The sequence below is a fragment of the Malaclemys terrapin genome, chromosome 3 (assembly GCF_027887155.1).
Source record: "Malaclemys terrapin pileata isolate rMalTer1 chromosome 3, rMalTer1.hap1, whole genome shotgun sequence".
Classification (NCBI taxonomy): domain Eukaryota; kingdom Metazoa; phylum Chordata; order Testudines; family Emydidae; genus Malaclemys; species Malaclemys terrapin.
This window is the reverse complement of record NC_071507.1, coordinates 109,774,914-109,919,092: the sequence shown is the minus strand read 5'-3', so window position 1 is coordinate 109,919,092 and position 144,179 is coordinate 109,774,914. Positions and strand designations below refer to the sequence as shown.

Genomic DNA, 144,179 nt, shown 5'->3' with positions numbered 1-144,179 from the left:
AAGGAAGAGGGATCAGAGCTGACTTAAGCTGCTGGACTGTTTCTGCTTCCTCATCCCCCCCCCCCCCCACCCTAACTCTGTTAGGGCTCCTGAAGGGAGAGGGGAGAGCTGCACCTGCCTCCTTCCGCAGCTCTGATTGGCTGCTCTTCCCCAAAGGTGAGGAATTGGAGAAGGCAGCCAATCAGGGCAGGTTTTCCCTTGGGCAGTACTGAAAAAATTGAATGAAGCCTGGAAATTTTACCTTCTTAGCAAGGCTGGCTCCAACAGGGCTAAAATTGCCTTGAGAGGTGGTGGTGCTGGGCATGCAAGAAGTAATACAGGCTTCTGAGGGGAGGAGCTAATCCAGGTTTGCCCCGAAGTGGTAAGAGTCTAGGGCCTGGTCTATATTTAAAACTTAAGCCAATGTAGCTACAGCACTCAAGAGAATGAAAAATCCACACCCAAGTGCCATAGCTATGCTGACCTAACCCCCAGCTTTGACACAGCCAGGTTGATGGAAGAATGCTTCTGTCAACTTAGTTACCATTGCTCAGAGAGGTGGTTTTCCTAATGGAAAAACCCCTTCTGTTGCTGTAGGCTGCGTCTACACTACAGGATTATGCTGACTTAACTACAGCACCATAGTCCCCATAGTGTAGACAAGCCCTAGGACTCCCTGCATATACTTCTAGCTCCCAGGATCCTTCCCTGACACCTCTGCTCCTGGTTCTCCAGGTCCAGCAACATGTAAGGGGGTAGATTTTCTGAGCTGGGCTTTTGAGGCTGATGGTGTTGGGTGTCAGCTAGAAGAGGAATGGTGCAAACTATGGAGGATTTTCTGTGTGTGTCGAGAGGAGGGAGGGCAGTTCTGAGCCTAGGATTGTCAGGTGGGAGAGATTTCAGAGCTGAGGGGGGCAGAGATGAGGTAAGATGAGGAGAGATGAGGTAAGAAGAAGAGGGGTTTTCAGCTGTGTGTGTGTGTGTGTGTGTGTGTGTGTGTGTGTAGGGAGGAGTGTTGTAGAAGAGGGTGTCCCTTTTCTTCCCATTTACCCACCACCATCCCTTACACTCCTCCAAACTTCTTCCAAATGACAGTCCCTACTACTGTGGCCCAGTTTTTTACTTTGAAAATAACAACCAGGGGTGTGGAGGTATGTGTGTGTGTGTGCGCGCGCATGCACACATACACAGGCAGAGAACAGCTTGCTAAGTTGGTTTTGAAACATTTTAGCGCCAGGGCTATTTCTTAACACACACCGATCGCTCTCATTTCATATGGTATCAGCCTGTACCGAGCCTTCAACCCAGCATCAGAAAAATCAAATTGAGAGTTGTTCAAGACTTCCTACAGAAAGGACTAAAACCCTGTACTCTACAGGGGGAAAAAATTTAAACTTGGCAAGTCTGAGCCCTGCAAAACATGACAACAAATCACTACTACCAACAGGATAAAAACATCCTTTTTTTAAAGAGCCTTATTTTTAAATAGAATTGTACATTTCTTCAACATGAAACTGACGCGTTGTAGGACATATGCTTTGGTTATGTACATAACTGATAAGCATGTTAACAAGCCCAAATTCAATAGGCAAATATTTCAAGGCTTAGATTTCTTTGACACTGAGGTCCTTTGTGCTGGAGATAATGAATAGTCTGTTTTTTCCCTTGATCAGAAAAGAATTCCTTACCTATCACAAAGATCAGTCAGAGCTCTTAAAAACCCTGGTCAATTCAGCTGCTAAAATGCAGTACAGCGTCACTTCAAAAACAAGAGAAAGAAATCAAAAGTTGAAGTGATTTATTTAAGGGATACTTTGAAAACTAGTGCTGCATTTTGTTTCTGATAAGATACAACCATTTTACCTGAAGTGAAGACAGTGAGGAATTATTATTATGTAGTGATAGTAGACTATAAGTTCTGCCTGATGATTATCTTTGTACTGGGCATAGGCAAGCAGGTTTGGAAAAAGTGCTCACTGCCCCAGCCTCCCTCTGACCCATCATCCATTTACAGAAGTAAACCTGGACCAGCCCTTTCTATGATTCTGAAATCTTGTTAGTTTCATGGGAGTTAGTTTGTTTTATTTATTACATAAGCTATCCCCAACTACCGCCACATATCGGAGTTCTCAAATGCTCCCATCACTGTAGTATCTGCGCGTCTACTGTTAGTTCTTGACCCGCACCTTGTCTGCAACCTAAACTCTTTTAAGTCCACCAATATCATACCTAAACTATGCCACCACCCAGAGACCCCATCCTGCCTCAGCATAATGAACCCAGTATTTTACTGCTTCCTCTTCAGACTGCCTGGATGAGAATGTTGTTCCTTCCTCTTCATAAGTCCTATTTTACAAACGTGAGGCATTTAAAAAAAATACTTTCCTGATATAGCCAGGCTCATTATGCCTTTAAAATACGAGGCTCTCTGATCCTCACCAAGCTGCTAGCTGGATGAGTTCGCAGGTGCAGACTCTGCTTCTGCTATTCAGGAGGGGACCTGAATTACCTTCCTAAGTGTTTTCCCATCACACGACCCTAGACATAGTGCCAACTGGCTGCTCCCCTAACACCCATTCCTGCCATACTGGCAGCTCCCCTAATGTCCATCCTCACCAAGCTGCCTGCTCCCATAGCTGCAAGCTCAGTTTCTGGGCTCACAGGTGAAGTCCCGACTCTCATCCTCCTCCATGTGTTGATTTAACACCTAGCTGTACCCTCAATCACCCTCCTTCTTTTACCTCCCCTGCAAGTCAGTTACCCAACACCACAAAACAGCTTAGAGTTCAGCACAGCCAACCCCACAGCCTGCCCCTGGTAGTACTCTGTGTGTTTGGATGTGTGTGCCCTGGCCACATATGCCCCAGAGGTCTGCCTTCCAGGGTAGGGGGCAGGAAAGGTCTCAGCTTGTCTTTCCTTTCCCCTGGTGCTGCTGGCATTTGCTGCAGCATTTCTCTTTAATGGAGAAAACTGGGACCTTCTTAAAGGCATACCCCTCTGAGAAATGCTATGTGTGCCAGCCTGGGGGGAGGGGAGGGAGATGGTCATGGGCAGATACATCTCCCCCAAGTCCTGGCTTCAAACGGTATGGGTGATAAGAGGACTTGGCCCTTGGTGGAGTTGTGCAACCAAAGTTGCTTTAAGAAGAAATGTGCAGCTAAAACCTTGTAACATGCTTTGAAAATGTAGGCAGTAGTCTCTCTGTGCCTCTGAAATGGGTATAATAATACCTATCTATATCGCAGGGGTATGAGAGTGTGTGCTATGGTTTTAAACCAGTTTAAGAGCCTCAGATGAAAGGTGCTATATTGAAGTAAATTATTATTAAATGGTATCCTTTTTAGCCCACCCTTTCCCCTGCTTTTCCTCCAGCTACTACTGGAACACAGTAACCCACTGGCATGGAGGGAAGGTATGCAATATGCCTCCTTCAGAGGTCAAATCACTCACTCTGTTATTTCTAATGCCATGCAATCACTTTGGAATTATTATATATTTACAAGAGTTTTACAGCATGTCACCTGCAGTATAGGCTGAAGGTAACTATACTGAGTTACTATGTAAATCCAAGCTAGGCTATTACAGTATGCAGGGCCGGCTCCAGGCACCATCTTAACAAGCAGGTGCTTGGGGCGGCCAAGGGAGAGGGGCGGCACCTGCGGCAGTTCGGGGTGGCAGGTCCCTCACTCCCTCTAGGAGCGAAGGACCTGCCGCTGAACTGCCGCCGCCGATCGCGGCTTTTTTTTTTTTTTTTTTTTGCTTGGGGTGGCAGAAATGCTGGAGCCGGCCCTGACAGTATGATTTGTGGCAGAAGACCAAATATCACATATGTAAGAATAAAAATGTTCTTTGGATTTTGGCTGACATTTCATAGGTCACAGAAGAGCTATGCCAGTGTAGCTGAAGAATCAAGGGGTGGAACGGGGGAAGCATTCTTTATCCTAGGACAGTGACTGTAAAACATGCCCACCCTAATATTTTATGCATGTTCTTTTGCAGCTATGGATACCAATACAGCTAAGTGTGTACTTCATGCTACAGAATACAGGATTTATTATACCATTATCTTTACTATATTGAAACCTGTTGTTCCCTAATTATATTCTGTCCTGTAGCTTTATGAATGCAGTGCCCAGACTATGTTCCTAGATGATCATCTGACATGTATATAAGTTTCTTTCATCCAACTGGATCCCAAAATGCTTTACAAGCTTCACTGCTTACGTGTGTATTGCTTTCCTTACTACAAAAGTACAGCCACCTCTTATGCAGAACACAACCACTTAGCAGCCCTCATTCACGATGTAGGACAGAAAGGGAAGTGTACTATCCCCTGTACAATCAGGGAAGAATTTAAGTATTCTTTTAACCCAGGCCAAGCAGTCAAATAGTTGTGAGTCAGTGAACTACACATAACTCAGTTAATTGTTCCCAGCTAGAGTTAGTCAAAATTTTTGCTTTCAAGACTTTGCCACAAAAGTGGCCTTGAACAAGCAAAAAACTTGCAAAAAAAAAAGCTTTTAATTTTTCAAAACTATCTTGTTTTTTGTCACAACCAAACCCTTTCAAAATGTGAAGTTCCAAATATTTGTGTTGCCCTCTTTCTCACGTTCTGGGGGTGCAATCCAGACTTGTGAGGGGCTGTGTCATCACCTGCCCTGCAACCTGGGGTGCCTCACAAAGCTTTGCTGCTGTAGCTCCCAACTTGGGCTGCTCACAAGCAGCATGCAGATCACAGCCTGAGTGTCTGTGTATAACTTCAGCTCTGATCCCAGCAGCCTGTCAGCAACACACCAGCCACACTCTGGCTTCCAACAGTCTTGGTAACTACTTGCAGGTTGACCCTTACACACTCCCTGTCCTGAAGTTTTCCCAAAACATGTATTCTGCATTGTCCAGCCCTCTCCTGGACAGTTCAATTATTATAGGTTCACCGCCCCTGTAAGGGGTGATTATGCAACAGTTTGCTACTTTAACTGGAGTTACCAAACAGTTCAGTTTAAACACAGTAATGGACTAGTGTTGATTAAAGGATAAAACAAGTTTATTTAATTACAAAGAGATATACTTGTACTCACTTAAAATCTAAGGTACTAAAGTCAAAAATGGTTATAAGAGAAATAAAGATAAAACACTTTCTAGTACCTAAAATTTAATAGACTAGACTTTGTTCAAGGTAAAATCCTTACCACATGTTCCCAGCAATATTGCTAACCGAATTTTCATATCAGGATCCCTACTGAAGTCAAAAGACTTGTTTCTTTGTCTTCTTAAGTGAAGGGGAGAGGAGAGAGAAAGAAAGATTGATAACCTGGGGTGTTGTTGCCCCTCACTTTTATAGTCCAGCCACTCTTTGAAATGCATTTTCCTGAGGGTTACTCCTAGATAAAATTCGTTCCCATTGTGAAGATGGAGACTTAGAGTCTCGTGGTGAAAGCGGTTCCATGTTGTTGCTTGCTAAAATGCAGATTGCCTTTCTTTGGCAATGAAGGGGGCCAGGAACAAATCAAACACCAGTTAAGTGGCCAATCAACTTTGATGACACCTGGCTAGAGGTGTCAGCTCGTCCTTTGTCTTTGGGAAACCAGTTTACCCCCTCTTCCTGGGGGTCCCAAGAACCCTGTTTACTACTTATATGTAAATTGAGGTAAACACCTTCCTTTGTTTAGGATAGATCTGTTTAACAACTTCTGCCTAGTCAGGGCTACTGGGTTTGAACATGTGCTAACAACAACACAGCATCCATAACTTTACATAGAATGGTGCTACATACATTTCTTCATAATATTATTGAACAGTGAGTTGTTAGTTTTCAAATGATACCACACAAGGCATATTTTGTACTAAGATTATTACAACTGAAGCAGTTCTGCAGAAAAGGACCTAGGGGTTGCAGTGGATGAGAAGGTGGATATGAGTCAACAGTGTGTCCTTGTTGCCAAGAAGGCTAAGGGCATTTTGGGCTGTATAAGTAGGGGCATTGCCAGCAGATCGAGGGACATGATCGTTCCTCTCTATTCGACATTGGTGAGGCCTCATCTGGAGTACTGTGTCCAGTTTTGGGCCCCACACTACAAGAAGGATGTGGAAAAATTGGAAAGAGTACAGCGGAGGGTAACAAAAATGATTAGGGGGCTGGAGGACATGACTTATGAGGAGAGGCTGAGGGAACTGGGATTTTTTAGTCTGCAGAAGAGAAGAATGAGGGGGGATTTGATAGCTGCTTTCAACTACCTGAAAGGGGGTTCCAAAGAGGATGGATCTAAACTGTTCTCAGTGGTACCAGATGACAGAACAAGGAGTAATGGTCTCAAGTTGCAATGGGGGAGGTTTAGGTTGGATATTAGGAAAAACTTTTTCACTAGGAGGGTGGTTACCTAGAGAGGTGGTGGAATCTCCTTCCTTAGAGGTTTTTAAGGTCAGGCTTGACAAAGCCCTGGCTGGGATGATTTAGTTGGGAATTGGTCCTGCTTTGAGCAGGGGGTTGGACTAGATGACCTCCTGAGGTCCCTTCCAACCCTGATATTCTATGATTCTAGGATTCTACAATAATGTGTAGGGTGTGAATAGTGGGATGCATTTGGTCACGCCCTTGTGACACCATGGAACCTCTTTATTCATCACTGTCATGTAATTAGGATATGTTTTGTACAAAGTATGCCTTGTGAGGTATCATTCTAAAAATCTTGGTCTGCTAGACATTAATATCTTATTGGATTGTATACGTTATCGTTGTATGTGAAGTTAGGCTATGTATGTGATACTGAAACATGCTAGGAGGTTGAAAACACCCACAATCAGCCTTCAGGTACAACAGTAAAAAGGCCAAACAATGCTAATGGCTTATTGAGGAAATGCACACAAACACAAGTATTACCCCATGAACTGTGTATAACAGAAACCTCTAAGAGATAGCACTACACAATGGGAATTGTTTGACCTAGGTCACAGCAAAAGAGCTTTCTAGCAAGTGGGAAGAAGATATAAATGGGGGAAATGACATCATGATTGTAGCTCACTCTCCCTACAACAACACACTTGGAAACACCTGAAGAACAAAGACAACTGGGGGGAAGTGATGTTCCCAGGCTAAAGGGATTTCTAGCCTGTGTATGAAAACCTGGGAAATCCAAGCTGCAAAAGAAAGGCAGCTTGTAACTTAAGAATCTGCCAGCCTGTTTATCACTCAGGGTGCAAATTTGCTAATTCGTATCCTACCTATCTAGTATGTTAAGATCAGTTTGCGTTTTTGTTTATTTACTGGGTAATCTGCTCTGATCTGTTTGCTATCACTTATAGTCACTTAAAGTTTATCGTTTTGTAGTTAATAAACTTATTTTATGTTTTAATCCAAACCATTGTGCATTTAACTAAGGTGTCTGGGGAAAATCTCAGCTTGGTTACCACAAGTGTGCATGGTCCTCTTCGCATTGAGGGAGGGGCGGACTGGGTATTAAACCCATGTACTGGCCTGATTCAACCAGGGCAGGACGGTATTGCTCTGCGGTCCTAGGCTGGTGGTTAGACCGCCTGCGGGTGACTGCAGCTGGGTGTGTCCCAGTGAATGCTGGTAAAAGCGCAAGCTTGGAGAGCTTTGCAGCTTGTCACTGCAGCACAGAGTGAGAGGGAGCCCAGGCTGGTGGGTCAGAGGGCTCAGTGGTACCCCAGTTCCAGGTGGCATCCTGGGGGCAACCTGTCAACACCCTCACCACCCCTTCGTCCCTCCACTTTGGAAAAAAAGTCACCAAGTGACAGAGTTAGTTTTATTTTTACTTTAGCCACTCAGTGACTTTTCTAAAGTTGGAGAAGTTTTGAAAAGTTAGAGTAGCAAAAATAAAAATGTAAAAAAAATGAAAAGTGTATTAAATCAAAAGCCCTGACCATCATTCATTTTATTGCACTGAGTGGCTTAAATTTTTATTCCAAAAGTTTTTTTTCATTCCATTTCAACCCCTGAAAAACAGAACAGCTTCTGCTTTTTCCACAGCATTGTGTTTCCATCTTTGACCAGCTCTACTGCCAGCTGTTTGTTTGCTACTGGTGCAGGACTGTGCAAGGGTGTTCCCACAGCAGTATTTGAGTTCCTATCCACCCTTTACCTGGCAATGCTAGTCTTGGGCCCTGAACAAAGTCAGCAGTCTGATTGCTGGTTATTTCTCAAACCCTGCCTTCCCAAGACCTCTTCCTCTCTCCTTTCAGAAATCAGTTCTCTGTCTCTCTCTTTAGAGTAAATATATCTATAATAGAGCTCAGGCCAAGCTATAAAAAACAACAACTTTCAGGCTTGTTCTTTTCCAGAGCAGAGCAAAGTACAGCATGGCCTGAAGCCAGGGTAAACACACATTGTCCTGGTGTTCTTCCTTCTTGAAAGTAAAGCAAATAACAAGGTATCAGGTATAGTTCAACTGCATACAGATACAGTGCCCTGGGAAGTGCTGCTTCAAAAGCAGAGTAAGTCTAAATCCCAGCAACAAACAGGCACAGACTTCTGGGTCTCTTAATTCTTTAAGCAAACTATAGCTTGTAGCTCAGCAGTAAACAGAATTAAATAAAAAGAACAGGAGTACTTGTGGCACCTTAGAGACTAACAAATTTATTAGAGCATAAGCTTTCGTGGACTACAGCCCCCTTCTTCGGATGCATATAGCATATAGAATTAAATAAGCACTTCCCTCTGCTATTGTTAAAGGGTGTGCCTGCTCTGTAGAACCCAGGGCTGGCCAAGCATAGCTCTTCTGGATTCTGCCTCAGTTTTCCCTTTTCTCCAAGCCCCTTAAGAACTGCACACAGTCCAAAGGTATAAAATTAAATTCCACTGCTGGGATTCTGCCTTTTCCAAATAAACCTGTACTAAAGTCTCTTCTGCCCAGACTCAACATGAAGTGGCCCTACTCTGCAATCTCCCCCTCAGGTTCAAGGGTTGCACAGCTCTTCTGCCTTGGGGCCTGGATTTCCAGGCTCACAGCAGCTCCCCCAGTTGCTTCCTTTGGGAACCCTTTCAGCAGCTCTCTACTTTCCCAAACCTCCCTGGGCTTAAAACAGCCGGTTGGGTTTTTCCCCAAGTCTTAACCATCGTCCTCGGACCCTCTGCCTCTCTCCCAACACCTAGGGAAGGCAGAGATAGGTCTTCAGCTGCTTTAAAAGTCCCAGGACTGAAAGGGACACACCACAAACTGTTGACTGAACACTAGTCATTACTACCCTTAAAGGAACAGCTAGGAGTAAACCTTTCTCTAGGCCAGCTTCCCAAGACTCTGCTACATCCAGCAGCCCCTAGCTGGTGGACTGGATTTCCTCTTACATACTCCTGGAAGGCGCTCCAGCTGCCTCCTGACCCTGCAGATTGACCCTACCCTTTTTGGAAACACATGTGCCCTGGAAATCCAACTTTTCTGACTCCATCAAACTTTTGCCCCTTGGGGACCCACATAGATATAGACAGCATACACAGTCAGAAGAACACAGATAAAAGGAGTTACCTCTCGGGTGTATGGGACAGGTGCATTCAACCCCCCAGGTCATATCATGACATGACCCCATGAAAAATGTCAGGCCTGGGAGTTATGAGACTGATATTTGCTGATTGGTAGAGGAGGAGCAAAGTTTTGGTGGATCTGAGCCTGAATCCACGCCTAGTGTAGTGTTAATCAACCCCTGTTTACAGCTGAAAGCACAGAGGCAATTTAGGTACACAGAAGGTAATTAACTAGGCTGGAATTTGCCCTGGATATCAGGGTTAATATTCCAAAGCTTTAAAAAAAAAGACAAAACATCAATGTTATAAGAAGTAGTAGGGCTGTGGTTTTAAGTCGTATCTGAAATAAAGCACTGACAGCAGCAGTGTCCCCTAACCTCATTTGAAGGGCAGAGTGCCATCTACTGTATTACCAACACATGACTTCTTCTTTCTCTAGTGGGGCCACCCATTCAGATAATGACCTGGCCAAGCACACTTAGTAGATCAGATTACGCAAGAAGAGCACAGAACTAGGTGGTACAACCACAAGTAAAAATGGAGCTGTCTGTAAAGTTTTTTATCCCTGTTTTGGATTCTTTGGCTTGAGATCCTCTATGGTTTGACACGAGTCAGTTGTAAATGAAGCGAGAGCTAGCTTTTTCATTCATTTATCCCTCACCATGGATTTGCACAACAAAAAAACTGATGACAATCTGAAGACTGCCGAGCAGACAACAGTTCTTTAAAGCAGTGAATGAAATATTTTATTTCTCAAGCAACCTCATTCAAAAAGTTAGTGAGCTTGATTCTGATCTCACTAACAGTATAAAACCAATGTAAATAAGATCAGAATCAGGCCCATTCTGCCATTACCCAGAGTGGTTTTGCTTATTACTATTAGCAAATATTTGTATTAGGGTAGTGCCCAAAAGCCCCAATTGTAATTGACCCCCTTTGTTTTGGGAGCTATAGAAACACTAGAAAAGAGACAATCCTTGCCCCGAAGCGCTTACAGTCTAAAATGCCATAACATTGAGTCAGTTATTCTATTTTAAATCCATATTTTGGAGGGTCTATATAGAGCTGACTGCAAAAAATATATTCTGGGCCATGTTGTAGAAACTGAGCATTACTGTAATTCTATGTATGAAAATAATTAATGATTAAGGGTCTGATGGGACTGACAAGAGAAAATCTTAAAAGAATTAAATATATAAAGTGAAATCCAGGCCACAATGAAGTCAATGGAAATTTTGCTGTTGATTTCAGTGGAGACAAGATTTCACCCATATATTGCAGTTAATGACTGAAAGATATGAGAGAATCTCAGACTTCAAACCAAGCAGATGGAGGAATTGTTTAGGACAGGCCAAGAGGAAAGGACTTAGAACAATGGAATTAAATTGAGTGTGTGGGAGGAGGGAGTGAGGGGTGAACTAGGCTGGTAGGGAACATTTCTTAGCAATGGTCCAAATCTCTCTTTCTAAAGAAAATTCTAATGGGAATGGTGTCGAGTAGCAGGGATCTATACTGAAAGTATTCCCCTCTTCTCCATATGGAGACAGGCGCTGTCCAGCAAGAATGGTTGCTGGTCTGCTGGCCTCCCCTTCCCCTGACATCAAAGTAGATATGCATTTGAGACTTGCATTGTCTTCTCAACCAAATTTCTGCAGGGAATTCGAGAAGGGCAGGAGAAAATGCCCTATTATCTCTGCCCCTGCCCACGTCTGTGTCCCCTGGAGTCAATGGAACTTAATCCACATTATAGAGTTCCATCAGAGAAGCGCCCAGATGAGCTAAATGTTGGGGGATGGTGCAACAAAGGTGCTATTCACTGCCTCAACCCCTTTTGTGTGAAAAACGGGAGAGCTACATGTGAAGGGGGGTCCTTATAACAAGAACTGGAGTGGGACCAGTCTGGCTCATAGGGGTCTACCTGTACTAGACTGTGGAATAGTCTCCCAAGTAAAGCGTTGGAATCCCCATTTATGGAATATTAGGCAAAGCAATGGAGAATGTAGTTTAGGGACCAATCTCATAACTAGCAGAGAGATGTAATAAATGGTCTAATAGTAACATCTATGGCACTGGTATTTGCTTATCAGACATAGGAATTGCCATACTGGATCAGAGCAACAGTCTGTCTAGTCCAGTGTCCTGTCCTTAACAGTGGCCATTGCCAGCTACTTCAGAGAAAGGCACAAGAAATCCCTGCAGCAGGCTCCTTTGGAATAATCTGTTCACTCGGAAAGCAATTTCCTCACCCCATTAGTGAGAAGTTTACTTATGCTCTGAATCATGAGGGTTTATATCCTGTCCAAAATCCTAGTGATATATTTTAGTTATTATTAAAACTCTGGATGTTCTTATTATCCATATAAATGTCCAATCCCTCTTTTGAGTCTGTAATGGCTATTAATTACCAGTGATAATAGATTGGCTATTAATTTATATAACTAATTAACCTTTTAGAATAGTTTATATATAAAACCAGACCCAGAAAAAGATATTAACTTACAAAGCTTATATTCAAATAGTATATTGTGAACCAGCCAGGAAAGCAACCATTCAGGCTGACCTCCTTTCATGTAGAAACCTGCTCCTTTTTTTACTCCCCTTCTCCATAAAGACGTGATCTTAGAATGAAATGTCAGCCTCAGCTTTATATTTCTTAACATTTTTGGTTTAGGTCACTGCCTTAATGTTAATTGTAAGGTTTTTTTTAATTTACTTGTTCAATTTACCTCTGATATGAAGCTACATTAATCAAGTTTCCACCTACACTGCAGTCTGTTATAAACCACACCACATAAAGCCTCCTTTGCAACACTTGTCTTGTCATAGCATGTGCACTGAAGCTCCTAAAAATAGACAGAGAGAGAGAGAGAGAGAGGAGAGACTGCAAAGAAAATCTGCTAGGTCAATTTATATGAGCTCAATTCTATTCCTAGGGCATATGGCATATTCACATTGTCACTTCTCTTGAAAAATCTGCTACTATGCCTTATGAGGTCAGTAAACTGGCAGTGCCAAGTACCTTTCCCCTGAGGATGTACAAAGGAGTTGAAACAATAGAAGGAAAAAATGCAGTGGGTGATCATTGTACATGACATGCACCTCTCTTAGCTCTTAGAACTCTTTCAGATCAGAAGAGAGTCAGTGGGAACTCACTCTGCATTTTGTGGTGCCCTGCAATGTAATTGTTATTATTAGCTTTTCACTAATTAAAAAAAAAAACATAACTCTCCCTTTAAAAGGATGTCAAGCTAGTCAATTCTCTTCCTACTCCAACCCCCATCCAATCCACTCTTCAGATTATGCTGGCTTTGATATGCTATTTGTCTGCCCTTCTCATAACCATCTTTGTGCTTTCTTCCACACTGCCCTCGGTGCATGGGATGCCCTTCTGGAGCTGGTACTCACAGCCACTTCCCTCTCCTCATTCAAATTCTTCTTGACGACTCACTTCTAGTCTCCAGCAAGCTCACAAAGGACAAGTAAACCAGTGTTGTGATGGTGAAAATAAGCAACCGCCGGTGAGCCAGAGATGTGGTCATTTTATAAAGACTGCAGCTTGTATATTTTAATCTACATACCATCACATTTTTGTACAATTTGAACCCAGAACTAAGTACAAAATACTAAATGTAGTGGGCAGTGCTGCTATTCCTACTGCTATGATTGTCATGGATAGTATAAACACACAGACAGCAGCAGCTTCCAGGCTTGTATTCCCTTTTGAACTTAAAAATATTTGTTGCCATAAATGACTCCAAGGCTTCTGATACCTTCATACTTTATCTGACCAAATACTAAAATCTAACTATCAAATTCTTCATGTGAAAAAAACATTTTTGTTCTATTGTATGGGAGCACTTTTGTTTGAAACCCAAGGGTGTTGCAACAGCTGTTTGCAAGCTCCACAAATCCAAAATGAATCAGGGAAATCACATGAACTTCTGCCCTCTTGAACTATCAAAAAAGGTCAGACATACATAAATGGATCTGCTTCAGATTTACAATGGAACTAGTAACAACTTCCAGCCAGCTGATCAAGTCAGCAGTAGAGCTGGGCAGGAACCAGATTTTTCCTTTTTTGCATACACTAATGTGCATGTGGAGGGGGGGAAATTGTTATGAAATAGAATGAAAGCAAAATTATTGGAAATTTCCCACAAAATGAAATTCTGAAAAAAAAATTCAGTTTGGGGATGATCAGAATGTTTCATTTTGATAAAACAGAAACAATTTATTCCAATTTTGACATTTAAAAAATATATAATTAAAAAAGTAACAAAAATTTGTTTTGAAATGGAAATCAAAATGGTCCATTAAAAAAAATTGTTGAAATGCTTTGACAGTATCAAAATACTTTTTTCAGGTTTTCTTTCTAAATAAGCTTTTATTGAAATTGACAAGTTTAAATACAAATGTTTTGCTTTTGATGAATCACCGGTTTTCGACAGAAAAACATTTTGTCGGAAAATTCTGATCGGCTCTAGTCAGCAAGTGGTCTCTGTCTCCAGCTCCTCTTGTATGACACAAATCTTGACAACAGGCCACCACTCATAGAAACAAAAAAACCAGTCCTTCCTAATTCAGCCAGTCCGGTGACAGTAAGTGTGTGCTGAGTATGGGGAAGGGAAAAGGACTTGAAGAAATAGCTCAGCAGTAGGAGTTACTCAAAGCCCCTAGCAAGAAGAAGGGAGAATGATTACACTGGTCTACAATTTTTGAGACGTCGTCTGCTTCAGAGATAAAATGTGCTATTTATTATGTATTTTGATGTGCTGAATTCAAATATGACAATTAAAACAACGGATTGGCTACTGTTTCTAAGATATTTCAGTTTTTACATTTTATGTCTATGTATATTGTGTAGATAGTAGACTTTTAATCATAAATTGTAAACCTAGGTCTTTTCATGTGTTATGGTTGTTTTACAGGATAATATTTCACCTGTCCTGTTTATGTAACACTTTAAAAATCAGCAAAAGGGTTATATAAATAAAATTTATTATGAAACAAAAGGCAAAACACTATTATGTACATACTTTAGTCCTATTCAGTGTCTACTCGGCGCTTCTTGGCTTGTCTCTTGTATTCATTAAATGGAGCATCTCTTGTCACTGTCCAGCAATAGTCTGCAAGCATTGATGGGCTCCATTTGCTCTGATAGCATTTCTCCACTGTTGCAATGTCCTGGTGAAATCACTCGCCATGCTCGTCGCTCACTGCTCCGCAGTTCGGTGGAAAAAAATCTAGATGAGAGTGCAAAAAATGTATCTTTAGTGACATGTTGCAACCAAGGCTTTTGTATGCCTTGAGGAGGTTTTCCACCAACAACCTGTAGTTGTCTGCCTTGTTGTTTCCGAGAAAATTTATTGCCACTAACTGAAAGGCTTTCCATGCCGTCTTTTCCTTGCCACACAGTGCATGGTCAAATGCATCATCTCGAAGAAGTTCACGAATCTGAGGACCAACAAAGACACCTTCCTTTATCTTAGCTTCACTTAACCTTGGAAATTTTCCACAGAGGTACTTGAAAGCTGCTTGTGTTTTGTGAAAGGCCTTGACAAAGTTCTTCATCAGACCCAGCTTGATGTGTAAGGGTGGTAACAAAATCTTCCTTGATTCAACAGTGGTGGATGCTGAACACTTTTCCTCCCAGGCTCCAATGACTGTCGGAGTGGCCAATCTTTCTTGATGTAGTGGGAATCTCTTGCACGACTATCCCATTCGCAGAGAAAACAGCAGTACTTTGTGTATCCAGTCTGCAGACCAAGTAAGAGAGCAACAACCTTCAAATTGCCACAAAGCTGCTACTGATGTTGGTCATAGTTTATGCACCTCAAAAGTTGTTTCATGTTTTCATAGGTTTCCTTCATATGGACTGCATGACCAACTGGAATTGATGGCAAAACATTGCCATTATGCAGTAAAACAGCTTTAAGACTCATCTTCGATGAATCAATGAACAGTCTCCACTCATCTGGATTGTGAACGATGTTGAGGTCTGCCATCACACCATCGATGTTGTTGCAGGCTACAAGATCACCTTCCATGAAGAAGAATGGGACAAGATCCTTTTGACGGTCACGGAACATGGAAACCCTAACATCACCTGCCAGGAGATTCCACTGCTGTAGTCTGGAGCCCAACAGCTCTGCCTTACTCTTGGGTAGTTCCAAATCCCTGACAAGGTCATTCAGTTCACCTTGTGTTATGAGGTGTGGTTCAGAGGAGGAGGATGGGAGAAAATGTGGGTCCTGTGACATTGATGGTTCAGGACCAGAAGTTTCATCCTCTTTCTCTTCCTCGTCTGACTCAAGTGAGAATGATTCTGGTGCATCAGGAACCAGCAGTCCTTCTCCGTGGAGTAGTGGGCGTAAAGCTGATGGAATGTTTGGATAATGCACAGTCCACTTTTTCTTCTTTGACACACCTTTCTCAACTGGAGGCACCATGCAGAAGTAACAATTGCTGGTATGATCTGTTGGCTCTCTCCAAATCATTGGCACTGCAAAAGGCATAGATTTCCTTTTCCTGTTCAACCACTGGCAAAGATTTGTTGCACAAGTGTTGCCGCATATGTGTGGGGCCCACCTCTTGTCCTGATCTCCAATTTTGCAGCCAAAATAAAGGTGATAGGCTTTCTTAACCATAGTGGTTATACTGCACTTTTGTGATGCAAAAGTCACTTCACCACAAACATAGCAGAAGTTATCTGCACTGTTCACACAAGTACAAGGCATCTCTGCTCACTTTGGCTAAACAGAAATGTGTCCCTTTGCAAAATCAAACACTGACAAATAAGAGAGCACGACACTGTATGATTTCTAGAGCTGATATAGGGCAATTTGTTCAGCAGAGTGATGTAAGCTTCGTTATGATTGCATCGTCCATGACTTCTAGGAATAACATGATGCAATTCATATCATGTATGACACAATACCAGCTTCAGATTGCATCATTCACTGTTTTGCCTAAAAAGCAAGTACTGTCCAAACCCAGTCATAGATTTATTCATAGATCCAGTCAAAGATGTATTTTAGTCATTTCTGGTTTAAATTGAGATCCCTTCCCTTTATAACTCACTTATCCTCTGCCATTCCCAAGTCAAGGGTCGTATATACTGACCCAATAGCATATCTTGAAAACTAGAGCCAATCAACGATTTTAAGCATCATTTTCGTTTTCAGTGACCCAGAATTAGTAAAGTTTGATTACATTTATTTCAGAAGCATTTTGGCTGTAGAGCAGTGAAATGATGCCCCCGTGAGGGGACAGGGGGCCAGAGCCTGGGCTCCAGCCTGGGCCCAAACATCTACATTTCAATTTTTATTTCTGCAGCCTGAGTCGCATGAACCTGAGTCAGCTGACCCATGCCAACTGCCGTTGTGGGCTTTTTATTCTAGAATAGATGCACCCTTTGGCTTTATCTCCCAGTGAGTGGGTGAGAAAATGGTGCTGATCTGCTTCCAGTTGCAAGGCTTCTCAAAAGTAGTGAGATATCCCCCCCTTCCTTAAACTGGTTTGGACACCTGCAGTTCTTCCCTTTGGGAGTCTGTGTGCAATGAGTAACCAGAGAGCCTTCTTAAACCAAGGTATTGTTTATTTTACTAGTGGGAACAAAGCATTTAGTGAAGAAGAATTTTAAAACAGCCACCCACATGTCGGCTTACCATCCCCTGATGGTAACCTAGCCAGGCCTAACTTCTTCAGACACTGCCAGAAGGTCCTGTGTCAGCCTGGTTTCTCCAAGCAGCTCCTCACCAACCACTTCCCTGTTCAGAGAGTCCCTTTTATTCCAGCCAGAGTTCCTTTGTTCTTGTCAGTTCCCAGGCTTTGGCCCATCTTGTCCAAAACAGTCTCAGCTGAAGGTTGAGCCAGATTCCTCAGAGCCAGTGGCTCCGGCACTGTGATGCTGTGACCAAAAGGGCTAATACAACCCTGGGATGTATAAACAGCGGAATCTCACATAGGAATAGGGAAGTTCTATTGTCACACTGTCTGGAATGGCTCACGATGGTGAGTGCCAAAAAGCAGAGCAGAAACCCCAAACTGGGGGTATATTCTATAATTTGACTTCATCCATCCAGTAACCAGTGTGAACCCCTAAAACCCTATAACAGTCTTCCCATGGAGTCACAGACTGGAATGCCCAAAGGGACGGTCTATCTTGCCACCCAGGCAACCTGGACTTAGCGATACACCAAAAATCACAATATTCAGGTTACTCCCCATCCCAAAGGACCAGTCACTTACCCCGGGTCATTTGTACTCAGATCTCAAACCAAAGACAACACCTGTAGCCAATCTTGTAATAAACTAACTCAAGATTTATTAACTAAGGAAAGCAACAAGAGAGTTATTTAGAAAGTTAAAACAGGAAACATATACCCACAAATGAGTTACAGTCTCAAATATAAAAAGGTAATACAAGCTTCTATAATAACAAGTTCTATTAAATGTCCTTATGTGTCCTGACATGCCAAGCAGCAGGGAGATCTCTTGCTTATGTTTAGGCATCTTTCGCCCGCAGTGTCTGGACAGCATAAAGAGACCCAGTTTCAACTTGTCCGGGATTTTTTTTATCCCCATCACCCCAGAATCCAAGCTGATGGGATGAGTGCATGCACAGATTTTTCTTTTCTGGAGGCAGTGAGGAATGTGATTAATAAGATCTCTGTCCTTTGATGCTACGCAATGCCTCATTTACCTTCAATGAGCCATCTTGTGTGTAGGATGAACACTTTGCCTCAATTAATGCTTGTTTTCCTGTTTGGTGAGTTGTACAAGTAGAGGTTTACAATGCAAACACGGAGTATAACTTCATACTATGAGATACAGATAATATAAGTAAGATTAATATGTAGATCACCTACAAGCGATCCATAAACACTAAACACATTCTTGTAACACTAATATCTATTTTAACTATGCTAACCCACAGGTAAGCCAGACTGTTTTCCAGCTGTGCATTTGTCAGTGTTCGTTAGTCCCTCGGCCTTTGCATGAGCTGGCAACTGGTCTGACCACATCACATATATTACCTCTGTATTTGGCACTGGCACAACTGCTGTCCAGTTCTAGTGTCCACAATCCAAGAAGGATGTTGATAAATTGGAGAGGGTTCAGAGAAGAGCCATGAGAACAAATAAAGAATTAGAAAACATGTCGTATAGTGAGAGACTCAAAGAGCTCAATCTATTTAGCTTAACAAAGAGAAGGTTAAGGAGTGACTTGATCACAATTTATAAGTATCATATTTTTGTTCCCCATCTAGGTAATGAGCTCTTCAACCTAGGAGACAAATATATAACAAGATCCAAAGTCTGGAAGTTAAAGCTAGACAAATTCAGAGTGAAAATAAGGTTCAGGTGAGGGTAATTAACTGCAGGAACAAATTACTAAGGGTTGTGGTAGATTCACTACCATTGGCAATTTTGAATTCAAGATTGGATGGCTTTTTCCCCTTAAAGAGATGCTCTAGTTGAAACTGGAATCAATGCAGAGGAGCTCTATGGCCTGTGCTATACAGGAGGTCAGACTAAATGATCACAGTGATCCCTTCTGGGTTTATAATCTATAAATCTATTAATTGCCCCATAACAACCTTCAAGTGTTTGCTGAGAGGTGGCTTAGTCCCTTCCTGATTGTTTTTCCCTACAGCCTATTTTAAAATGAAAGCAATATAGTCATACAGTAAACATCCTAGTAACCAGGTCAACATGCACTATTCATAAATTATGACAGAGCAGCTCTGTGTCCATCACACCACTCTTAGCTGCCACAGCAGCATACTTCCTTGGCTGAGTTGCCAAGGGCTTCCATCCAGCTGCTGCCTCTGCAGTCGTTCTCAGGAGTGGGACCGTAAAAAAGTTATTGGGATAGGCTCAGGATTAACCTATCTGCAAACAGCCTTAGGCGTTAATGGAAGGAGGGGGAGTTTCAATGGCGTGTGCTTGCCCCAAAGCACCACCTCAGCCTGCCCACCCCAATAGACAGCTCAGTCCTCCCAAAGCCCCATGAACAGGCTTCTGCTGGGGGCAAGGGAAATGGCACTTTCTCTTTCTATGCCTCTCTCTTTCAATTAATTTTAAATCATCCTTAAATGACCCAGTCCGTAGTATCAAGTCTCCTGCAATATTTATGCTAGGCATTAATCACAAGTCTTTTCAGTTTGGGCTCCCATTGAAATCAGCTGAATCACAGGTGATCAGTACCTCTCACATTCAGGTTCTTATTTCCATTAACTTCAGTGCATCAGCCCTATGTCAGTGACTTAATGACCCCTGGAGATACCTGCAAAAGCCCAAGTTTAGGAATCTGTGACTTTCCTTCTTCACTCAATGAGATAACCACTCCTTTCTCTGCCTTAGATTTCCGTTATGCAGGAGAAATGCAAAAAACCAGAGGACCTTACTTCAGCTCCTGCCAGGTAAAAAAGCCTTTTGTTAACCTTTAAAATACACTTTTTTGTAATCTTTTGTATTGAATCTGCACAGTGATATCACAGACTGTTGTTCCACTGGATAGTGTGTGGGTGCATGTGTGGTGGCAGGAGGAGGGTTGGCAGAGTCATGCCCTGCACCTTCCCTGCCCCTTCTCACCACCTTTGTGTGAATTTATGCTTCGGGGGGAGGGAGTGTTATGAGGGAGCAGTCTCTGTGCTCCTGTGAGTAAAAGAGACTGCAATTGTGCCCATCTTTCACCAGTGGGTTTTAAGGGGGCAGAGGATCTCTTTGCCCTTCATGATTTGTGAAAGGGCCAGGTACAATTTGGTCCTTACTGGGCTTAGAAACACGTACAATAAACAGCAAATTTCGGTTTAACTAGGGGAAGAGCCACCTGCTTAATATCCGCATTTAATGCCAACAAAATGAAGGAGTGCACAAACACCTTTTGGCTACTAATTCAAAACTCCATAGGTAGGTGCTTTCCTAGTTGCCCTTTCCTGTCTGAGAAGTCTGGTGGTTTATATGTGAATATAAACCAACGCTTGTGAGCACAGGGCCTGATTCTGCCACACTTAGACTGACTAGTACTTTTTTCAGTAAGTCATTCCAATGCAATGAAGGTGCTACTCACTGTGAGCGAAGCGGCAGATGTAGTCCCCCCAGCTATCGCAAATTTTTGAGCTAAAATCTCTGCTGGTGTAAATGGGCTCCTTTGACATCCCAGGGGAGCTGTGCCGATTTACATCATTAGAAAATCTGATCCTTTCAATCCACAAAAGTATCCGATTAATAACTTGGGATCACAGAGTTTTTTAGAATTGTTTCAATTCACCTTTTAGTCAGAAAACATCTGGTTTTTCTACGCTTGAAAATGGACAACATTTGCCACTTCTTTTCATCTGACAGGTATAAGCCCCTGTAAAATAAAGCTGAAAACAGAAATTCTGGGAGGCACTACTAAAATAAAAATCACCAGTTCTTCTGCAACAAATTAGAACATGATCTTCTAGAAACTGTATGCAAAATGGTCTAGTAGGTAGGGTTTTCACCTGGGACTCCTGAGAGCTGGGTTCTCTTTCCAGTTTGGACACTGACCTGCTGTGTGACCTTGGGCAAATCACTTTCCCTTTCTATGCCTCTAATTGTAAGCTTTTTGGGGAAGGGACCATCTCCTCATATGGGTCTGTGGTGTGCCTAGTACAATGGAGTCCCAATCTCTATTGAGGGTAACATAAATAATAGAAAATTAAAATAAATGATAAGCATTTTGTTCTTTCAGATCCTTTTTGCATTAATGTTAGTACTAACATCTGTGCTCTTATGGATGCCCTGTGCACGGTATGAGTGCTGACTGCTTGCTAAAATAACTAGACTCCGGATCCGAGGACAGAGTGCTGTTCCCCATTTGTTATGGGAGCATTTTTAAGCATGACCTCAGAGGAGAGACGCTGTCCCTTCTGAGAGCTGCCATAGTTTTGAATTTGGTCCCTGTGTATATGTAACCCACACACTTCCTGGGTGTGGTGGTCTGTCCCATCTAGTGGCGCTGAGAGAGAGAGAGATTTTATATACAGTAACTCCTCGCTTAATGTTGTAGTTATGTTCCTGAAAAATGCGACTTTAAGCGAAACGATGTTAAGCGAATCCAATTTCCCCATAAGAATTAATGTAAATGGGGGGATTAGGTTCCAGGGAATTTTTTTTCACCACACAAAAAACTATATATTATATAGATATACACATGGTATATGTTTTAAACAAACAATTTAATACTGTTCACAGCTATGATGATTGTGAAGCTTGGTTGAGGTGGTGAAGTTAGAGGGTGGAAGAGGGAGGGATATTTCCCAGGGAATGCCTTGCTGCTAAATGATGAACTAGCACTCAGCTGAGCCCTGAAGGGTTAACACATTGTTGTTAATGTAGCCTCTCATCAAGGCAGCACAAACAGGAGGGAGGAGAGACAGCATAGCAGACAGAGACAGACACACACCTTGTGTGTGGGAGAGAGGGAGAGATGCACACTGCCCCTTTAAGTAAGCTGACCCACTCTTAAGTGCATTGTCTTAAGCTGCTGCCCCAAGCTCTCTCTGTCTCTCTCCATCAGTGTCCCCTCCCTGCTCTATATGGAGAAGGGATAAGCGAGGTGCAGGAGGAGGGGGGAGAGGGACACCCTGATATTAGCTCCCCCATGAACAGCAAGAAGAGTCTCTGGGAGCAGCTCCAAGGCAGAGGGCAGGAGCAGCACATGGCAGTGGGGGGAGGGACAGCTGCAATTGCTAGCCTGCTGGGCGGCTGCTGCACAGGGGACTTAGGGGAGCGGGGAGCTGATAGGGGGGCTGCCGGCCCACCCTGGTTCAAGCCCCCACCAGCTAGCTGCAAGGGGCTGCTCTTCCTGCAAGCAGTGGACAAAGCAGGCGGCTGCCAAACGACATTAGAAGGGAGCATTGCACAACTCTAAACGAGCATGTTCTCTAATGATCAGCAACGAAACAATGTTAACCGGGATAACTTTAAGTGAGGAGTTACCATATCTATCTATGCTCTAGAGCCTTACCTAAGAGCCAGTTGCTCTTGGCTCATGCCCTAGGGTCCAAAGGCCCCAGGTTTGATCCCACCTGCCAACAACCGGGGTCTGTTGGCATTACATATGCACAAGTGAGGCAGATGTGTCTTTGGCAATGCTGCCCTGCCACTGTTCTCAGACCTGATTACTGGGAACAGTTTAGTCAAGTGAGCAATTTGCTTGCTGCATAAAGAAAATTATCACCTTCAAATTACAAGTCTTAAAAGGGAAGCAAATGCTGGCACTGTTTATGCCCCTTTGTGAAAATGGCAATTATTAGTCCAGATGTGCAGCCATACATATTAGAGTAGAATATACAGAGGGGCTCTAATTGATAGGTACAGTATGTTCAACAGCTTTAGAAACCTTCCTGATTATGACACAATCTGTTTGCTTTTAAACATTGTCTTAGCTGCAGCTGTTCTTTCTGATCACGATGTAGCTTCTTTTCTTTCTTTTTTTTTAAACATGTTAGAAGACCCCTATTGTGGGTAAGAAACTCATGACAAGCTTTTTTTGTCAACAACCCGATGGCATAAAAGGTTGTAGAACCAACATACCCTCAGAGAGAGACAGAGAGAGTATGTTGGAGGGTGGGAGTATATTCTAATGACCTTATTCACAGCAATCCCATCTAGAGACCTCGTGTAAGATACAAATGAGGAGCAAGAGCTGCAGGCCTCCTGCTCAGTTCCCTCATTATCTCAGGAATGAAGTTGACATGAATGTCAGTTTTTGGCTAAATATTGAACATGAATGTTGAGTGTTTGATGCAGTCTCCAGCTGGAAATGTGAGAACAGTCCTGAGATAATAAGTAAATCCCACACCACACCCATATACCTGGCGGGTCACAGATGCTTGGAAGGAGGAACGGAATTGCACCCCATTCTTAGAAATCTTAACAAACAAAACACACAACATTTAACAGTAAAAGCAGGAAGAATAATAACAGGCATGGTTTCTTCTGGGTTTAATTTCCCGTCTCCCTGTTCACAACACCTCACCCTGTGAAGTAAGGACCTGTCCATTGTGACTAACATACTTTGACCACTAGAACTGCCACTCTGTTGTACTGATGAATAATTTTCTGCAGAACAAACGAATGTCTGGAAACCTAGATAACTGCACATGAAACCTATACTGAGATGCAGAGGCTGCTTTCTAAGCTGGTTTTAAACACACACAGCACCCCCCCAGTCACATCTAAACAATTTTGTATAACACTGATGAATATTGATGGGACTTTTGTTTAGTGTGAGTCCTATATAAAATGCCATTTGATATCTTCTTTTGTGTTCCAAGTCACAAGCTATTTTGTGACTGCCAAAAATAACTTTGGTATTTAAATTAAACTTAAGGTTCTTTGTTTTATGTCAATGGTAAGGAAACTGCTAATTGCAAGTACTGTTGCACTGAGCACTGCAGGAAAGCCTATACATGAATAATTATAGATAGGCTAGAGTCACAATGTATTGTAGCGGGGCAGTTACCCTGCTGCGGCCCTGAAGGGGTTAAAACAGCCCTGAGAAAGGGCTGCTCCGGGGAGCCAATGGGCTTAGGCTGATTGGGGAAGCAGCCACAGCTGGGGCTATGCCCCAATCAGGCCACAACTGGCCCTATAAAAGGAGGAGTGAGGACCGGTGAGTCATTGCCTTGCTACAGTATACATCCAGATTATGAACACCGCAATGTTTAGGGATATTCAGAAGTGGATTTTTGGTTTAGTCCATTGTAAAGATGGGGCTAACTACAAAATGTAAATTTGAATCCACATGTGGATTTCAGACTCCTCTGAACTTTTGAGGTGTTGAGATCTGAGGGGTTTCATTTGAGCCCATCACTGCTGATAAAGTTTGTTTGATTCTAGTTATGTAAAACAAAATGTGTACTATTGGCAATACAGGCCAGCATTTTCAATAAGCACTTAAACCACAGTGGCCTGATTATCAGATTCCCCCTTGACTTCATACTCAGCACCTCTGTGGAAACCAGGAGACTTTGATTTAGATGCTTAATTTGAGGAACCCAAATTTTGGCCAAAGCAGTACTGTTTGTTAAGCAGTGACCATGACAGCCCATCAGTCAATGAACTGGCATAGAGGATCAGGATCCTTGTGGTACTTAACCTTGTATTTCATGTCACATCAACATGGAAGGCTCATTCTCTCTCTATGGCTCTACACTACCGACTCAGGTTATCCAAAGTGAGAAAAAGTCATATGAAGAGGAAGATCAGAGTTTTTACATGGTTACTGTTGCTAGAGAAACTGCTTTCTTACTTGCCACTTGTTCAGCATCTCAATCTCACAATTGAGTGATAAAGGAAAAGCTGCAACCCTTTCTGCCACTCTTAACCACTACGACCTAGAAAACGATAAAAAACCCTAGCCCCTTCCCCAACATCTCAGAGGAGAAATATCCCAAAACTACCTAAAATGTTGTAGACCTGTGCACTGAAATAATGCAGGGAGATCTGATTTTATACATCATTATTTTTTTTTTAATGTGCCGGGACCCTGATAAGAACACTTCTTATATCTTTAATACTCTTTTCCCCCTTGGTCTTTGGAGAGAACGGTACTTGCTATTAAAGGTCTCTATAGGAACCATGTGTAGGTGCAAACCACATGAAGAATATTCTTGGGACAAAGGAGTGTGAAGCCTTTTTGAAGGGGCCAACACAAGAGCAAAACTACATGTGGGACATGACCCTCTAGCCTCAGTAGCTGTGCCTGCCAGGTCATGGGTCAGTGATTACCACTAACTTTTGGTTCAGGCCAAATTCCTGCCCTGGGAAGCCAGGAAAAGCTATAGTTGTAGTGACTGCTTCTTCAGTGTGATGCCAGCCTCCTACCTTCTTCTTTGACCTTTGCTTCAGTGTTGAAAGGGAGTCATTTGCAGAAGGATATGGGGGATCATTAGCTAGGAAACACTTAAAAATATTTTGTCTCCAGTGTGGTCTGTTGCATTCCAAAGGCAAGAAGTTTTCTCTTCTGAAGCATCTTTACAAGCCAGGCATGAAGCAACTCTTCGACAGGAATAGATTAGCAGCATCCAGTGAGCAAGCAAAATTAACTCCCTCTGAAGCATGCAAATGAGTCCCCTTGTTTCCCACTTCCTGCTCTTCTCTTCACAGTCAACTATGCCTCACTTTCTTTCCTGAGAAAAGGTTGGCAGGGGGGTGAGTGGTGTTCTTCTCTAACAGAACATGGCAGGTCACTTACTGTATTTTGCCACTATGTCCCTTCCTGTCTTCAATTCATTTCCTGTATATCTTGGCATAGCTTTTTCTCAGACCTGTTGTCTCTTTCTTTCTCTACACATGCTGCCATCACTTTCCTCTTTTTTCCCCTATGTTGTGTTCTCTCCCTCCTTTACCCAGATACACTTTACATATCTTTTTTCCTACACTCATTTTTTCCTTCCTTCTCTCTTCTCCCTTCCCAGATTCTCACTTCAAAGTATGATTGTTTATTTTGTACAACACCCAAGAACATGACAGGCACCTGATATATGGATGATTTGGCCACAATACTTTAGCTCAGTAAGATGACCCAGTAAAGAGTCATCTCTAGGAAGAGAGCATGGCCATGTGGCTAAAGTGTTGGGCTGGGACTCAGGAGATCTAGGTTGAGTTTCTGGATCTGCCATGGACTTCCTGTGACTTCGGGCAAGTCTCTCTGACTCTGTTCCCCAGCTACAAAAAGGGATAATTCTACCTTCTTTCACTCTAGTTCAAAGAGGAATTAAAGGAAGTCCTATGGCTTGCGTTATACAGGAGGTCCGACTAGATCACAATGGTTTAATAATCCATAATTGTAAACCTAACCATACATGTGAAGAGACAAGAAGTGGAGCCTGCGTCTAGTGAAGTGAGTGAGAGCTTTGCCGTAGTCATCAGTAGGGTAAGAATTTCACCCATGATCCCTGTTTGGTGGGGTTTGCAATTAACAGAAGGACATGATCTAACAAGACAGTATGGTGGGGGTTCAAAAGGAAGTAACACCAATAAGACAGCATGTTGATTCTGCAGCTAGTGCACACTGTGGAGGAGGAAAAAGGGAGGGTTTGTATTGCAGAGTAAAGTAAGGTCCTAGCTGGCTATTGTTTGTGCACATTGTGGAAGAAGTAGGTCTTAAAGATAAAGAGGGGGTAGTTGTCAACTGGATGAAGACCCATATCTGCTGAAATGGCTGGATCTTAGCATCATAGAGTTTAAAGCCAGAATGGACCACCAGATCATATAATCTGATCTCCTGCATATCATAGGCCACCAACACCACTCAGCACCCACACGTAAACCCTCACCCACAATTCAACCAACGTATTATAGCTCTTGGGAGACTAAACTCTTTTATGTGCCACAGGCAGAGAATACAAGGGACCAAGATGTGCCAGTGGTCCCTGAAATTGCAGGAAACTGATTAAGTGAGATACACTTAAATAATCCTGACAATCAACCTATACCATATAATGAAGAAGAAAGCAAAAAGAATCCCCAGGTCGCTACCAATCTAATCTGGGGGAGAGGGGGATTCCTTCCCGACCCCACATATGGGGGATCAGTTAGACCTTAAACATGTGAGCAAGAACCAGCCAGCTAAGCATCTGACAGAGAGAATGATCAGTGACAGCTCAGAGCTCTGACCTACCCCATCCAGGGTCTCATCTCCAGCCATGGCCATCCCTGGTGCTTCAGAGGAAGGAGAAAAACAACAACAGAAAACAGAATGCATTGGGGGAGAAAAGGCCCATAGCTGTGATTGTACTTCAGCTTTTACCCTTTAGGGGCATTCTTGTGAAAGTAATTTGTGATACCTTGATGGACCTAAAGGGTTAGGGTAGGAGTATCTGTCACCAATAGATATTTTTCAGAGTTGGACAGGGAAAACGAGTAGCACCACTTCCAAACAAAAAGACCTCAAGTGAGCTTGATGACATTGCAGCAAGTGCAGTTGACTGCAGATGCTTTTTTTATTCCTGAAACAGTTAGTATGTTGTTGTGAGTGGACTGGATTGGAAATTAGTACTCGCTACAAAACTCTTGCTGTGACTATTGGTGGTTTGTGGATTACGCATTAAACACTGGCTCCTACCATAGGGCCTAATAATGCAAGGCATTGAGTGGCTCTGCACCCTCAAGTCCTATTTAAATCAATGACCCTCCCAGAAGAGATTCTTCACCTTTCAGAGCTTTTCACCTTGCTGATACCTCCAATAAAGCTGTCAACTGTTAAGATGTGGACTCACTGGCCATTAGGGAATGGACTGTGAACACTAGCTGATGCACATAAGCCATTAACAGCTATCTGAAAGACAGGAATGAATTTCACTCACTGATGAAAGTGCCAAGGCTGCATTTGAACTAGTGACTTAGAAATAGTGACTTATGGATAAGGTTTCATATCTGAGCCAAACACTCCCCCTCGTATTGGTAATGCTAGTTATTTGTATGATGATTTTCTGCCACATGACAGTAGTACACACAGTAGTTAATGTGACAGTTACTAAAACTGAGACACTATCTGACCATATTTGCTAATTTCATTCTAGTGTCTGTTCTCTCAATCCAAACTTTAACTTGATTTCAGATGCTGAGCATGAACTAATATCTGACTAATAATTACAGTCTCTGCTACCATCTGGTGCATAGACGACAGGGAAATTCAATTTAAATAATTTATTACTGTTTCATGTAGGCTTTTGATCAAATGCCAATTGAACGGGCTAGGCAATAAACCAAGTTCCTAAAGATAACATAAAATCTGTCTTTCTGACATCTTCTAATGGATGTCTAGTAATCAGCTCAACCTCAACAGGGCTGAAACAGAACTCATAATTTCAACCCCCAAACCTTCCCTGCTACCCCCTTTCTCAGTCACTGTGGACAACACCACCATCCTGCCTGTCACTCAGACCCATAACCTGGGTGTCCTTTTTGACTCAGCCCTCTCTCTAGGTCCTCACAGGCTATGTCTAAGTCTCACAGATTCTCTCTGCTCATCTTTAATAAATGGCCTGCCTCATCCATTAACACAGCTAAAACTCTTATCAAGACATCATCTCGCATCTCAGTTACTGCAGCATCCTTTCCTCTTACCTTGACAAATGCAATCTTGCCCCACTCATATCCAGTCAGAATGCTGCTGCAAAGATCATTTTCCTACTGTATCCCTTTGACTGTGTCTCCCCTCTCTGTGCATCCCTCCACTGGCTCCCTCTTCTCTATTGTATCAAACATCAGTTACTTGTCTTCATTTTCAAGGCCCTTCACAGTCTATCCCCACCCTGTCTATCATCTCTCATTCAGTATTAATAAGTGGACTTCCACCTCTGATTGCCCTATAACACCAGCCTCTACCAGCTACTTGTTAAATTTTCAAACAAGCGCCTTTGTGCTTTCTCCCATGATGCTCCTCACACTTGGGAGAAGCTCCCTATAAACATCCACAGAACTAACTCATTATCCTCTTTCAAACTCTCCTTTCCTGAGAGGCCTACAAAAAACTTGACAATAGTTTAGCTGTTGGTGTGCTGAGACCACAACCTATCTTGCTGACCAATATTGTCTCACTGTTTTCTTGTACTCCCCTGTCTGTCTGTATCCATCTAATCTAAGTATAAGACAGGAGACATTTAGGGTAAAGACTCTTTGTTCTGTGTTTGTACAGCACCTAGCACAATGGTGTTAGTTAACATAAAGGGCTTTGCAGAGATCACTGGTGTTGGCTGTCTCTCTGTCTGCATTTAGATAACCTGAAAGACAGCCCACTGCAACTTGAGACCATTGCTTCTTTTTCTGTCATCTGCCAACACTGAGAATAGCCTAGATACATCCTCTTTGGAACCCCCCTTCAGGTAGTTGAAGACTGCTATCAAATTCCCCCTCACTCTTCTCTTCTGCAGACTAAATAACCCCAGTTCCCTCAGCTTCTCCTCGTAAGTCATGTGCCCCAGCCCCCTAATCATTTCCATTGCCCTCCGCTGGACTCTCTCCAATTTGTCTACATCCCTTCTGTAGTGGGGGGACCAAAACTGGACACAATACTCCAGGTGTGGCCTCACCAGTGCCGAATAGAGGGGAATAATCACTTCCCCTCGATCTGCTGGCAATGCTCCTACTAATACAGCAATACTAATATGCCATTGGCCTTCTTGGCAACAAGGGCACACTGCTGACTCATATCCAGCTTCTGGTCCACTGTAATCCCCAGGTCCTTTTCTGCAGAACTGCTGCTTAGCCAGTCAGTCCCCAGTCTGTAGCGGTGCATGGGGTTCGTCCTTCCTACGTGCAGGACTCTGCACTTGTCCTTGTTGAACCTCATCAGATTTCTTTTGGCCCACTCCTCCAATTTGTGTAGGTCACTCTGGACCCTATCCATACCCTCCAGCATATCTACTTCTCCCTCCAGTTTAGCATCATCTGTGAACTTGCTGAGGGTGCAATTAATCCCATCATCCAGATCATTAATAAAGATGTTGAACAAAACTGGCCCCAGGACCAACCCCTGGGGCACTCTGGTTGATACCGGCTGCCAATTAGACATTGAGCCGTTGATCACTACCTGTTGAGCCCGACAATCTAGCCAGCTTTCTATCCACCTTAGAATCCATTCATCCAATGCTTACTTTTTTAACTTGCTTGCAAGAATACTGTGGGAGACCATATCAGAAGCTTTGCTAAAGTCAAGATATATCACATCCATCACTTTCCCCATATCCACAGAGCCAGTTATCTCCTCATAGAAGGCAATCAGGTTGGTCAGGCATGACTTGCCCTTGGTGAATCCATGTTGACTGTTCCTGATCACCTTCCTCTCCTCCAAGTGCTTCAAAATGTATTCCTTGAGGACCTGCTCCATGATTTTGCCAGGGACTTAAGTGAGACTGACTGGTCTGTAGTTCCCCGGGTTCTCTTTCTTCTCTTTTTAAAATATGGGCACTATATTTGCCTTTTTCCAATCATGCGGGACCTCCCCTGATCACCACAATTTTTCAAAGATAATGGCCAAGGGCTCTGCAATCACATCATCCAACTCCCTCAGCACCCTTGGATGCATTAGATCTGGACCCATGGACTTGTGCATGTCCAGCTTTTCTAAAAGGTCCTTAACCTGTTCTTTCACCACTGAGGGCTGGTCACCTCCTCCCCATACTGTGTTCCCCAGTGCAGCAGTCTGGGTGCTGACCTTGTCTGTGAAGACTGAGACAATCATAGATGAGGAAATTCAGATCAATTATATTTTACTATGGTTAAGGTTGTGACAAATAGATAATGCGAATACATTTGTATCCTAAACATAAAGTCTTCTTTTTCCAGGGGCTTATGGTCATCAAACCTTAACTTATTTCAGCTGGTTTGTTGTTTAAGCAATATGGATTTATTAGGCAGCCCCATTATTTTTCAAATAAGAACAAGCTCAGGTGAGTACCTCTCCATTTTTCTGGACCACTCCACTCTGGCATGTATGGTGGTAGTGCTTTAATTATGCTTTAATTATGACAAAAAGGTAAATGTGACATAGGGCCAAAAAGGTTAAGCAACTTGCAAGCTAATTGATCCTGATTCAACCTTTAGAGACATATTAGTAGATAATGTTTGTGTCTTGTGTGTTTACGTATATATTGTTAAAGGCTGACAGTGTAATAAAACAGTTCCTGTCTATGTGTATTCTGTGAAGATCTTAACATTTAAATGTACTGATATCACTGTCTTAATTTCTCTTTGAAGTTTGTAAAATGGTGGGAGATAGGTAATTGCCTTATGTTAATCCATGTAGCTAATTACATGGAAATAGAAGGTTACTTCAAAAGCCAAGGACTGGTGCTGTCAAGAGGCTGCAAAAATCTCTATTAAAAACTCTTGGGACCTGATCCTTTCATCTCAGATCTGCTTAAGCTTTATTCAGGGGAAGTTTGAGTAGTAAAACTGAGATCTCCAGCCCCATCTACGTTGCTCTAATAATGAATATTTGGATATTGGATGATAACCTGATGAACTGATTCTGAAAAAGACTCTTTGCAATTCTAAAGCTCACCATCTCTACTATGAAACTGACCTAAGGACTCCGTTCACGTCTTTTAACCAATACTCTATCTCTTTTTTCTTTTCTTAATAAATGTTAGTTTGGTTAATAAGAATTGGCTGTAAGCATGTATTTGGGCAAGATCTGAAATATTCATGAACCTGGGAGGTAATGTGTCCAATCCTTTGGAATTGGTAGCACTTTTTATATGATGAACAAGTCTTTCAATAATCATCATTATATTTGACTTGGTTGTCTGGGTGGAAGCCCAAGGTTGGGTTGTTTTAAGGGAACTGTGTTTTGGCTTCTGGATAACCAGTAAGGCATTGTCAAAGCTGTTTTGTTGCTGGCTTTGTAAAGCTGAGTATCAGAATAACCACCAGTTTTGGGGATTGTCTGCCCCATTCTTTGCAGTGTGCCCTAACTGAGCAACCTCAGTGTTCCCTCCCCTTCCTGGAACCCCGGTCACAGTAAGCAAATTGAAAAAGACAACAGAAGAAAGATCTTTGCAAGTGGACTTACAGTAGCCAGCCCATCACAAAGAAAAGTCAGATCCACTTAGATGTTTTGTCACTTTGCCTCTAGTAGCTGAAGGCTAGAAAAGAAAAAAATACATTGAGTGCTAGTAGTAGGGTTGCCAACCCTCCAGTATTGTCCTGGAATTAAAGATTAATCTTTAATTAAAGATTATGTTATGCGATGAACTTCCAGGAATATGTCCAACCAAAATTGTGAACCAATCAGGCATGGCTATGTTGAAATCTCCTGGGAGACCCCAGAATTTGGAGGGGTCCTAAAGAGCCATTCAAGCAGTCTTAGATTAACCACAGAACTCATTGATTTTAGAGCTACATGAATATTTAGCTTGTGGCAAACTGAGGTAAACTTTTGTCTCTTTGAGATGAGACTAAATCAAACCACATTAACAAACTGAAGCACATCAGCAGGGTCCACACGGACAGTTAGTCTGTGGCCGGCTAGTGTGGAGTAGGTTCACACCCAAGCTTGCTGCTAAGTGTTCGTGTAGACAAGCCCTGAGTCCTGGCTGGTCGGGGTCTAGGCCCACCAGAACTTGAATCCATAGATCCATCTGAGGGGGGCTGATTTTTGGAGATGAACAGGGAGGCTCAAGAGGTGAGGATTCAGGTGAGAGCCTGAGCCTAGCCTCAGCTGCCCTCTGTTATGTCTGAATTAAACACAACTTATGAAGTGTGGTCTAAAATACCCCATTACGAACAGTGGAGGCATGTGCTAAATTCAAACACAAGTGGTAGCAAATGCAGAGTTGTCTACTCATCATTCCCCCTCTCAGACTGTTATGCCCAGCACCAATCAGTTTCTGGTAAAATACTTCCCAGTTCCTGCTGAAATTCAAGGCTGACCAGTATTACAATATCATCTGCTTTAAAGTTGAAGCTAGACAAATTCAGACTGGAAATAAGGTATCAGTTTTTAACAGTGAGGGTTTAACCATTGGAACAATTTACCAAGGATTGTGGTGGATTCTCCATCACTGGCAATTTTTAAATCAGGATTGGATGTTTTTCGAAAAGATCTGCTCTAGGAATTCTTTTGAGGCAGTTCTGTGGCCTGTGTTATAGAGGAGGGCAGGCTAGAAATGATCACAGTGGTCCCTTCTGGCCTTGGAATCCCATTCATATCCTTAGAGTTAGCCATTTTTCTATTATAATAACACACAATGCACTACATCACTAAGCAGGGAGTTGGTAATGTATTTGTTTAGCGCATTCAGGTCCCCCTAGCAGTATTCCATACATAATTCATCAGCCGTGTACATTTATCAGAGCAGAAGACTTTTTAGTGCTATTTTTTTTAACTGCTCTTCACATCTGTTGATTTGATACACTTTGTATACAATAAAAACAACGAGAAGTCCTTGTGGCACCTTAGAGACTAACAAATTTATTTGGGCATAAATAAGTTTCTAAGGTGCCACAAGGACTCCTCGTTGTTTTTGCTGATACAGACTACAGATACTACCACTTTGTGTACAATGTCATTATTACATTTCCACCTTCCAGCAAACTCTCCAGTTTGCTTTCATTACACTATGTCTTATTTTTCACATAGTAAAGCTGTGAGGGTGAGTTTTAAAAGAAAAAAAAAGTTATTGAAAAAAAATACAGAAACTGCTGTACTTTGAAGTTCTTGTGATAATGTAACAGGTCACAAGAAGGTGCTGGAATAGCAAAAACAGAATTTATTTTTCACCGAAGGATGGAATGAATACAAAGCTTCTACTGTATGATTCTAGCAGGGAACCATGATTTTAACAGGATCCAAATCCTGTTTAGAGTGACCAGATAAGAAGTCTTTGTGCATTATTATATGTTTGAATGACTGGATGATTTAGGGGATTAGCTGTTTCATTTTATTTAGCTATAGCCCTCATTATTCTAGTATATGAGCACATCAGAAAAACGAATCCTGAGGACACCCAGAAGGAAAGGAAGTATTATCAGCTTCCATTTTATAGATGATGGTCCCTTCTAACTTTAAAGTCAGAGTAACCCAAGGCACAGAAAGTTTACATGACAACCATGGTCATATAAGAAGTTTGTTGTATTGCTGGGAATAGAACCCAAGTCTCCAGCTGCTGAGGTGTGTGCCTAAACCACAGGACCACTCTACCCCAATATAGCTGTAGGTCATCAGTTCAAATTCCTCCTAGACTGGTTGTTGCTGAAAGCCCAGCGAGAATGGATGAAGTCGAGAGCCTTGAGTGCAGAACTACCATCACAATTGGCCCCTTCGGTGTCAGTAAAACAAGCCAAGGTATGGATGGATATGGCAACTGAGCTGTACTCTCTCCTAAAAGTGGTCACACCTGAACTAAGGGATGCATGCTGGCACTGGGAGGAGCTTTGCAATCTTGTTGTACCTCACTGTAGACAGGACATTCAGTGAAATTCTTCACTGTGAATGTGACTTTTACTCTGTTGATTTAAAGCTTCAGCCACAAAGGGAGAAAAGACCTTTTAATCTGTATCTTGACACAAATGTTGGCATACAATTACTAATTATCTATAATTACCAATAGTTATCACCCCTCTGGTGAACCATAAGCAGTTTATTTTCTATACTTTTCTTCTCTTAAACATTTCTGAAGAGCCTTAACTGTATAAGAAATGGTACATGACCAACTTCCTCACTCAATAATTTATTCTATGTAAATCTGTATACTAGATTATTTAATTCCAGAATACAGATCCTGTTAAGCATTGCTTGTTTGCTTGGGGTTGTTTTGTTTTTTATATTAAGTATAATTCTGAAGCCCCACTGTCACAGATTTTCCTCACACTGGTGTAAATCAGTTGTTACTCCACTGAAATCAGTTACACTATGTAAATCTTCTCTCAGTAAGAAGAAAATCAGGCCCTCACAGAACCATCAGGGCATGTATACTTATCCGAACGTCCTTATCTGAACTGCCAGAGCTGTAAAATCAACTGCCATCTTTATCCCTATCTCCTACTCCTTCCTTCTCCCAAATGAAGCTTCTCCCACTTTCTAGTTTTCCTAGGGTAGGTCTACACTTACCTCCGGGTCCGGAGGTAAGCAATCGATCTTCTGGGATCGATCCCGAAAGTGCTCGGCGTCGATGCCGGTACTCCAGCTCGGCGAGAGGAGTGCGCGGCATCGATGGGGGAGCCTGCCTGCCGCGTCTGGATCCGCGGTAAGTTCGAACTAAGGTACTTCGAATTCAGCTACATTATTAACATAGCTGAATTTGCGTACCTTAGTTCGAAGTGGGGGGTTAGTGTGGACTAGGCTCTATAGTCCCCTCCACTGAGTAGTGGAAGATTCTAGTCTTCCTAGTGTGGCAATCTCAGCGCACTGTGGGCCTGCACAGAAGCACTTTGACCTTTGTGCTAGTTCCATTATAGTCTTTACTTGACCCCCCTACACGTTATCTCTGCTATGTTTGCTCATATTTGAAGGGAGGAGCTGTGAACTGGCAGCAGGGGAGTGAGTTACAGCAGGAAGGTAAGCAAAGGGGAGAAAAGGATTCCCCAGCTGGGACTCTGATGGCAGACTAGATGTGAGTCAGACTAGAGATGGGTTCAAACTAAAACCCCAAATACAAATACCTCTCAACTTCCAAATCCACACTTCACAGATGGGCCACACATCAGGAATAGGCCAAATCAAAACCCAGCTTGCCACCTCTCAACCCTTTTTGAGCCAAACTTCTTCACTTGAGCCCATCTCTAACCCTGACTCAGCCAGGCATTTACCAGCCAGAAATCTTAGCAAGGTGCTTCCTAGTAGATCCCTCTTAGCTCTTAGGAAGTGGCCAAGTTCAAAGGTGTTAAATACCTGTGGTTCAGCCAGTGCCTTAAGAATCAATATATGCAGAGATACACATCTCTGAGCACACACTGAATATTTGCTTTAAACAAGTTTGCTTTCAAAGAGCATCAGCTTATTCTTTACATGGGGTTTCTGTGTCTTCCCTTGAACAAAGCAAGGTCAGCTTGTTTTTAAACTTTGATGGGCAGGTTACTTTACAGCATATTGTTCTCTGTGATGCAACTCCTTTCAATGAGAGCTGTGTTTAGCTTTTGGCAAAGAGAAGCAAAATAATTGGCACAAATGGGGCCTAAAAGAATCTGGGTGGGAAATCGCCTTGTTTTCATCCCAGAACAAAGCATACACTGTATAAATAATGTCATCAAGCAGCTATCTCAATGAATTGATTAGCTGGGAATTGTCTTGTTTACATTCAGTAGCAGTCAAGACACCAACAGCCAACTGTGTGGCATTTGTCTTTACTGTAATAATACCCATATTGCACATTTTGTCTTCAAAGAAATGTGTAGTCTTAAAATCACAACCTTGTTTTACAGAAGGGGAAACAAGTACAGAGAGGCTAAGTGACATAAACAAGAATACAAAGGTAGATCAATGTCAGAGGTGGTTTGGGACACAGGTTAAGAAGTCAGGAGTCATGGAGACTGGATGGCTCAGGGCAATGGCATATACAGAGTCTTTCAGCTGCAGGTCACTATTTTGTATCCATCACAGTTTGGTAGTTGTCATTGCCCTCCACCTAGACACCCAAGTCAAAAATGTTATCTTATTCATCATATAAAAAAGTTCTACTAATCCCAAAGGATCTGACACATTACCTCCCAGGTTAATGAATATTCCAGATCTTACCCAAATACATGCTTACAGCCAATTCTTATTAACTAAACTAAAATTTATTAAAAAAAGGAGAGAAAAAATTGGTTCAAAGATCAGTATACATACAGACATGAGTTCAATTCTTGAGGTCCAGATTCTTAGCAGAGATGGTGAGCTTTGTAGTTGCAAAGAGTTCTTTCAGAAATAGTTAATAAGTTTTAGTCCAATGTTTATATTCAGGGTGGCCCAGTCAGAAATGGGATTTCAGTCCTTATGACTTAGGCTTCCTCTGCATGAAACCTCAAGCAGATCTGAGATAAAAAGGATTGGGACCCAAACATCTTTATACAATTTCAGGCCTTCTTGTGACAGCTTGGAGTCCTTCAGTGAACAATAGGTACTCATGTGGACTTTGAAGTGGACCCATTTCCTAAGCATCACTGGTAATTATTCACACAGATTAACATAAGGCAATTGGCTGTTTTTCCACCATTCACAGATGATTTGCTATACATTTCAAATAGAGATGAATACAGCGATATCCTATGTTTACAGTTCATTTAAATGATAAGATGTCCTTTTGATCTCTGAATTAACAGAATACAGCATAGATAGGGATTATTTGATTACACTTTTCAGAGTAGCAGCCGTGTTAGTCCGTACCCGCAAAAAGAACAGGAGTACTTGTGGCACCTTAGAGACCAACAAATTTATTAGAGCATAAGCTTTCGTGGGCTAGTGCCCACTTCTTCGGATGCATATAGAGTGGAACATCTATTGAGGAGATATATATACATACATACAGAGAGCATGAACAGGTGGGAGTTGTCTTACCAACTCTGAGAGGCCAATTAAGTAAGAGAAAAAAAAATATTTTTTTGAAGTGATAATCAAGCTAGCCCAGTACAGACAGTTTGATAAGAAGTGTGAGAATACTTAATTGGCCTCTCAGAGTTGGTAAGACAACTCCCACCTGTTCATGCTTTCTGTATGTGTGTATATATATATCCTCAATATATGTTCCACTCTATATGCATCCGAAGAAGTGGGCAGTAGCCCACAAAAGCTTATGCTCTAATAAATTTTAGTCTCTAAGATGCCACAAGTACTCCTGTTCTTTTTGATTACATTGTTGACCTCTACCAATATATATTGTGACAGACCCAGACCAGTGGGGTACAGGAGTCTGGTAGAGGGCAAATATACTGGTCACTGGATGAGTAGTTTTCTGTTCCCTGAGTGACCAGAGCAGGGGCTGCACTAGAGTAATCAGGAACTGCTAGAACCAGTTAAGGCAGGCAGGCTAATTAGGACACCGGGAGCCAATTAAGAGAAGCTTCTAGAATCAATTAAGGCAGGCTAATCAGGGCACCTGGGTTTTAAAAAGGAGCTCACTTCAGTTTGTGGTGGGAGTGTGAGGAGCTGGGAGCAGGAGGTGCAAGGAGCTGACGGTGTGCTGTGCTGCTGGACCACCACCACCACCACCACCACCACCACTACTACTGAGGAGCACAAATGTTATCAGACACCAGGAGGAAGGTCCTGTGGTGAGACTAAGGAAGGTGTTTGGAGGAGGCCATGGGGAAGTAGCCCAGGGAGTTGTAGCTGTTACAGGAGGCACTATAGACAGCTGCAGTCCATTGGAACCTGGAGTAGAGGGTGGGCTTGGGTTCCCCCCAAACCTCCCAATTGACCTGGACTGTGGGTTCTTCCAGAGGGGAAGGTCTCTGGGCTGTTCCCCAACCCACATGGTGAATCTCTGAGGCAAGAAAATCTGCCAATAAGCACAGGACCCACCAAGATAGAGGAGGAACTTTGTCACAATATGTAAATACACAAAAACACAAACATTATCTGCCCATATGTTTTTAAGGGTTGAATTTGAGTTGATGTATGACCAGAAAGGATTAAGTGTCCTAACTCCTTTTCAGCTTTTGAACTTTTCTTCTCTGCAGAGGTGTTTGTGATTCATAGGGGGAAAAAAACCACAATTAAAACAACATACATGAATTTGGCAGAGGTTAGTGACTGCAATGGAATGGAAAGAGCTACTTCATTAAACTACTTTTGTTCCAAATGTTTTCACTGCTTAACAGTCACTGTGTGGTTTATATTCTATTGCAGACTGTAGGAGGTTTCATTTTGCTTTGTCACCAGCAATGACTGCAATGAGGCTTGTGATGGATTCCCTACAGGGCTGATTAACTAAAGGTGATAGCAGCATTAGCAAGTGGGGTTATTAGCAACCGCTGAAAAATGCATTCATAAGGAGGAGAGAAGATGAATTTTAAAAAGTTCACGAAAGCATATGCTGGGAAGTCTCAGTTTGTCCAAAAATAGTTATAGGGGGTTTATTAATTTAGAATGAGAGCAAATAAGAGCATGAAGCTTTGTGTGTTCTAGGTTATTGTTTTCCAATGAACTAACCTGAAGACACACCCTGGATAACAGACGTCAAAGAAAGTTTCAGCTAGAGAGGATATTTCACAGAAACTATTGTACATACAGAACAGATGTGTACTCTGCTAATTAAACTTCATAAATGTAATGAATATTTACATAGGATCCTGCAAACCATCAGTGAGAGGTAAATTAGAGCTGTGGTTCTGGTCTTCCAAGGGGTAAATCAACTCATTTAGATATTTGCCTACTTTTACAGCAGGCTACATAAAAAGCACTAGTGAAGTCAGCCCAAACTAAAATTTCATACAGACAACGAGTTGTTTATACTGTGCTATATACTATACCCTGAAATGTAAGTAGAATATTTATATTCAACTTGATTTATTTTATAATTGTATGGTAAAATGAGGAAGTCAGCAGTTTTTCGGTAATGGTGCTCTGACGCTTCTGTATTTTTATGTCTGATTTTTGGAAGCAAGTAGTTTTTAAGTGAGGTGTAACATGGGGGTACACAAGACAACTCAGACTCCTGAAAGGGGTACAGAAGTCTGGAAAGGTGAGAGCCACTGGATTAGAGGCATAAGGTGAAAAAATCCTTGGAAGTTTTGCCTTTTACTTCAATGGGGCCACAATTTCACCCATAATGTTGAGCAATCATTTAGGGCAACAATTCTCAAACTGTGGGTTGGGACCGTAAAGTAGGCCAATTTTAATGGGGTTGCCAGGGCTGGCTTAGACTTGCTGGGGCCTGGGGCTAAAGCCCGAGCCCCACTGCCTAGGGCTGAAGCCAAAGCCCGAGGGCTTCAGCCCTGGGCGGCAGAGTTCAGGTCACAGACCCCTCTGCCTAGGGCTAAAGCCCTTGGGTGTGCCCTCCCTCCTCCCCCGCCTCCCCCAATCCAGAGCAGTGGTGCTCGGGCAGGCTCAGACTTTTGTCTCCACTCCTGTGGTCGTGTAGTAATTTTTGTTGTCAGAAGGGGGTCATGGTGGAATGAAGTTTGAGAACCATGATTTAGGGCCATTTTGAGAATGTTTGAGCTATAATTATACTCAGAAAGGATTTGATCCAAAGTGTATTGAAATCAATGGGCTTTAGATTAGGCCCTAAGGCAAGAGTTGACCCTATTTTAACAAATTTAGGCGAGGGTTCCCTCTTAAATGCATAATTCCCCAACTCCCATTCTGTAGCTGTGTGTGTTAGATGCCTACAAACAACTCTTTATTAGAGGAATTTAAATGAAATAAAGTATCTAGAACATCCACTTGTGTCCAGGGTTATTGGAAATGACTGACTTGTTCAGTTTCCAAAGAAAGATGTCAGTGCAATGAGTGTGAACAAAGATTAAGGGCCCAGTCCTGCCAGGTTGTAATAGCCCTTTACTCTTTTTTAAATGGAAGTTCATGCACTCAGCACCTTGCAAAATAAGGTCCTAAAATAACATCTATATCAGGGGTCGGCAACCTCTGGCACGCGGCTCATCAGGGTAAGCACCCTGGCGGGCCGGGCCAGTTTGTTTACCTGCTGTGTCTGCGTGTTCGGCCGATCGCAGCTCCCACTGGCCGTGGTTCGCCGCTCCAGGCCAATGGGGGCTGCGGGAAGCAGCACGGGCCGAGGGATGTGCTGGCCGCGGCTTTCCGCCACCCCCATCAACCCATCTTAAAGGTCATCTACAGGTGAGAATGGTAGAAGTCAATCAGAACTCTTCTTAGATTATTCATCCAGTTACTCCTAAAATCACTGTTATAAGGCTGACAGTGAGTCTAATGATCAAAACTCTCACAACTGCTTCCAAGCTAGGATTCTCCCATCATCATCCATTTTAAAAAATGTGATTTATTCAAGGCTGTTGCTGGGATGCCCCAAATCAACAGTGTCAAATCACTCCTGAGATTGTCCTACCAGTTTTTAATGTCTGAACTCAACAGCCAGGTACAAAGAGAAAAACAACTTTCCAAAAAGTTAGTGGTTGGCTGCAACCAATGGCATGTTGTGTATTTTTACAGCCATCTTTTCAGTAGATAAAGGCTACTTGTTCATAACTACATTTACAAATGGGTATTTAGATGTCTAACATACCCACTTGAGCATACAATTTAAGCCACATTTTTGCACATAAAACCAACAGAAAACGTGGCTAGTAATTACAAAAATCCAGAAAATATTGAAGGAAAAATATACAAATCAACAATTCACTATTTATTTTTTTTACATGCTTCTATTTAATTGGCCAGAGATCAATTTTTTAAAAAAGTTAATTTAAAATATATTGCACATCACAGTAGTATATAGTTAGTAGACTATTTATATTTAGTTTTCCTCTTTAAAATTATTATGTGGCTTCGTATAAATTGCTAGAAGAGATGTTCTCATCTTTATAGAGTTTGTTTTTAGAAAGTGTTCAAGAACAGTGTCTGCGATAGACAGGGCCAGCTCCAGGCATCAGCCGACCAAGCATATGCTTGGGGCGGCACGTTGTAAGGGGTGGCCCTCAGGGTTTTTTGTTTGTGGTGTGTTGTGTGTTTTTTTTTTTTTTTTTTTTTTTTTTTTTTTTTTTTGGTTCGGTGGGGCAGCGCTCTGGGTGGGTGGGGGTTGTTACGGCGGGCCATGGTGGTTTTTTATTTTATTTTTTTTTTTTTGCTTGGGGCGGCAAAAAAGTTAGAGCCGGTCCTGGGAATAGAAGCTCTTTTTATATAAAATTGAAAGAAAGTCAGAATGAATGTTCCCTAAGCTGTACTATATTAAGAAACCACAAAACATCATAATATATAACTAAACAGAGAAGGCAATAATTTGTATTCTTTGAAATCTGTATAATCGGGGTTTAAACATATTTTAAATAATCCTTTAATTGCATATTTCTCCTTTAGTCATTGATATTTTCCAACACATTATCATTTATTTTTATTTATACACACACACACACCCCTAATGATAACGTGTTGGAAAATATCTATATCTATAAAATGTCTTGGCCTGCAGAAACAACAGCAATGGGGGAGAGAAATGGAAAACAGAAAACTGGCTTATACCTCAAAATAGGAAAGTAGTTCAAACTGATTATAGTGAAAATGTTGCTGGCCTCTGATAAACATGAGCCCTGGCAGCATAATGTCTCTGCATTTCAGTTCTGAAAACAGAAATCTTGTCTGTTCCCTTAATTCTGATTTATTCTTTTCTAAACAAACAGAATGATAAAATGTTACCATAATTTTTATAAGCATCTATGATGGGTCATAGGACTATACTGATATGGTGACTGAACTTGTGGATGTCAGATGCAAGGTAAAGTGCAGTATATACAACAGCTTAATTTGGTAAAGATTTTATTAAAACAATTTCTCATTCAGAGGCTCAGACATTCTTCACTGTGATAAACTACATAGACTTCAGCAACTATAAGACTGATCCAAAGCCCACTGAACTCTGCGGAAATCTTTCCATTAACTTCAGCGGGCTTTGGACCCATCCCTTAAAGAAGATCTCAGAGGGCGGGAAATGCATTAGGTCTCTCTAACTTGCCATGTCAACCCTAGCATGAATTATGTCAATGTACACGATGAAACTTTGAGTGTGCAGCAGCAGGGTCAACAGGACAACTTAGTGTGCAGCAGGCCAGTGTGGGGTAGATTTACATCCTGGCTTTATAACTGGTTCATATGCCAGTTTCTGGTTGCTGTGAGATCAGCATTCTCATACTCCCACTTAATCTCCTCCCTGATCTAACAGGGAGCAATTTCTGGTTGAGGAGAGACACTCACGAGCATTTGTAACCCACTTCCAAATGGGTAGACAAATTTGTAACAAATATTTAGCTGTAAGATCTGAGAATTCCGTTTGACATCTTTTAATTAATGTTACATCTTATGCAGAACATCTATATTATTCGAATTACATTCAACCAGGGAATAACTCTAAAAATTATTTATTTGAACAGCAGTCGCTCAGTGAAAGTGGTGCCATGTGGTTGCTGAAGCCTGGTAATTGGACATGGGAGCCTAGTCTGGCCTGGGGACCTCATGTCTCCAGTTTTCTTTTAACAGTTGCAGGCACTGCTGCCCTCATACAGCTTCAGATAGTCTTTTGTGCTGAGGCAACTGGTGCAGGCACTCGGTTACTGCACTGCAAACAGCCAGTAAGGTGGCAGCACTTAGCTTTTTATTTAGCAGGTATCACCATGGAATCTAAGAGAGACAGTCCTGGAACATCCCACTTTTCAGCTGGCCAGGAGCTCTAAAGCGCAAGCTATCAGATTTTACACCTTTTTATGGGGGCATCTGAGAAGAGTCTTGCAACAGGAAGAGGAAGAAATAGTACCCCCTCCTCATTTGCTCCATCTTCTTTGCCTTTTTTCCTATAATCTCATTCATTCAGTCTCTAGTCACCTTCCCCTCTGGTCCACAGAGGGCTCTCATGCAAAGGACAGACTGTCATAGAATCATTGATTTCAATAGAAAGTTAAGGAAAATACTCCTCCCTGCTCCCCCAACCCCCAAAGTCCTTGATTTTTGGACTTAAATATAGTCTCTTTAACAACATTCCCTAATCTCAGGTCTCCTCTCTAACCTCCTCAGACCATTGGATTCCTTCCTCCCACTAATTTGTGCTCTGTATTCTTATGTCCCCCATTTTCTTCTTGCCCCTTGACAATCAAATCAAACTCCAACCTGAACAGTTTGCCTTGGATATTTTTCCATTATTTAGGAATAATTCTCAAAGCACTAGATAAGCAACATCACTGTTTCTTAGGAGAGGAAAACGGGTATTTTCATCCCCAGCATTTATTAATTGGTGTGTGGTAATATTGAAAGGAGGGGTGGACTTCAAGCAATCAATACCAGGGTTTTGTAAAATTATAACAGGTTGTCAGGACTGTAGCTCTCATCCAACAAGCAGCAGAATACCTCCTCATAAGATACTGGGGCACAGATTCCAGTGCTGACTCAGATGACAGACTGACTGTCACCTACTCAGTTGCCACTCTTAGGTATTGCAATGATTAACAAAGCTCTCAGATTGTTCTTGCATACGGCTTATATTTTCATAGATTCCAAGGCCAGATGGGACCATTGTGATCAACTAGTCAGATCTCCTGTCTGACCTCACAAGCCAGAGAACTTCCCCAAAATAATTCCTAGAGCAGATCTTTTAGAAAAACATCCAATCTTGATTTAAAAATTACCAGTGATGGAGGATCCACCATGACCCTTGGTAAATTATTATAATGGTTAATTACTCTCTCTGTTAAAAACATAGACAAATTCAGACTGGAAATTAGGTATATCTTCAAATTTCCGCCATTGAATCCTGTGATACCTTTATCTGCTAGATTGAAGAGCCATTATATATTTGTTCTCTTTGTAAGTACTCATGGACTGTAACCAAGACGCCCCTTAATCTTGCCTTTGTTAAGCTAAATGCAGTGAGCTCCCTGAGTCTGTCACTATAAAGTTTGTTTTCTAACCCTTGAATTTTTCTTGTGACTCTTCTCTGAACCCTCTCCAATTCATCAACCTCCTTCAGTTGTGGCCACAGGATTGGACACAGTATTCCAGCAATTGTTGCGCCAGCACCAGATACAGAGATAAAATAACCTCTCTACTCCCTCTTGAGATTCCCTTGTTTATGCATTCAAGAATTGCATGAGTCCTTTAGCCACAGCGTTGCACTAGGGCAGTGGTTTTCAAACTTTTGTACTGGTGACCCCATTCACATAGCAAGCCTCTGAGTGTGACCCCCCCTTATAAATTAAAAACACTTAATATATTTAACACCATTATAAATGCTGGAGGCAAAGAGGGATTTGGGGTGGAGGCTGACAGCTTGTGATCCCCCATGTAATAATCTCAGGACCCCCTTGAGGGGTCACAACCCCAATTTGGGAACCCCTGCACTAGGGGCTCAGGTTCAGCTGATTATCCACCACAACCCCAAAATCTTTCTGTCACTGGTTCCCAGAGTAGAATCCCCTCTCCTCTAAGGATGGCCTACATTCTTTGTTGCTAGATGTATACATTTAGATTTAGCCACATTAGAACACATATTGTTTGCTTGTACCCAGCTTACCAAGCGATCCAGATCTCCCTATATCAGTGGCCTTGTGATGGGGCGGCTTCCACTCACTGGCACCCCCCCCAAAAAAAAGGATTTAAAAAGCAGCCCTAGGGAAGCTGCACCGGAGGCAGATAATCAGAGGAAGGCTGAAGGGAGCAGCCAATCAGGGCCAAGTAGGCCCATATAAAAAGGGGGCTGCCAAGCAGAGGAAGCTAGTTCTTTGGGAAAAGGACTGTCCCTGAAGGGCCAAGAGAACTTGCAGCACCCTGGGCAGAGGAGTGCTGCAACCAGAGGCCAAGGGAGCCAGAGACAGCTCCTGGCTGGCTGCCGGGGGAGTTGCAGACTGAGGCCCTGATACAAGTGTAAAGAGGGTGCTGGAGCCACACAGGAAGTGGCTAGACCATGGATGGCCGTTTGCCACTGGCAGTAAGTGGCTGAACAGCAGACTGCATGTCTCCAGGAAGTGGGGAGCACAGTGTATGGCTTGGCCGGAAACCTGTGTCGCTGAAGGACACCAGGGTCCTTGAAGAGACGCGGGTCCAAGAGCGGGAGTCACAGCAGCAATAAACCACCTGAAGGGGGTGCACTTAACTGCAGAGCTAATTCCCAAGACAGGCTGAGAAGGCACCAGAGTGGTGAGTCACACCCATTACAGACCTATTCTCTTGATTACCATTCTCCCAATTTTTGTCATTTGCAACTTTATCAGTGATTATTTTGTTTTCTTCTAGGCCATTGATACAAATGTTAAATAGCAGAGGCCCAATCCCTGTGGGACCACAGTAAAAACTCAGGTGTTCAATGATGATTCCCCATTTACAATTAAATTTTGAGACCTATAATTTAGCCATCTTTTAATCCATTTAATGTGTTCCATGTTAATTTTGTATCACTCTAGTTTTTTAATCAAAATGCCATGTGGTAACAAGTCAAATGCCTTATAGAAGTCTAAGTATATTACATAGTGATTTTATCAACCCAACCTTGTAATCTCATAAAATAAAAATATATCAAGTTATTTTGACAGGATCTATTTTCCATTAACCGATGTTGATTTGCATTAATTATATTACCCTCCTTAAATTCATTATCAATCAAATTCCATATCAGCGCTCCATTATTTTGTTCAGGATCGATGATAGACTGACAGATTGAGTGTCTGACTGTTCCTCCTATTTGTTTTTAATAGTCCAATATTAGCTCTTGGTGCATATTTCCACACTCTAATTTCTCCCCAAATCACCATAAAGGTGTCACTACTCCCTAGATTTTTTCCTGGGTCATTTCCCATGCAAAGATTTACAGGCCCAGTGGTGTGTGGTGGTTTTTTTTTTTTTTTTTTTTTGGTTAGGGTATCTGACTAGGCAAATCCAAGGTAGTATGGCTGCAAACTTTCCTCATATGGGTTTCTTTCCACTAACAGTGGTACTTTTTTGTCTGGTTTCAGAGTAGCAGCTGTGTTAGTCTGTATCCGCAAAAAGTAGAACAGGAGTACTTGTGGCACCTTAGAGACTAACAAATTTATTAAAGGTGCCACAAGTACTCCTGTTCTACTTTTTTGTCTATCACCTGACTATATTCTATACCTATACTTGGTAGACTGGCAATCTGTGAGATTGCCTCATTTCCAAGAGGTGCGGGTGTTAATCTGGAGCAGAGAAGGAAAATCAGCCTGTGCTTCTCAGCAGGAAGCTCAGAAACAGTGTGGTCTCGGTATTATATAAGCAAACAGTAGAAATCAGATATGTACTTTGTGTTAACTTGTGCTGCTGTAAACAATGACTGGTGTGTCCTCAGAAACCCATGCAGAGCTCGGCAGGGGGAGTGCAGCTCTAACCAGCTTGGCATTTGTACTAAAACTAATCTGATCGGGCAAGCTCACCAAAAAGAAATGTGAAGGGCTCAAAAGCAAAGAGCCAATAGGTGGAAATGTCACACATTAGTTCAAGTGCGCTAGCCTGCGCTATGTTATTTTCAGATTAAATAGATAATTGAGTCACTTACAAGATATAAAAGCACTCAACAGAAGAGCAAAGGGAGTTTTCAAAGAACAACTTGACACAAGTGCTCAAGGACATATTAAAATCCTGATCAGCTTTTTTAAGGTTTTTAAGGCCCAGCTTGACAAAGCCTTGGCTGGGATGATTTAGTTGTTGTTGGTCCTGCTTTGAGCAGGGGATTGGACTAGATGACCTCCTGAGGTCTCTTCCAACCCTAATATTCTATGATTCTATAAGCCTCTTCCCTTTATTCTACCATCACCACCCCATTTTTTGTTCCATTGCTTTGCTAAAACCAAAGCAAAAGCCTGTCTAGCACAGTTATATCAAAAGTTGTCAGACCTAAAACACTGGTAAAGGTGAAGCTTTAAAAAGCCCATGTGTCAGATCTACCCAGAAGATGTCATCTTTGGAATACAAACCCTCACACAAATAATGAATCACCATCATCTGGTTTATGAGAGTTTATATGAGATTAGGTGAATGGTGTTGCACCTGTAATTCACAAGATGAATCACGTATTCTGAAACAGAGAAAACACATAGATTTATTTACTGTAAATGCTCTGACCTACATCGGACCAATGATTTTGAATGAGACAAAATCCAGCTCACTTGGAAGTTATTATTTAATCATAGTGCCTCATAGCAGCATTATAATTGTGGTTGGGTACTTTCATTACAGCTCCCAGTTTTTATAACTTCCTGGTGAGAGGGAAAAAAAGATCTCAAGTAGCCAAAAGAAGAAAGACAGTCTAGCTTGGTTATGTTAGTCATCTCAGCATAAATGTGAGCAAAATTCTAACACTGCAGCTTCATTGTACAACATCTCAGGGTAACTGCAAACTTTCAGAGGCACCAGGCTACTGGTTCTATTAAATTCCAGCACTGGTTGGGGCTTTAGAACAGCTACTGCTGAAGAGTGCTTACTGACAAACAGTTTTGGAATAGTTTGGGACTAGCTATTCTCCTTTGGCTAATTCAAGACCTACATAATGCCCCAGGGGCATGGGTGCATTGGGGTCCCATAGGTCTAACAGGTTTCACAATAGATCCAGGGAGAAGCAGGGAAGTGTCCTGGCCCCCATGCTGTTCTGTTGCACAATAGATTGGTTCCTGTGATGGGATCCCCAGAGTGCAAACTGAACTCAGGGTACTGCTGAAGCCGCTGTCACTCTAACCTGAGCTCCCTCTCACCCTGTGATGCTGTGACAAGCTGAAAACCTCTGGCAGGTACTACAGTCACACTGACATCCATAAGCAGGGACACACTCAACTGAGTTACATGAATGCTGCTTCCAGTCACTCATGAACTAACAATAGAGAGACTCCAGCCAAATCCCCCTAGCTCTCCAGCCTTACACCCCAGAGCTGTACCGTCTTGCCCTGGTCAGAAGCCTGACCAGTGTACATTTATTACCCAGTCCATCATTCCCTCAATGGAGAGAGGACATGCACAAGCTTTTTTACCTGAGCTGAGTTTTCCAAAGCACTTCAACTGTAACACCCTGTTTTAAGTAAAGTACAGAACAGATTTATTGACTATAGAAAGAAAGATTATAAGTGGTAGGCATAAAAAATCAGACAGTTATCAAAGAAAATAAAAGAAAGGTACAGTCTAAGGCCTTGTCTACACTACGAGAGTAGTTCGATTTTACTTAAATCGAATTTTTGGAATCGATATTGCAAAGTTGAACGTGTGTGTCCACACTAAGGACAGTAATTCGACTTTGTGAGTCCACACTAACGGGGAAAGCGTCGACATTGGAAGTGGTGCACTGTGGTCAGCTATCCCACAGTTCCCGGAGTCCCCGCTGCCCATTGGAATTCTGGGTGGAGCCGCAAATGCCTTCTGGGTAAAAAAAATGTGTCCAGGGTGCTTTTGGGTAACTGTCGTCATCCGTCCATCACTCCCGCCCTCCCTCCCTGAAAGCGCCGGCGGGAAATCAGTTCGCGCACTTTTCTAGTCAGTGACAGCGCGGACGCCACAGCACTGCGAGCATGGAGCCTGCTGCAACCATCACTGCAGTTGTGGCCGCTCTCAACGCCTCGCAACTTATCATACACCTTTCCCTGAGGCAGATGCAGAAAAGTCAGGCGAGGAGGCTACGTCAACGCGGTGATGACCTGAAGTCTGAGAGTAGCACAGACCTCTCAGAAAGCAGGGGACCCAGCGCCGAGAACATCACGGTGGCAATGGGTCATGTTGATGCCGTCGAAAGGAGATTCTGGGCACGGGAAACAAGCACTGAGTGGTGGGACCGCATAGTGCTGCAGGTCTGGGATGAATCCCAGTGGCTGCGAAACTTTCGCATGCGGAAGGGAACTTTCCTGGAACTTTGTGAGTTGCTGTCCCCTGCCCTGAAGCGCAATGACACCCGGATGCGAGCAGCCCTGACTGTCCAGAAGCGAGTGGCCATAGCCCTGTGGAAGCTTGCAACGCCAGACAGCTACCGGTCAGTCGCGAACCAGTTTGGGGTGGGCAAATCTACCGTGGGGGTTGTTGTGATGCAAGTAGCCAAGGCAATCGTTGATGTACTGCTGCCAAAGGTAGTCACCCTGGGAAACGTGGAGGCGATCATAGATGGCTTCGCAGCGATGGGATTCCCAAACTGCGGTGGGGCCATAGATGGAACTCACATCCCTATCCTGGCACCGGAACACCAGGCCAGCCAGTACATTAACAGAAAGGGCTACTTTTCCATGGTGCTGCAAGCACTGGTGGACCACAGGGGACGTTTTACCAACATCTACGTGGGATGGCCGGGCAAGGTTCATGACGCTCGTGTTTTCAGGAACTCTGGTCTGTTTAGACAGCTGCAGCAAGGTATTTACTTCCCGGACCACAAAATAACTCTTGGGGATGTGGAGATGCCTATAGTCATCCTCGGGGACCCAGCCTACCCGCTAATGCCCTGGCTCATGAAGCCCTATACTGGCGCCCTGGACACTGAAAAAGAACTCTTCAACTACCGGCTGAGCAAGTGCAGAATGGTGGTGGAGTGTGCTTTTGGCCGTCTCAAGGGGAGATGGAGAAGCTTACTGACTCGCTGTGATCTCAGCTAAACCAATATCCCCATTGTTATTGCAGCTTGCTGTGTGCTCCACAATCTCTGTGAGAGCAAGGGGGAGACCTTTATGGCAGGTTGGGAGGTTGAGGAAAATAGCCTGGCTGCTGATTACTCACAGCCAGACAGCCGGGCGATTAGAAGAGACCAGCGGGAAGCGCTGTGCATCCGGGAGGCTTTGAAAGCAAAGTTCCTGAGTGAGCAGGGTAACCTGTGACTTTAAAGTTTGTGTATTGAGAAGCTAAACCTGCCCCCATTTCTTTGCCCAGTTAATGTTGACTATCCTATCCAGTTACATACCCCCTTCACCCCACTTCCAACACACGTTTCAAAATAAAAATAGTTCTACTTTGTTAAAGCACACCGTTTTCTTTAATACTGTATTCGCGGGAATTTTTTAAAACTGGGACGCAGACTGTGGTGCGGAGCGGGTGTACTGTAGTGGCGCGAATGCAGCTTCTAAACTCAAGGATTGACAGGCTCCGCTGCGGTGGGATGGTTGTTTCAACGGAGCCTGTCACCCCTCCTGATAGGGACTGTGTGTATGGGGGGGTCTATGTGACTTTGTGGCAGGGGGAGGACGGTTACAGATCCCCTGCTGTGTGGCTCTGTGATCCTGCCTAAGGACCGCCGCTTAAGATCTGTAACTGCCCTCCCCTGCCACAAAGTCACAGAGCAACCCACCCCCCACCACATAACATGAAAACAACCTCCCAGACTAACCAGGGTAACTAGTCACTGCATCACTGCACTATGTATGTGCCCTGCTGCTGTGCCTGCCCCCGACTATATACCCTGCCAAAGGTGACTGTCCTGTCGAATTACCAACCCCCTATCCCCCCCTCCTGCAAAAGAACATGATGGAAACAGTAGTTAACAGAAACGTATTTTTTATTATCAACCAAACATGGAACTGGGAAAGTGAAACTTGGACGGGGGCTTGTGTCAGGCGGGAAGGAAAGAACTTGTCAAATTTTGGGGAATGAGAGCCTTCTGCTGCTCGAGCTCTCTGCAGGGGTGGAGTGAGAGTTAGCAGGGACTCTGCCGCCTCTCCTTCTGTGCACTTTGGGTGAGGGGAGTATGGGACTTGGTGGCGGGGGAGGGCGGTTAGAGATGGACTGCAGCGGGGCTCTGTCCTCCTGCCTCCGTTCCTGCAGAACATCCACAAGGCGCCGGAGCGTGTCCGTTTGCTCCCTCATTAGTCCAAGCAGGGTTTGAGTCGCCTGCTGGTCTTCCTGACGCCACCTCTCCTCCTGATCCATGTTGGCTTGGTGCATTCGGGTCAAGTTCTCCCGCCACTGGGTCTGCTGTGCTGCCTGGGCTCTGGAGCAGGCTATAAGCTCCGAGAACATGTCCTCCCGTGTCCTCTTCTTCTTATGCCTAATCCGCGCTAGCCTCTGGGAGTGTGATGACAGGCTAGGTTGTGAGACAGTCGCAGATGGGGCTGTGGGAATGGGAAAAAGGGAGTGAATTCCTCAGAAAGATAAATGTAGTTGTGAACAAAGAACATAGTCTTTCTCTGTGAACAAGACCATGCACAGCACCTCTCACATGCGCACTCAGCACAAGGTCAAATTCTCGGCCTTCGCATTCAGTGCCTGGGGTCTTCTACAGCACATTTGAGAAGCCTCTCAGGAGAACGGAATTTCTGTTGCAGGCAGACATGGTAAGCCGTAGACTTGTGGCAGCTTAAAACTTTAATATTAGCAATGGCCTCATTTCACATTGAAATCAATGTCGGTCCCTGCTGCCAGCAATTCGGCAAGCAGGAAGTCTGCTCCTGTCCCACACCCTCGCGGCTGTCCCCGGGAACGATCCCTTTCGGCTGCCCCTCTCCCGCCTCCACCGCGTGGCTGCAAACCAGCGGTTACAGTTCTGTAAAGGAACGGCAAAGCAGTCCCAACACTAACATTCCCCTACCTCATTCAAAGCAGGTCATCATGAGCGACATCACCCTCATGAGGATCTCTGACAGCGAGAAAGAGAGAATGCTCCGGGAAAGCCTGCAAAGACCAGGGCCGTATGCCGCCATGCTGTGCAGAGCAATGATTCCAGAGTACTTGATAGTCTCGTGGCGTGGCAACGTGTCCTACTACGGAGGACCCAATAAGGCCGCTCTCCCCAAGAACCTAATGCAGCGGATTTCCAATTACCTCCAGGAGAGCTTCCTCGAGATGTCACAGGAGGATTTCTGCTCCATCCCCGGACATATAGACCGCATTTTACTGTAGCTGCTGTAGCAGTGACTAACCAGTAGAGCGGCTTGGGCAGGACAATCATGCAAAACCGGACATTGCTAGATTTTTTTTCAATAGTTGCACTGCCCATGACTGAACCGTTAAGCTAATCAAACTAATCATGAGAAACCCATTTTTTAAATTGTTAATATTCCTGTTCTGTTACAAATAAATGTTTAGATTTTTACAACACTTACTGGCTGATCCTTCCCCAGATTCTGTGTCCGGGGTAACGGCTGGGGAGGGTTGGTAGGGGATCTCTGTAAGGGTGATGAAGAGATCCTGGCTGTCGGGGAAATCAGCGTTGTGAGCGCTGTCGACTGCCTCGTCCTCCTCATCTCCTTCCTCATCTTCCCCGTCCGCTAACATGTCCGAGGATCCAGCCGTGGACACTATCCCATCCTCAGAGTCCACGGTCACTGGTGGGGTAGTGGTGGCGGCCGCACCGAGGATGGAATGCAGTGCCTCGTAGAAACGGGATGTCTGGGGATGGGATCCGGAGCGTCCGTTTGCCTCTTTGGTCTTCTGGTAGCCTTGTCTCAGCTCCTTGATTTTCACGCGGCACTGCGTTACATCCCGGCTGTATCCTCTCTCTGCCATGTCTTTAGAGATCTTCTCGTAGATCTTTGCATTCCGTCTTTTGGATCGCAGCTCGGAAAGCACGGACTCATCGCCCCACACAGCGATGAGATCCAAGACTTCCCGATCAGTCCATGCTGGGGCCCTCTTTCTATTCTGAGATTGCACGGCCATCACTGCTGGAGAGCTCTGCATCGTTGCCAGTGCTGCTGAGCTCGCCACGATGTCCAGACAGGAAATGAGATTCAAACTGGCCAGACAGGAAAAGGAATTCAAATTCAAATTTTCCCGGGGCTTTTCCTGTGTGGCAGTTCAGAGCATCCGAGCTCGTACTGCTGTCCAGAGCGTCAACAGAGTGGTGCACTGTGGGATAGCTCCCGGAGCTATTAGCGTCGATTTCCATCCACACCTAGCGTAATTCGACATGGCCATGTCGAATTTAGCGCTACTCCCCTCGTCGGGGAGGAGTACAGAAGTCGAATTAAAGAGACCTCTATGTCGAACTAAATACCTTTGCGGTGTGGACGGGTGCAGGGTTAATTCGATGTAACGGCGCTAACTTCGACATAAACGCCTAGTGTAGACCAGGCCTAAATCTTAAACCTTATTACATTAGGCAGTATTTAGATCAGCAATTTTCTCACCCCACTGCATGTTACAATTCTTGATACACAAGCTTCCCCTTAAGCCTGGACCAGTGTCCACAAATGACCTTTGTCTTCTCAGTAGTCCAGTTGCTTCCAGTGGGGAAGGAGAGAGGCCAAGACATGCTGCAACTGTTTATTTTATAGCCGCAATCCATGTGCCTGGGAGACACTTGCCCAGACATGTCCTGGGGAGTTTTGCAGAGTCACAATGATGGAGTAAACCCCCATTGTGCAGACTTGGGCAACTGTTATTGAATTGTAAATCCCTTGATTACAACTCTCCTGCTGATTAATGGTCATGGAGCACCCTCCTGGGTGGGAAGCAACAGAGGGTCCTCATTTGTATGTCACTAACAAACTTACAGTGTATTTCAGTAACAACCATACAGCAAAATCTCATAACTATGCACACTAATGATATACATATTTAGACAGGACAACAACAGGTTTAAACAGATCATTAATAATTTTATATATATATATATATATATGAGAGAGAGATGTCTTGTCTCCTAGAGCTGGAAGAGACCCTGAAATATCATTGAGTTCAGCCCCCTGCCTTCACTAGCAGGACCAAGTACTGATTTTGCCCCAGATTCCTAAGTGGCCCCCTCAAGGATTGAACTCATAACCCTGGGTTTAGCAGGCCAATACTCAAACCACTGAGCTATCCCTCCCCCCATGGATATATTACATTCAGGTGATCTATTACATGGCATGTTTTCTATGAAATAGCACAATTACATGACCCTGGTAAATGTGGGGGTTACAGGGTGCTATTTTGAGGTACAATGTGTCACAGTCCCTGCACATCAAACTCTGAAGACTGGACGTGAGGTCAGGAGGGGGTCACTGCCCAGTCACGGACTGGTGGTGGCAATGCGGTCGCCTGCAATTAACTTGGCTGTGCCAGATCAGTAATGATCCTGTGGTGCTCTTAGACACTTGGGATAAAACTGTATAGTGTGATCATGGACCTTGGGTGTGATGGACCTCCACTGTCCAAGCATATTGTTGTTGTAGTTACTCAAAAATGGATGAGCTTATTGGATTGGAATTATTATTAGTTATTAGGTAGTGCCCAGAGGACCCAAATCAAGGCCCCAGTGTGTTAGGCACTGTATGTACATACAATAGAAAAGACAATCCCTGCACCAAAGATCTTACAATCTTAGTAGATGATAGAGAGACAACAGGTAGATACAACAAATAAATGGGGTAATTGGCAGGACAAGGTCAAAGTAAATCATATCTAATGATCATGTTTAGCATAATTGGAAGCAGTCACAGCAGAGTGATAGCTTGTTTAATTTGAGAGTTTGAGGGAAAAGGGCAAAGCTTGGTGTAAATTTTCAATCTCGCCACTGAACTTCGCCAGCTCCAAACCCAGAATGTATTACCTATCTTCCATTTCAGTCTCTAGTCCCTCTTTCCAAGGCATGCAAATATTTTCTTTCTTCACTGGGTGTCCCAATAATCAGTTTCTCATTTGGAATTAATAGCTTAGCGAATACTCTGTTGTACTGAACTCATATTTTTTTCTGAATTAAAATAATAGAAATAGAAATCATACTTTTTGGGGGCAGCAAGATAGAAGAAAACATTTCTAGTCAGTGGGGTGGAGAGGATCATCCTCCAATAGAGTTTCTGATTGACAAACTCAGATCAATCTTTGTTAATGAACAGCTGTTCTGCTAACAAGTGACATGAGACTACAATTTGCAAAGAGCAGAGAAATCTGTAGTAAGAGTGCAAGCTTTCTCATGTGACAGGAGGAAAAGTTTTGCAGTCACTGCCCTTTTACCCATTTGAATGCAAGAAAATGAGATCAAAGAACAACTCTATTTGCCTAAATATCTGTAGATTAAAATTTACTTTAACCAACTAGTTAAGTACTATGGCTCCAATTCTGCAGAGTTGCACACACATGCTTAACTTTACATATCCATGTGTAGTCCCTTGTTGAAGTCAATGAGACTACTTTATATGTTATAAGTTCAGCACATTGCTGCAGCAGTCAGCACTATCTTTATGAGACTACAGTAATTAGATTACACATACATACTTTCAATTCACATATTGTGTAATTTAAAAACCCAGATCTCATACTTCCCAGCAGAATGTTGCATGCATCTGCAGTCACTGTTCAGTAAGTTCAGGAACCAACAGAACTAGGGCATCTACCAGTTTTCAAAAGCTTAGTCTTCAGTACTTGGCCAAATAAAGGCCAGTTTGCCTTTATTTACCCTGAAGGCCAACTTTGCTACCGCCAAAGAAACAATGGGATATTATTCTTACGGTCAGATCTGTGTCTGGATGGCTTCCTTGATTCAGCAACAGAATTAACATGCGGGGCCAGAGTTCATATCTCTGTTAGGATGTAATTTGAAAACTTTCTCCCATTCTTTGTCTGTCTTGTCCATTTAGACTGCAAGCTCTTAGGAGCAGGAGCTGTCTCTTGCTCTTTTCAGGTACAGTGCCCACCACTATGCATCTCTGATCTTATCTAGGACTTCTACAGCAGTAATATTCAGCATGCGGGCCAAGCATATTTCAAACAGGTCAAGAAGCTACAATAAATGCTTCGAGGCAGATTCTCTCCTCTCTTCCGTTTTCTTTGGACTGCTCAGGTGGCAAAGGGAGGTAAAAAGGTAAAACCACCTTCTTGGCTTGACATGGAAATACCATGGGTCAGACAGAGAAACAGGCTGGGGCAACAGCACTCCTGCTAACCCCAGCTGGTGTTTAGTCATTTGAGAAACACTGAACTGTATGCAAGTTAGAGGTGCCCCCAGGTTGCTCTGCCATGTGCACCTTGTACATAGTAGGTTGCAGTGCTGCTATTAGCAGGTCAGGCTTTTGTACCAGATAGGGATTGACTGCAGAGCTTCCTTCCTAGAGAGATATACACCAGATGTGTTCATTATAAGATCTTTTCATGTTCTGCCAGGTATGGCTGAAGTTAGCTTAAATAAGGTATGTTATGCACATTGCTACCTGGTGACTGAAGAGTATAATACAGTTTAGCACTCTACAGCTCTAATCTGAGTCAGGGCTGCAGCAGAGAATTAGGGAGTGGTAACTAATTGTTGGGTCTCAGTGTCTCCTTTCTGCACTTTCCTAGACTGTCCTGGGCAGTTGTGTGGTGGGAGGGGATTCATTACCCTAGGCTCAGGCAGAGCCAGTCAGACTCTAAGTGTGCTCTGCCTGGGGCTCTTATCCTCTGTCTAGGAAGTGGGCAAAGGAACAAACCGTGAATTATGTTGCCCAGACAATTTTGGGGTGCAATTCAGCCTTCAACACAGAAATATATCTTTAAGGCACAATGAAGCTCTGAGAATCTGCACTGCCGTTCTCTAGTTTTGAGTGCTTTGGGTTAAATATGAAGGGCATCAGAGAAATTATATTCTACAGAAAAACAATTTTCACTTTCATGGACCCAAACTGCTCTGTACTTGCGTGGTCTTCAGCGGTCTTCTGCAGTGAAGCACAAAAGAGAAATTCTACTTAGGATCCAGCAGCTGGTTACATCTGTTTTGATCAGCAGAGTGCAGACTCACTGCAGAAACACCCTGAGGAGCAAGGGTGCCTAGGCAGGTGGTTTAGCACCAGAAACTGGGACTCTAACTTCATAGTTATTATACAGACTACTCTGTATGTCGCCTGCCAGCCTTAACCAGCTAAAGAGCTGCCAGAAGCAGACAAATCTAATCATAGAAATGCTCAATCTGGAAATGGCCCAAAAAAACTTATAGAATAATCACAGGTGTTTCCTACACCCAACTTTACCAAATGTTAGAAGGAGCAGGCACTAAAGACTGAGCACCCTTACCTCTTGGTGGGGAGTGGATCTGCTACTCCAGCATAGTTGCTTCTGTATTATTCAATTAATTTAAGGCAGGGGGGCGGGATAGCTCAGTGGTTTGAGCATTGGCCTGCTAAACTCAGGGCTGTGAATTCAATCATTGAGGGGGCCACTTCAGGATCTGGGACAAAATCAGTACTTGGTCCTGCTAGTGAAGGCAAGGGGCTGGACTCAATGACCTTTCAGGGTCCCTTCCAGCTCTATGAGATAGCTACTGTTACTATTTGATACACTGCTGAAGAAAAACTGGCTAGCTGTGTCTCATTCAGTAGCAGAAGCAGATGTCATTAATATACTGTGGCCAGTGAGGGGCTATTATTGTTGTCATACTCCTCCAATTCTTCTCTCCTGTACATTCTGTGTGTGGAACTCCTGTTGATACCAACATGAATTCTACTCATATTAAAAAGGCATGACATAAGAGAGTATCTATGTCATGGACCAAAGAGGGGAGTTTTACTTCAAGTAAATATTTCTTGCTATGACTCTTCCGTCAACAAGGAAACTGGTCTGAAACATCATAAACAAGCCACCAGGATAGGCAGCAATAGGTTTGGCATTGCTGACAAAGCTATGAAGAACCCAAATAATGTGGGCAGTGATATAAATTGTAAACTGTACATTACTTGCAGTAGGATATAAATTTATCATATTTAAACCTTTGAGAGACAGACTTACCTGTTAGTGGGATAAAGGGAGACCATGGACATGTACAGTCTACTTGGAGGTGGAGGGGGTGAACTATTAACTTTTATTTTATTTTTAAATAGGGCTGTGTGAAATATTGAACAAATGTAAGATGCACTTAAAATTAGCTTTGGTTCAAATTTAAAGGGTGTCCACTAGGGTTGGTTAAAAAGTTTGGTTTGTTTTTCCCCCCCTCACTGACATTTCTATCAAAGCTTGAAATTAACCTTTTCACTCTGTCTGGATATCTGTAACCATTGTGAAACTTCTTTGTGACATTTTGGGGTTCACCCACGCAGTAAGGGGTTAAGTCACCATCTGCCTTGTAACCCTGGGTGTCTTGCGACTGTGCAGCTTTGGTCCAGACCATTGATTCCCAACTGCTTACCAGCAGCCCAAAAAGCCTCACTCTGGCTTTGCCCAACCTGGTTACTCCTTGTAGGTGGATTTTAGTACCCTTTCAGCCCTGAAATTCACACGAACCTTCCTACTGTAGGGATCAGTCCCTCTGACTGGACCCTCACAGAGAAAATGTTAGGTTTACTGCCTTTACAGAGACAGTAAAAACTCCAGCCTGTCAGCTTTCTAGAAGCACACACTTTACTGAACTTACACAGCACTGATGATTTACAATGAAAGCAAAACAAGATTATTAGCAAAAGAGTAGGGATTAAGTGATGCCATTAGAACGGCCATACTGGGTCAGACCAAAGGTCCATCTAGCCCAGTATCCTGTCTTCCGACAGTGGCCAATGCCAGGTGCTTCAGAGGGAATGAACAGAACCGGTAATCATTAAGTGATCCATCCCTTGTCGCCCATTTCCAGCTTCTGGCAAACAGAGGCGAGGGACACCATCCCTGCCCATCCTGGCTAATAGCCATTGATGGACCTATTCTCCATGAACTTATCTCGTTCTTTTTAAAATCCTATTATAGTCTTGGCCTTCACAACAGCCTCTGGCAAAGGGTTCCACAGGTTGACTGTGCATTGTGTGAAGAAATACTTCCTTTTCTTTTTTAACCAGCTGCCTATTAAATTTCATTTGATGACCCCTAGGGTTATGAGAAGGCGTAAATAACACTTCTTTATCTACTTTCTCCACATCAGTCATGATTTTATAGACCAAGTGAAAGGGATGAAGGTAGCAATGGTTACAAGCAAGTAAAAGTGAAAACATGCGTCTAAAAATCTAAAACTTAATCTCTCAAGATACAGCCTTTGTTCAAGATGGTTTCTCTCATCCACAGTCTCTTTTTGAGCTTGGCCAGGACCCATCACAAGATCAAATCTCTTGGCTCCTTTGTCTCCTAAAGAGAAGGGTAAAGGAGTCTCTCTCTGTTCCTTATATCCCCAAAGAGATGTCAAGAAGGCCTTCTAGGGATTCAGTCTCCTGTGTCTCTCTGGAGTGCAGGAGCTATGTTAATTTTCTGTCTCTTGAGTTGAGGATCAGGCTAACCCCTGCCGATTTGGTTAGATGGTTTTGTTTACTATTCATATGTAAACTGAGGTAAACTCACACTGCTTTGGTAGGACAGACTTTTTATCACCTTTACTTACGCTAGGCTGTCTGGTCTTAAGCATGTTATAGTAATATCATACAGAGGGAATTCATAACTTTGCATATAAAATTAACACATGCATTTTATGATATTAATAACCAGCATTTTATTTGCTTTCATATGATACCCCACAAGGCATATTTTGTACAAATATTATTGCAGTAGTATGTAGAGTGTGAGTACAGGGGTGCCTAGGTTCCCACTCTTCCATAATACACATAGAACCACAATTTCAAAAATTTCATTGATCCTGTGTATGTATTCTGGTGGTTCCAACCTGACACACTTAGGTCCAGACTTCCAAAGTCATTTAGGCACCCCTAATTCCCATTGATTTCAATAGGAGGTAAGTGCCTAAACACCATGGAAAATCTGGGCCTTTGTTCTTTGATTTTTTCAGAGTTGCTGAGCACCCACAGTTCTCATCAGCTGATCCCTTGAAATTCTGGTACAAGCAGTCTCAAGTTGGACACCCCAGAGTTCAAAGAGTTTTAGGCCAGAAGGTATCAGCCAGGTTGCCTTTGCCAGCAAAGGTTAATGAATCCCTAGCTAGAGGGGAAAATGAGACTGGAGGGTTGCAGTATACATGCTTTCCATAACTGGGAAAAATTGCGCTTAATCTACATTGTTTGAAATCAACAAACTTCAGTGAGGGGTGATTTGTAAGTTACAACAATAACTATAGCAAGTCATTTACAAAGTGCTATACTGTACAAACATTAGCTACTGTAATTACTTCCCTGGCCTGGCTTACTCACAGTTTTTATTTGTTTTAATTGAAATAGTTATACCAGTACAAACCTCAATATGGATTCAGTTATACTGATACTAGTATAGTTTAAGCAGCAAAGAGTCCTGTGGCACCTTATAGACTAACAGACATATAGAAGCATGAGCTTTCGTGGGTGAATACATCCGAAGAAGTGGGTATTCACCCACGAAAGCTCATGCTTCTATATGTCTGTTAGTCTATAAGGTGCCACAGGACTCTTTGCTGCTTTTACAGATCCAGACTTACACGGCTACCCCTTTGATACTAGTATAGCTTAAGTAGATAAGGGCTTAATTGAGTGTAGATAAGGGCTTAGTTTCACAAGGGTAAAATACCTGCTGGTTGTATCAGATTGAAGGGTTGGCCAGATAATGGAGTTACTCCAGGGATTAATTTAGCCCCTGGTGTTAGGCCTTACAGAAGCCTACACACCCTTTTAGTACCTTGTGTAAATTATGTTATGTCTGTTGCATGAGACATTCTCCCACAAAATGAAGTCAGCCAGAGAAAAGGGAACAGGTCCTCCCAATGGAATTCCTGCTGCTCCTCGTTCCGAAGAAAATTCCCTGTCATCTCCTGACACTGTTGAAGGCAATAGGTGAGAAGTGAAGATGTGAGGGGCAGAGATGTAGGAGAGTACAAATGCTGATGAGAAGAGATGATAATTTTAGTGTCCAGGAGGAGGAACAAGACCTTTGGAGCAGTGGCTGCCACCTTAATGTCCTATTTCTCATTGCAGCACAGAGCCTGCATCCATGGTGTGTGAAAGAGAGATAATGTTACAAATGGTGGCAGAACTGGTACTGAGATGAACAGTATTAAGTTAATTAGAAAGGATCCTATCAACAGGATCTGGGAAAAAGGATAAAGGAGTTTGAGGCACAACTCGTGTTCTTGTCCATCCTCCTTGTTGAAGGAAAAGGCCCAGGTAGGGACCGTCTAATTGTAGAGGTGAATGTATGGTTACACTGGTGGTGTCGGAGATAGGGCTTTGGATTTTTCGACCATGGGATGTTGTTCCGGGAAGAAGGAGTGCTAGGAAGAGAAAGGATTCACCTAAGAGGGAAGAGCATCTTCACAGGCAGGCTTGCTAACTTGGTGAGGACGGCTTTAAACCAGGTTCGTCGGGGGATGGTGACCTAAGCCCAGAGGTAAGTGGGATACCGGGATAAAACACAAGGAGGAGGGTACAAGACAGGAAGCCTCCTGATTCATACTGAGAAAGTAGGGCAATCAGCTAGTTATCTTAGGTGCATGTACACGAATGCAAGAAGCCTGGGAAACAAGCAGGAAGAACGGAAGTCCTGGCACAATCAAGGAACTATGATGTGATTGGAAAAACAGAAACTTGGTGGGGTAGTTCACATGACTGGAGCACTGTCATGGATGGGTATAAATTGTTCAGGAAGGACAGGTACGGGAGGAAAGGTGGAGGAGTTGCATTGTATGTAAGAGAATGGTATGATTGCTTAGAGCTCCAGTATGAAACTGGAGAAAAGCCTGTTGAGAGTCTTTGAGTTAAGTTTAGAGGAGAGAGCAACAAGGGTGATGTCATGGTGGGCGTGTGCTATAGACCATCGGATCACAAGGATGAGGCAGACGAGGCTTTCTTCGGACATCAAACTGAAGTTTCCAGATCACAGGATCTGGTTCTCCTGCGGGACTTCAATCACCCTGACATCTGCTGGGAGAGCAATACAGCAAGGCACAGACAATCCAGGAAGCTTTTGGAGAGTGTTGGGGACAACTTCCTGGTGCAAGTGCTAGAAGAACCAACTAGGGGCTGTGATCCTCTTGATCTGCTGCTTACAAATAGGGAAGAATTGGTAGGGGAAGTAGAAGTGGGTGGGAACCTAGGCAGCAGTGACCATGAGATCAGGGTCCTGACAAAAGGAAGAAAGAGTAGCAAAATACGGACCCTGGACTTCAGAAAAGCAGACTAGACTCCCTTAGGGAACTGATGGACAGGATCCCCTGGGAGGTTAATATGAGGGGGAAAGGAGTCCAGGAGAGCTGTCTGTATTTTAAAGAAGCCTTATTGAGGGCGCTGGAACAAACCACTCCGATGTGCAGAAAGAATAGCAAATATGGCAGGCGACCAGCTTGGCTTAAAAGTGAAATCTTCGGTAAGCTTAAACTCAAAAAGGAAGTTTAAAAGAAGTGGAAATTTGGACAGATGACTAGGGAGGAGTATAAAAATATTGCTAGAGCATGCAGGGGTGTAATCAGGAAGGCCAAGGCACAATTGAAGTTGCAGCTAGCAAGGGATGAAGGGTAACAAGAAGAGTTTCTACAGGTATGTTAGCAACAAGAAGATGGTCAGGGAAAGTGTGGGACCTTTACTGAATGGGGGAGGCAACATAGTGACAGAAGACGTGGAAAAAGCTGAAGTACTCAATGCTTTTCCCCCCTTCAATCTTCACAGACAAGATCAGTTCCCAGACTGCTGTGTGGTGTACCACAGTATGGGGAGGAGGTGAGCAGCCCTCATTGGTGAAAGAACAGGTTAAGGACTATTTAGAAAAGCTGGACATGCACAAGTCCAAGGGTCCAGATCTAATGCATCCGAGGGTGCTGAGGGAGTTGGCTGATGTGATTGCAGAGCCATTGGCCATTATCTTTGAAAACTGGTGGCGAACGGGGGAGGTCCCAGCTGATTGGAAAAAGGCAAATATAGTGCCCATATTTTAAGAAGAGAAGAAAACGAACCCGGGGAACTACAGAGCGGTCAGCTTCACTTCAGTCTCTGGCAAAATCATGGAGCAGGTTCTCAAGGAATCCATTTTGAAGCACTTGGAGGAGAGGAAGGTGATCAGGAACAGTCAACATGGATTCACCAAGGGCAAGTCATATCTGACCAACCTGATTGCCTTCTATGATGAGATAACTGGCTCTGTGGATATGGGGAAAGCAGTGGATGTGATATATCTTGACTTTAGCAAAGCTTTTGATATTGTCTCCCACAGTATTCTTGCAAGCAAGTAAAAAAAGTATAGATTGGATGAATGGACTATAAGGTGGATAGAAAACTGGCTAGATTCTCAGGCTCAACAGGTAGTGATCAACGGCTCAATGTCTAGTTGGCAGCCGGTATCAAGCGGTGTGTCCCAGGGGTCGGTCCTGGGGCTGGTTTTGTTCAACATCTTTATTAATGATCTGGATGATGGGATTACTTGCACCCTCAGCAAGTTCGCAGATGATACTAAGCTGGGGGGAGAGGTGGATACGCTGGAGGGTACGGATAGGGTCCAGAGTGACCTACACAAATTGGAGGATTGGGCCAAAAGAAATCTGAGGTTCAACAAGGACAAGTGCGGAGTCCTGCATGTAGGAGGGACGAATCCCATGCACTGCTACAGACTGCGGACCAACTGGCTAAGCAGTAGTTCTGCAGAAAAGGACCTGGGGATTACAGTGGACCAGAAGCTGGATATGAGTCAGCAGTGTGCCCTTGTTGCCAAGAAGGCCAACGGCATATTGGGCTGTATTAGTAGAAGCATTGCCAGCAGATCAAGGTAAGTGATTATTCCCCTCTATTCAGCACTGGTGAGGCCACACCTGGAGTATTGTGTCCAGTTTTGGTCCCCCCAGTACAGAAGGAATATGGACAAATTGGAGAGAGTCCAGCGGAGGGCAGTGACAATGATTGTGGGCTGGGGCACATGACTTACAAGGAGAGGCTAAGGGAACTGGGGTTATTTTGTTCGCAGAAAAGGAAAGCGAGGGGGGATTTGATAGCAGCCTTCAACTACCTGAAGGGGGGTTCCAAAAAGGATGGAGCTTTGCTGTTCTTAGTGGTTGCAGATAACAGAACAAGAAGTAATGGTCTCAAGTTGCAGTGGGGGAGGTCTAGGTTGGATATTAGGAAACAGTATTTCACTAGGAGGGTGGTGAAGCACTGGAATGGGTTACCTAGGGAGGTAATGGAATCTCCATCTTTAGAGGATTTTAAGTCCCAACTTGACAAAGCCCTGGCTGGGATGACTTAGTTGGGGATTGGCCCTGCTTTTGGCAAGGGGATTGGACTAGATGACCTCCTGAGTCTCTTCCAACCCTAATATTCTATGATTCTAACAGATTGGTTTAGGATCTTTCCTTCTATTTAAGGTACTTATATGGCCTGTCATATCTGAGTAGCTCATAACCCCTAATGTATTTATCCTCACAACATCTCTGTGATGCAGGGCAATGCTGTCATTCCCATTTTTACAGATGAGGAACTGAGGCGCAGAGAGACACTAAGTGACTTGCCTAAGATCACCCCAGTGAATTGAATCTGGGTCTCCCAAGTCCTGGGCTGGTGTCTTAACCACTGGACCACCCTTCCTCTCTATTTGTCAGGCTGAAGGCAAGAAGTGGATTTTTAATAAATACCACCCTCACCAAATCTACAACATTTAATCCCTATAATTTGTTATGCTGTCATAGTGGGCTGTCTTTCAGGTTATCTAAATGCAGACAGAGAGACAGCCAACACCAGTGATCTCTGCAAAGCCCTTTATGTAAACTAACCACCACTAAACATCTGTTTTGGATTTGTGTCACATCAGAGGAAATATGCCATTCGCTAGATTCAGTTTAAAATTTATTAGATGAGTTGAAAATGTTTTTTAAAACACACCTGTCAACTTGTCACTTGCTCAAGTGAAATATAGCTTGCCAATGAAGCCTAGAAATTGGGTTTTTATGGAGTCACATACATTTCACAAGACACGTCTTTCCCTGACAGCATTGTTTCCTTGACATTTTAGGCAATTCTAGATTTGTTGATATAAATCAAAATGTAGTCTCAATTTTTAATTCATACAAGCAGCTGCCTTATATTTACTTTTCTTTTCCTATCCTGTGACAAGCTGTCAAGTGAGCTGAACACCCCAGACTCATTTCCCCACTCTTTCCTCTTTAAAAATATACATACATGCACTGATTTATTTACAAGACAGCTACAAAATTTTAGACAGTGTCTATGTTGTGCTCCCTGCTTCAGGTCAATGCATACCTCATGGCTGTTTGGTGGACAGGTGGCCCCATCATAGAAACCACCACAATCGGTACATGTTTTGGGAGTCTCAGACTGGCCAAAGATTGAGATCCTGACCAAAGCCAACTGAAGTCAGGGGAAAGACACCCATTGGCTTCAATGACATTTGGAACTCATCTTGAATAAGCATGGAGTTTGAATAACCCTATACATTCTAGGCCCTATCTACAATAGAATAATTTGAACTACTTAGTAGGCTCATAGAATGAGTGCAGCACTAAGGGTTGTTGTAGCATTTTAGCACGTAGAGAAGAATATTACCATATTAAAAATAGCTGTATCCTCTCTACACTACAGCTTGGACATATTAAATATGGTTACACATTTTTCTAGTGTGGATAGCACCTAGATGAAGATGTATTGGCAGGATTCCATGGAGAAACTTGCACTACTACTGCTCAGGCTCTACCTGTACTCTCCAGCATTACTGAGCTTTTGTTGACACTGATTTCACACACCAAAAGAATTAAAAGGAAAAGTCGTAGTGGGTATTTTGAAGACAAAAGCAATGACACAATCGGTAGAGGAGACAGAGAGGTGAATGCACTGTCAACAGAATTGACAAATCACTTTGTATACCTTGAGGTTGGACTATGACCAAGATTCATGTGACAGCGCATCTCACAGGCAGTTATGGAAAGGAAAATTAAATAGAGGCAGTGCCTTGTGGGTTGAATATATCCTTATATGCACTTGTTTGGCTAGGAGTCTGGAAATGAGTGGAAAGTGCTGAACGAGAACTTATTCAAAAGAAGAAAAACTGGAAAAAAAAAAAACAATAAAAATTTGCACTGTATCAAAGCTCTCCAGTGTATATATTTTTACTGTATTTTGGAGCCATTAAATGACCTTTTTAGCATCTCCTCAGAAAATACTTCATAATAAAATGGATGCTGCTAATGAACAGCCTTGTGATTTTCTTGATTGGGGTGATTTCTTCTTTTCCCTTTTTAAAGGTAAGGACCAACATCTTAAAGAGATGCCCATACTAAAACAGGGGAACCTGTTCTTGTGGTTCCCAGTTGGGTAGTTCATTGAATTATGAGGTATCTTTGCCCCATTGTGGTTGGGAGGAGATCCCAGTAACCATCCACAAAGCTCCTCAATTATCCATCTTTAAATCTGTCCTTAAAACTCTGGCATGATGCCCACAAAAATCCTGACAATAGTTAGGCTGCTGATGTGCCGAAACCACTGCCTATCTTGTTGATAATACTCTCATTGTTTCCTTTTCCTCTCCTGTCTGTCAACATCCTTCTTTTGTTTTATACTTAGACGGTAAATTATCTGGACAGGGACCATCTTTTCATTCTGTATTTGTACAGCACCTAGCACAATGAGGTTCTGTTTCATGACTGTGGCTCATAGGTGTTGTACTAATATAAATAATAATTGTAGGACCAATGAGTCTCCAGAGCTTCAAGTTCTGTTTTTGAAACTTTGAACCCACAATGTTTTAGTAGGCTCAAAATTAACCAGACACTTGCACATTAGAGATATTGTAATGGTATACCCCAAATCTAAGAGATTTCTTTCACTCTAGAAAGCATATTTTTGGATACCTTTATTTTTTGTTAAGAATTCTTTACATTCACTAGTGTTCTTAGTATCAGATATGAAAAACAGAATATTCAAAAATAGGAGTAAGTACAATATTCATTGTAGGGTTTGTCCATACTCTTCCCAAACTCTCTTCTCAAAAAGATCCATTAGGTTCTACTGAAAGTTCAAAAGCTGTCTTTTCTAGTTCATGTCTATACAGCTTTGACTCCACAGTATGAGAACTCTAATCACATCAAAAAAGAGCTGCTAGGGAATGTGGGATGGACTGGAAATGAGCAGGGACTATTTTGTTTTATTCAGATAATAAAATTAAAATGGTATCCTTCCCAGCAGATGCAATTTCCAGCATTGTAGAAAACGGTGACACTGCAGAACAAAGATTTAATGCATTTATATGGAAAAATAATCAGTAGTAGAATAACTTTCCATTGTTAGGTTCCATAAATTAGGTTCTCAAATCTATGAATGTGCACCAGAGCCACTTGCAAGTCCAAGCCCATTTGTCTGCATATCCTTCAGACATACACAAGCTGATAAAAACCCATGCAAATACAGTAATGATCCGATTTTCAAATGAGCTCCACACCCAGCAGTAGTTATTAAAGTATGACTCTACAAATATCACCATTGCATGACACATATACACCCTGTTTTATTCCAATCCAACATCTCCCTCCCCTATGAAGGAACACTGGGCTCCCAAGGCCAACCATAAAAACGGCCATTCTGGGTCAGACCAAAGGTCCATTTAGCCCAGTATCCTGTCCTCTGACAGTGACCAATGCCAGGTACCCCAGAGGCAATGAACAGAACAAGTAATCATCAAATGGTCCATCCCCTGTCGCCCATTCCCAGCTTCTGGCAAAAAGAAGCTAGGGCCACCATTCCTGCCCATCCTGGCTAATAGCTATTGATGGACCTCTCCTCTATGAATTTATCTAGTTCTTTTTTGAACCCTGTTATAGTCTTGGCCTTCACAACATCCTCTGACAAAGAGTTACACCATGCCAGCATGTGCCCTTAGAATGCAAGGACATCAGGGCAAGAATCCTATAGTTGCTCTGGCACAGCTCTCCAGTTGTGTAATACCAGGTATACCAATAGTGCTAGATAAACAGTCAATTGTGCCAAACTTTCTATTGAACTAACATGTCATTTTTAAGTGTTTGTTTTTTCTCTCCCCCACGAACCAAGATATACACAGGAAGAAGGAAAGATACCATGTGACAATGGTAAAGCACCAAGGAGCAACTTCCTTGTAACACTGAACAGGGAACTTATTAAAACAAGAAAAACAGCAGTATTTCTAAACCTACTCTGTCCCTCAATCTGTTTAACTGCAGAGCTTCTGCTTAGACCTTCCCCAGACCTTCCCATCTCGCTCCCTGTTTCAGATTTAGGGAACAGTAAGTACAGATATCCTCAAGGAAAGTTTCTCCTTGTATTTTTTGTGGGAGGTTTTCTGCTTATTCCCTCTAGTTTTAGTCCCTTCATCACACCTCTCCCAGTGACTAGAAATGGAAACCTGAAAACTGAGAGAAGCAGGAAAATGTGCCTTCATTCCTTACTATCCCAGTCAAGGTCCCTTGAAGTCACCTAACTAGTTCTGGTTTCCCCAGTAAGGTGGCAGACAGGAGAGCTATTAAGAAGTCTGAAAAAAAGCAGCATAGGCGAAAGTAATTACATTTTACCACTGTCAACTACTATAAAGGATGTGTCTAATGTACCAAAATGAGGCGTACTAGGTTGGCTGTATTGTAACAGTAAACACTGGATTCCGGTGACTGTAATAAATTTGGCAACCATGACCTATGTCTGGTGACTAGGAAACAAAATCATCTTGCTGGTTCAAGATTCACTAGTGCGCTGGTTTTCAACCTTTTTTCATATGTGGACCCCTAAAAAATTTCACATGGAGATGCAGACTCCTTTGGAAATCTTAGACATACAGGTTGAAAACCACTGTTCTATGGTAAAGACAACCTTTTGTGGATCCCTTAAACATAGTCTGAGGAGTCTCAGGGGTCCGTGGACAACAGGTTGAAAATCACTGCACTTGTGTAATAATTGGATGACACACAGAAGGGCTTGCAAGTGACTTGACTTTATTTCCTGGCTCCATGCACTTGACGTAGGTCAGATTGCAAAATTCATGCCCCTGTCATCTGACAGGTTAATAACCTCCAAAAAACATAACCTTCTTTTGGCTGGAAAGGAGTGGAACAAAGTACATACTTCATGGGACTATGTTATTTGGACAGCATCCACTCACCTATGGAGGTTCTTGGTGATTTTTCCTCCCTGCCCTTGTAGGTAAAATAGTTCTGGCAATGACAGCACTTAATGTACTCCCCCACTATGCAGGACGCATTTACTACGAGTGCTTCCACTGCAGCCCAGCAGATACATCTGAGCTGTTTTTATATGTATTTGGCCACACAAGTAGCTTGGTCTGAATTTTCAGGGGAAAGTGATGTGGAGAGGGGGCAGGAATAACACAAGGGGAGAAAAAAGTTCAGAACCTGTCCTCTTATCCTCACAGGAACTGTGCCTATACTTAGCATCTTTGAGGGGCTAAGGGAGATTTAAAAAAAAAATCAAATTTCATCAAGAGAACTTTATAGACCTGAATAGCTCTTATCTCTAGAAATCTTAGTGGTTGCTTGCCAAGATTTTCAGAAGTGGGTGGCTAGTGATAATGGATGCCTAACTTGATACGCCTTGATGAGTTCTGATTTTTAGAAAGTGCAGAGCACCAATGTGCTAAAAGAATCAGACTCTTTCCTGGCACCAAAAAATAACTAGTCACTTGAAAACCTTGGCTGTTGTTCAAAAGCCTGCCCTCAATTTTGTGGTCCTGGCTTGCCTGACTCAGCGGTGTTTTAATACTTGCGACTTGTTGACAGCCACATAAGGCTGTTAAGCTCCCAAAAGGAGTAAGTTTTGTTTCTTTCAGATTTTATCCCCCATCATCAAAATTGTATTTGGACTATACACTCAACACCCTGAATGGACTCAGATAGCTATTTTCAGAGATGGGGAGTTAGATTTCATAGTGGGCAGGCACACCCTTGTTATCTCCTGTGTGTGCATTGGAGTGCATATCTAGCACTGATGCACAAAAGTATCTTCAAGGGATTGCAGAGATGTGAACTATGACTATGTTCTGGTTTTGTCTGTCCCTTCCAGATAGTGCAGGTCCTGAGTCTTCCAATCACAGGACAGATCATACCGACTGGGGTATATGAGGCAGGGAATGGGCTCAGAAAACCTAAAAAAGCTTTTTAATAATAGTTACTGGAGCACAGGGGAGGTGTTTATAAACCTGTCACTTAATGGAGACTTATCCATCCGTCTACTACAACAGGATATATTAATACTTAGAAGGCTGTTGCATAAATATCACAAAAGTTGGATTTTAAGGTTTCTTATAAACCACTGAATTTAAAATGAAGAAGCTATAGCTATAGTAGAACAGCAACAGGCTGCAGCAGGGTGTACTTTCCTGAAGGATAAAGGCCTTCTACTTCACAATCTAGCTGAGGCATGTCTTGCCCTGTAATGCACACCACAGCAAGGTGTGCTACTTAACACTTGCAAAAGAGTTAGAAGCTTGGCACTCATAAACCGCTGTGAATTAACAAGCTTGCCATAGTTATGTAGAATTAAACAATAACGAATACAAAATATACAGTTAATGGGGTTATTCTCTTGCATAGACTCAAGGACAGGAAAGTGGCAATTGCTGATGCTGTTCTTATGCAATTGCTCTTTTCAGTGGGTGGAAAAAAAGAACCTTCCCCCTCCCACCACAATGGTAAATAGCTCCCTTCTGTTATAAATGGGAGCCAGTGAAAGGATTGAGAGTCTGCCTTCCAAAGGGAGGGACCTGTTTCATTTCGGTGAGATCCCCGAGGGGAAGGTGTGTGGCAGAATGAGTGCCAAACCGAAGACCTCCGCTGGAATCATCTGGGCTCCTTTTTCAAAAGGACAGGTAGAGTGTTTCCAATTTTTCTAAAAATGTGCTTGTGTTTAGGGGGTTTTAGACTGGAAATTATGAAGCCACTACTATCTGTGACCTTTGTTCCTTGTTTCTCTTGGTCTCATTCTCTTTATTAGAAAGGGGGGCATAAAGAATATCAAGTAAGCTACATGTCTAGCACAGTTTTCCACAGCTCTGGATGAGAAGGCATTTTCACCCATGTCAGTCCCAAAGACAACACTTAGTTTTGTTTTGTTCTTAGTGCAAATGTTATATTTCAAAAAAGTTCAGTTAAATTCTGTTTGGTTTGAGCAATTGAAGCACAAGAGAAGTTTCTCTCCCCCCACACCAGCTTTGCAGACCTCAAAACTCCCTTATTACTATATTGCACAATGCACACTTGTCATGAACAGAGTCTTCATTCATGGACGAATGCTGCCCTTGTAAATATGAGCAAAATGTTGGGTTAAACATAATTACACTATAATTGTTAGAAATTTGCAGTCTTTATTTGTGTAATATGGGAGTTCTCCTAATCTTAATGACATCTTGCAGGGAGGAGTTCCGGATATACACCTGCCCGAGCACATTGAATCAGTGCAGTCATGCTTATTTCAATAATTAGTCATGGCCTACACAATGCCTCTGATGTGATTATACTTGCTTCCAGATTACACCCTCCACCATCGTATTTGTAATCTGCTTCCAAGAACAATGTTTTCTCCTTTAATTATGAAGATGGTAACTCCTCCCCACACACACGCAGATAGGAGGTTCATGGCAGCGACATAGGAAATAAATACACAAGTAAAGAGAGAATACTGGTATAGAAATATTAGCTCATTAACTTTTGTGATGCAATACTATTCAAAAACAAATACAAAGAATAAAAAGCTGGTTGGAAAATGTTTTTCTGCAGGAAAAAACGTTTTCAGAGGAAAAATTAAAAACTGAAATGTTTCAGTTCTGAAGTTTTGCCGTTGTCTCATGTGAGTTGTAATTCAGATGTATCTTGCTCCTATTCTCCTCTACAAGCCAGGCTCCATCTCCCATAATGTATCACAGTCTCCCCTCGGTAGGGTTGTAGGGGTGGGAGGGTGAGGCATCATGGGAATCATGTGCCATGGTACATCATGAAAGATGAAGTCCAGCTGGGGGCCTGGCCCACAGATGAGAATAGCAGTATGAGGCACCACAGCAGCACTTCACAAGTGAAATGTCTCGGTATTCAGTTTTTTTTTTTTGGGGGGGGGGGAGGGGAAGCAGATAATTTTAACAAATAAATTGTTTAGTCTAAAATGCAATTTTCCATTGAAAGTCAGGTTTGATGGAAATTTTCAATCAGCCCTAGACTGTTTAGAAATTCCTACCTTGATCAGCTTTAAGCATTCCAGTGGCAAAGCTGACCACTGTCTAGGTGGTCTTCCTATATAAACAATATGACTATATGACTAAACAGTGTTATATAGAAAACTAAATTTAAGTCACCTTATTTTCAGGGGTGCTGCCCCTCTAGTTAAAAATCAATGGCAGTGGTAGGTGTTCAGCACTTTTAAAAATTAGGTTCTCTTTTGTAAGGCTTTCCTTCAGATAAACTTACTGCATAACCCCCAAGCTGAGCTTTTCCTTAGGAAAAACCCTGCCCTCTTCAGCCTGTTGTAAGGCTGGTTTTTCAAAGCTGTAAGGGCATGGTCCAAAGCTGTAAGCAGCATTACCCTGTGCTGTAGCCCAGTTCAGCTTTGTCTCAGAAACAAAAGTACACACACTGGAAGAGAAACAGATTCTCTTTCCAGCCTGGCATGTGCTTGCTTCTGTTACCAGTACGCTCTCTTTCTACACTCTTGTGACGGATTGGATCACAGAAACCGCCTTGGGAACTGCCAACTGATGTGCCAAGACTACTTCTGCCCCTGCTTTCCTGCCCTGGCAGCTTGGGACTTCAGTGCCCTGCCTGGTTCGAGCCAGACCCGCTAGCCCAGGGGTTCTCAAACTGGGGGTTGGGACCCCTCAGGGGGTCACGAGATTATTACATGGGGGGTCGTGAGCTGTCAGCCTCTACCCCAAACCCCGCTTTGCCTCCAGCATTTATAATGGTGTTAAGCATATAAAAATGTGTTTTTAATTTATAAGGGGGGGGGGTCGCATTCAGAGGCTTGCTGTGTGAAAGGGGTCACCAGTACAAAAGTTTGAGAACCACTGTGCTAGCCTGCTGCAAACTCAGACCCAGGTCTGAACCATGTCCCCTAACAGCTGTAGGCTTAATTGAAAGCCGCTTAAGAAGTGTTCCTGTCTTTAACACTCAGATGCTCAACTACCAATGGGGTCCAAACCCCAAATAAATCCATTTTACCCTGTATAAAGCTTATACAGGATAAACTCATAACTTGTTCGCCCTCTATAACACTGATAGAGAGATATGCACCGCTGTTTGCCCTCCCTCCCCCCAGGTATTAATACATACTCTGGGTTAATTAATAAGTAAAAAGTGATTTTATTAAATACAGAAAGTAGGATTTAAGTGGTTCCAAGAAGGAACAAAGTGAATTACCAAGTAAAATAAACTAGAACACGCAAGTCTATGTCTAATACAGTAAGAAGACTGAATACAGATAAAACCTCACCCTCAGAGGAGTTCCAGTAAGCTTCATTTTACAGACTAGTTTCCTTCTAGTCTGGGTCCAGCAATCACTTAACTTGCACATTCCTTTCTCAAGAAGCTGACCAAATGCTTTACTAAGACTACTTAGAAATCACACAGCCAATATTCATAACTTTGAACACAAAAATGACACATGCATACAAATAGAATGAATAGATTCAGTAGACCATAACCTTTACAGAGATATGTTACATGGCATATGTAGCATAAAACATATTCCTGTTATGTCATATATATACATTCAAAAGCATATTTCCATAAAGCCTTATGGGGTGCACCGTCACAGCTCTCCATTTCCAAACTGTAAAGTGCACCTGAGGGTGAGGGCATGACTTGTAGTTAAATGTGGAGACTATCATTCCCCTCCTACATGCACTAATTCAGTGGGTCTCAAACTATTGTATTGGTGACCCCTTTCACATAGCAAGCTTCTGAGTGCGACCCCCCTTATAAATTAAATACACTTGTTTATATATTTAACACCATTATAAATGTTGGAGGCAAAGCAGGGTTTGGGGTGGAGGCTGACAGCTCGCGACCCCCCCATGTAATAACCTCGCGACCCCCTGAGGGGTCCCAACTCCCAGTTTGAGAACCTCTGCACTAATTAAAGTAACATGCCCATTTATTCTTTTTGAGACTTATTCCATTTCTGCAATCCATTCCTTAGAAAAACTTACCCCAAGTATCACAAAAAATTATAATGTCTAGACTGATACAAACATGCAATACATAATGTTCTGGTTTGGCTGGGCTGCTTGTACTCAGAGGGTGTTAGCTGGACTTGCTTTTCTTTCTCCCTTCTCTTAATTAACCTACAATATTGTGATGTGTAAACAGTTGCAGCCTCTGGGATCCCAAGTCCAAGAATGAATGTGTATAATGTAGGGCCAGATTTTCAAAAGAGCTCAGCCTCCAATGTTCCAAATGTTTTTGAAGATCTGGCTCCAGCGGTGGGAGCTGATCACTTTCAGACATGATCATATCTCAAAAACACACAAAAAATCCGCAATAACAAGCAAGGAATTTAAAGTGTGCGTGGAGTGGAATCTGTTAAGCAACATTGAGAATAAAATTCCTAACCTTTGCACGTATGAATATTTCAGTTATATACTGCAACAGCCCTGTGTATGCTCCGCCCTTTTGAAAATCAGATAGGATTCAACATTTGTAAGTTATATACACCCTCTTGTTTCTGAGCATAAGTGAAGCTACTAACTGATGCGGTTAAAAAGAAACTTACTCTGTGGGGGCAAGATATTTCATATTTGCCTATTTTAGGATTTCTTCCACCTTCAAAGGGGAAAAATTACATTTCTCTTCTAGCCCAGTTAGGTAGTACCAATCAATTATAGAATATCAGGGTTAGAAGGGACCTCAGGAGGTCATCTAGTCTAACCCCCTGCTCAAAGCAGGACCAATCCCCGGACAAGTTTTTGCCTCAGAACCCTAAATGGCCCCCTCAAGGATGGAGCTCATAACCCTGGGTTTATCAGGCCAACGCTCAAACCACTGAGCTATCCCTGGAGACAGGATATGGGAGTAGATGGAACACTGGTCTGATTCAGCATGGCTGTTTCTCTTATGACATAATTTACTGGTATTCGAATATAGGTACTTTATTTTAAATGTGTTTGTTTCAAAAACTCATTTTGGTGTTATAGAAAAAGCATCTTTTTCTACTGTGAAATAGTTTGTAGTAGAAAGATAAGAACAGACAGGTATAAACAATGACAACTTTGTTTTGTATTTCTGGCACTGGACTGGTACTCAGGAGACCTGGGTTCAGGTCATGCTCTGCCACAGACTTCCTAAGTAACCTGGGCAAGTCACTTAATCTTTCTGAGCCTCAGTTCCTTATCTGTAACATGACAATACTTCTTTTCTCCCACTTTTTGTTCTATTTAGATTGTAAACTCTTGAGGGCAAAGACTGGGTCTTACTATATTCAGGGTGTTGTGACGATAAGCACATTAAAGATTGTGAGGTGTTCAGATACTTCAGTAATGTGGACAATATAAGTAACTACTCTTAGCTGGGGCTTGTAGGTGCTACTGTAACTAAAATAATATATTTCATTAAGGTTACCTGGACTTCTCCATTGAATCCAGCTGTCTCCTGGCAATAATTTGTATCCTAGTTGGCATGTTCTGTTCTCATTTTTCACTGCCAACAACTGAGTGCTGCAAGTCTTGCCCATACAAATAATTCTCATTCGCACACATGGTTTCATTGAAGTCAAGGGGATGGCTCTGATAAGTAGAGCTCATAAACATGAGAGGAGCCTTCCATGATGATGCCCTGAATCTGGAGTGTCAAACTTCCAACTTACTTCTATAATAATAATTAATGGAGATATCCCATCTCCTAGAACTGAAAGGGACCTTGCTAGGTCATTAAGTCCAGCCCCCTGCCTTCACTAGCAGGACTAAGTACTGATTTTGCCCCAGATCCCTAAGTAGCCCCCTTAAGGATTGAACTCACAACCCTGGGTTTAGCAGGCCAATGCTCAAACCACTGAGCTATCCCTCCCCCCAATAAAGAACTGAGAGGTGTTAGCCATGAAGTGCTACAGAAAGGACATTGCTGAATCCAGGGAGCTCCACACAGGAGCTATTTAAATCTGCCTGTTTTGTGCCTTTGAGGCCTCCAGCAGTCTCTCCTCCCTCATGCAGCTGTGCTGTGTACTTCAAAGAAAGCTGGGCTGCTTTAAAACATAGCTTGTACTTAAAGCACCACCTCGGGACCAGTCAGTCAGTTCCCATTTCAACTTTTTAATTAAAAGTCAAACTGTAAAGCAGCCCGGCCACAGCTCTGTGCTGGAGCTTGGCTAGAAGTGAAATGTAATTCTCCCCTCTGAAGCTGAGTTACTTCAGAGGGACCAGGAGAGAAACTTCAAAGGCTGCTGTCCCCCTCATCCGGTCCAGTGCCAAGTTTCCCAAGCAGCCGGCCTCTGACAAACCCTTTATCTATAGATCTGAAAAGGAGCCAATTTACCTTTAAAACAACTCAACTCCCATTAACGTCAGTGTGAGCGACACATGTATCAGGCAGATAGACTGGACGCAATACAGCAGCTGCCCTCTATGGCAAAATGAGTTCATTTCCAGTCTCAGAGCTGGCTAATAATTATTTTAAATGATAAAGAAAATGATCATCTCCTTTTCAATGTAATAGGCAATAGAAGAAACCGTTACCCTTACAAAGGATATAAATGCTCTTGTGAACCTTGTAGTGAATGTTTGTTTCTGTATTGTTAACATCCCCTACATCCAGAACCCTTCTTTTTCTTGCATGTAAATTACTGCTTAAGTCGATGAAAGTTACATCGCTCAGGGGTGTAAACCCCTCCCCCACGAGTGACGTAACTTACATCGACTTAACATGGTGTCCACACTGTGCTATGTTGGTGGGATACACTCTCCCATTGACATAATTAATCCACTTGAACAAGAGGCAGAAGTTATGTCCATGGGAGAGCGCTCACCTATCTTATCGCATCCTCATCAGACCCGCTAAATCAACGCTGCTACATTGATTGCAACGGCGCCGATGTAGCATGCTATGAAGACAAGCCCTTAGATAGAAGCTTTCAGTAATTTCATATAGAACAAAACATATACAAGAGGACAATGATTTTTGCTTTCAGTTGTTTGAAATGACCAGAGGCCGTGCTTGAGAATTCCTAGGCCAGGTTGGATGTGAAAAGGATCAATTTTGTTAGCTGATAGAACTGTTCAAACACAGAGAATGGCTAATGTTTCATTACCTGAAAAATTAGAAAAAAAGGTGATTTTTTTTTTCTTTCAAAATAGATTTTCCTTGATGCTTGTAAACTACTTTTCAAGGGCCTGGGCTCCCTTAAGGTGCAGTTATGTGCACCCATGGATCTCTTACAGCAATTTATTTTCTGTGCCGTATTTCAACTACAGCCCCAATCCTACAACTGGGTACGAGTGGGGGACCCATGTAGAGCCTGATTCATTTCAACATGGATCAGCTTGTAGGATAGGAACCCAGATTTCTTTCCTGGATAGATTTTTGCCTCCTGTACTTACATCAGAACAGAATAGGTGCTATACTTGTTTTTCTTCCAATCAAATTATTTTAGAGCAGCACATTTGCACATAATGTGTTATTTATTGTAAATTCTGCTCCAAAACAGGTTTTTCTATAACACAATTGCTCAGGTACACGATCTGCCTGACTTCTTATATTTCTTGTTAATAGGCACGGGAAGGAACGGAAGAAGGGCCGGCAGTGGTGAAGGAAGCTGGCCTGATTGATAAACTAACAGCTCAAGGTATTTTTCAAATGGAAAACACAAATTTAAATACAATTAACATTATCCATTATAAACACACCAACAAGTACATAAGCAATGCTCTGGCATCTTTAATGAAAAAAAATGACTGAAACGTTTAAATAAAACCAAAACACTATGTTTGAAAATTTGCAGAAAATTGCAAAGTGCCTAAAAATCACAGAAGCTGTAGAAGTTTTGTGCTCACAATTTTTTGTCACCCGAGAGGATTCCTTAAGTGTTTTGAGACAATTACTTTCTCCGTGCAAATTGACCCAGAAGCCCCCATTCTACCCTGCCCCTCCCCTTGGCCAGCAAAAGCGTGTACTTATTTTAGATTTCTGGTGATGTCATCTTAGCAGATCCTCACTTCGTAAGTCCAAAAGTAGATTTCCCCCCCAGTCGCTTACTGTGTAACTTTATATTTCGTGAAGTCTAGCCAAAGGAGGGCTAACTATATATCAAGCCTGGCCTGTCAAATGTGTGTGAATGAAAAAAGCAAGCTTAGCTGAAAATATGTTTCCCATCCCCACCCCTCCAAGCTCAAAACCACTGGAGAGATGTTCTTCAAACGTTTCTGGAGTGGAGTGCCTATGTCACAGCCCCAGTGGTGCTTGGGAGGCTTAGAACGCTGCAGAAGTAGCAGAACCCAACATTTGTTTAGCGTTGAATGAGCTACTGCCTCCTCATCTGACAGAGTGCTGCCTTGTACGTGTACACTGCTGCCTACCTGGTACTTATATGGCCCCCCTGGCCATAGTATCTGAGTGCTCTACAGTATTGGATGTATTTATTCTCACAGCACCAGGGAAGTAGAGAAGTACTATTAGCCCCATTTTTCAGCAGGGGAACTCAGGCACAGAAAACAAAGTCATTTGCCTAAAGTTACACGGGCAGCCTGCAGCAGAGCAGGGAATTGAACCAGGGACTCTCAAATCTAGGACAACACCGTAACCAGTGCACCATTATAATTATTATTATTGGTATTCCTGCAGCACCTTGGAGGACCAGGACTCCATTGAGCTAGGTGCTGTACAACCACAGAACAAAACACCAATCCCTGCCCCAAAGAGCTCCCTTCCCTCTAAGGTAGTGGCTAGCTCCTTCCTCACCTGCCCTTGTTGACCATCTCTTAGCTACTCAGGAGGGTGAAAGTTGCTCTCCTACACATAGGTCTCTGGAAGCCATGCTAGTAATAGCAGCATAAGCGCCAGCCTCAGGATTTTCAGAATGGTAACCTGGGCAAATGGGCGAGTTGAGTTAGAAGCTGCTCAATAAGGATCTAAAGAAGAAAAGCAGAGTTATAGATTAAGATGCACACAAAAACACACATCCAAACATAGAATAGGTTTCCAAATTACACGTGATTTACCCCATATTACCTGCTACACAATAATGTTCAATTGTTTTGAACAGGAAATTTTAAATGAAAAATGTACTTTCTTGTGACCTTTAACTTTTTCCTTCCACTGTGCTAATCACAGGGTGTGATGTTAAAGATTATGGCGCCTTGCAGTTTGATGACATTCCCGATGACAGACCATGTCATAATGCAAAAAATCCCAGAAGCGTTGGGCGCGCAAACGAGAAGCTAGCCAGCGCTGTGGCAGAAGTGAAGAAGAGTGGAAGAACCTGTTTGGTAGTTGGCGGGGATCACAGGTCCTTTGTTATACTTGTTTGTATAAAAGCATGAATGGCTTTCAGAGCTGCACAAACGACTCAAATGAAGAGCCAGTTCATTTATAGCTAAGTCCTTTCAGTTCAGTTTCAAGACTAGCAGTTGTCTGTTAAATCTGATCAAAAGCCTTTCCCCATTCCAACACCCCTTTAAAGAGCTTGGTAGAAAAAATAATCAGCCATTCAAACAAGCCAAGGCAGTTTTCTACACAGCAGTGTTTGCATTTAAAAAAATGTATGAGGAACCCTCATTCCAGCAGAGGTTAACCTTGGAGTTTTATGTAGATTTGGGTCCCTAATTTTACGCAGTGCAAATAGTTCCAGTAAGGGAGGGGTGGGTAGTTAATGTGGCTGTTCACCAAAGCACTCAAGCATGAGCGTAGCTTTAAAGAATGTAAATAGTGTTGGGATTCCCTTGGAGCTCTCGCTTCATTCAGCTTCCCAAGAACTCAGTTCCACTCTAGATTTCGTCACTCAGGTATCATAATTTGGCATACAGCAATGCTACGCTGAGTTGATCAGGGAACATCACAGCTCCAAAGTTATACAGAAACTATTTCTCTTTGTACACATTCACACAATTCATTACATTTACTAGACACTGCATCACACACTTTAGGATCAGATTGGTTAATCTGTAGGAACCGATCCCAGTACCGCATGCTCTATCCACCTGCTGTCCATTTTAGACTTCCTCTTTACCTCATTCTCTACACTCCTAATTTACTTTGTCCCTTGTTATCTAGTTCATAGTAAATAGTTCCCTGGGTGTTCTCCCTCTCACTTAGCTAGCTCACTCATTGTCTTTTTAGCCTTCTGACCCATCTACTTATCTTATTTTGCACAAAAGTCCTGTTTTCAGCCTGATGATTCATTTACCTCCCTAATCCTATCTTCCAAAGAATGAGGCCTCCACACAGGTGTTAATTACTTCAGGCCAGGTCTCAACAACAAAGAGTCTCATTCACTTCATTGGGACTATTCAAACTGTGTGCATCCTTAAGCACTTGGGGCCTCCCAGCAAAGTGAATGGGACAACTGACGTTCTACACATGCGTGAGTGCTTTGCTGGATCAGGGCCCAAATTACCATTCTCGACCAGGGCATCTGTGCAGTATGTGAACTCGCTAGCCATTCTCCTGCCAATGCTCCAGAGTTTTGCCCTGTGCTTCTGTGAGAGTGCTGACCCCAAGCTCAACTCCATAGTACACAGGAAGCCACACCCTTTCCTTTTCCAGCCTTCCTCTTCCTGGATTCTCCCCACCCAGAAGAAATATAGCATTTCCAGTGCATGAGGAGCCTTCCTTGGCTGCACTGTGGGCTGAAGATTTTCATCCTTAGAGAATGGTTTGCAACAACAAATGCTTTTACAAATAAGTTTAGCATGGTGCTGTGAGAAGGAAAATATGTTGTGTGCTGTGCCATGTAATGCCTGTGTTTACGCACAACTCTCTGTCTACTCAGCTTGGGAATTGGAAGCATATCTGGCCATGCAAAGATTCACCCTGATCTTGGTGTAATTTGGTTTGACGCCCACACTGATATTAACACTCCATTGACATCATTATCTGGGAACATGCATGGGCAGCCTGTGTCTTTCCTTCTGAAGGAACTGAAGGACAAGGTAATACAATTGCCATTACCTCTTTACATTGCAAGTATCTTGGAAACTTGTCCTAAATGGATGTGGGTTCTGCTCATCTTCTGCTCCCCCAATTACTACTGTAACATTTAGAATTAGTAACGGAACACACCCGCCTATTTCCTCATATTGGGACCCCTTCTCCCCCGTGGATCACCCATGGCTCCTGTGGGCAAGAAGTCTGGCAGTCCCTGCCCTGAACCCTTGGGGTCAGCCAGGAGCTTCAAAGCTCTGCCTCTGGTTGAGAGCCAAGGTAAAGGAGGACCCCCAAGGTCCCAGTGTCCCATGGCTCTGATTTGCGGGCAAGGTTTGATTTTCAGCCTGCTCTCAATCCATCCAACCTTTCTACACTCACATTTTGGGCTTTTTAAGAAGTCAAGCCTTATTCTCTCCCCTCCCCCACTCCCCCACTTTGAGGATGAGGCTGTTTGTTGTGGATGTAACAGTAAAAATAAAACCTCTTTTGATCCTCTGAGATGCCTGATGTTCCAGGATTCTCGTGGATAACCCCGTGCCTGTCTGCTGAAGACATTGTGTATATTGGACTAAGAGATGTGGACAATGCTGAACAGTGAGTCTAGTTCCTCTCTCAATAGTGCTCAAAAGCCACATTTCCCTTGCCTAAATGGATGTGTGGTGTTGCTGCAGACTGCAAAGTAGGTGCCTCCTTGACCAGTGTGAGGCTTAATGTGATGTGATTTGGAAACAACTGGCTAGGCAGCAGTACTGCAGAAAATAATCGGGGGGTTGGGGGGAAGCAGGATAGAATGGATCACAAATTGAATATGAGCCAATAATGTGATGCGGTTGTGGAAAAAATCTAATATTCCGGGGTATATTAACAGAGTGTTGTAAGTAAGGCACAGGAGGTAATTGTCCCGCTCTACCTGGCCCTGGTGAACCCTCAGATGGAATACTGTGTCCAATTCTGGGCACCACATTTTAGGAAAGATGTGGGTAAATCAGAGTGTGTCCAGAGGAGAGCAACAAAAATGAGAAAAGTGTTAAGAAAACCTGGCCTCCAAGGAAGTGTTAAAAATAAAATGTGTTTATTTAGTCTTGAGAAAAGAAGACTGAGGGGGGTCTGATAATAGTCTTCAAATATATTAATGGCTGTTATAAAGAGGATGGTGATCTATTGGTGTCCCTGTCTATTGAAGGTAGGGCAAGAAGCAATGGGCTTAATCTGCAACAAAGGAGATTTAGGTTAGATATTTAGAAAACTTTAAGTTAAAGACTACAACAGGCTTCCAAGGGGGGGTTGTAGAGTCCCTGTCTTTGGAGGTTTTTAAGAACAGATTAGACAAACACCTACCAGGGATGGTCTAGGTTTACTTGGTCCTGCCTCAGCCCAAGATTTCTATGATTGTATGATTGGAGAAAATAAAGTAGAAAATAGGCCCTCCTTTCCCAAAGACAGCCAGCCAATGGACAAAATCTGCAATATATAAATCAAGAATTGCAGGGAGAAGACACTATCTTTAAATATCACCTCACTTCAAAAGGTCATGCTAAATTCACCAGAAGTAATTTCCCTCCCCTCCTCTCATATCGGATTCCTCTGCTCATGTTCATAAGTGAAATGTTGGGGGAAAATCCAGTGCCTATGAAGACTTCCTCCCAAACTGCTCAACCCCTTTTTGCTGACTGAATGAAGCCTGCACCCACAGCCATCAACACATCTTCTTTACCTTTGGCTCTCTCCTCAAACCAGATGCCTGCTCCTCTCCTGTGCTGAGGAGTCTCCCCAATTTCTTCAAAGAGAAAAGATACAATCCAGCAAGAACTCTCACCTTCCTGCCCATCCCCTACCCTGTACATTTCATCTTTTTCACTCCAGTCTGTCTCACAGGTCTGTCTCCTCTTTGTCCTCTAATGCCCAATCGATCCTCTCTACATCATCTCTTAGCTTTCCCTACTTTTCTTTACCTCCTCTCTTATCCTCCCGCACCCATCTGGTTCTTTCATCTTCAGTCATCTGCTTCTCCAATCAAAAACCAACTTCGATCAACTGCTCCTGCCTGTCCCCTCCTCTGTTTGTCTAAACCAGCACGTGTATAAATACATACGTTTTAAATCCAAATTTAAGAACTTAAATATTGATTTGTAAGCATCTAAATGGTGACTTAAGGTATCCAAATTCCAAACTAAATACATATTTCAAATGTAACCAATATAGATTAGGTGCCTATATATGCGCTTAGGTACCCAAGTTCAAAAATTAAGCACTTCAATATAAGCAGAATACTTTACTCCTCTCTCTTACCTTTATAATTCATTCACGTGGTTGATAATTTGTAAGCAGAATTAAAATGTAAAATTTACTTAATATTTGTACTTAGTTCTCAGATGGAAGATAACATTTCAGAGGTCAGTACATTTACAAAATGCTGAGAAAACAATGTACTTTTAGTTGCATTCATAAGCCATTAATGTGTCTGCCATGTCTCTTTCAGCTGTATTCTGAAATCTCTGGGTATTAAATACTATTCGATGACTGAAATAGATCAACTTGGGATTCGGAAGGTGATGGAAGAAACACTTTGTTATTTGCTGGCCCAGTAAGGAAAGAAACTATTTCTTTTTTTTTTTTTTTTTATACAGAATAAAAATTACACTGCAACCCATGCTCAAAAATGGTCAGGTAAATCACCCCAGAATTTTGAGATCCCAGTCAGTCACTGGAGTGCTCCAGGGATGCTGAATAGATACCTGCCAGGACAGTACAGCAAAATTGTTCTAGGGCAGTGGGAAAAGAGGTCCTCTATATGTAATAGGACTATGTGATTGTGTTAAAGTTCAACAGATCTAAGAGAACACGGCACATTTTGCCTAATACTCATACATATAAATCAAGCCCAATTTATGTACTGACAATCTGAACCCAAAGATCAGAAAAACAAAATTTCTGCCCTGACCGTTACAGGAGACCCACTAAGTATCGTTGATCCTATGGTCAAAGATCACTTCAAAACTCTCCTGTATGACGTACATTTAAAACATAGTGGTTCATTTTAATGGTATTTAAATTGGTATCTAATTTTAAAAGTTTGAAGTGAATACTCAAATCCGCCCCACTGGCTGCTCACAACTGTGTCCAAGTCGCTCTTTGGCACTGGATGAGTACAATGGAAGTCATCAGGCACTGGTCTAGGCCCCTGGGTAACTCCAGAGGCCTCTAGTGTCTTCATGCCATGTACTTTATGGCAGGGACTCTTTTTGTTGTTTGTACAGTGCCTAGCACTATGGGGGTTTGGTTCATGTCTGGGCTCCTAGGTGCTACGGTAACACAAGTAATAGGTGCCTCCATACTGGCTCTAGGGTGTTCTTCCCGCCCACAGATCAAACAGAGCTAGGCTGCTAGGGCTTCCACCATCTGCTGCTACCGTTGGAACTCTCCCCTGCTCAAGCAGGGATTCCTCTCCATCCTTGGGGCCTACAGTCTTACTGAGGGTAGTGAAAAAGGGTAGTAGTAACAGGAAGGAGTGATAGGATTACATTTAAAAAACAGCACAGTTTTAGGCAGAATTCAGGGAAAGCTTCGTCGCAGGGAGATTGTAAGACTAGAACAGTCTCACATCGGGAAATGGTGACAGCATCATCAATTTAGCTCAATTTTGTTCATTTTTTCTCTAGTGAATATATTCACAAAAATTCACGTCCCGTGACCTGTCCATGACTTTTACTATATACCTCTGACTAAAACTTAGGGAAGGGGGGGGGCAGCTCGGGAGGGCGGCCCGGGGGTGGGAGGGAGGTGTTGCGGCCCGGGGGGGTTCCACAGGTGCTCGGGGGAGGGGGGTTGGAGTTGCGGCTCAGAGGGTGCCGGGGGGGCTGAAGCAGGCTCCCTACCCAGCTCCTGGGAAGCAGTGACCCCAGCTCCTAGCTCCACGTGCTGCCTCCGCTCTGCCCCAAGTCCCGGTTCTGCAGCTCCCATTGGCTGGGAACCGTGGCCAATGGGAGCTGCGGGGGTAGTGCCTGCAGGCGGAGGCAGCACATGGAGCTAGGAGGGAGCGGAGTTGCTGTTGCCCTTCTGGGGAGCGCCCCACCCCAGGTAAGCACCGCCCTGCACCCCAATCCCCAGCCCTGAGCCCCCCCACACCCAAACTCCTGCTGCTGGGGAACTGGGGGGCCCAAGACTGCTCCAGCACCAGCCGCTGTAGAAGTCACAGAAGTCACGGAATCCGTGACTTCTGTGACAAACATGGAGCCAATTTACAATCTGTTCCTTGGTTCACTGTGCTGCAGTCCAAGGCAGTATGTCATTTCATAACTTCTTTATGTGGCACAAATGTTTTCTAAGTAGGACTCAAGCAAGAAGCCTCAATCAGCGGGCTTAAGTTTTTCCATTGTTTGTGAAGTACGTTTTCACAGGACCACTTTACAGCTTCTGTTTAATTTTATTCTTTTGCTTTCCACCAATAAAGTAAGAAGAGACCAATTCACCTAAGTTTTGATGTTGATGGCTTGGATCCCTCTCTGGCACCAGCTACAGGCACCCCAGTTCCTGGAGGAGTGACTTTGAGAGAGGGTATCTATGTAGCAGAAGAACTTTATAGAACAGGTACAATAAACACCTGAAAATTCTTAATACAGGTTTAGATTTAACATTTGCCATGTCTACCTACAGCATTTGAAGTGTTATGGTGAGGGATTTTCCAACTTTGAGGTACATATTGGATTTTTGCACTGCTTTAATATAAGAGGAATTCACACATCAAATAAGAGAATGTGATATTCACTATTGCATAGTAGTCATGTAGGATGAAGGCTGATGAGCTCACAGTTTAGCTGTGGATGTCCAGAGTAAAACCTGAGTTTTAACTATAAATTAAGAACTAAATAAGTGAGCATTGCCTAAGACCTTGTCTACACTAAAGGGAAAAGTTGATCTAACCTACGCAATTTGAGTTATGTGAATAGATCCACACTATTTTTTGAATTGCGTGAATTAGATCCACACTACGCGACATCGATGGGAGACATTCTCCCGTCGACTCTCCTTACTCTTCTCGATCAGGTGGAGTACAGGAGTTGATGGGAAAGTGATCGGCGGTCGATTTAGCGAGTCTTCACTAGACCCGCTAAATCAACCACAGATGCATCGATCACTGCAGCGTTGATCCTCTGGTAAGTGTAGACACGCCCTCATCCATACCTGCCATTAAAATTACAATAGGTTGTGGCTCTGACTAGGAGAAAGAAAAGGAAAAGAAAAAGAATCCTACTTGCCATGCTTTATTTGGAATCTATGGACTGGGTAGTGACACAGACCTGGCAGAGCTCCCATTGCTGAATACTCAGCAGACTCCTATGTTTGAAATTCAAGTACTGGGTCGTGCATGCTATTAAGCCCACTGAGTCTGAGAAACAGGATTGTCAGGCTCTCTTCCAGTTTGTAGACTCCCTGGCTGGTACCCATTTTTGTAAGTGGGACCCCATCATCCAAATACAGTAGGCTTCAAGACCAATGCTGAACTACCACCCCCAAGTCTCACCAATAACTTAAGTGTCGGGGGAAGGGTATGTTTAACTCAGCAAGCGTAAGAGACTTAAGATGTGTGCAAAAGTAACAAAGCCTTTACAAACATCTCTCACCCTCCTTTGTCCTCACCACGCAAAGCCCTTTGGGTTTTGGTCAGTTCTTTTAGTGTCCCAAGTCCTTCCTCTCTCCTGCTCAGTCTTGTATTCTTGTCCTGGTCACTGAGAGGCAGCTGCTAAGAACAGGCCATGTACGTTTATAACTTTAAGCCCCCTCTGACATGGGAACCTCCTGGTCTCCCCGTCGGCTGATCAAGGCCCTCCATTAGGTGATCCGTTTTTTGGTTACCACTCACCAAAGTCCAGACTGGAAAAACTGGTTTCTTGTAGCTTGCAACCTTCTTTAGTGTACCCATTGTATTGCCAGAGAGAAGTAATTCGATATTTACAGCCCTTGACTGCTTTGCAATGTACACTATCACCACCTCTTGGAATTCCAGTCCAAAATAAAGGCAAAAAGACAACAGGGAAGGCACAACGTTATTGTAGCTGTGGGTCAGTCCCAGGATATTAGAGGAACAAGGTGGATGAGGTAATATTGTTTATTGGACCAACTTCAGTTGGTGAGAGAGACAAGCTTTCAAGCAACACAGAGCTCTTTTTCAGGTCTGGGAAAAGTATTAAGAGTGTCACAGCTAAATACAAAATCAAACAGATACATGTAGTTTAGCATAAGTATCTGTTCTAAGGGTCCATTCAAATCTAAACTTTCAGGAATACTTGCCTACAGCATTCTAAATAGTGAATCCAGATGATCTCAAACCAGTGTGGCCACATCTGGTAATATCACCTCACCTCTTTGCCTACAGATTAAAACATTAGGATTGAACATTTAATCAAAGCAGAGAAAGTGTCACCCTCTCTTAGTATAGGAAAAGAAAACGAAAGTATTGCTGAAGAGTGGAGCTCATTAAAATTAAAACTGGAGGGGACAGAATAGTGAGTTAAATAGCAAGTTTTGAATACCTAGATGTTCTGGACCCAAAGGTTCAAACATCTCCTCATCCTTCCTTCAGAGAGATTAACTGTACCATATAGCTTACTCTCTGTGCATGGCTTTTGGGTAAGACCTTTAACTGAGGTCCTGTCCGCTCTCATAGCACATTTAGCATGAATAGGGATTTACTAATTTCTACAGGCTACATTTCCCATGCTGTCCCTACTGTGTAGCACTCCGGTCTCTGTGTAGCTGTTGCACTCCCACCACAGCTACCTGTGTGTTTTAGTGGCATTTAGTTTGTGATGTGCTTTGTCAATTCACTGGAATGCAGGTGTTTGATAAAATGTAAAAACAGACACAAAGAAAGTTAGAAATCACCTGCAACTTTGTAGTATGGGACCCCCAACAGGCATAGAGCTGATGTAGCTGGCTCCTATGACTTCTTCTTTACACCCCTTGGCTCAGACGACATATTGGGGGTGGGACTGAATGGGTCCTGGGCACTAGGAGGAAGTATCCAGAGCATTCTGCACTTTGGCTATACCTCAGGTAGTGTATGAACTCTTGGGGACAAAGCTAGCTGGTTCAAATTAGAGTAGCCCCCCAACGATGCCTGAGGCTGAGGATTAGAGTCATAACTAGCTCTCTGATATCAGCTCCTTGTTGTTGTGTCCAGCAGAAGATGAGCAGAATATCTGACTCTAAATAGCTGCTTTGTTAATGTTGGTAAAGAAGAAAGGCAAAACCTAACAGGAGGAAAATACATCCTGCCTTGGAACCTCTGTGGTAGTGAGTTTGGAATTTCTTGACCTGAAAAGAAAATTATGCATCAATTGAAAGTTTTCTCAGTATAACTGTCATTTGTTATTGCAGGGTTGCTATCAGCAGTAGATATAATGGAGATCAATCCGGCTCTTGGGAAGACACAAGAAGAAGTTAACACAACGGTCAACACAGCTGTTTCAATTATCTTATCCTGTTTTGGTAAAGAACGTGAAGGTTCTCATAGTTCCAGTTACCGTATACCCAAGCCACAAAAATCCATCTGAACATATATAATTAAGTTCCAAGAAGTTTTTCAGTCCTAAAGTATAATATTTTGTTAATGACAGTTGCTTACTGAATTACTTTGGTAACCTCAAGCAAAAAAATCTTTTCATTGAAGCTCAGTCACTAATGAGACAGCAATTCTCACTCATGCTACTGGAGGCTGGTGAAGTGAAGTGTCAGATTTGCTCATACTGTTTTCTACTTTATGACAAATTCTAAAAGTCAAGTCAAACCATTTATTACCACCATTGCAGTAAATCACATTATTACTTCTATTTACTGACCTTGTTTTCATTGCTCTCTATAAAGTTCCTGGTTCGTTAAAAAGAAAGTGGACATTTTTCTTATGCACTAAACTAAGTTTTCTGGAAGAGATTGCAAACTGTTAGTACTAGATAATCGTTCAACAAAATTTCTACATGCAAAAACAGCCCACTACTTAGTAAGTAACATTACTTTAGCTCACCTTCTGCATTACTAAAACTTGAGTCAACACATCCAACATGTTATCTTACAAATTAAAAAGAAATCGACATTTTAAAATACCAAGTAACTGGATTTGGGAAGTAGTTTTATAATGGGTATGTATGTTTCATTATAAATGAAATATTAATTAACTTTATATTGAAATTTTGCAGACAGACTAATGTACAGATGTGCTCTAGGCATTATTTTGGGTAAGTTCTATTGCCTATGTTCTACAGGAGGTCAGAATAGATTATCACAATGGTCTCTTCTGGTCTCGGAATCTATGGTTTCATAGAACCATAGAATGGGAATGCACCATGTGAACTCCCTCTGGTGGCTAATAACTAAATTGAACTTTTTCCAGAGACTGAACTCAGTTAAGTCAGATAACTTTGGCATTACAGACAGTTTTGTTCAAGTCTTACTAGATGAGTTTCCTCTGATCAAATACATTATATACAGAAATACCTAGGGTGACCACATTTCCCTAAGGGAAAACAGAATACTGTGTGGGATAGCCCGAGCCCCTTCCCCCCCCCCGCCAAACTGCTCACCTGAGCCTTGCGTCCCCCCCCCGCGCGTGGAGCTGGCATCACCGCTCACCCCCTCCCCTGCATGTTCCACCGCACCCCACCCCACTTTTTTGATGAAAGTGGGCATTTGTCCCATTTGCTCTTGAGAATTGATAAAGTTGGCAAGAGCAAACAGGAAAACATGCCCACTTTTGCCAAAAAGTCAGGACAGCTGGGATAGGGCTTAAAAAAGGGACTGCCCTGGCCAAAACAGGACATATGGTCACCCTAAAAATACCAGATCATTAAAAACAATCAACTACATGCATGCCTCTGCATTCTCCATGCTGCCTCCTACACAGAGGACAGTCTCTCAATTCTTATGCAGCAGGCCCTTCTTTCACCTCCCGCAAATCTGATTATTCATACCTGCTGTGTTTGTCACAAACATTAACCCATGCTGCCATTGCCTGGGCAGCTGAGGGTCTCACCTTCAGGTTTAAACTCAACGATCAGCCACCCAAATGTAGGACTGAAATTGTACACAAACTATGCTTTGCTGTGATAGTCATTTAAAGCATTAGCAAAAAAGCGCAACTTCTAACCTAAAGCATTCAGTCCAAAGTAGGCAACGTTAGGCAAACAATCATTTCTTTTTAGACCACTGATGGTTAAGATAAGAGATTAAAGGACACTCACATCAAACAATGCTGGTATCTGTTTCTGTTGGTCAGGTACCTTATTCCAATGGTCTAGGGCAGCAGTTCTCAACCCACGGAAGTAGCACACAACTGCAGCCCAGCTCAGCTGCCTGCTAAAGGCCCGCCTGCATGCCCAGGGTCTGCCGGGTTCCCAGCTGTCTGGTGTGAAGGGTCCGAGCTGCCAAGCGTGGAGGGGTCCAGCCAGGCTGCCCCACCACCCAGGGTGGCGGGGATGGGGTCGGGGCTGCTGGCCTGCCCTGCATGGTGGGAATCCGGAGTCACGGCTGCTAGCAGGCCCCGTGGGGTCAGGGGCTCCAGCAGGGTCTGGGTCTAGGGCAGTTACCCAGCCCCATGAGCTCTGGGGTCCAGATCCAGGGCAGCCAGCCCACCTCTCATGCTCTGGGGCAGCCGGCCAGTCCCGATGGGTCTGGGGCTTCTGGCTGGACTGTCAGGGTCCAGGGCCTTATTGAAATTCCAGGAGGCAGGCGGACAGAAGCCCATCCACATCTAAAGGCCCCTTTCCTAGCCTTGTAGGAGGAACCACTGGACCTGGGATCCAACTGAATATGGGGGGACAACTAAGGGCAGGGAGTGGGGGTCATAGGTTCAAAATTAGGGATGCAGATGGGGACACCGAGCAGAGAACCCCAGACAGCCCCACGGCTCCTCAAAGCTGTCTAGGGAGCCAGCAGATGCGCCCACAGGAACTCTGCCCAGATATGAGAGACAAGGGAGGAACAGAAATAGGCGCCACAGTCACAGAGCCCCTCCCCGTCCAGCATCCTCCTCCTGGTATTGTATATATGGCCACTTTGGAGCTTGCCAGTTCGCTTTCAAACCGTGCCAAGGGAACAACTCTACACAGCAGGAGAAGGTTGACTAGGAAGTCTCGCAACTTCGTGGGGCCAGGGACAGGGTGTGCATATTTGAAAAGGTGTGGGGAGAAGAACAGCCAGAACTTCAAACAGAGATTCTGGAGGAGCCGGAATAGGGGCTGCAACCTGACGCATTCTAGATAGACATGCGCCAGGTTCTCCCTCACACAGCAAAAGGGGCAGGCGTAGGGGATGGAGGTGAACCGTGCTAGGTACACGCCCGTGCTTACGGCTCTATTGGGGAGCCACCAACCGACATCCTGGGCAGGCCATGGGACTAGGGTGGAATATAGGCTGATCCACTGGGGTTCCTCACCCTCTACAGGTGGTAGAAGGTCCTGCCACTTGGTATCGTGGTGGGACACGATGGTGAAGAAGTGAAATGCGTGGAGAATGAACGTGTAGAGTTGTTCCCTTGGTGTGATTCAAAAGGTATCCGGGGTGGGCAGCTGGCCGGCCATGTGGGGCCCGGGGCAGCTGCATGGCAAGGTCCAGGGTAGCCAGCCATCCCCGCGGGGTCCAGGGCAAGCAGTGGGGCGGCCCACGCAGTGAGGGACGGGGTCAGGGCTGCCGCTGCTCTGCCACCTGGCCCCTGTGGACCACAATGTGTAATCAGTTGAAAACCACTGGTCTAGCGCAACAACCTTGGAAGCCTGCTAATGAGCTTTGCACACACATCAAAAGGAGACTATATCCCAACACTTTTATGTATTTAAAAAGTACTTAAACCCATTGGACAGTAATTCTACCACCTAGCTAAAGACAGAATGACTCAGGAGACTGTTAATGGGACAGAGAGCCTTTCAGCTTTAGGTCACAGGTTCAAACCCAGGCTGGTAGTGGCCAAACATGATCTTTTGATGGCCTCAGTCCAATTTCACTTTTTGTCATCTCTGAATAGGCCAGGAACTGAAGGAGCTTAGACACTGAGCTACTAAACCCATTTATGTACACAGGTAGACATTCGATAGAGGGAGAGGGCTAATTTATATTGTTGCAGCTTGCTTAGCGAAGAAACAAAAGATTTCAGGCTCCAATTTTAAAAGGTGAGAAAAACCTCACAGGTTTTAGAGTTCTCAATAGCTCTAAACATTTGCTCCTAAAGGCAGGAGGCCAAATTCTCTGTTACTCTCCACGCAAGATCAATGACCGTAAATAGGTGCTACGCAGAACTACAGATGTACATTCTAGTCCCAGGCCAACCCAAAGAATTATTTCTACATAGTATAGGACTATCCTGTAGTGTGCGTGCACATAGTAGTTGCTATTGTTCGGTCAGAAGGCACACACGCACCAGTAATGAAGCTTGATACTTATGCAGCATTTTTCATTCATACATCTTAAACTTGTTTAGAAAGGTGAGCAGATATTATCTCAGTTTTACAGAGAAGTAAATTGAAACACAGAGAGGTAAGTGATTTGACCAAAGTGATATAGCAGACCCGGGAACAGAACTCAGCCCTTCTGCGTCCCAACCCTATCAAATGACCCTTTGGCTCTGCCCCAGAATAACCTTTGGAGAGGCCTCTGGAGAAGCAGACTAAACTTCCAAGATGTGTACTGGATTTCTGGAGGGCACCTAGGTGCAGTGTGTTACCAAATCCAGTCTGGCAGACACGAGAATCACTTAACTCAACTTTGGAATGGAGCAAGACAGCTTTTTAAACAGCATGCAGAAGTACTACTGTTCCTGTCCTAAACTGTTGTGAAGTTGTATAACTTATGCAAACTGTCAGATGAATATAGGTAAGGCAGTTCATAATTACTCACACTGGACCACTTGTTAGAATCTTGGGGGGTATGACAATGTAGTGCCTTCTAACACTATGCTAGGTGTTGACTATGCAGACTGATATGAGGAATTCTTTCTACTGAAACAACACTATCTTTTAAAGCACCAGGGCTTTCAGCAGGAGGTGCTCATGAGGCCTAACCTTCCTAAAGTTGTGAGTTCTGTGGAGATCGTCATCTGAGATGGTATTGTTGTAGAACTGAAGATTTAGGACACAGAGACTTAGATGTTCTAATTAACCCCTATTTTTAAACTGAAGAGCATGGCAAATAAATATTAAGGCGTAAGATAGCAAACAGTATTACCATAGACTTCAAGGGTTTTTTTAATTAAAAAATTCTTTAAAGATGTCAAATATGATCAATATTTTACAAATCTTAATTGAGACTATTTTCACTTTTGTTATCCAGTCATACCTGGTAAACAACTGACAGTACACACACACAATTAAAATTTGAAGAATTAAAGTAGTGGATTATACAAACCTAAAATAAAGCTTGGATGTGATAAAAATCCAACCGTGACTGACTAATAAAAATTACACCATTTCCCAACTAGGGAAAATAAATATCAACCAGCAAATCTTAATTGAATACACAGATTTTAAACACAGTTCCATTTTAGATGGTCTTTGGCTAATAATCCACCCTAGATCAAAGCTACTGCTCATCTATTTACTTTAATGAAGACATCAGTAAATTCCCTAGTTTACAATGAGTCATTCACAGTCATTAAAGAGACTAAGGCCAGGTCTACACTACAGAGTTATATCGGTATAACTATGTTGCTCAGGGTGTGAAAAATCCATCCCCCTGAGCGACGCAGTCGTACCACCTAACCCCGAGAGTATACAGTGCTGTCGATGGGAGGGCTTCTCCTATCGACATAACTACCACCTCTCATGGAGGTGGATTAGCTACACTGACAGAAGATGCTCTCCTGTCAGTGTAGCAGTGTCTTCACTAAAGTGCTGCTGCTGCGCCGCTGCAGTGCTGTATGCACAGACAAGCCCTAAATCCCCAATTGAAGAAAGCATTTAAACACATCCTTAACTTTAATCAGATATGCAAGTCCCATTGACTTACACCACTGGAACTTAAGCATGTAGTTAAGCACCCTCCCTGTGGGACTAAACTTGTTCATATGATCAAAAATCAAGAACATTAATTTTCACAGCTCAATCTCATCATGAGCGGGCGGTCAAGTAAAAGGGATTTGTGCACGCAAGATGTGACGGTGCCGCCTGCACTCATGTCGGATGGTACCTTATTACATGGGTAGTCCCACTGCCTTCAAAAAGGCAGTATTCAAGATGAGTGAGGATCAATATCTGTCCCCTAGTGATTAAGTAGACAGTACTGGTGAATAACAATTGAAGTATCCATCTTTATGTTTAGTCCATGGATTAATATTCCATCCCAGGGTTTGAAGAGAGAATCTGGCTGACATTTAGGATTAACGTTTTCATTTAAAAGAAAACTAGGTTTTTACATACCACCATGCTAGGCACCTCTGAAAAAAGCTAATATAGACAGATAGAAAGAAGGAAAACTATGATGGTTTGAAGAGGGATATGGAGCTGCTTTACAAAATAGTCATCTTATCAGACATCCACAAATGCCACTGTTTGCAGCATACCTTTGACCAGTTCAACACATCCCTTATCTAGTCTCTGATATAAACAGGAAGAGTGGAGTGGAGTGCAGATGAGGCACAAACTGATTCACCACACAAATCAAAATGAAGCAGCAGGCTGGAGATGGTTCTCGTCCCTTGTTCCACAATGTCACCAAGTTCAGACTAAAGAGAGTTTCATCTTGATCAATAGAAAAGAGTCTTCGCTTAGACACCAGTGTGATGTCCTGTTCTATTGTGTTACTGGCTAAGCAACATTAACAGGCACTTGGCTAGGCTGTGGTGCTGGAGACCCGCTGTTGATGGATTGCTGAGGAATAGCAGCTGGTTCCGTTTTGCTGATATGTGTTATGAAACGTAGACGGAGTTTCAAAGACGGTCTTAAATTGCAAATAATTTTCTCTACCTATAAAAAACAAAACAAAAAGAGACCCCTCAGGATACATCTACACTGCAGCTAGGAGTATGCTTCCCAGTGCAGGCAAATGGACATGCGCTAGCTATTCTCAAGCTAATGCGCTAAGCACAGTAGTGTAGCTGGGGGATAGCAAGGGCAGCGGCTTGGCTAGTCACTAAAGTACATTCCCAGGGGGGGCTGGGCAGGTTTGTACTCAGGCAACTCACTTGAGCAGCCACTTGTGCTACCCTGGCTACACTGGTAGCGCATCCATCCTCCCACGCTGGGAAGTACGTTCCCAGCTGCAGTTTAGACGTACCCACAAATGCTGAAAAATGTATTATCAAAACAAAGTAATTTGACACATTTTAACTCAAGAGAAGAAGGATACCCTAGAACAATACAGCAAGACAGATTTATTGTAAATGCTACCTAAATTAATCTCTGAATTTCATCAGTTCTTATCCCAAAACCTCCTCAGTCTAGGACTCAACCAAAACTGTGCAAAAATTCATTCAGGAAACATAACGCTTATCTGGACTTTATACTTTGTTACAAAATAGAAACCTGGATCAGGTTTCAGTAAAAGATTAATTAAAGTTCAAGAACCCTTTTGGTGAACATGGGATGTTTTATGCTTTTGCAACAAAACCAGATGAAATTTGGTTATTTAATTTGAACCCAAAGCTCAAAGTAAAACTCAGAAGGTGTGGATTGAAACAGCACAAAAAACTAAACAAATGTTTATGAATCAAACACACTGACATTTATATAGCAGCACTCCTATTGCCATCTCATAAAGAAAATCAAACTCTTGTCACAATTTCCCTGTGGTCCGAAATTTGTCTCAAAATCTGGCCTACAGCTTCTAACTGAGAAAAACTGTACCAGTAATTGATTGGGAATGTACAGCTGTGAAGGGTTTTGTGATCTTTTTACATTTAAGATCATACACAAAAAGAGACCATGGTACAAATTGTTATATTAAATGTAACCTTGATTTTAGCTTCCAGGTATATTGTTCACTTACTTGATCTTTCACGCTGTCCCCAGTAAACATGTACTTCATATGATACAAGAAATCACATATGGGATCCATGTAGTTCAGATGTGTACTGCATTGGTCCACATCCAGAAGCATTTCATAAAATGCCACCCCAATCTGTTTTCACACATAAAAACCAAATGAAAATAAAAAGTTTAAAACATTTGCTGTCTGGATTTACACGCTATATTTTTAAGTTTATTCTTTTGTGAAGGAGAAATACATTTATTATGTGTATCTTCTACTTATCTGAACTTCCTGTTAAACATTTGCTTTCGTGTGAAAGAAGTCTGACAACTCTAAGGTTATGTCTACACGAGGGGTGGCCAACCTGAGTCTGAGAAGGAGCCAGAATTTACCAATGTACATTGCCAAAGAGCCACAGTAATATGTCAGCAGCCCCTCATCAGTTCCCCCCCAACTTACTTCCAGCGCCTCCCACCCACCGGCAGCCCCACTGATCAGCGCCTCCCGCTCCCTCCCGATCAGCTGTTTTGTGGCATGCAGGAGGCTCTGGGGGGGAGTGGGAGGAGCGAGGGCACGCCAGGCTCAGGGAAGGGGGCGGGAAGGGGTGGAGTGGAGGCCGAGCCTGTGGCAGAGCCAGGGGTTGAGCAATGAGCACCCCCGGCACATTGGAAAGTTGGTGCCTGTAGCTCCAGCCCTGGAGTCGGTGCCTATATATACCGGTATTAACTTCTGAAGAGCTGCAAGTGGCTCCGGAGCCACAGGTTGGCCACCCCTGGTCTACACTATGAACCAGCAGTGTGATTCCCCTGCGCACGTACATATACTCACGCAAGCTCTCATTGAGCTAGCACGAGTACAAACAGGCAGCGGCAGTAGAGGCATGGTTGTTCCGAATACATACCAACCAGTTTCACGTGGGTTAGTACTAGGCACGGCTTAGCTGTGCCTACACTGCCCTACCAGTGGTACCACAGCTACACTACTATTTGTACTCGTACTAGCTCGATGAGAGCTAGCACGAGTATGTGTACATGAGCAAGGGAATCACATTCCTAGCTCACAGCATACATGTAGCCTAACTGGCCCAATGGCGCCTCACTTTGGAAATTAGAATAATTTAATAACCTTCCTAAAAATCTGAATTATGGTCGTTTTATTTATGTAGTTTGATACCCAATGCTTTTAATCAGATTTTTACTAGGTTCAGAGTCAGCAAACTATTCCTCTTCAGCAAAGTAATAAGCACAAACTTAAGTCTCATTGACTGAAACAGACTTTAAGCATGTGCTTATGTGATTTGCTGGAGTCCTAGAGAGTGCTATGCTAATACAGAAAAAGATTTTAAAGTCTCCTATTAGTTGATGGACATAAACTAATGCTAATTAATGAACAGTGGTACCTAAAGCTGGGAAACATCTGGGTTTGTTTGTTTTTTAATATATTCTTTTAACTGTTCATGAATTCTCCATGAACAGATCATAATTTGAAAGAATGTTTGTTTGCATTTATTAAACAAATATTTTGAGCAAACATGTTTCAACCTAGGGTTATTTCACATTTGATCTCTGTGATTAGTGAGCTAAGTCAAAAGGTATTTGTTCCCTATTTGGGAGGCAGAGGATAAAGTGAATACATCATTGGGACTTTAATACTCTTCTAGAAAAGTAAAGGGAAAAGACTTAAAATTTCTTAGTCGCTTTAATCCACTGACCACCTCGTTACTTCTCCATAAAATTCTCATTCTGTTCCTGAGAGAATTATATTCTTGCTTTGCATATGGAATACAGATATTAAAAAAAAAATCTATTTTCTTCCTGAGTGAGGGAAGACAGAAAGAAGCAATATTTAGTGGCTGTTTATAGTATACAGCACTCAGAAGTGTGCTAGGTGCTTTATTGAAATGTATAAAAAGATGCTCTTTCCTGCCCTGAATAGTTTATTTTTCCTCTTTTTTTATTATTCAACCTTTTTGCTGTAAGATTTAGCAAATTAGTGCTGGCATATGATGGCATTTGTTGCAGTGTTGTCTTTCTGTTGTGATATGTTATTTAAAGAAATATGAATATGCATTTTTTGTGTTTTTGTAAGTCTAAAGGAATAAAATTAAACCCAAGAGACAGCATAAGGTAATAGGTGAGAGTTACAAAGAAACGGGAGAAATAAGGAGCAAGATTATAAATATACAATAACAAGGTCACATGATTACTTAGCTATGTTATACATACACTTATTCCATCATATGTTCACATATTACATCCAAAAATATCAAAAGAATATTAAAGTTGCATAGTCAAGCCCTCCTAAATGTCATGTCAAGATAGGAAATTTGCCCCCCTTACAGGTATGCAGGCCTAATGTTCTTTTAACAGAAGAAATTACACTAAAAAAAAAACCCCTCAGTCTTTTAAAAAAGACAAACTGAAAAAAACAAAAACAAAAAAACAGAAGTTGCCTTATGTGGAGTCATACTGATCCTCAACTTGGATCATCAGCAGGGTTTTGATCTTAAGATCCACAGCACACTGCAATTTATCATCATCTACCAGTTGAGATAACAGAGTAACTGGTAGCCATAGTCAGTTGCTAGTCTCTATGTAGACCAGCCACTAGAGGGAGACAAGATACACACTATTTCCTGACAACAGAGGAACGTAAAGTCTCAGGTTTCCTGAGAGGAGTATTATCTTGTAATTAAAGAACACTCTGCCCCTGTGCCCCCAGGCTGTTTGTCCCACCTCTGTTCCTATTCATCCCCCCATTTGTGTCTATATACGCCCCCCTCTCTTTTCTCCTCCTTCCCCATTGCTGCTATTCACTCCATCAGCTCCTGGCGCCAACCCCTGGCTCCTACCCCCTTCTGCTGTCCTTCCCATCCTCTGGGTCCTGCAATTCCCTCCCTTCCTCCCTCTCTCTCTCTGCCCTACCCCTCCTGCAGTCCAGTCAGGGTAGATCTTCCTCATCCTCCATGCTGCTGGGATACCACCAAGGGGAGCACTGAGAATCTTCAGAGAATTTAGCTGATACAGTCTCTACTTAGCATGTCAAAGCTGTGAATTTTCAGGGGCTCATAACTTGGCCAAATTTGGGAAAATTTCACATGGATGGCAATGCATCCATGACAAATAAGGTGACTTCCCTGCCAAATTTCAAGCATTTATTCCAAAATATGAAAGTAATGAAACAATTGTAAAATTTATACTAAAAAAAACAACAACACCACATGGGTACATGCTCAGAAACAGTGGAACCATTTTAATTAAAACTTTACAAAAATATTCAACCCAAGGGAGATACCCATCATGAAAAATTTCAACTTGAATGGCTGAAGTTTGGCAAAGTTGTATGCAACTGAAAAAGGTTCTTATAATTAGGTCCCTACCAAATTCATGGCCACAAAAAACGCATCACGGACCGTGAAATCTGGTCTCCCTCCTGTGAAATCTTGTCTTTTGAGTGCTTTTACCCTCTACTATACAGATTTCACAGGGGAGACCAGCGTTTCTCAAATTGGGGGTCCTAACACAAAAGGTTACGGGGGGTCGCAGTATTGCCACCCTTACTTCTGCGCTGCCTTCAGAGCTGGGTGGCTGGAGAGCGGTGGCTGTTTGCCAGATGCCCAGCTCTGAAGGCAGCGCCCCACCGATGCAGCGCAGAAGTAAGGGTGGCAATACCATGCCATGCCATCCTTACTTCTGCGCTGCTGCTGGCAGTGGCTCTGCCTTCCGAGCTGGGCTCCCAGCCAGGAGCCGCCGCCCTCCAGCTGCTCAGCTCTGAAGGCAGCGCCCCGCCAGCAGCAGCGCAGAAGTAAGGGTAGCAGTACCATAATCCTCCCTACAATAACCTTGCGACCCCCACCCCCCACTTCTTTTTGGCTCAGGACCCCTACAATTACAACACCGAGAAATTTCAGATTTAAATAGGTGAAATCATGAAATTTACGATTTTTAAAATCCTATGACCGGGAAATTGATCAAAATGGACCATGAATTTGGTAGGGCCTTACTTATAATGGAGAGCATTAGGTAACCTTAACTACAGGCTTAACTAGCGCAACCAGTCCTGTCTATAATTTATTATGCATACACTGCAAGAGTGATAAAATGTGTGTATATATTTGACCCTGATGTTTAATTACTTTAAATGCTAAGTTCTTTCTATACTAAAAAGTAATAAATTTTCAATAAGCTGGTGGGTTAGCTCCCTTCAAGTAGCGAGCACCATGAAAGCACAGGGTTCTGTTCTCACAGAGCTCATTGCAGGACTGGGGCTTTAATTTCAAAGATTTTCCCAGCTTTTGAGTTTCAAAGACCAGACAGAATTAGACTGTAAAAGCCAGGACAAGAGCTATATTTTACCTCTATCATACATCGTGTCCTCTCTTGCTGAAACCGCTGTAGAAAAGGACCAACAAGGTGGTAAACATAAAGTAACTGGAATTCTGTCTTCACTATGGGTATCAAGACTTCAGTGAGGAATCTGCAGTATTTCAAACAGGACACATCACTATTTTGTACATTTATCTTACGTTAAAGTAGCCATGCCACCAAAATCAACACCATTTTTCAACATTCAATATTATCGTCACTCATTACGCTCAGACATTTATGACTGCATTTGGGGTTTTCTTGTTCTACCTCAGACTGGTTGGGAGTGACAGCATTTTGCTATGGTGGAAATACCGTCAAAGTGTTTCATCCTCCCCTAAAACCCAAACTTAAGTGCTCATGTTAAAAATGACTGAACGCTTGCTGAATAACACTCATAAAACCATACTCAGTATGTCAGCACAACTAGCAGTAGGGATCATGACTGAGCTATGAATGGTTCACACAGCCCCAAGGACTAGAAGCTGCACAGGCTCACCCAAGATCAGCCTGGAGAATGAAAGGGAGAGCCAAATGCAGGCCTCTTAGGTAGTGACACTGGCACTAAGTCACTGAATAGGGTCACCTAATTGTGACTGGTACGTCATGCCATCTCCCACTTATGTAGACAATGATAAATCCAGGACAGAATATTAAAAGATTAACTGAAAAGCTAAAATGGAAGCTGAATTAAAGCCCCCACACATGCTCTGTATGCTCCCATTAATAAGGCAGCATAGAAATACATTTTAACTAAACTTTTAATAAACTGCAATGTATGAAATGCTACAGCTTCCTGGCTTGTTAAGGACATCTCCAAGTGTATCACTGCCATGTCTATTAATTTACAAAGAACTTTCCACATTGGCAACAAATGCTACATACAAAGATTAAAAACAAAATTACACAGAGCTGATCATAATGGATGGCATTAAGCAAGTGTATTGCCACTGCCAGTATAAGCTGCAGCCAATCTGTAAGGAGTAAGAAAAAACCAAACACAAGCTAAATGAGATAAAATATGCTTTACATCATACCCTCAAGGCTACCAAACACTGGTGGAGAGCCCAAAGATATAGATAAAAGAGACAAGAACCAGCTTAAAAACCAAAAAACCCTACCATCACCCATGTTTTAGAGGATTTTTTGATTACTTGTTCTGATTTGCTTTCCCTCTCCGCCACATACTTGTTGCGTACATATTGTTTTCCTGTACACAGTATGGAAGGGGTGTCAAAAGTGTATTTTAAACTATCAGTTACCCATTATACATACTTTGGAATGAGGGAAAGTTGACCAATGCTAGAATGGTGCCACACGGCATGTGCCAATGCCAAAGTGTAACTACAACTCATCTCAGAGTAAGACTGATGGCAAGCTGTGAAGTCAAAGAGCTGGAATGGGTAACCAACCCACTCTGTTTCTGATGTCAAGCTAGGACTGTTGATAACACTGACAATTCGATCATGGAGGACAATCCAGTATGGCTCCTGGCAAAACAAAAAACCCCAAAGGATTGTTATTCTTTTAATTTTTAGAAGAAAAGGTAATACTTTCTCCCCCACCTCCCTCAGATTACTGTAAATTATTAAAAATATTTATATAACAGTCTTAATTTACACAAATACTTTACCTACCCATTTCCTGACAAAGATCTTAATATCTAAATAAGACAAGATACCACCAGTTCAGGAGAGAGAGAGCACGGGGATTGTTAATGAAAGGAAGGATGGAGGGACTGTTTGAAAATATGGAATTTAAATAGTCATCTGAAGCAGAAAAGAATGGCAATTGGTGGAAGAAGATCGGGGAACTGTTCCAGGCACAGGAACAATACAAGGCACAAGCTAAGAACATACCAACGGCCATACCGGGTCAGACCAAAGGTCCATCTAGCCCAGTATCCAGTCTTCCAACAGTGGCCAATGCCAGGTGCTTCAGAGGGAATGAACAGAACAGGTAATCATCAAATGATCCATCCCCTGCCCTCCCAGCTTCTGGCAAATGGAGGCTAGGGACAAGGAGATAAAGGGAAGTGTAAAGGTAGGAGACTGTAGGGAGCAAAGAAAGCAGAGATGCAGGACCTTGTAGATGAAGATGAGAAGCTTACATTTTTGACAATGAGAAACAGGAAGACAATGGACGGTTTCAAAGGGATGTGTGATGTAACTGGGCAGGGTGTGGAAATAACTTTGGTAGATCAAGTGGAAAGGGGACCGAAGCAGAAAAGGGGTGAAAAAAGGAAATTAAATCAAAAATATTCAGTGTTGAAGCTGAGTCATCAAACACTAAAACTCAGCATCTTCAAAAGATGAAAATTTCTACTAGAACATTTTAAACTCAATTATATATATTAGTTTCTATTCTTGTTTTCCTTGTTAAATTTTAAACTTCCTTTCTATGATTTATTCCTATTCCATTATGTTCTATAAAGCTATATGGAATGTGCAAAGTAGAGTTAATGTTACTTCAGTCTTCTATCTTGGGGAATTTTCTGACTTCATTCTCAAGCTTAAACACCGCACAAATTTTTTTTTGTAGTTAATATATAGCAACTTTATTTTCCCACAAGGAAACAAGATTGTGAAAAATGCAGTTTCGCACCCCACCCCTGCAAATCCCACAGTGGGTTTGGTCCGACAATGAAGGACAAAGCACAGATGTTTCATAAGCTTCCCAGTGGCTTTTGGAACTACTCCAGGTGCATCTGAAAGAAACTAGTTGCACTAATCCCTAGCTTTTATGGAAGAATGCATTCTTTTCTCTGTTCAGAAAATTTTAAAATACATACAGACTCACTGGTAAGGCTGTGATAATCAGTCCAATAGCATTCATCCAAGCTGTGATATTCTCTCTTGGCACCAGAGGCTGACTACAAATAGGGAGGGGAAAAAAATCTGAAGTTATATAAGATTTCTCATGACTTTTGATATATTTATGATGAATGAAATATATTCCTAGAGAAATTATAGACTTTTGTCTTAAGAAAAAGGTATATATACAAACGCGTGACTATGTGGTTTAATTAACTGGTTAGTTGAGTACCACATTGACACTGCGTGGAAAACTTCTTAAACAATTTTGTTCTTGTAGCATGTTTTCTCTTAAGAGACATTAGAGACACTTGTATGAATAAAGACATTTGAGACATTTGTATGAATAAAGTCTTCACAGTGATATCGATTCCTTTGATGACTCATTTCCCCATGATCCCAAAGCCTGCATCAGGGCAACCTTCCTTGGCTGGGTAAAGTGGGAAAGGAATCCTTTTTTTCAACCTATCATTACCACTAGGGTGACCAGATAGCAAGTATGAAAAATCAGGACGGGGAGGGGGGTAATAGGTTCCTATATAAGAAAAAGTCCCAAATATCGGGACATCTGGTCACCCTAATTATCACTTAGAGATGGCCTTCTGAGTCACTAATTAAATACAAGGTGCTCCGTCCCTTTACAACTCTTTCAGTACCTTCTGGCCCAAAAAGCAAGTCACTGAGCTTAGGAATGAAGTCCAAATGTCTCATGTGGCAACACAGAATGAGATCTGTAAAATGCCATCTCCAATATCACATGGTAACAATGAAAATTATAACAGATGTTAAATGCAGTATAAAAATATAAACTCTGATACACTTTTGGACCTCAAGCATCCTACCAATTTTTCTGCTTTTCTCCCTGTAGTCAAAGATCTTTTGTTAAAGGAACTGATGGCTCTCCCCCTCTGGATGAGTGCTACACATGGCTCCTTTCCCCTCCTGTTAACGCCTATGAACACACTGGACAAGTTGCTGACAAATGTACGGTACTTCCACCATCTCTCCCACATGAAGCTGAGTCTCAGTCAACACCAGCACCGGGATCTAAGGTATTCACCACACACGTGTTTTGTTCTTGGCTCTTAGAATGATATCCAACACCATATTACTGCTTGCCTCCCAAAGATATCAATATATAAAACAACGTTTAAGAAAAGGAAGCTTCAGAACCAGTGAGCAATTTGTAACCACTGTACTGCTTTTTGTAGAGAGCAGTTCTGTAAGTCCAACATACCTCTTTAACACAACATTTAGAAGTGCATTGCCCACATCCTTTCCTGGAACAGCCAGCGCCATGAGTTCAACACAGGTAACATGAAGAGCATGGGCAGCTGGGTTAGGAAACTCATTGAATCGCCAGTCGCAGTTTGGAAATGGACCAGGCGACTTGCCAGCCATAGGTAACAATGATTAAGGAAAACAACAAATTCCCACATGGGGACTGGTAAGATGCAAACAATGTAGTTCTGCATGTACAAAATGTATTTAACACAAAATATATCTAATACACAAACAAAACAATAGAGTCCCACAAATTCCTGATAATACGTGTGTGTATTTTTTATAACAAAACACACACACACACGACAGTACTGAATGAAACTAATGGCCACAGTCAACCAAAGGCACATATTTAAGATAAGTCAGTTATTGGAAAGCATTTTTAAAATAAATATCTAGAGAAATATCTGTATGTATAGAAACACATACATACACACAATACAACAGATACTTTTCTGACAGGAAGATTTATTATGTTTGGGCCATGTCAGAGTCCATTTATTCTAAACCTAAGATATTTTGTTTATTAGAAAAATGGTGAGAAATTTCTACACTATTAATAATCTTTTTTGAAGTATATTGTTAAATGTAAACATACTACTCGTATTAGAATTTTTCAGGTGGCAACATTGAAAAAAATTAAACTCTTGAATAGACAAAGAACAAACAACTGTGACTATCTGATTGCCACTGAAAATTAAAGGTGCTCCAGAACAACACCACAAAGTGTGTTTTTCTACTTATAGGACAGTGGAATCACTGGCATCATTAGAACTTATGTAAACTAGGGGTTTATATACTTTGTTTCCCTTAATCAGAGAGACAAGTCCAGCTCCCCCGAAGTTGGACATCTCAGCAAAGTAGAGGAAATGGTGGAGTTGTGGGAGGAGGTTAACAAAGGTGCACAGCGAACTAACCAACTTCTCAGCAGGTTGGCATTAGAGAAAAGGGGAAGAGGATGGCCAGGGAGAGTCAGGGCAGGTCTACACTACAAGGCTAAATCGACGCAAGTTACGCAACTCCAGTTACGTGAAGAACGTAGCTGGAATCAACGGACCTTACGTCGACTTATTGCGATGTCTACACCACGCTGGGTCAATGGGAGAAACTCTCCCATCGACTTACCTTATGGTTCTCGTTCCGGTGGAGTACTGGAATCGATGGGAAGCGACTGGTGGTCAATTTAGCAAGTCTTCACTAGATCCGCTAAATTGACCCCCGGTTAATCGATCGTCATGCATCAATCCCCCGTTAAGTGGAGACAAGCCCTCAGTCCTGCAGTATTTGAACTGTATGGAATATAACTAAACCCTGGTGAACTGAAACTACAATACTGATAATTTTCCTTAAGCACAAATCATTATAAAAAGGATATTGTCTACTAGTCTTCCAATCAATTTGCAATAATAAGTGTCATCGGGGATCCATGGATTATCTTCTCGTACATTCATAGCAGACTTGATATAAGTGTCACTTAGACACCAGCCTTGTGGTCGATTATCTTTGAGAGAACCAATGATGGCATGGACAAGCTTCCGCTTGAGGTTTGTGCGCTCTCTGAGATGCCTCTCATAATAATGAAGAGTATTGTACAGGTATGTCACTGGACGGTCTGCCAACAAAACACCCCCAGAAACACAGTAGCATCGCACTTAATCTTTTATTGGTAATAGTAAGCTTATGCGAAATAAAGGGTGAGGTAAAAACAAATACACCAGTAGAAATGCCCCATGTTTTTATTGTTACTGTACCACTATATTAAATGAAACTGGACAAAAATTTTATCTGAAATGAGGTCAAAACCAATACTTCAATGTTTGTGATATTGCTTAAAACATTATTTACAAACAACTAAACTCCTCCTGCAAGGCCTCTCTATATACACAGCATTAGACAGCATCTCAAGGGGAGATTCTGATAAGAAACAAGGAGTAGAAAGAACAAGACTGACACTGTTGTGCCATTATTACAACATGGTTTGTGTCATACTCAACATGATCACAACCAAGTTAAAAAACTGTGTTTGAACCCTGTTGAGAAGGAAGAGGATGGATAGAATGGGTAGCGTTGAATAAGGTTTTTGCTAACAAGGTTTACTATATTAAAGCCCATACAACACTGAAACAGCTAAATCAGTGTTCAAAAAGAGTCAGTCATTATCGTTCTGCTAGTAAACCAAGTTGCTCTTCAGAACAGACAGTTAGCGAATAAGGTTTGGTTTCCCATCGTGGACAGGACTTTACTGATATGTACCACAACAAAGATTGTATTGCAAGTATAAAGAGCTAACGGGCTTGAGGAACTTACCATGGAATTTGTATAAGCCTCCTAGATGATCCAGTAGAGTTTCCAGGGATTTGGACACTGGAAGCAATTCCAGAAATCTGTGGATTACAATGTCAAATACTGGCAGGAAGCGAAGGCACACATTTCCGAAGTAGATGGGTAGGTACTGGGGTTGGATCTGAACAGGAGGGTTGACCTGTTCTGCCAACCCTTCAAAATACAGCTTTTCAGGATATTTCTGTAGAAATCAAAAACAGATTTTTTTTAAAAGTATACTGAAAACATTACTGAGTACTTGCAATACTTTAAAAATGTACTGAACCTACATTGTACTCCATTCTGTAGACACTCCGTAACAATTTGGAATTATATATATATATACACATACATCCAAAGAGAAGGTATGAATTTCATAATGAATTGGTTTCTTGAAATTTCTGTGTGTGTGTGCAAATCCCTAGTGGATTATGAATTTTATCTATCACAGTAACTAAATATAATTGGACAAAATATATTAAACTCATTTTTTCTTGAAAAAGTATTTTAAAAAAGAGAGATTGTTTCAGATTCACTAAAACTGGTGCAGGGAGGTATAAAGTACTAAAAGGAAATTAATCCTGAGAGCAGGCAGGCAGTGATACCACCACTTATCCACCCTTGTTGTCAAAGACTCCAAAGAAAATCAAGAGAGAAATCAACTCTATTGTACATTAAATGCTTCCCCTGGAGCCTGAGAACACTAGTCTGTCATGTGTTGAATCAATACATTACAAATAATTTGTATGTGATTTCTCCCTGGGGAAAGGAACCCCACACATAACATATAAAGCATAGCTGGATGGTGCTTACATACCATGTGACGGGGCACAGTTTAAGCTTTATATAATATTCCAGCTGTCACATCCTGCCCCAGCCAGCAGTTCCCACTTTTTGGGTAACACTAAAATCTGGAATGTCTCCCTCCCTGTGAGTTTTTCAATACTGTGGAAGCTTGCAGAAGCCTAGTAAAATCTGCCCCTCAATGATTACTAATGGTTAAACCTATATTAATGAAAAAACAAAACTATATTTTCCCCAATTCACAAAGGAGAAACTGGGTCTTTGTTCTTTCTGATTGGCTTCCAGAAAAATCAAGGATTAAACGTGGGATTCAGATGAGCAGAGACTCCTAATTCTTCAGTCACTTCTATCTTTTAGTATTACATGCACATTTTCTTTTTACATTATTCTGTAAACATACAATGATTTTACATTAACCCAAATATTCAAATATTACTAACGTTAAATGTATCTTTAAAAGTTATTGTTGTGGTATTAAATGACACACTGAATAGCAGAACAAGGCATATAGCAAAAATGTAAATAATACACAAAACAAAGGACTACTTCAGCATCTCAACTGCACAGCACACATTACACCAGAGGATTGTGCAATCTATAGTACCTTATGATAACTCATGTGTTTTGTATGCCAATCATTCTGTAGCCAATGCTCTGGAGAGTTCTCTTTCACAAAATCACTCACTCGGTTTCTGAAATCATTAGGCTTGAGTAAGAGTAACTGAATTATGAAGTAGCAGACCTGGGCTTCATTTCCTTCATGACTGCGCATAGCCTTTAACAATAACAACAAAAGTATTAGATTGCAGAACAATGTAAAATTATAGCTAATGCTGTCTGCTTTCATTCATAGAATCCAAGGCCAGAAGGGACCACTGTCAACATCTAGTCAGATCTCTAGTATAACAAAGGTCATAGAACTTCCCCAAAATAACTCCTAGAGCAGATCTTTTAGAAAAACATCCAATCTTGATTTAACAATTGCCAGTGATGGAGAAGCCACCACAACTCTTGATAAATTGTTCCAATTGTTAAGTATCCTCATCGTTAATGACTTTAGGTAATTAAACATCCTAATTTTAATATAACTGGCCAGCCAACTCACCCACTCATTATATTCTCTGTGTAGGCACAAATGCAAGCAAGGGTCTGAACTCTGGACACCATCTCCTCCCAGTGATAAGTGCTCATCAACTCACTCATTTCCCAGTGGAGAAATTCTCCCATGTTCCTCAGTGAGAGGCATCAGTTTTATCCCAGCTGCCAAATCCATCCCTCCAACACTGATAGTACCAAGAAAGGTATGCCAGTTTCAAAATTCTAGTCATTCCAATGATAGGTACTTGTGGAATTGCAAACACTGCATTCTGTTTTTGACATATCATCTTGGACATTTCTTTTGGTAGCTCCATACCAGGAAGATTTTAAAATCTGGTGAAAGGATAGTACCTACTGAAGCAATATTTTAGCTATTTTTTTTGAGAATTCCTAACCAATGAAAAGAGGAAGGGAACTAAAGACAGAGCATACAATCCCTCGTACCCACCCTTTTGATACAGCTGGCAGATTTTTAACCTCCCTGAAACAAAGATAGCATTGTCCAAAGGCCACATTAGGTTTTCCATTTATTTGCCAATATGTCATTTGTCATGCACCTTGTTCCCTTTCAAAATATGAACAGGCATTGCAAACCTAAGATGGAAGAGAACCAGCCCCATACAATGGTGTTGTTAATTCCAATTCATTCAATGCTGTTATATGATCAATAAAGCTAGACAGAGTTCTCCTCGCCAGAGAATGGGACAATTGTGACACTCCTAGTTTTCACTCACTCAGGGGGCAAAAAAAATCTGTAGTTCTATAGTACTACTTGGTTATTGAACTAGTAATTAGTCACTATTCAATTCAATATATTTGCACAAAAATGGGTGTAGTTTGCTGGGAAACAGGCAGGCATGGAACTTGCCCCCTATGTGCTGCTCTGATGGCCGGACTGGAGCTGCTTCCCAAAAACTGAAGTCAAACTTCAGCTATGTAAGTGATTGCTATAGAAGTGGATCAGAAGACATTGGCCACATTTTGGATAAAGAAACACCTTGCACCTAACTTATTAAGGTAATACTTACCAAGCACAGTATCAGTCTGTCCAGTGTTACAATATTATATTTCCACACCATGTCATTAAGAATCTCAATACATTTGTTGAGTTGCTGGCCTCCTGCTGACGTGGAGAACTCATATACCAAGAAATCTGCAAATGTCCTAACGTGAGCAACCAGAGCTCTAGCCCCAATTCTCTCCAAAACTCTAGCAAACAGAGGGAAAGAAATGATCTTGTTACCGTAACATGCACATAGCAGAAGCGGACTGCATAATTTATAGAAGTCTTGATACATTTTTATCTGGCTAACTTTGCAGGACTGTGTTTCAAGTTTTTATACAAAATAGTCATTCAAATACAAACATCAAAACATGCTAATAAGTGTAACCCAACTCCCAGAAGTGAGGGCACTCCAAGGTCAGGATACCACAAGCTACTAATTAGCAGTGAAAATAAATCATTTTCCGCTTCATGGATAGATTCTGGGCATAAAAGTCTCTATAAATATACATGTATCAGTCTTGTAGAACTGAATTCTTCAGTAGGATGTGACATATGACATGCTGCTAAAACTAGTTAATTTTTTCTGTAATATTTTTTACACACACAGTTCCAAAGGCGTCACATTTCCTAACTGTAGGGATGCTTATCAAGCATTTTATCAGATATTCAGTAATTGCTCTGACAGGCCTAGTGAGGGAGGAAAGAGGATAACTGATTTTTTGTTGGTACGGCATGTTTTAAGCTTTCTAAAACTGGAAATGAGAGTTAGACAGCCATGAAAATTATTGACTTCTTCAATTCAGAGATAAGCCTTCTGAGCAGTCAAACCCAATAAAGCTTTTGGTATTAAAAGTTATTAAAGTTATTAAAATATTTCAGATAAATAGTAAATAATGAACAGAAAGACTGTCTAGAACAGTGCTTCAAGGTAAGTAAAACTTTGACTTTGTAGACCACTTATCTCTCCCCACCATCCAAAAACTGCAACTCAACAGCTGAATCCTTCACCTGCATCTGTCATTTTTATCAGGAGATAAGTACATCATAGAAATTTACACATAAAAACAGGACCAACCAGTAGTAAGCACTACTGTTAGACATTATGCAATCCTTGAAGTATGTTAATCCTTCTAATTGTACATCAAAACCCATCATCTAACAATGTACTAAATCTGATTCTCTAGTGTAGAAGAACTGTGCCCACTGTACTGAAGAAAGCTTACTATCCTTAAGCTATAACTGGTATAGAATGCAGCTACACTTTTAAAAGCTCACCTGTAGCCAATCTGATTAATGTGATCAGTCTCTAACAGCATCTTCCATAGGAGACAAAGGAATAGGGGAGGGGAGCCCTGCATGGAAAAGTGGGTGATTATATCATTCTCATTGGTCATAGACTTCCACTTTCGGTATTCCTCTTCCACATTCTTCTTAAGGTTAAAACGGCTTTCTTGGGGAACATTATTCTGTTTGAAAAATGCCTGAAATAAAGTGTGTTTGTTGTTAACTGACAAGTCTGAAACATTTAAGCAGTGTTGTTGTAGCTATGTCAGTCCCAGAATATTAAAGAGACAAGGTAATATCTTTTATTGGACCAACCTCTGTTGGAGAGAGACGAGCTTTTGAGCTTACACAAAGCTCTTTTTCAGGTCTGGGAAATGTACTCAGTGTCACAGCCACCTGAACACCCTGAGAGAAGCTGCTTCAATACAGAAATAAAACTCCCTCTGACCACACACCCCTTGTTGTCATCTATCACCCCACATTGGAACCCATCCGGGGTATCATCAAACAACTACAACTCATTCAATGGGGATCCCATCCTTAAAGAAATCTTTTCTGAACCCCCTCTTCTGGCCTTCAAACTGCCCCCCCCAACCTCATCATCAAAAGCAAGCTCCCCACAGACCAAGACACCTCGAAGTGGCAGCACACCCTGCCAGAACAACAGATGCAAAACCTGCTGATATATCTCCACTATGAATGAAAACCTTTTCCAATGTGAAAGAAGTCATTTGTCATATACATCAACTGGATAATTTTGCTAAGATCTGCAAACACTGCTTTATCTTTTTTTGGTCAGAACCACTTCCCAAACATTTCATCCTAAAACACCTACCGTTTCAAAATCATGCATGATTTCTCATGTGACTTGAGCATAATATAGAAGGAACAAGGGAAGAAAACTAACTATGAAGGGGACAACAAAGATCCCACTGAGATAATTATTTCCCCAGCTGTTCAAGCACTTAGTTTGAAACAATTACCTGCAGTGGAGCTGGAAAACAGCTTAGTGTGTGTGAAGCCCAGTTATGGGGAGTGAAACTCATGATAGTCTGCAATATGTCCTTGCACCAAGTTCCCTGAATTGAATCGGAGCCTGTGAAAAAGTCTAAATGGACACATATGCAACGTTAATCAAACACAATGGATTGGTGAAACTGGATCTTTACATAAAACTGACATTTCTTCCCCAGGCTTTTACATTAGTAGGATGGATATCTTGGAAAACGCAGACACGTTTACTTATTTGTCTGTCTAAAATGTTTATATTGCCCATCCTCCCCCTTTTTTTTTTTTTTCCTTTTTCTCACTCCTGATTGATTCTGTAGAACCAACATACCTGCAGGGAGAATGGTCTGAATTATATCCTGCTGAAGATGCACAAATCAAAAGTGATAATAGTTTCAGAATTCCTATGTTGCAGTTGCAGAATCTTTATGGCTGTTGACAAATGAGCTAGAAATAACCCAGTTTCGTTTTAAGTTTCTAGACATAGCTTGCTGGACTGGCAATTGCAAGACACACCTTGCTTGTAAATTGAGCAGGTATCATATGGAAATCATTGAGAGACAGTCAACATGGAATCCCAAGACGTCATTTTTAAAGAATCAACTTTTCCAAGCAGAAATGCACGTGAAGCATTATCCTATGAAACATTCTAACATAGTCAATGTAAAAAGCTAGTATTAATGCAATATTAAAGTTGCAAAAATCAAGCAAAAAAGTCAGAAAATGCCAAAAATCCCTTCCACATTCAAACTTTCACTCTCTTGGCTTTTCTGATATTATAGTTATACCAATTCTCCAGTCAGTCTCCAGACTAGATCAAAATTTCCAAAGTAAAAAACAAAACAAAACAGGAAAATAAAAAGCTTTTAACTCTCTCCTATCCAAAACACTCACCCCAACCTTTCAGGCCTTTATAAATCATAAAAAGACAAAAAAGGACACAAAAGCCAAGTTTTCTTTTGCTTTGCAGATCGCCTTTAAGAAGGTTTCTTCCACAACATTAACCTTAGCCCTGTTGTACCTTCCATATATATTTATGGTGTGCATTAGTACATGAGCATTTAAATGTAATAAGGAAAACTAAAATGGAAAATACATATGTGTAAGTTAACTGACTTAACATTGTAGAATAAAATAACTTCAGAATGCCTGACATTCAGTTCTTGATTTCAGAATGTTAGTATTGCATTAATACTGCTGGCCCCGAGTGGCATATCTTTATTTGGAGGAAGATAATTTAATTCACTTTCATGTAGATTATCTCTTATTTGACAAATTCACTCTTACCTGTCACATGTGTTGCTCTTGCTAGAGTCAAAATCAGAGCCCTGTTGAGTTCTTCTGACTCTGCTGAAAGAACTGTTTTAGGGTCACTAAGGAAACGTGTAAATTGTGGTTGGACCTCAGAGCTGCCCAATGCAGTGATTAGCCTTAGAGCAGTGCTCTCAACACTAAAGAAGAGAAGGAAAAAAGTTAGGCTGGTTTGGGGAAAAATAAATAAATACTGAAAAACATTAGCACTCCTTGTAATTTGTTACCTTTTTGCTTCATATAATATGTATATAATTGTTTTCAAAACAGTTTTAGTATGGAAAGAACAATCTACTTCTGTTTCTTGGTGGCTAGGGCCAAGAATTTTAGGTGATCGGTGATTTTGGATGACTCCATCTTTGGGTTTTAAGAAAGTGCTGAGCACATACCTTCTGAAAAGGGGCAAGAACTCTCCAGTTGAGCACCCCAAAAATTTTTTTTTTTATTTTTTACATTTGATAATCTTGGTCCAAAGATCTGAAGTCATTATTTAAAGAGACTAATGTGGTATAGGAAGCTGCAAAGCCAACTTCTTCATTTACAGTTCCAGATAGTAATTATACTGTTTGAATTAAAATCTCGGGGAGGAGGGAGGTGGAGAAGGGAAATAAATTATTGCTTTTCATTTGAGGTGCATTATTTTAAGTTCTTCACTGGTCCAATTACAGCTAGTTTTCTCACTTGCTAGTTAGAAGCAATTTAAGAGATATCGTCATTGTATCATCTAATTTACTGAAACACCTACAGCGCGGAGTCAAATTGTTTCATTTCTAGTTGTGTGCCTCTAGTTCCGCATTGACAGGTCTCTGCCATGATCTTATCTTTCAAGAGACATGCAAAAGTTCATAATCACATAATCAATGACAATATAGATTCCTCCACTTTCCTGTTCCCCTCACTTTTCCCCTGCTCTCTGAGCAGAGATGGGTAATTACTAAGCTTACAGTTGTACTTGGGCTAAGAGATCAGAAGGTAGTCAGAAGGACTTCCTTGGTAACAACTGAGAAAACTGATCTGGACAAAGGAGCTTGATAATTAACAGCTCATACCCTTCCTAGGGTTTTGCTTTATTAACAAAGACCTTTCAACAACTAAGTTCAACGCAAGCCTTTTCCCCACACTTGACTGCACCTTGATCTTCTACCACAGGATTCTCAGAGGAGTTGGTCGGGAATTTTTTTGATGAAAGCCCTAATTGCTGAGTTATTGAGTATTCTGCAAGGGGTGTCTCCCAATCTCTCCAACTGGTGTGGTTCCACTTTGTATTAATAATTAAATATTCATTGGGTTAGAAAGAGTGACACTAACTCTATAGCCCTGCGATTAGGGCACTCAACTGGGATGTGGGAGAGCCAAGTTCAAGTCGCTGCTGCAAATCAGACAGAGCAAGGACTTGAACCCAGGTCTCCTACATCCCAGTGAGAGTGCCCTAACTCCTGGGCTATTTGCTACTCTGTGGTGGGACGGTCTCTCTCTGACTTTTGAAAGTCTTGGTTTCATAATGGAACAAAACCAAATGCTGAAACCTTGAAATTTGTTGTAAAATGGAATTCTTGTCTTCTGGCCAGCCCTACTGTTCAGTCCAAACCCTGATAGTATCTTTCTCCGTTATATTCAGGGAAGCCACCTGCTTCTGATTCAGCAGAACCTGTTTAACATTTTCCTAGCAGAATCAACAGCTGCTAGCAGGATGGGTGTATCAGGCAAACACTGACAACCTATTATGTAAAGATCCTGCAGGATTTTCAATACATTACTAAGGAAGGGGATAAAAGTTTAGTGATGGTTACCCTCACTCACCAGAGATGAAGCTGGTTCTGATTGGTCTGTGGCACAGCAGCCAAAGAATGAAGATGGCTCAGCAGCTGTACTCTGTAGTGAGGTTGGATGTGATGCATACGGTAGCTGAACATCTCCAGCAGTGTGTGCAAAATTCCCCAAGCATGAGACTTAAACACTGTTGGCAACAGCTGACCTAATAAGAGAGAAGAGAATTGATCAAGTATTCTCCAGTGACATCATTTGGAAAAGGCTATTTTACTCATATGTGCAAATATACACCCTCTTATAAAATATGTTCCAAGTAGCTAGATGCCTCTCCCATTTAAACCACATGATCAGGCAATCTTTAGTGATATTTTATCTAGTTATAGGCATTTTAAGTCTATCCTAAGAAAAACATACTGCCACATCACCAACTCCTCTTAACATGTGACATGAAAATGAAATCTATACCTGATGCAAAAGCACAGTTATCATATTAAATTGCAAGCCATAAACTACTAAAAGAATGAATCAGCTCTAACACTACACGTGCAAGTATCATCTCTAATAAGTGTTATTTCTCTTCAGATGTGTGCATTACATTTACTCCATACTGATTAATTAAAAATTCAATATAGTGCAGACGTACAAATAAGTAAAGTGAAAATGTAGTTGCATGTTGAGCTTGACCAATTAAGTATACTTAAGCTTAAGAGAGAACCTGTAGATGACAACAACATATTTGTGCACAACAGTCATAATACTTAGGCCCTGATGCTACAATAGATGACACACGAGCACAGTGGTGTTCTCCTGTAGAATCTATTGCAGGATTAGGGCTATATAATATGAACTCTTTGGGGCAGCAACTCTTTGTTTCTTCCTAAGTATTTGTACAGCCCCTTGAACAGTGGGGCTCTGACCTTGATTATAGCTTCTGGGTACTAATGAAATATAAAGTGTTATTAAATAAAAAAAATTCTTACTGATAAAGCCTTTGATGCCCAAGGACTCTATTTCCATATAAACCAATAAGCGACTGTATGTCTCCACAAGTGCTGGTGCCAAGGCCAGACTAGACTTTGCATGGGCCAGTTTAATCACCCTGGTAGCTATGCTGTGAATAAGACTGAAAAAAATAAAAATAAAAAAGTATGTACTTGAAACTATTAAGAAATTAGTTGTATAAGCAGATAGACATTCTATACAAAAGAAGCAAACAAAATAATGAACTTTCCTCTTTATACAGTTACACTTACATGAAGATCCACAGGTAAAAGTAAATTGATTACATTTTAAAACCATATTGTACCTCATTTTGGCATGAACTGTAAGCGAATCCAAGAGGTTCATTGGTAATGGGGTAATAGATCCGGAAGCCATGCAATTTGTTCCTGGAAGAGGTATCCTCATGTTGCCATTACCATAAATAGTTTCTACTAGAACACCCATAGGCAATGTGAAACATTCTGAATTGGTTGAATATGCATTACATAATAAGGCGATCTTGTAGTCATTCATCTGTAAACTTTTATTCCTTAGACTCTGTTGTAGGAACCTGCATAATCAAGACAGGTTAAATGTTAAGTGAAAGAAAAGAAAAAGAGAAAGAAAAACAAGACATATCTGAACTGCAAATCTGAGGCCAAATTAATCCCTCATGTAACTCCACTGTAAAGTTCATTCAGCTATCATAGTAAATAGGTGATTAGGATTTTGTGCCCAGGCAGGTAAATATTATGATAGCTTCATAAGTCTTGGGTAAAGGGACAATTGTTCAGTTATGTGTCAGGGTAAAAGTTATTTAAATAATCCTATTTTTGTTATATTTTAGATTATTAAAACTGAAAACTAAACATAATTTACTATTCACCATTTATTAACGGTTTACTTTTTTGCATTTCACACACTTTGAACAGGAAAATAGTCTGTTTCACTTTCTGGTACTCAATAACTAGCACAAGTGTAATGGTAGAGTTGTAAGGAAAACAGAAACATGCTTAAAGTCAAAAGAGGAATTCTTTTTCTTAAAAACGCCATGAAAATATTTAACATTAATTTATGTGAAACTCATTTGTGCTTGAGCTACCTGACAATAGTCCTTTAAAACATGATCAAAATAATTCATCTTTAATTTTTTTAAGAGACACTTTTTCAGTTACATGGCGTCATATCACACAAGACAAATACTAAACATGGATTTGGAACTTCTTTTTTGATTCTTTGGTCCTGACTAGGAATAAGCAGTAATATGGAATTAAAAAAAAACAAAAAACAAAACAAAACAAAAAAACAACCACCAGCAACCAAAAACTGAAACAAACCAAACTTACTCATGATGAAGCTTAAGAGAATGAGGAATGGGAATTTGTAATTTGGAGTTGTCACTGTGAGCCTTTCGGTTCAGGTGTATCCAGATACAGGTCATTGCAAAGGCATGAGTTGACTGTGGTTTGTTAATATCAGGTACAGGAATACACTAAAGAAAGAACACACAAATTACATATTGTATGTATAACCTTTTGTAACAACTAACATTCACTGATCAAGTGGCTTTTTCTGATGCACAGAAGAGTGAACAACACACTTATCTGACAAATTTTTGTCTCACACATATGCATACAACGTCAGCTGAAGACAAAAGGAACCAAGGACTGAATCTGGCTATTAGTTTTTACCCAGAGAACCTAATAAAGCATTCAAAAACTTCAGCGAATAAATGCTTACATTTACAATATATAGGAGTCAAGGGAATTAAATATATATTTTTGTTACAAACCAAATGCTTTCAGACTCAGTTTTGCATAGGACAAATTTCAGAGATTGTTTATGGGATATAAAAGCTCAAAAATGGAAATGGAGAGATATAATACAGAAAGACAGAGAATAGCAGTAGTTTGACAGTCAATATAAAACTTCCATTAATAGCCCATCAGGAAAAAGGATGCCTTTGCATCTGACAGTCAAATATCCCACAAGAAAAAGATGTAATCTGCTCCATTTACGTAAATGGCATTCAAAACTGGTTTGTAGAAAGCGAGAAAATCCAGTTGGTTTTATATACTGATGCACATCAGAGAAGCCAAGGACAGAGGAATATCAAAAAGTAAGTGTTCTTACTTAGTTCTCGCTCCTACAAAAATGCACAAAGAGCCTGTCCATAAATCCAAAGTGACAGGAGCTACTGCAAGCAGGGTGCAATGTGCAGGATGTCTGACTGCAAGTGTGAGAGCTCCTCTCACAGCTGGCAATGGGAACTATGCATACAAACATTACAGAAACTATTTGTGTGCGCGAGCATGTATCCCCATGCCCAACTTCAGCAACTAATCAGGACAGTGTGCATTTCAGGATGGGAAAGCAGTGTGGTAGATAACTGCCAGTCAGAATACAAAATTAGTATCACTTTTGTGGTACGTGCCCTTGTATGGGGGCCCTTTTTGCAGTAAGATATTTTCGTATTTACTCTATTTATGGCAGGAAAAGATTTTAAAAACTCCACCCATTCTCTCACTTGAGAAAACATTAATTTTTTCTTAAGGAGAAAAGAAGAACGGCAGTTCTGAAATGAAAGTTGTGTTAAGCATAGCTCTGTGCTGAAGATCCCACTACTAGGTCAGGGGAGGCATTCAGCATGAAATAGGTATAAAACTCAGGATGTGAAGACAGCCAAATTATATATTTAAGGCCAGTTTGTGGTCCTGTGTGTGCAGTAGTGCAAAGGAGTAAAGGAGAATAAAGTGCCCCCTTTACTCCATTGCACTGGTTTCATGACTCAGAGGTAGCAGTGGTTGGGGATAGGTGAAGGGGAAGAAGGAAGAAGGGAAAGGAGGAATAGTGCTTTCTGAAGGACAGCTACCCCTCCCTCTGCAAAAGAGGACAGGACAGGCTGAGGAGTGGGCAGAGCTTCGGCTCCAACCTCCACTACAACACACTGCCAAGCAAAGGACCTGCCTAACACCAGGTATATGAGGCCTCACACAGGGCATTTTCCCCTCAAGCAGGGTTAAACTAGGAGGCAGATTGTGACTTGACAATCTGCTTCCTGGGATGCTCCTGAGGTACTAATGTGTTGCCTCTTGCTTGAGGTTCCTGTCAAAGCCACAAATGAGCTCTTAATTATCATCTATGGGCCAGGTCTGAAACATTATCGCCGTATACTACCTTTGATCCACAGAGCGTCTCCCCCAATAACAGTTAGAAGCTCGTACAAGGATTAAGGGTAAAGTATGTACCTTATTTAATATCAATGATTTCTGATGTTCAGAAACGCTGAGCATCTAGAGCTCTTGTTGCCTGCAAGTGGAGCTGTGGATACCCAGCACATCTGCAAATTAGATCCTAAACTTAAAGCAGACACTGTTACAGTCAAAGAGTGGTGTTGTCAGACCCCTGAGGGCTGCTATTATTGCTGCCCTTTATTTAGTCATTTATACCCACCACTCCTCAACTTTCCCCCTCACTTCCACCCCTACAGGAACTTCACAGTGTGGGTTTGCAATTGCATACCAACATCACTTCAAATCATGTTAGCTAAGCTTTTAAAAGTACAAGCAAGACCCCTAAAATGCCTTGTTCACTAAAAATATGAGAATGCATCATTTTGTTTTAACCCAGATACCCAAAGACTCACTGAAATCCTTCATATCAGAAATGCCACCACACAGTGATAGGGAAAAAAAAGAAGTCCTTGAGACTTTCACAGAATAAAAAAAATTCTTAGAAGATTAGTTACAACTTATTTTGGTGCCAAATGCTTCCCCCTCCACCCAAATTTAATTATTAGAGAAATTCAGCACATAAATTTTGAGCTTAACAGTAGTTTTCACTTTATTTTTGTAATTCCCCTGTTGAATTATGCGGCACAGTATTAAGGTACACGTTAAGAGCTAGGTATTATTATTATTACTCCTGAAGGCTCATTTTAATTAACATGTTCAATTATGACTCTGGCTTTTAATTTTGTATGGAAAACTCACTTCTTTTTCAGGGTAAAGGAGATCAAAAAGCTTCATAACTGGGAGGAAGTCAGCCAGTGCATTTTTTTGAATGCTGCCAGAGATGAACTGCAATAGTACCCACATCAGATGATCTCTGCCTTTAATAAGACCTCGTCCAGCCAACTGTTTAAAAAATACACACACACAAAAAACTTATTTAGGAATAGATACACTGCAGGCAGAGGAAAAATTGCCTCTAACCAACCAGTTCTTGCACAGTAAGTCTTAATATTCATTCACATACACTTCTACCCCAATATAACACGACCCGATATAACATGAATTCGGATATAATGCGGTAAAGCAGCGCTCTGGCGGATCAAAGCAAGTTCAATATAACGCGGTTTCACTTATAACGCAGTAAGATTTTTTGGCTCCCGAGGACAGCATTATATCGGGGTAGAGGTGTATATATATTTAGCAGTAAGTTAAAATAGTTAAGCTTTCCATAAGTTGTTGGGGAACATTAAAAAAAAACTTCTTAGAAACACTGGATTTGCATTTCCATAACTGGGGACAACATAGGCACAATGGTCTCAAAAACTGAAAGGGTCATGGGATTGAAAATCAGCTGCTTTTTATAAAGGCTAGGTCTACAATATTTGGTCTGAGTACAAGTTATAACAGTATAATCTGAAAGAAAACAAGGCCACCTTCAAATTCCAGCTGCAAATTTATTTTACAACATATCCAAGTACAGAATGGTATCCTGTAATCTAATGCAATGAAGAGAAAGACCTAACCAGTTAACACCATGACAGGGAGCAGGGGATGAATCAGTGTTTACGTCACACTCCCCAGCAGTACTCGGCCCAAGCCGGGGAAGCTAATGATCCAACTAGCAGACCAAATTCGGTGATGAGTCCTGGTCACATGAGACCTGAGGCACATTGCGCACATGCTAAGAACAACACAATGATTTACATTGCATGAATAAGTCATCTCATCTCTGCCAGTGTGATTACAAACTTCAGTCTCACATAGACAGATTCTTTTCACATCCTACCAAAAGAGAATGCCACAGAAAAGGTACCTTTTGATGGAGTGACAGGACCATGTGAGGAAAGCTTGCAAACTGAAAGAGCACGAAGAAAATGAGCTGGCTGGAAAGGTGCTGCCACAACAACTGGCTGGTTCCACCATCGTCAAACTTCTCCTCAGTCTCCGAACGTTCCATGGCATACACGACGAGATCCACCAACTGGTCCTCCAGCACAGGACAGCGCTGTTTGTGCTGCAAGGCAGAGACCAGATACAGTATTCCAAAAGCTTTGCAATTAACTTCACACAATGGTAACAATTTCAGTACAGTATTTCGACAGAAGGCTGGGAAGCATGAAATGAAGTCTGAACTTAAGAAGTTAAAGGATAAGCCAGTGTATTAAAGCTGCACTGTGTTACAGGTCACAAATAATTTTACATTCTACCATATATTAATTCCCTGCCCCTCCACACATAAATAATTCTCAGTTGATACTTGGTGTAACAGTTTTCATCAGTACAAAATGTTATTTTTCTGCCATAATATTTATGAATCTAATCGGCACCTGCAAAGCCCAAGTGTTCTAAATATGAGTCTATGTGTATATGAAGAGAAAACACTAATTGTACCACTAAAAACAGAGGACGTATTCCAAAGATAACATGAATATTCAAATAGACTATCTTAAGGAGATGTATGATCTCTTTTACTTCCGGTTCAATTCTATTCCAATTAAAGTTAACAGCAGAAATCTCAATGATTTCAATGGCAGCAAGAAACTGCCTTTGGTTAGGATTCTAAAGGTGAATGGTACATTGACAATTTGTATTTTATAAATTATGGTCTCCTACACTTGATGGGGTGTGATCCCTAGTTTGACGGCCAGTAGTGTAGCTGCAGTAGCAAGGGCAGTGGAGAGCAGTGGCACAGATTAGTCATCCTGAGTACATATACCTAAGGTTTGGGAGCTCTGTACTCAGGGCAGTTAGTCCATACTGTGGCTCACCACTGTCTATGCTACTGCAGCTATGCCACTATTTTTAGCAAGCTAGCTCCATTAGAGCTAGTGGGAGTACGTCAAGCTGGGAATCATACCCCTAGCTCCAAGTTGTAGACAGCCTTAGACATGATTAATGTCCCAAGTAATGGTGACACACTAGTTTATATACCACGGTGATGAGAACCATAACAATTATTTAGGTTGCAGCTTCTCCACAGGCAATTTCAAGGCCCCTAAACACACAAATAAATAAATCACCTCTTAAACTCTCTCTCTTCCTTGATGTCTTTCAACAATGATCAAATATAGAATATATTCATTATGTGTGTGTATATATCTCTACCCCGATATAACGTGACCCGATATAACACAAATTCGGATATAACGCAGTAAAGCAGTGCCGCGGGGGGGAGGGGGGGGGGGGAGGGGGAGAGGGCTGCGCACTCCGGCGGATCAAAACAAGTTTGATAGAATGCTATTTCACCTATAACGCGGTAAGATTTTTTGGCTCCTGAGGACAGCGTTATATCAGGGTAGAGGTGTATATAAAAAATAAAATATCTGCAGTACTTGAAGTTTGCACCTCCAACTTTTTGGTACAAGTTTAGACTATTTTCTGTGCATAAGTTATATTGTAAACACTTTTGTAAGGAACTGTGTATTACTTTATGTTTGTACATCTTCAAACAGAATGATAAGCCTAAATGCTACTGAGGGGGTGAAAGCTGAGTGTCATTTGACTCATTCCATACAGTGCTAGGGCTTGAAGATTTATTGTGTCATTCTACAGACTAGGTTTAAAAATAGTTACATTTAGATTTTTACACCTAATTCCTGTAACATAATGCAGCCTTAATTAAAGAAAAAAGTATTACTTTAATGATGAGAGAAAAGAAGGAACTGAGCTGCTCAAATACTAGTCATGAAAATACAGTGTCCCTTTCTAGAGGCAAAAAAGGCTTTATTATTATTATTATTATTTTTTAAAAAATAGAAGTTTAATTTTTTTTGTTAAACCAAAATACATGTCAGGGCTTCCTTAACAAAGGAGTTCTTTGACTCGCTAGCCAGGCAGCCTAAAAACCTTTTTAATAAAAAAGGAAAGAAAATTGCTGAAAGGAGATGCTCATTCTAATTTTAACCAATATTAGTCTTTTGCCATGAAAAAGGGATTTTTTTCCTTCAAATTAAGAATAAAATGCAAGAATGGGAAAACTTGACAAATATAATGAACATCATCCCCTTTTTTACATGCTCTTTGCCAGCTCAAAACTGCAGAAAGCTACAAGTTTAGCTGCGCTTTCTTGAAGCATGCTTAACACAAACTTCTAACTAAAAAAGGAAGCATCAATTTCTGTTTCACCTTCTCTTCCAAATACACAAGGCCATTGTCACATATCAACCACATTACAGGTTTACAAAGAGCAATATTAACACCACCAGTTGAGAATACTTTTTTCCAAATGCAACTAATTATGAAGCAGAGCAGGGTGCAACAGACAACACTACAGACTATTTCATAATCCAGCATGCAAAACTACTGTGTACAGGGCTTGAAATTCACTAGCTTGATAGGCAGTGGGTTAATGTCCAACAGCCCACCAACCTTAGCCTATATTAAAAAATAAAAGTTATTCAAAATATACAATAGACAGGAAAATATGACCATGAAAAAGAAAGCCAGAATTTCCAGTAGGAATTTTCCACTAGTAATGTACATTTTATTCTATAGTTTATAATAAAATTGACAAAATGGTAGTCAGATCCCCAGCACATTTAATTAAGGAACAAGTCTTAATAAATATATATTTTAACATTTAAATAATATCAAGGCTGGACAAACTTTGGAGCCAGGAAATTCAAGCACACAGCTGATCACTTAATCCTCTACTCATATTGCTTTAAAATAACTTTCAAGGGATTGGGAAGAAGCTTAACAATGCTTTTTGAGTACAGTCTTTCAGCATTAACTCAATATCTGGCATTTTACTATTTTCCATACATAAAGGTTTGAAGCAACTTCTATGTAAACCTCATGCTTTGGACTACTCACATGAGTAAAATTATGCACATATGAAAAAGTTTGCAGGATTGGGGCTTTAATTTATTAAAAACAGGCATATCCCAGGGACTGGTCTACAGCATGAATACCTATAGCCTCATGGTTTAACTCCTTAAAATACCAGAACTAGCAGTTACTAATTTGCCTTTTTTTGGTTAAAGGAGTATTTTTGGAATTATATATGAATTTTAAAAAGTATCTGAAACAATTAAGACTTTCTTCTAAGACCCACTTATTACAATAAATTTTTTAAAAATATGGTTAAACAAAATGATTCCCAGACTAGTAAGTGGAGTTTCATCCTGAGACAAGTTTTTAAATGCTTGAAAAATGGGGATTTATATTTGAAACTGCAATTAAACCATAAACAAATATGAAAAAAAAAAAATCAGAATAGTACTACCACAGCCATTTCTGACTTTCTGAAAAAGTTTATAAGACCAATCCCTGAAGAACTAGGGATGCCATAGTGAACTGGTCAAAATGTCAACTGCCTTGTAATAAAAAATATTTAGAGAAAACACATTTTTAAAAAAAATTAATAATTCAATAAATAATGTAACTGTCCTCATAGTTCTCAAATATTTAATAAGATATGGATGGTTGAGCTGAGGAACAATTAATAAATGCTTTAGACACTACGGATAATACTGGTACAAATTGCCCCCTTTTCCAAATATGGTGGTTACCCAGGCTCACAATTAGCTTGTTAAAATTGCAACCAGACGTTTGTATCGAGTCTGATCCTACTTCTACCAGCTTAATGAACATTTTGCCATTTTCTTCAATAGGAGCTGACTCAATCCCAGTAAGTAGAAGTATGTGCCATTTCTGACATATGAATGGAAAGAATATCAAAGGGTTAGTTTACACCTTAACACCAGTGGATCCATAATGTTTGCCATATTAATACTGTGAAATACCAGGAAATTCAAATTCCTAGTACCAAACAGAAAATGTGATAAAAAGAAAAGGGAAAGGAAAGTCAACTGAATAATACTGTATTAAGTCATTCCTTTCACTTCATGCTTCAATTCCATTTCCGGGATGCATAGACCGAGGTAAAATCAACAGCTCCTTTCTCAAACAACCTGGCACAAATGGATTTAGGCAGGGATGAAACTACAACCTGGCTTGGGAGAAGGCATAGAAGAGGATATTCTACTTTAATCTTTATACCATCACTGCTGGCTGAAAAGGTGAACAGCAAAGATTTTAAGAACTTATGAAGAGCCATACTGGGTCAGACCAACAGTTCATCTAGCCCAGTACTCTCTCTTCAGTCACCAGAACCAAATGCTCCAGAGGGAGTAACAAAACCGAGCAAGGGACACCTTGAGCATGGTCCCTGACCGTGTTGGCTAATAGCTACTGATGGGCCTATCCTCCGTGAACTTATCAAATTCTTTTGACTTCCTTTTGTTTGTTTTAAACCTGCTGCCTATTAAATTTCATCAGGTGATCCCTGGTTCATGTTACATGAACATATCCTCATTCATGATTTTATAGACCTCTAACATATTGCCTCCTAGTTGTCTCTTTTCCAAGATGAGCAGTCCAATCTCTTTAATCTCTCCTCATATAGAAGCTGTTTCATACCCCTAATCATTTTTGCTGCCCTTCGCTATACTTTTTCCATTTTTAATATATCTTTTTGAGAGAGGGCAACCAGAACGGCACACAGTATTCAAGGTGTGGGCATACCGCTGATTTGTAGAGAGGCGTTGTAATATTGTGTGTCTTATTATCTAACCCTTTCCTAATGGTTTCTAACATTGTTACCTTTTTGGACTGCTGCTGCGCACTGAGCACGTTTTCAGAGAACTATCCATAATGACTCAAAGACCTTTTTCTTCCATGGTAACAGCTAATTTAGACCCCATCATTTTGTATATATAATTGGGACTATGTTTTCTAATGCGGATTACTTTGCATTTATCAACATTGTATTTCATCTGACATTTTCTCGCCCAGTCACCCAGTTTTGTGAGGTTCCCTTGCAACTCCTCACAGTCTGCTTTCGATTTAGCCATCTTGAGTAATTCTATATTGTCTGCAAACTTTGCCACCTCACTGTTTACCTCCTTTTCCAGACCATTTATGAATATGTTGACCAGCTCAGTTCCCAGTTTAGATTTTTAAGGGACCCCCACTATTTATTCTCCATTCTGAAAATTGACCATTTATTCCTACCCTTTGTTTCCTATCTTTTAGCCAGTTACTGATCCATGAGGTGACCTTCCCTCTTATCCCATGACTGCTTAGTTTGCTTAAGAGTCTTTGATGAGGGACCCCTTGTCAACATGTATGTTGAACCCATAAAAGAATTCTAATAGATTGGCGAGATATGATTTCCAATTACAAAAGCCACGTTGACTCTTCCCCAACATATCATGTGTCTGATAATTTTGTTCTTTACTATAGTTCTAACCAATTTGCCTGGTGCTGAAGTTAGGCTGTAATTACTAGGTTCGCCATTGGAGCCTTTTTTAAAGATCGGCACCACATTAGGGGGGAGGGATAGCTCAGTGGTTTGAGCATTGGCCTGCTAAACCCAGGGTTGCGAGTTCAATCCTTGAGGGGGCCACTTAGGGATCTGGGGCAAAATCAAAAATTGGTCCTGCTAGTGAAGGCAGGGGGCTGGACTCGATGACCTTTCAAGGTCCCTTCCAGTTCTAGGAGATGGGATATCTCCGAAAATTTAGAAATTTAGCTATCAGCCAGTCACCTGGTATGGAGGTTAATTTAAGCAATAGGTTACATACCACAGTTAGTAGTTCTGCAATTTCATATTGAGTTCCTTCAGAGCTCTTGGGTAAATACCATCTGGTTCTGGTGACTTATTACTGTTTACTTTATCAGTTTGTTCCAAAGCCTCCTCCACTGACACTTCAGTCTGGGACAGTTCCTCAGATTTGTCACCTAAAAAGAATGGCTCAGGTTTGGGAATCTCCCTAACAGCCTCTGCAGAGAAGACTGATGCAAAGAATTTATTTAGCTTCTCCACAATGGCCTTGTCTGTCTTGAGAGTTCTTTAGCACCTCGATTGTTCAGTGGCCCTACTGATTGTTTGCAGGCTTCCTGCTTTTGATGTACTTTAAAAAAAAAAAAAAAAAAAAAAAAGAAGAAATTTATTGTTACATTTGTCTCTCTTTTGCTTCAAATTCTTTTTTGGCCCACCTAATTATACTTTTATACTTGACTTGCCAGAATTTATGTTCCTTTCTATTTTAATATGAGTAAAATTGTTTTAAGGTCCAAAATTATTAACAGCAGGCAATAATTACAGGTACAGAAACAAAATGTTTGAAGATATCTTTCATGCACACTTGCCAAGCGATAGAAATCACACGTTAAAGAAAGCTTAGAGCACTCCACTGTTTGATGGGTCAGAGATACCATCAAGGAACCCAAACTGCAGGCAACTAAGCTAAAGAGGAAGTGGTTTTCAATTTGTTTTAAATGTATGTTTAGTCACAGAGAAAATAAAATCATACTCCAATATGGGATGCCAGCCTGAAACATGATAAAGGGGTGATTATTCAGCACTTTCTGAAAAGGATGCCCCTTGAAGAGGTGGCAATTTGACTTCCTGAAATTTACGGCATCCAAAATAACTAATCATATTTAAAATATTTGCTATGACGAACATTCTATGAAACTGTACAAAGTTAAAGAAATATTGGGAAGAAATTAGTAATATACTGACGGAGATGAAATACAAATTGGATCAAACTGTACATCCTAAAGGACAATTTAATTTTTAACACTTATGCAAGAGATGGTGTACCACACTTTCGCATGCCAAATTGTGCATTACTAGAAAATGGAAAACCCCCAGAACCCACACACTATAAGAATATTTTGAAGATATAATTTTTCATCGAGACCAATGTGACAGAAATAGCCATAAAAGACTAAACAAAAACTGAGAATCCTGATGTTAGTGTGTAAAATTGTGTATCCTTCTCTGCCTTGATGTTTGTCTCTACAAGGTTAATATGAAAAACAGTTAAATTTGTACTTTTCCTGTACCTCAAAGAACTTTTTCAAAGTAAATATTTCTAATATAAATCTATACATGGTTAAAAAACAAAAATAATACTAACAGTTTTGCTGTTCACCTTTAAGAATATTTGATAATCAGGTCAAGGGTCTTGTTTATCGGTATCACATTTATCCTGAACACTTTTCTACTGTAATGAGCTAATAGGTACACATGAAGGCTCCAATCCTGCAACTGGGTCTGTGTGGATAGGTAAGTGAGGGTCTGCAAAGCATAGCTAAGTAAAAGGGGCAGATCTGATTGTAGGATAGTCCTATATTTATTTGTTTCTACGTTTATTTCTAAGAGTTGGCAAGGCACAAAACTAGTTTTTAAAACAAAGTTTATACTATTAATGATTTTCTTTACATTTTCAATAGTTTCGGTTATACTGACAACCACTTGGCTTTCAATAGATTAACTCATATCTAATACTATTATTAGATCTAGATGGATCATCATCATCATCACAAAAATAGTTAAGAATTTTACTGCAGGTAGCAACACAAATAGCATGCTTTTCAGGAAGTGCTATACAACATTTTACTGAAGCTACTGGAAATATCAATGCAGTCATAATAAATTAACCTACACCCAAATGTGAGTAAACTTTCATATTCTACTTAAAACTGTGAAAAATAGGATTTTTAAGGTGTACTGCTTAATATTTTCTCTTCTATCCTGATACACCCCCTATTTCATGCTTAAATTTTTACTGTCAATACAATGGTCTGAAAGTCCATATACTGGTATTATGGTAGCACAGCTACAGTTCATGTTCTGTCAGCATTTCCATTATAAGCCATGTTTTTCAAGGGTTTGTTTCTTTGCCATAAAAATTCACTCTAGGTTGAAACGCTGTGTAGAAAATACCATCTAGAACTCAAAAAAATAAATAAAGTATTTCAGTTATCTTTTAATTAGAGAATAGCAAACTTAAAAGTTAAAATTAACATTTTAACTTTGATCTTCTGGCCTGAAAGGGCAGACCACCATCAATAAACTAAATACAATACATTCAGTACACATTTTAGCCTATGTCTTGTGCTATTTAGCAACTAAACCATAAAAAGCTGCACAAAGTGACAACCTGATCTATTGTCTAAATAGAAATTTTGACAATAAAAAATCCGATTAATTTAAATATTAATCTAGCGGCTAGTTTTCATATTTTTACATTTCAGCTGCCTTAGATGATTTTGGTTTTAAAATATTTAGGATAATTACATGCAATGGAGTATTATTTGTCAAATAGCTTGATAAGATAAAGAAGTTTGTGCATTCAAAAGAACTGACCAAATCAAGTAACGTGATCTGTTTTTATTTACAGTGGAAGATATTATACGCGAGGTTTCAGAGTCATGCAAATTTTACAGTCAAGTTACAAATCCCTGAAAGAAGGTTTATAAATGGAAACACTGACACAACCTTCACCATAGTATTGCAAACAGCAACGCTATTTTACATATCTTAGATATTACTTTTTTTTTTTTTTTTAAATAGATGTTGATCCGGTTACTATTCTAAGAAGGATTCAAAATTTAAAAAATAAAAAGGTTGTAATAACCAATATTTACAATTTCAAGCATAAGTCCATACAGTAGATTTGGACAGGAAATAAACAGAAGGTTTATAAAATTTGGCTTTAAAAAACAAACAAACATTTTTTCTAGCACTTTGTATTGTCTTAGTTCACCCTGCTTGGAGGACACTGGAAGGTTAATGTAGGAAAGGGAATTTGTCACAGAGGCTGTCTGATAATGTGACCTCCCCATCAAGTTCCATTTTAGCAGTTGTTGCCTCTCCAGATATACAGTGCTAAAAGTGAATTCAAGGAATGTTTTTATATTCACATAAGGAAAGAAAGAACTGGACCAATAATCTCTCTTCATCCAAAAATTCCAGCAAACCAAGAAAAAGCCTATAGATCAGGTGGGGAAGTGGTGGTGGTCCAACCCAACTAAAATTTTAGGATTAGAGGACCACTGGGGCTGTAAATTTTCATATTAAATAAATCTCTCATATCCTAAGAGATTTTAATGAGAATTTGCCCTTGTCCTAGCATCTAATGGTCCTGCCAATTTCAAGCCCTGACCGTACATGTATTCTCTAACTGGAATCAGTGGCTACAAAGCGGCCAGCGTATCGTTAGTCACAATACAACAGTAAGGTTGTGAACATACCTGAGCAATGTTCAAGGTCTAGAGCATTGGAGGATGGGCAGGACAAGACAGGACAGAACAAAAATAAAGGAAGAAAAAAAGAAAAGACAAAACAGTGACTATGAGGCCAGCCTCAAGGAATCCCAAGTCAGACAAAGCCCTCCCACTTAAAGGTATAAAAAAATAAAATCAGTGCTCGACTGATAGAATGCTGTAACATGCCAAAGTAACAACATACAACAAAGTTCTGGGAACTAATTACATGAACATTAACAAGAACTTTTAAAAAAAAACTAATAACTTTGGTAAGTTATAGTCTGTCAAAGGTATAGTTGAGGCTGGCCTTATAGGAAAAAAAAAAAAGCAATGCAAAAAAAAAATCAATATTTTAAATCTCTATTTTTCAATTTAAACACCCTTAAAGTAATATAAAAATGATAGGTACAATATAGAATCCAATTTACCTAATATGATATTATTAAAAAAAAAATCACTGTCCGGACCTAAACTGTTTTGCTCAGTTAGCTATAGCAAAGAAAAGAGAAAAGAATAGTGCAGATTCTATGCAGAATTAAATCGTGCATCACAGTATAGTACAGTACCTGTTTATTCAGACCTAGCATATTGCAGACCATATCCCTGGAATAAGGTTGTTCCAACACATATCTCAACAAAGCAGTCTGTGGCTCAAACAGATCCTTAAAAACAAACAAACAAACATACGCGAACATTGCCTCAAGATTAAATTAAACGTTGTGATTAAATGTAACAAAATTAAAAATGAATTCTTTTCAATATGTTTATATTTGTAGGTATGTACCATTGGTGGTGAACTATTTTGTTCTCGAATACCCAAGAGGGAGGTAAGTATCAGCAGAGAGTGTCCTCCTCTAGGTTTTACACTCCCAGTTGTGGGTGACCTTCTTCGACAATAAGAAAATGGGATACTTTTTGGAAAACATCTTTGAAATATGGGCAGAGCAGCTTCAGAAGACCAATGAGATTCCTCTCAATAAGGGCTGTGCACACTGCCTCCACAGTGCTCCTGGGGTCTGAGACCAATTTAAAAAGTGAAATCAGGTGTCTTGCCCCGTTGTGCAAGGCATGAACTACATAGTTCTTTTTTTCCACATTCTATTTCCTCTATATCTTCCTCTCTCCCTCTGTCACATGCAGACACAGAATAGGTGCATGCAACACCTACTGCTTCTCAGAATTCAGGGCATCAGTGTGCCAGGCAGTAAAAACATCACATACCGCCTGGTGTGTGTATGGTTTGCCATTACTGTGTCATGTATTTGGAGAAATTAAGTTAATTAATTTTGAAGTTCTAATTGAAAATGGGATAGCCCGAGTTTTCAAAATAATTGCCCTCTTCCTTTCTCTAATGTACAAATAAATAGTAATTTCATAGATTAAACACACAAAAGTTTCATAACTAAGAGGTTTACGCATGCATACCTTATCATATGGCAAGAGTCCTTTCAAAGGGAAACGAAGGGTTGTAGGATCCAGCTTCCATGAGTTACACATGGCGCCAGAGTTATTTACCACAGGAAGAAGACTACAACGTCCTGCACATATTACACAGAATGAGAAAGGATAAACGCTAAGGAAGTTGAGTGGATATGGCACTTAATCATTAAAGGTCAAGAACGCAGCTCGGAAACTACTAATAATATTCCTTCCCGCTATATTTATTTAAATCTGTTATCTCCCACCAGGAATTGGCTAGCATAAAGCTTCCAATGTTAGCAATTATTCCTTTTGCATTAGAAATCTCAACTCATTAGCTAAAGGGCAAACTCAACTATTATGTTTTGCTATAAACTATTCAGTTTGGACATCCCCAAATATATTAAAATACTTGTAAATATGACACTAAAAGATACTATTTATCCTCAGGAGAAGTCTTCCTATTCACATCATATGCTCAGACCATAAAAACTTTTTTTTGGTCCAATAAATGTTTATAACTAAAGCAGGAGTTGTATTTCAGCCATAATGGGCCATTATGGACCTTTTATTGTAAATGGGTCAAGCCTCTTCTCTGGATGGTCATAGTTCTTTTATTGCCATTACATCCAAAAGCACAGGAGAAGTAATGTAATAATATTCAGTTTGGCTACACTGAGCCTTCAACTTCCCTCAAACAAAATGAAATTAAAGGATAACTGCTTTCCCCCTGCCACCCTATTAAAGTACAGTAACTCCTCACTTAACGTTGTAGTTATGTTCCTAAAAAATGTGACTTTAAGCAAAATGATGTTAAGCAAATCCAATTTCCCCACAAGAATTAATGTAAATGGAGGGAGGGGTGTTAGGTTCCAGGGAAATTTTTTTCGCCAGACAAAAGACTCTCTCTCTGTGTATGTATATATGTATACACACACACACACACACACACATATCTAAGTTTTAAACAAACAATTTAATACTGTACGCAGCAATGATGATTGTGAAGCTTGGTTGAGGTGGAGGAGTCAGAGGGTGGGATATTTCCCAGGGAATGCCTTACTGCTAAATGATGAACTAGCACTCGGCTGAGCCCTCAAGGGTTAAACACATTGTTGTTAACGTAGCCTCACACTCTACAAGGCAGCACGAATGGAGGGAGGGGAGGCAATGTGGCAGAGAGAGACAGAGACACTCACCATGTGTGTGTGAGAGACAGACATGTGCATTGCCCCTTTAAGTATGCTGACCCAACTCTAAGTACATTGCCTTTTTAAGTAGATCAGCCATTTGAGACAGCAGCTGCTGCCAGCGAGCTCCCTCCATCCCGAACCCTGTGATGTCCCTCACCTGCTCTGTGGAGATGGGGGGCAGGAGCAGGGGGAGGAAGACACCCTGACATTAGCACCCCCCCTGCCCCCCCACACACACAGCAAGCAGGAGACTTCCAGGAGCAGCTCCAAGGCAGAGGGAGCAGCACACGGCAGTGAGGGGGAGGGACAGCTGAACTGCCCTGCAATTGATAGCCTGCTGGGCAGTTGCCACACAGGGAACTTAGGGGAGCTGATGGGGGGCTGCCGGTCCACCCTAGTTCCAAGCCCTGTTCAGCTAGCTCCAACAGTTTGCTCTTTCTGCAAGCAGTGGACAAAGCAGACGGCTGCCAAAAAACGTTATAAGGGAGCACTGTGCAACTTTAAATAAGCATGTTCCCTAATGATCAGCAATGTAACAATGAAATGTTAACCGGACGAGGTTAAGTGAGGAGTTACTGTAGACGGTTAGTCCACCCACTCTGGTTTCCTGCCTTCAGCAGTAATTATACTACTATACTGTAGTAGTAGTGGGTGTGGGCAGGACTACTATACACAGTGTGGTGACGACGCAGGAAAGGAAACAGAACACCAGGTCTGTGGTAGTCGAAAAGCCCCTCTACCTTTAGGAACTTTTTTTGGGGCTTTTATTCTTTACACTTCCTTGCTTACAACGCTTTTTATTGGTACAAATTTTGCGCATAGAAAAGCTAGGCAGTATACATGCACATAAGATAACGAACCCATCTCTTGAGCGCATGAACACCAGCTGCGAGGAAACAATCAAATCAGCCAAATAAGTTTCCCAAACACAAACGCTGGATTGAAGGTCACTCCTGCCTCGTAGCCATGGGAGCAGTTTGCCGCGCCCGTGGGCTGGCGATTCGGGAGTTATGCATTCCTACAACACAGCAAGCACCTCTAATACTATTTCTACCTTAAACTGTATATAGTCTGTTTGTGGAGTCAGAGAATGTATAAAGTCAACAATACACCTGGTCATTTATGCAAATACTTTCAGCAAATCAGGAAATCTCTTCCAGGACTGAGAGTCACATGAATAAATCCTTTCCACGTGTTTGGAAAAATATACTTAAGAGTGTTAGCATACTCTTGCAAAAACAAAGAAATAACCAACAACAACAACAAAAAAAAAATGTACAGGGAAAAAAAGCATCCTTCTTCTAAAAGAGCAAAAATAGTATTAAACAGGACTGAAATGCCCTAATCAAACTTCTGCAGATTTCTTGAGAGGAGTAAAACTGAATGAAAAAAACTTTTTTTTTTAATGAAGACTAAAGGATCACATAAATTAGGGAATTCGGCATAGCTGGACCAGTGCAAAAGTAATTAAATGTAGACACACCCTTGAATTCATAGGCCAGGTTAAGACCACAGAAGGGACAATATCACTTTGTGCAGAGGGGGCAAGTGAAAAAAAGCAATTTTCCACTTTCTACCTCTGCTCAAAGCAGTAGTTTTAATCTGGTAAATCCAAATAAGTTTTCAAACTTTTTTTAAATTGAAGCAGGATAAAAAAAGTCATTGATAGGTATTACATAAATGCTACACACTCAAGCATTTTGCACGAATTAACATATAAAGGCTAACCCCAAATTAGCTAGACCTACTGGTTAAAAATTCAATTCAATCTAAATTCACTTCACTCGTGCTTTCTTACCGCAAATGGAATTTATTCTTGCGGTGGGTCTGAAGGTATCCACAAAGTCTGATACTAAGTTACCTAGCAACTGAAAGAAGATTATTAATACTAAATTATTTAAATTAACATAATATTCAATTTAAAACAAGACATTAAATCAGGTAAGTTACTTGAAGGATCTATGCTCTTTTTGGCAGAAATCAGAGCAAATCAAAATAGCTACTTTTCACGTGTACAACATTCTTGCAATGTACATTATTTATTGCCTTTCATGTCAGGTTTAAAATTCTATTTAGCAATAGAACACCATTTTCTTCATCTGAGCAATTCCTCAAAGGCACTTAACTTACCACATCTTGGATGAAATCCTGGCCCCGGTGAAATCAATGGGAGTTTCATCCCTTATCTCCACTAATCAAAGAAACATGCCCCTTTCTGTGCAAGCAAAACCAGAGATCTGGTTCTTCAAAAGAACCAAAATGACAAGAGGAACATGTATTGAATGAGTATCACAATCTTTAGGAAGTGAAGGCTGTTTTGATTATACGAAAATGCCAAATAATTCTGTAATGGTGAATATCAGGCCACAAATCTGGCCATACTGGAAAATTAAAGCTGTTTGCTTATCTTCCTAGTCATATGGAGAGTGTGAATAAAGCTGGTAGGCACATGAAGAATTTCAACCCAGTCTCAAATGCTAAAATTCGAGAACATAACATTCAGATGCACATCTAAAGCAATATGGCCAACGTTTGTGTGTAGTTTTTGTTGTTGTTTTTAAGCTGGTGCCTAATTTAGTCCATATTTAGGCACTTAAATAAGTTGCCTAGTTTTCCAAATTTTAAATCAATAAGACCTGCTGAGCACTCAACAATTTTGAAAGTTAGGCCACTTGCATGGAGTCTATGGCACGATCCGCGCGTAAGCACAGTGTTCTGCCAGCGAATCAGCTGCAATACAGGGGCCTCATTTAGTGCTTAAACAGAAACTAAGAGTATATTTTCAAGTGCTACAGAGGCACAGCTGCAGCTATGCTGCTGTAGCACAGACAAATACTACAGTGATAGCAGGGGGGTTTCTGTTACTCCAGTAAATTCACCTCTTGAGAGATGACAGCTAGGTCGATGGAAGAATTCTTCTGTTGACCTTGCTGCATCTACAGTCAGGGTTAGGTTGACCAAACTACATTGCACAGGACATGAAATTTTTCACAGTCCTGAGCGATGTAGTTAGGTCAACCTAAGTTTTAGGTACTGTATAGACAAGGCATTAGGCATCCATTTTTTAAAAAATTGCACTCAATGTTTTGTAAGGAGAGAACGAGGCACATATCACTTTATAAAATATAATGAATAAACCCTTACCCAATGAGGAAGCTTTCCCTCCGGGTACAGTTTTCTTATCTCTGTAACTGCAAAGTAGGCAGGTAATAAACAAGCATTTCTTTCCAAAATATAGGCTACAACCTAGAAATAAGTAAAATTTTAAAATGTAAGGCAATTTGGACAATTACCATAAACAAATTAAATATTATTAAATAAACTACAATGAGCTCTAGAAGCTAGACATGTAAGATTTGAAGGGACATTAAGTTACTTTTTTAAACTGTGACTTGTGTTATTAGTATCACATTGATTATAATGAAATTGTATCTTATTTTTCACCCTTTATGCTGTTTGCTTTTTACATTTTACTCAGTTTGGACAATGAAAGAAGAATGGTGAGATTCAATTTCTGGTTCTAATGCGCTAGCACAACACTGCAATATCTGGTTGCAACAATGGGAAATATTTAAATCCCTACTGTTTTTCTTTTTTTTTTGGTTTAATGAAAATATTAATACTGGATTTCATAAAGCTTATTTAGCATCCCTTTAAGGCTGAGATTCTAACCTGACTTTACTATGCCCAGGTGGGTGAGGTAAACCACCTTGTGTCTCTAATATCCTAGGACCAACACGGCTACATCACTGCATTCTACTATGCCCAGATAGCCTGGTAATGGAAATGTTGTAGATCAGTGGTTTTCAACCTTTTTTCATTTGCGAACCCCTAAAAAATGTCAAATGGAGGGGCGGACCCCTTTGGAAATCGACATAGTCTGTAGACCCCCACGGGTCACGGACCACAGGCAGAAAACCACTGTTGTAGATAATACGAGAAGGATCACCATTAGATGACCCTGAAATACACGGCACAAAAACCAGTAGAAGACATGTCATCAGCTTTAGCTATTCATTTATATCAGATCTAAAAGGCTCCAAAGAGATCCATTTTAGAATATTATGAAGATCAATGACAAAAGATTGAGACCAACTTTTTCATTGTGACACCATATAACATTTTAGAGTTACCTCTCTTGCTGCTAAGAGCTGCTGTACAACAGCTGAGCTCACTGTGTTAGGAATAGTTAGGATTTTCTCCAGGATCACCTTCAACAGATCTCGCACACCCTGAGAGAATCATATACAAATTAACGTTCACAAAAATTCTTAATTTCTAGGAGCCAAAGTGCATCAGAAGACAGCTCAGAAAATATTAAGGACAAGGTTCGGTGAGTTGCTTCTAAGAGTCACAGTAAGAACCCACTGCCCGGGCTCCAGCCTGAGCCTGGAAGTCAACACAGCAATGAAACTGCCCTGCAGCCCAAGCCTTGTGAGTCTGAATCAGCTGGCACAGGCCAGCTACGGGTTTTTCTTTGCTGTGTAGACTTACCCCAAGAGGCAGATTTACGAATGTCTTCCTCAGTGCCTGCACTGGCAAACTCTTCCCACACCAGACACAGTGCTTCTGTAAGGTGCCTTTTACATTGCTCAGTCTGACCCTTTCCATAGCACAGAGATGGAGCTGAGGATATTACCCTAAATGCTTTTATAATAATACTTTTCCAGGCAAACAATTGTTGAAATTGCATTAGGAATATTATTTAGTTTGCAATTGAAAATGGAAGGTAAGGTGACTCTGTCACCATGACTGGGAAGTAAGGTGTACAACAGAAAATATTAATTAAGATGTGGTCTACACTAGGAAAAAAATTGTGAATATTTGATTTAATTGATGACAAAATACTAAACTGACAGAGACAGGTTCAACACAGTCTCTGGAATACCACAAAGAAGCACTATAAACTTATGAAAAACCACCACAGTTTCCAAAATTTCTTAGGAAAAATACCTTGTAGTCCACACCTCCGATTATTTTCCGGACCAGTTTAAATGTTAATGCCCACAGCTGTGTCCTTTCCCATTCAAGGGTGTCCGAGTTTATTAGAGATTCACAAACCATTCTAGTAAAAAAAGAATACAACAGTGAGTGATGCACGAGAATAAGTAGATGATTTCCAATTAACAGTAGTTTTAAGGATTTTTTTTTTAATTAATCTACAATACTACAACTTATGCATATTGTATTTCTTGCTTCACCAACACTAAACATACCTGGGTGGCAACAGACCAGTCTCGACTGCCATTGCTAAACAGTCATACAAGAAAGAAATTCTTTTAGGACTGTGCTGGCTGTGGATGAATCTTACAATCCACTGGACACATTGTTCATGAGATTCCTGGAAAACAGTGGAGGATTAAAATAAACTACTTACTATGGCAACGTAAGTAACTTCGTCTTAAAACCACAAATTGCTACACTGAGTAAAAGGAACAAATGAGAGATAATGACTTCTGCGTATTTAATCTGTCAAAGATTGCTCCTTTAACATCCACTTTTATCTTATTTCAAGAAGTTTCCCCAATCTGTGACATACAAAGTTATATTCTGATAGCCTATGTGAAGAGAAACAAAGAAAGTATATTGCTGGGCTGACTACAGAGTTGAAATGAAGACTTCATATATCCAGTATGTAATTAAATTAAACCATTCATTTGCCGATATTAATGTTTTATAATAGCAGGATATACCAAAGTAAGGAATGATACTTGTGAACAGGAACAAATAATCAGATTACTTTGAAACAGAGTGGAATAGGCTGCCGAACACAGGATGCATCAACAGAGATTTGAGTGAATTTTGGCAGTGCATAAAGTAATCAGAGAAGTTTAATGATTGCTTTAGAAAACCCTATGTATAATGCATTTCTTTCTACCTATATCAAAGACCCATGCTTTGCAAGAATGGTCGCGTCATGGGATAGTAATATTTTATGCATAAATGTTTTTCATGAAATATATCCCTCCTTTCATTCAAGCCCCTCCTTCAGAACCTCTTCTACCACAACAGCTGTAAGAAATTATCCCATTTACCCCCATTACCTTAGAAATGACCATTTACTTTTGATATTTATATTTATAAAAGGAGTTATTCTTTACTACTACACCATGTTGTGTACCAGCCTTTGCCAAGTAATCATGTAATTTCATTGATGTCAGCACTATCCTTCCCATCTAAGCTCACCATAGTGTTTTGTTATTTCCCTACTACTTTTCTTTCCCCAATCTGAAATTAGATTGTGAGCTGTTTGGGACAGGAATCATGCCTTAGCTATGTATCTAGTACACTATCGGGTGCTGTAAAATATAACTACATTAGCAATAAATGAAATGCTTACCTGGGAAAGACTGCTCCAGAACTGTCTAAAAGCTCCCAGGCAGCTGATCAATTTGGTTCTCTCATCTTCAGGAGTGTCCATAAACATGCTATTGCAAATAAGAGCACTAGTTATCTGCAATGTGTTCTTGAAAGGTAGCACAATTAAAAGAGCAGATATAGAAGATAGTCACAATGAATCTCATGCACAAATAAATTGTCATTACACTCACCCAGGGAAAGCCTCCTCTATAACTTCTGTTTTCTGTAAGAGAAAGGGGTTCAAGTCTTGGTGATTAATGGTAACTTGATCTAAAGCTCTGCTACAGATACACTTAGTAGTAATGAAAATAGAATTATCAAGATGAGGCATGTTCAGTAAAAAGTAACATAGGATCACACCAATGGTCTTTCTAGCCTGATATACTGTCTCTTGAAAGTGACCTGCACCAGATGCTTCAGCAGGCACAATGTCCCTCTCTGCCCTTCCATGCATGCCCTTTGACAAATATACAACAACATTTCTTGAGGAGATGGGTGGAGGGAGTTTCTCTCTGACCCAAAGTGATTGATTTATGTACTGAAGTAGGAGGATTTATATTTTTATTCACTTTTTATTCTAGCTTGTATAACTGTGGATCTTCTTATAAATATAAAGATCTAATCATCTGAATCCTACTGAATTCTTTTCCTCAATTATATTATGCAACAGTGAGTTCCACAAATTAATTATGCTGTGCGTATGAAAGTATTTCCTTTTATTTACTTTACATCTGTTGATTTTTAATTTTACTGGATGATCCTATGGTCTTGGATTATAAGGATATATAGAAATACTCAATTTACCTTCTTTATACCATTAATTATTTTATATATCCTCTTACTTTTCTCCTTTCTGAACAGTCTTTTTTAGTATATCACGTGAGATTATTTCCATCCCTCTAATAATTTTTGTTGCCCTTCTATGGACCTTTCACATTTCTTTTATATTGAGATAGGGTGTCTAGTGCTGAACACAAGATTCAAGATGATGGCACCACATCAATGTATATATAATGACATTAAATGCTTTAAATATTATTCTCTACTGGTAATAGGATGTGAAGGAATAGAGGGTGCCTTTGATGGTCCTTTTTCACCTGTAAGTCCTTGCATTGCCTGCTTACAGCAGCTTATAGCTTTTCCAAGAACCTGAAAGAGAGTTGACTCTCCTAAATTCTTGACAGAAACTAAAGTCAGTTTCACAGCTAGGAGTCTGGTGGCACCTTAAAGACTAATAATCTGTTAGTCTTTAAAGTGCCACCGGACTCCTCCTTGTTTTTGTGGATACAGATTAACACGGCTACCCCTCCAATACTTAGTTTCACAGCTGTCCACAGAGTAATGAAAGTTACAAATAGCAGCACTGAAAGCAACCATTCGTTAATTTCTCTAGTGGTTGGCAAAGCCATGAGTACAATAGAACCATTGGAAGTGTCTGTCTGAACATTCAGACACAGTATTTAATCAGTTCACATTATCAGGTGATCCTCACAACCATAAGCCCAAAACAATTTTGCAGACAAAAGCAAGTTTCTCAGAAAAAAATATTTTAAGTTTGTTAATGATGTTCTTTAGTCACTTCAGGGTGGATATAAAAAGAATATTTAAATTAGGCTATCGATTAATCGCAGTTAACTCATCAAAAAATTGAATCATGATTAAAAAAATTAATTGCAATTAATCACAGTTTTAATTGCACTGTTAAACAACAGAATACCAATTGAAATGTACTACTTTCTTGGATGTTTTTCTATATTGTCAAATATATTGTTTTCAATTACAAAACAGAATACAAAGTGTACAGTGCTCACTTTTTATTATTTGTATTGCAAATAATTGCTCTGTAAAAATGATACACAAAAGAAATAGTATTTTTCAAATCACATCAAAACAAGTACTGTAGTGCAATCTCTTTATCCTGAAAGTGCAACTTACAAATGTAGATTTTTTTTTTTTGGTTAACTGCATTCAAAAACAAAACAATGTAAAAATTTAGAGCCTACAATCCACTCAGTCTTACATCTTGTTCAGCCAATCACTAAGACAAACAAGTTAGTTTACATCTGAGGGAGATAATGTATATTATTTTTATTATTGAATCTGAAAAAAAAAAACCTACATGTTACAAGTTACAATGATTTGGATATGTATAGATACATATTTATTTGTTTTGCTTGAAGTTAATTACATATTTTAGGAAAACATGTCAGACTGGCCACCAACAAGAGTTTGTTGTGAGAACCACTACTATAAGACCTGCATATCCAGGGCTTATCCAAGTTTTGTTGCTTCTACTTAACATTCAGCCTTTTCAGTCTGACTGCCAGATCTCTTGTTGAGCCCCTTGTGATCCCAGGCATTGACTACCTCGCTGACTTAGATACCTGACACATCACTTTCCTTAAGTCTACTAAAAATACTGGGATCATCTTCCTGGCTCCAACCACATCTCCCTACTCTTTATATTCCTCTACTGGCTCCCCTCTCCTCCACCGTATCAAACACAAACTCCTTGGTTTTGCTTTTCAGGTGTTTTTATCATTTAGCCCTGGGCTACTCAGCTTGACAACTGAATGACCCATCAAACCTGCCAATGATGCCTGCCTTGATTACCCCCTTCTCTCTCGAGTATTTTCATGATTTCTCCCAAATCATCCCCCTATTCCTGAAAAAAAACCACCTTCCTATCAGAATTTTCAAAGCCACCATCTGTCCTCTTTTTAAATCTTTCCTTAAAACCAACTTCTGCCGTATCTACAAATCACCACAATCTAGCTTTAGTTAGGCAAGTAGAGAGCTGAGACTTATGTTCTTCCACCAAACTGCTTTATTGTTGCCTCATTCTTTCAACCCGTTATTAGTGGGACACATCAGCTCTTTAAAATTGTAAGAGCATCGCCCAAGGGCCCGTACTGCCCCCGGGGCCCCAAGATGCTGGGACACAATCAGCAAGGGCCATAAAGCAACTACGGATCACTCCCCAATTTGTAAATAAGTCTCCAGCTCCTCACATCCCCGCTACACCCAGACCCGCCTCGCAACACCCCAGAGCCCCCCATTCCCTCCCACCCCGTGGCCCCTGGGGCTGGGGCGGCCCGGCTCTGCGACTCACCACCACCTCCTCGAAGATGCTCTGCAGCTGGGTCTCCATCGGCACCATCGGGATCGCCATGGCCCCGCCCGGGGCTCGGTCCCAGACTCCCTGCGGGCAGCGGCGGCACCGAACCGGGACCAGCTCCTGCTCCCGCGCCGGGGTGGCCGCGCCGAGGAACCGAGCGGCGGCGGTTCTGGGTCCGGCGGCGACCCCGGCGGAAGGTGCGTCCCTGAACCCGTCCCCGCCGGGAAGCAGCTTCCCGGGCCGAGCAGTTCCGCGCTGGGGCCGCCCCCAGCCTCCGGCTCTCGCACCTCCCTGGCCAGAGGCCGGGCCCCGTGTGCGCCGCGGGTAGAAACAGGCCGGTGCGGAACACGAGCGCGCCCCTGGCTTGGGGGGAGCGAGTATGGCGGGGACCAGGCTAGCTACGCCCCGCGTGTCAGCCTCTCTCAGGCCTGGCCCTGCCCTGGCGGGACTCGGGCCGAGGCGTCTCCCGCGGCTCCCAGAGCTTGTCCAGCAAGTCCCCCTGGGGAGGCTGCAGCTCAAGAGCTTGGCCGCAGTGGCGCAGGCAGCGGCCAGGCCGCCGTCTTCAACCGAGGCCTTGTTGCATCACAAGAGACAACTGAGAGGAGGGAGGGATAGCTCAGTGGCCTGAGCACAGGCCTGCTAAACTCAGGGTTGTGAGTTCAATCCTTGAGGGGGCCATTTAGGGAACGGGGGGTAAATATCTGTCTGGGGATTGGTCCTGCTTTGAGTAGGGTTGGATCTTCTACGATATCACTGCAAAGCGCCGGAAAGCATTAGGGGCACAGGCAGGGCTGTTTTATGCTGAGCCCCAGCACTCTAAGGTGCAGAGACTGGATGTCAGGCTGCTCCCGCCTCCCCGGTTGCCAACTTTCTATTGGTACAAAACTGAACACTTTAGCCCCACCCCTTCCCCAAAGCTCCACCCCTCCTCACTACATTTCCCATCCCTTGATGGCTCGCTCTCCCTCACCCTCACTCACTTTCCCTGTGCTGGGGTTCAGGGTATGGAAGGGGGGGTCTCTGGGCTGGGGGTGCAGGCTCTGCAGTAGGGCCAGGGATGCAGTGTTTGGGGTGCAAGAGGGGGCTCAGGGCTGGGGCACGGGCTTACCTTTGGTGGCTGCTGGTCAGCGGTGCTGCGGAGCCAAGGCAGGCTGCCTGCCTGTACTGGGGCACCGCACTGCGCCCCGGAAGTGGCCAGCAGGTCCAGCTCCTAGGCAGGAGGGGAAGGGGGCAGGAAACTGTGCAGTGCGTGCTGCTCTCACCTGCAGACACTGCCCCCCAGCTCCCACTTGCCGGCGCTGGTACTCCGGGCGGGGGCAGTGCACAGAGCCTCGTAGTCCCCCCGTCTTGGAGCCTGACCTGCTGCCCCAGGACAGGTAGGGACTATTGACACCAGGGGGTGCTACTACCCCCGAAATGGATCTCTACTGGCTCCCAGTGGAGCA

At 41.7% G+C, this 144,179-nt stretch overlaps 2 protein-coding genes across 3 annotated transcripts; one reads left to right on the top strand and one right to left on the bottom strand.

Annotated features, from left to right (window-relative positions):
• Positions 1 to 70,970: 70,970 nt before the first annotated feature.
• ARG1 (arginase 1) lies at positions 70,971 to 89,182 on the top strand. Its single transcript, XM_054023224.1, has 8 exons — positions 70,971 to 71,107; positions 77,985 to 78,057; positions 79,542 to 79,716; positions 81,199 to 81,358; positions 81,853 to 81,947; positions 83,833 to 83,937; positions 85,804 to 85,940; positions 88,731 to 89,182. Exons 1-8 carry the CDS (start codon positions 71,048 to 71,050, stop codon positions 88,904 to 88,906), a joined length of 981 nt encoding a protein of 326 aa, XP_053879199.1. The 5' UTR covers positions 70,971 to 71,047; the 3' UTR covers positions 88,907 to 89,182.
• Positions 89,183 to 93,564: 4,382 nt separating this feature from the next.
• Positions 93,565 to 142,972, bottom strand: MED23 (mediator complex subunit 23). 2 transcript variants are annotated; one of them, XM_054022567.1, is made up of 30 exons: positions 142,729 to 142,972; positions 139,808 to 139,839; positions 139,597 to 139,684; positions 138,473 to 138,597; positions 138,210 to 138,321; positions 137,390 to 137,488; positions 136,401 to 136,502; positions 135,055 to 135,124; positions 132,070 to 132,182; positions 131,211 to 131,306; positions 130,630 to 130,647; positions 121,391 to 121,591; positions 120,337 to 120,480; positions 117,691 to 117,836; positions 116,670 to 116,915; positions 116,344 to 116,486; positions 115,394 to 115,568; positions 113,570 to 113,733; positions 112,258 to 112,382; positions 111,266 to 111,471; positions 110,013 to 110,193; positions 108,491 to 108,661; positions 107,068 to 107,284; positions 106,136 to 106,372; positions 104,714 to 104,879; positions 103,463 to 103,535; positions 101,939 to 102,153; positions 100,655 to 100,775; positions 96,318 to 96,449; positions 93,565 to 95,296 (listed from the first exon to the last, which is right to left on the bottom strand). In XM_054022567.1, the coding sequence occupies exons 1-30, from the start codon at positions 142,786 to 142,788 to the stop codon at positions 95,138 to 95,140; spliced, it is 4,137 nt and encodes a 1,378-aa protein (XP_053878542.1). In that variant the 5' UTR covers positions 142,789 to 142,972; the 3' UTR covers positions 93,565 to 95,137. The 2 variants fall into 2 exon arrangements, with proteins under 2 accessions (XP_053878542.1, XP_053878543.1); XM_054022568.1 differs by lacking the exon at positions 130,630 to 130,647.
• Positions 142,973 to 144,179: the final 1,207 nt, after the last annotated feature.

Bases quoted from the DNA above. Each gene is read 5' to 3' on its own strand.
- ARG1 (XM_054023224.1), top strand. From the start codon at position 71,048: ATGAGTGCCAAACCGAAGACCTCCGCTGGAATCATCTGGGCTCCTTTT. The intron at 79,717-81,198 runs GTCCTTTGTTAT...CTGTCTACTCAG, and splicing joins GTAGTTGGCGGGGATCACAG to CTTGGGAATTGGAAGCATAT. The intron at 83,938-85,803 runs GTAAGGAAAGAA...CCACCAATAAAG, and splicing joins CTTTGTTATTTGCTGGCCCA to TAAGAAGAGACCAATTCACC.
- MED23 (XM_054022567.1), bottom strand. From the start codon at position 142,788: ATGGCGATCCCGATGGTGCCGATGGAGACCCAGCTGCAGAGCATCTTC. The intron at 135,125-136,400 runs GTAAGGGTTTAT...ATCTTCTTTCAG, and splicing joins AGGGAAAGCTTCCTCATTGG to TTGCTAGGTAACTTAGTATC. The intron at 103,536-104,713 runs GTATGTTGGACT...CCCTATTTGTAG, and splicing joins CTAAATGTTGTGTTAAAGAG to TCAGCCTCTGGTGCCAAGAG.